Raw genomic sequence first — 144179 nt, 5'->3', positions numbered from 1 at the left:
GGCGCTAAGCGTTGTCATCGTAAGATAAGCATAATGAGCTATGTTTTGGTTGAGAATGGCAAAGAAAGGGTTAGTTCTCTCGACGTACTATATCGCAATGTTATATTATATTTTCTGACTGAATAGAGTAGCGATGATGCACGAAACTTAAGATAACACATCTATTGATAGTTTTTTGTTATACTTTGGCTTGAGTAATGTATTTTTTTGTATGACATTCAATATTTAAGATTTTAATGCAGATTCGAATCCTTTCTTATGTTTTCCTACAACCACTATAGTAGTGTTAATCGTTTGTTACAGCAAAAGAATCTGCTGGCGTGATGATAATGGTAACAGCATCACATCTTGGGAAGCATTAATTGTATCGTGATTGAGTAAAGAAGATTTATAATTGAATTTTAATGTCATCATATACCGACGATTTTTGTTTTGTTTGGTAAGCATTTATATTTTATATAAACTACAGATTAAGTTAAATAAACAGGTATTGCATGGAAATATATTAACACAGAAAATAGCATGAGTTTTTTGCCTCTCCCCATCCTCTGACAATGGATACCCGTTCAAATTATCAACCGATCACAGTGTCACTTACAAATTGATTAGCTCACGCGACAAATGTTTCAGTAATAGTGCCGCAGATGCCCGCATGAGCTTTTATAACTTTCTTTTTAGACCAAACCCAACCTAACCTAACCTCAGTATGTGATAATATTGCATCGAAATGTATGAAAATTTTAACTTCTAACGAATGGGAAAGGATCGTCAATTTCTGCATAGTATCAAAACCAGAAACTACTATACCTCAGCCATATTACATGGACGAAAGTACAGCATTCTCCAACTCGTTGTCCAAGGAAACTCCATAATTAGTATAAGTGCAGATCCATTGAATTGTTCGCGTAGTAGATGATAATGCAAAGATTGCACCGGTGGTTGCTGACCACCAATAAGGGATGTCACAATTGGACTGCCTAATATGTTTTTATTATATCTGTAATTACTAGGAAGTGGTTTATATGCAACAAAAAACATGATTATATGCATCCACGTATGCACTAAAACCGAAGAAATATGCAGTTAAAAATTAACATTTTTTGTGGGAAAAAATTGTAAATACTCACTTTACCCAATATTACTTACTGACAAAAAATCGAATAACTAGTTTCAACATAATACGATAGCAAAATAAAAAAGCACAAACAATGAATATAAAGTTAATCAATTACAATTTTCAAAATAGTTTTTTCACAAGTACAAATAATTGAATAATAAATGCAATGTAAACCAAACTTAAAAAACAGAAACGACACACTTAACTATTCCTAAATACTATTTTCTGTTTTTTGTCCGAAAAAAAATTACAATATTATTCTCTGGCATTCAATTTTTCCGCATAGGTATCTGTCAGTATTTTGTTTATATGCGATGTACCAATACATAATACAATACATGATACAAAAAAAATTTATTTTTGGATTCTGTGTCTTTCAAAACAGATTTCTGTGCAACTCTCATAGCTGTGAATACACCCTAACAAAACATCCACTAGCATATAAATCCGGGCCCTAGTAATTATACCTGCATACCTATATATGCATAATATACCTACATACATATCTATACAGGAGGACCTCGACTTTCGCACATTATTGGTTTCTGAAAAGGTGTGTGAATGTTCGAAAGTAGAGGGAAGTAAAAAAAAAATTTAATTGTGTGTATTTTGAAATATGTATTTATCAAGTAAATATAAGATGTTTAAGAGACATGTTTAAGTGGGGTTTGCGGATGTTTCCCTTAAAAAGTTATCAAGAGTTAACTGTTTGCCACTCTTCTTTTTCTTATTTTAAATGGTAAATTATTAACTTTACAATATTGCTTAACTGCTGGCATGAAATGTAAAGTGAACCAATCTTTTAATATTAACGCAGTAAACCCAGGTTTTTTTTGATCTTTATTTGATTACTGGAAGCAATTCTTTATCCTTCCCTTTCAATGCCCTGGGATTTTCTGGTTGATAAATTAACATTGGCATCAATTTTAAATCACCAGCCAAGTTTCCACCAAGAAGCAATGTCAATCGGTTTTTAGAAGGTTTATGCCCAGGGGCAACTGATTCTTCCTTAGATAAGAATGTACTAGGCATTTTTTTTCCAAAATAAACCTGTGTCAACTACATTAAATATTTGGCTAGAGGAATATTCTCCATCTTCAATAATTTTGGATAATGAGGAAATAAATTCTCCGTGAAAATCAGCCGATTCTCCAGTGAATTTAATATAAACCAACCGTTACTTGCTTGAAAAATCGTGTTAGAATCTTCTTTTAATCTAGCCTTCCAATCTTTGTGCAAACTAAGAGCCTTCACTTGAATAATTGAAATATTCAGAGGGACATCTTTTTGATGTTGGTCGTCGATCCATGACAAATATTTTTCCATTTCATCCATAACTATGCCGTGTCTTTTGGAAACAACCTTTAAAGATATATTTACCCAATTTTGAACATATTCCTTAATTTTATTTTTATTTTTCAAAATTGAACAATATCGTAGTAGACCTGTTTGTATCATACGAACGTCCGATTGAAGAAAAAGATTCACCGCAATCAGAACGTCGTGCGAAGTTTATAAGTCCTTGATTTCTCTTTGTTCGTATCAACACTGCAGTTTTTCTGTTTCTCACTCTTGTTTATAAATCTTTAGGGTGAAATATTTCAAATGAATAAAATTAACAAAACGCACAACATGACACGCCCACACGCGCTCCTGCGCAAGACTAAACCTATCCTAGCTAGCTCACAAACAAAGTGACGGGTGCGAGCAGGACGCAAGATATGCACTTGCTTGTGAGCGAGCGAGAAGGGGATATCTTAACCCCACGGCCAGCGTGACGTTTTAAAAAAAGGTTTTTTTTGAAATGTGCGAAATAGCGAATTGTGCAAAAGTCGAACGTTCGTAAGTCGAGGTCCGCCTGTATATGCATAATTTTATATTGAAGTAATTTATTCTTTTATTCCAGGTATTCAAGGTATAAACTGTCAAATCATTGAGATGGGATGAAAAGAGTCGATTAAGAATTACAACCCGTTAATCAGCAACCATCAGAGAAATGACTAAAATGTACTCGCCGCACCAGAAAATAGTCTGGTTCGCCTTCTCCACCAGGATTTTCATACTGACCACGCAGTTGGTATGCAACCTGCTCATTCCGGACCACAATGCCCACGTCTTCGTGAGCCCTCAAGACCCCGATCTGAAGATATCCTGGCTGGATCAGGGAGTAGATTTGGCGCTGGGTGGCTTGAAGAGATGGGATGCCCAGTACTTTCTGCACATATCACAATATGGTTATACTTACGAGAACTCCTTGGCATTTTTTCCGCTCTTTCCTTTGACCGTTCGATACTTGGCGTACGCTCTGTCTCACTTGTTCGGAAGTTTTATAAACTATCACAGTCTTCTACTATTATCGGCCGCAGTTTTAAACTTGTTTTTCTTTATTAAGTCGGCCGACGCCTTGCATAAACTCAGTTTAAAAGTATTGAAAAGCGAAAGTCTGGCTTATAAAGCGACAATTCTTTACTGCGTTAACCCTGGAAGTATATTTTTCACTGCGCCATATTCGGAAAGCCTTTTCGCCTGGCTAAGTTTCCGAGGAATGTTAAAGTGTACCGAGCAAGAGACATTACGATTTACCAACATCGATATCATTAGCAGCATTCCGATCGGTCTGTCCCTGATCACCAGATCGAACGGGATTCTTAACCTGGGTTTTGTTTTGTACGCGACATTCAAAAATGTAATGGAAAAGACAATACCTGATATATTTCACCGCTATAAAACACTTCAGTATAATATATTGATTCCACTTCTGGCACTGCCGCTGATGGCGTCCATCATGGCTTTAGTTCTCACGTTGACATTGAGCATTCTTCCATTCTGTCTTATTCAGATGTATAATTATTATAAGTTCTGCATTCACCATGAGCATAATCTTCCGCAGTATCTAGTCGAAGGAGAGTGGGTGCTGCCAGGGCAAGTCAAAGGCGAATGGTGTAACACCACTCTTCCGTTGGCTTACTCTTACGTCCAAAAACACTATTGGAACGTCGGATTCCTCAATTATTACCAATGGAAGCAGATTCCTAACTTCTTATTAGCCGCACCGATCACTTGTATAATTATTTATCACTGTTATAAATACATCAGACAAAACCTGAGACATTGCCTTAAGTTAGGCATTTCAGGGAGAAGATTTCAGAGAACTACAAGCTACGACAGCGCCGGGTCAAAAAGTAATAGAGTCGGTAAGATACCTAATCTATTGCACGTGTACGATCCCGATATGTTTGTGTACATCATTCACGGGTTGTGTTTAGCCGTCTTCAACGTATTCTTTGTCCACGTTCAGGTTACCACGCGAATGTTGGCCTCGGCGAGTCCTCTGCTGTATTGGTTTATGGCCGGCCGAATCAAACCGATTCCTTCCAAAATGGCCGAACAGAATCATATCAACGAACACTTTAGAAAGATAGGAACGTCGGGTAGACTCTCCGGTGAATTCTTCGCAATTACTAACCTGGAAGGCGTTAGCAACATGTACAGTAAGTGGAGAACGTTTATTTTATCGCGGAACGTCACCGATACTAATTTTAAACTCATCCGGTTGTTCTTCATCGGTTATTTCTTAATAGGCACGATTTGCTTCAGCAATTTTTACCCGTGGACGTAATCACGTCGAAGTCAATTATATCGGATAGGATAGAATTCGTCTTAGAGTTATTATTGTTACCCGTCATTCTGTTTACACATTTAAGTAAATAATTACGAGCCTCTCGGAAGCTTTTGCAATTATTAATGTAAATTTCGACAATTAAATAGTTACAGCACAATTATTAATTATCAAACATCGCATCCTAAGTATAATTACATTCAAGTCTTCTATAGGCATAAGTTTCAATTATAATTGAGTGCGTCACTCGAAAAATGGTCCATATTCGATTGAAAAAACAAATATATACATACATACATATCTAAAATATTCTCAGTGAAAAAGTCCAATAAAAATATATTTCGACAAAGTATCAATATTATTGCAAAATGAAACAAATCTGTGCGTGAAAGGAAAATAGATGATATAACTGACAAAATTAAGTTAATTATGCCGAATTGATAATATGTATCTAATGTATATTATACTGTTGAATTTCGCTACCTAATCCAACACTTCAGGGGTCCGATGCATCCTGATATCCGATACTATCTGTGCCACAGTTTGAATGCAAGAAAAACATTATGTTTTGCTCCTATGTATAAAACCCAACAGATTTTTTAAATTCATAATGTATGTAAAAAACATTTCCATAAATTTTGATTTAGTTTTTCGACACATTTCAGTAATTTCAATAATCTGGTTTCATGTCAGCGGCAAAGGGTGGAGGTAGGCTGTTAAGATCCGCCAATTCATAATTATCAAAAAATAATCGTCTATAAAATATCTAAAATTATGCCATTAAATTATACATCATTTTAGATATTTTATAGATAGAATAATATGTTTTATCTATTATAGTTGTTTGGTTAGGCAGGGCTTAATGAAATTAAAAAAAATATCCAACAAAATGTGTATGTAATATGTATTCTAATTCAACGAAAACAAATAAGTATGAATGAAAAAGTGTGCACAATTTTATCTTCTTCTTCGACCATCTCCGATCCTAATAGGATCATATGGGCCTCCACAGAGTAGAGGTTTGTATTAACAGATTTTGTTTTTACGAGAAATGGATGTCAACCACTTGCTCAACCTATTAGGTCCATACCCTGACTCACACACATATTGAAAAACAATATGTGTACTTGCCAGACCCAGGCAACACGCGCGTCATTATCATTTTACTACCTACTTCAATTATAGTTTGTCAATTTATGGCTACGGCCGTATGTTGTAGCTTAACCACTGGAGAATGACAAAAGAAATGGCGTATTTAAAAAAAACACTACCTTATTCTTAGGTCAATAATTATTATAAAGCAATCATTATTCATAAGATGTTTATCACACTTGAATGGTCAAAGACATAGCTTATAATAAGTATCTTTAGAATCATCTTCAAATGTGTTAATCTTGCCGATTTTTTGAATAATAAAATGCCTAATTCTTGTCAAATTTGGGATCACAGAGATTATCAATATAATTTTTTATCGTGAATATTTTACAAAAATTATCTCGTAATAAATTATACTAATGATTTTATAAATGCGTTTAAAAATTAATAAATGTAAAAAATCTTAACACCACTGCACAGTTATGTACCGAAATATGACTATATTCTAAAACATTAGAGCGAGAGGTTTAAAAGAATACTATTTTATGTAACAAAAATACTTTATGCAGTCATCAAATGTTTAAAATAATTATAAAGGATAATAAGGCTTCAAAATTATATAAATAGATTATCTACAACGTTTAAGGAGTGTCCAGGATCATGGTTTGAAAATACAATAAAAACTCAATTTTGACCTACGACGAGCACGTGGGCCGTTAAACACTGTAATATATTCAGTCCTCAATAAAAATTATATGTATATTAAAATAGAGGGCTATTTTGAAATACAAATCCTACACATCAATTTGATCTCACGGTGAACTGCATACGTACAATTTTCCGACACGGATAGATAAATTATGTCCGTTATATCGAGGTTTTACTGTATATTATAATGTGTATACTTATAACATTTTTTTGTTATGCCGGATATTCCAATTTAAAAATACGTACATTTTCTCCAGATTACTAATTAATACAAATAACATATAATCGCTGCCATTAGTTTGTAATTAAATTATACATGCGAATAGTTGATGGTGGCTTCCTCTTCAAATAACGGGGAACAGTTACTAGGTTACAAGCCCCGCACCACATCACAGTTGCTCTGATAGCGAGCAATACCGGACAGCTAGTAATTTAATTATGAATATACTTTTTTTGAGAGACGCATTCATTTAATGAATTAATAAGCATGCATGTGGATGCTTTTATTTACATAGTACAAAAACTTCCCTAGTCATAATTGAGTACTGTTAAGTTTCGATGGAAATAAAAATTGGACGAACGATGGTCCAGAGCTACAGGGACACAACTCACTCTTTAAGAGTTGAAAAAACTACACTTCGTAATCATAATCTTCTTCAACCATATCATTAACTTACTAAGTAAGAATTATCGTAGAGATCAAATCAAATATAGTGTTCAGATCCAACGATGATCAGGTAATTGTTTATTTTCAATCTGCCACTGTTTAGTTTATTATGGTAATAATAAATTATTGTAAATTTATTAAATTTTATTTATTCTAAATAAAAAAAACCATTCCAATGCAATTGTATTTTTGTTTTATTCATTTTTTATAATTATATTTGAAGACGACACACCTAGGTACTATCTTTTGGTGGTTCGACCTTACATAATAACCTGTACCATGTTGGGGTTATATAATTGAAATTGAAATCTGAATAAATAAAAATTGCCACCTACCAATAGTGCTAATGTAAATGTATATTGTGGGTTGCCGCCAAAAGTCGATAATTTAGGTAGGTATTTAGAGTAAACAACATTATGTGTCGTTATAAAATCCAAGGTCATCCGATATATAGAATACGCATATAAAACACAAAGAAATTAGCATTATGCCTGATTTTAGAAGGCATCATAACATGATTTCGAAACATGTGCTAACTTTTGGCAGTAACACCACAGTATATTCTTTGACTACAACAGGCCATGATCCTCAATGACAGTAGTGTACTTAGTAATAGAAGTGAAACAATCACAAACACCTGATATAGAGAACATCACAGAAATGTTTGATACCTGTGCTACATCCATAAATGATGGTCACACGATTACTTTTCTACGTGAAATCTTTTACGCTATCTAAATTACAGTGAACTTGTTTGAAGAATCGATAGGGGAGCCACAGTCGAAAACTACCCAATCAAGACTCGTAACTGGATAGAATCAAGACAGTGGTATGACATGTTCAATAATATGGTGTCATAGTAGTTCCATTTTTGTCCGTTCTTCAGATATGTTTGAGGGACTGTATGTCAGTGTTTACATCTTTGTATTATAGAATCATCATAAAAAGATGACAACACTGCTTCCTGTGAAATGTTGAAAACTGTTCGACATAGAAGTGTAGATAGTTTACGCGGTGCATAACACACTTTCAACCTAAAGCATGTGCAAAACTACTCTTCTGCAACATCTTCTTGGCTACGCTTCTGTGCGCTGTTCTCTACTAAATGGGAGGAGCTTGTTAGTTTATAATGGAAGTGCGGTTAAAAATGGGCGGAGCATGTTAGTTCACAGTTTTAACACGTGGCCAAGATGTTGCTGATGAGTAGTTGAAACCACAATTTAAAAAATTGAAGTGAAGTGATCAAATCTAGACATAGGTATTAGCTGCATACTGTTTATTACCAATACACCGACCAATAGACAGCCTTAAATGCTTCGTGAACCGTCAGACGATTTAAAGTCTTCGGAGTTTTTTTTCATGTGGAGCACCCCAGATCCATTGGATTTTAAACATGTTTGATATACTCTCCGAGTTGCCAGACTTCGTCCGTCGATCACTACGTAAATTCGATTTGACATCAATACGCAATCATTCGGACCGAAAAAAATCTGTAATTGTTTGATTAATTTGTTAATTTACACTTTTATTTGTATTCATGAAATTCATAAATGAAAAGGAACGTAAAACTTGTGTTGTTTTCACTGCTATATTATTTTATGCAAGTCTACATATAAATAACACAAAATTGTAGGATTATCGGAAGACATTACAATAATCGCAACTTTTGACTGACTTTAATTTGACAGCTCGACTTTTTTATTCATTCGTGGATCAGTAGCAGAGCATAGACAAATAGGACGATTTATTCTCCTCGGACTTTTGGCTCGCCAATGGAGCGCCGGCATAAGAAATGGTGTACACATTAAATCTGATTGATCTGTAAATTTACCTTAAATCCTGTCATAGTAAATCAATAAGTAGAACACATTTAGATATTTTTTAATCTTTTATTTGTATACTTGGCCATACTGTTTTGTGCATGTAGCGGAAGTATAATTATTATACAGTAGAACCTCGGTAATTCGAAATCCAAGGGACCCTGAAAATTTGATTTCGAATTAGCAAAATTCGCTATAAATCGAAATTTTCGAAAAAAGGCGCGAAAACTCGAAATGTCTCAAATGCAATTTTGGTAGGCAAAATTAGAGTGGTATTTAGTATTGAAATTCATTGTGTTTATTTATGCAAACGCCAAATTAATCACAATATCAACAATGCCTATTAAAATGTATTATAAAACATTTAATGAAATGATAACTTGTTTGTGTATTTTACATTGATAGGTTAAGTTACATATAAAACACGTCAAATATAATAAAAACACTAACCACTATAAGTTACTGTTTGCACAGAAGAAATTCTGATTAAAAAAATTATCACGAGAGAAAATGATACCTACAATTATCACAAGAAATTTTACTTTTAGTACTTTTGACATTGCAAATCAAAACAAAGTAGCAATCTATTTACCGTTTGTCAGTACCATAGACGTCAGTACTATAGACTAATATTACATTATTGTGTATTGCCAGTCGTGATAATATTTTTAATGGGACAAACAATAAAACACTAAATTCAATGAAAGTAGGTAATTAAACAAACCTGCAATAATTTTGTATGAGCACATTGTTCAACATGGCAATAGGTATAGTTACATAGGTGCACAATAAAACACTAATTAAAATCACTTAAAGTAGTCCACAATTTTTCCTTGTCTCTTTTTACAATTTAATTCATTTTCAAATGAATCAAATGTCTATAGATATTTGGTCGTAATAATCTAATATATTTTGCGGCATAGTTGATGTTCCTGACATCACGTGCCTCTGCATGATGTCAAGAGCGTTAAATAATTCAACTTTTGAGGGGAGAGGCAAAGGAGGCGTTTCGTCGGCATCGCCTTCATCTTCCGAAATTGCATCATCCACTACGTCATCACGTTCACGCTCCACCGCAGTCCCTGTGTCATGCACAGCAGATGTCACTAAGCCGTCGTCGCACGAAACGAAATCACTAAAATTAGCCGGGTTTAATAAGACATTTTCCAATATCGAGTCTTCCTCAACTTCCGGAATCGGATCGACCGGGTGGCACAATATTCCTGATTTTTTAAAACAATTTGAAATTGTCTATGGTGACTGAGTGCCAGGCGGTCAACATTGCCCGACATGCATCCAAAACTGTCCACTTCCGCAAGCTTTTCGGGGAGCAGCCCCTATTTAATTGGATGATGCAAGAGTTTAATAATAGTTTTCGAAAATGGCACTTAAAACTATTTATTCCTGGTCGAGTGGCTGTAAAATACTAGTGGTATTCGGAGGCAAAAATAAAAACTCTACATTTGGCGTATTTAGCTCGGGCACAAAGTGAGCTGTACAGTTGTCGAGCAGTAATAAAATTTTCCGATTCAATGCGGCCATCTTTCTCTGTAGTCGTATCACGAATAATTTAAAAATTTTCCTTGTCATCCACGCTTTTGCATTTTACTCATAGTGTATTGATAAACTAGCCATATTAACACCTTTAAAACATCTCGGTTGCTTGTATTTGCCAATTATTATAGTTAATTTTGTCTTTTCGGATCCATCCATGTTTGTACACAAAACAACTGTCAGTCTCTCCTTACTTCTTTTGCCTCCGTGGCATTTTTCGCCTTTTATAGCCAACGTTCGGTCTGGTAACAGATTATAAAAAACACCCGACTCATCCATATTATATATGTCTCTTGGCTGATATCCATCAATGATATGTTTGTTGGTCTGCAACCAATTTGAGACCTCTGTCATATGATTACATATTCATATGATTGGCTAACGATTTCGCCTTTTCAACTAATAACGGGCCCGATATCGGAATATTAGCCGATCGTATATTTGAAAAATATTCAAATAGCTTTGACTCTAATTCTTCGTGACTCGCGTGTCGCAATCAAAAATTATCACCATTCATCTTGAATTGGTGAAATGCCATTTCTACCCTTTCCCGATTTTTCAAAATGGTGGACAACGATGAATTCGGTATGATTATATATTCGGTAGTATGGTATTAATTGCCAGCTTTCCTTTGCTGTCAACTTTATTGTCGACATCACGAATCAAATTCATTTTTTCGGCGATCGTAAGAACCTTATATGTTTTTTTTAACTACATCAGCCATTGTTACAAATATAAAATAATAAAGTCTGCCTTGAGTGAATAACACTAAATTAATGTCGTAAATAAACGAAATACGAGAAAAACACAGTCACAAGAACGCCAGTCCGAAACACTATCGATAAACAAATGTAGTAAATGAGAACACACGAGAAAAACACAAGTCATAAAAATTCCAGTCCGAAACACTATCGATAAATAAATGTCGTAAATAAGTAAAATACGAGAAAAACGCCAGACACTATCAATAAACACAGGTATAAAATATAAAAAAATGTCTGTAGCCACATATAAAAACAACGAGACTAACTGCTAATATAAATACACGGGTATTACGAATACACACGTTTATTTGTTTTCTATTGTATCGATAATTTTGTATGATATGTACTGCACGCGGTGCGCGGCCGTGAGTTGATAACAAATGAAACGAACTCAGCTGATGCTCAGCTCTGTGTGCCTATTACTACGCGACGCCGATGCGTCATCGCTATAACGGTAGATGTACAATAATAATAACTAATCGCCGATTCGCCCATAGCTGGCGGGAATTTGTATGAATTTCAAAATATTTTGAGTAAACAAAAATAAACTTCTTAATAAAGTGCTGACTGTTTCGCTAATCTTATTCTTCAAGAGCAAGCGAGACGCAATGTTGTCATTGTATATAACTATTTGACAGGTCGTGAAAATCAGTTAACCTCAAAATGAGTCTGCGTGTGTTGTTTGTTTTTTTACCGTCAGGTTTCGCCACTATCGTTCTACTGCACAGGTGCAGATATCGCACGGTCCAATTGTCGCGTGAAAATTTAGCTTCTGAAGTTTTTTGATCCGAGCATCCAATCTTGCAATTTACACGATAATGTGTTTACAGATGCACTCTTTTGTTATGGCCCCAATAATACGTACTCTCAGCAGTAAATCCATGCACGTGTAAACGGGGTATTATGCCGGGTCCACACGGGCAACATGTCGTCGGCAACCTCGTTAAATTTTACGATAAGTATGATAATTATCGTAAAATTTCTTAAGCAATTATGATAATTATCGTAAAATTTAACGAGGTTGCCTGTCGACATGTTGCCAGTGTGGACCCGGCATTAGACTACGACTGAAATAGTTGTCAACTAAAAGTAATAATTTGAATTTACTATTTAGTGTCGCTAGATTTCAAAATCACCCAAGTCCACCTTTAGGTATTTTAGACTTTTTTGTGAATTGCTGAAGAACTATTGTTTTTTAACATTTCTGCATTATCGAAATGTGGAACTTATTATTATTAATTTCCGTTATGGATATGGCTGATTTTGAAATCTAGCGTCACTAAATAATAAAATACAGTCGAAAAATGGTATTCTTTCTAATCAATTAATAAAAATTATACTTTTGACAAAATTGTATTTCTGAAGTTTACAATTAGTTACATTAACAATTTGGATAAAAAAAATAATTTTCACAAACCCAACTTAACGAATATATCATCAAATAATAAATACAATACATTAAAATACGTAAAGAGGTACATACATACTTATTACAGTCTTATAGGGATGTCATATCGATATTCGTATCATATCGGAACAAAAATATCGTATTGCTACCGATGTATTGGTCAAATATTGAAATTTTTTTTGCATCCCTACTCATGTAGCCGAAGGTGTTTGGGTGTGTACACACCCCGAATTGACAATACGGGGGGCAATAAAGAATAGCGGGTGTCATAAAACGATATTAAAAAGGCCATCATATTATATCACATAACGAACGTAGACTTACATCAATTACATAATATGATACGTACACATTACATTTTTATAAACCTTGAACATATGAGAGACTATGATCTTCTTAAATTTTAATTGGTAAATAATATGTAATACTATTCTACCAGTGGCGAAGGGTAGGAGGTAGGCTGTTAAGATCCGGTTTAGGCAGGGTTTGATAGATTTTTAAAAACTAATCAACACCATCTGTAAATTGTAGTCTTAGTTCAATAAAAACAAATACGTATGACTGACAAAGTTTAGTGTGCACTATTTATGGCGGATCTTAACAGTCTACATCCACCCTTCGCCACTGCAAGCTACACACATGCATTCTTGGTCGAACATCGAACATGTTGACTTAGAAGTATGCTCGTCGTTGCGTCCACACGCTTGACACAGAACGCTCAGTCAAAGCGCTACACGTTGAGACATGCTCGAGCGAACATCGAGCAAGAATTACGGGCCCTTTAATGTTTTACGTATCGAGCCATTTGCTCGATATTCAATATAAAGGCATCGAGCGAGATAGTACACTCGTTGAGACATGTTCGAATGAGCGTAATACCATCGAGCAAGAATGTGCGTGGGTACTTAGCATTATACTTTACTGTGTGTTGTAATGAATAAAGATTTATCAGATTCTTAAAGTCGGTTAAAATAGCACACTCTCTTCCAAAAAAATTCTGGCCAAACCGCTGACTACATTCATTCATCTTAAATTCTACACTTTGATCCATATTCCTGGTTTAATTACATTGGAGAGAGTACAAGCTACGTAACCAAATTGATTGTCTCTGTGTTGAAACCTGAAAAATAAACAAAAACCTAATTTAGTATAAAAGATATGATATTATTAAAACAAATTATTTAACTAAGAATGAAAAAGCACAGTTTCTACTTTTGTATTTTGCTAATAAGGAAAAGCATTTATTCTATCTTCCTGCAACGTATTGTACTGATCTTCGGCACACTGTTCGACAAATAACCAAACAGCCTTAGTTCTCGGTGTTATGTAGGTACCAGGTAAAAAAGTTGGATTTATCAATCCGGTTGGCGAAAGAGAATAAAATGAAGAGATATTCCAAAGTCATCACAATTAGCAGACTGAGTTTATAGTGTAATTAATTTACCCAGGGCGTCTTGTAATTTCCTCCTGGCCCGGTTGACTCTCTCCTCTTGTCTTCTGATGTCCTCTTCGGCGACGGTCACCGCCTGGACGAGAGGCTGCTCTGGGTTGAGAAACACGCCAGGGTTTTGTGCGATGGCGGTTTTTGATCCCGTTTGACCTGCAATTCACACCAATCAAATTATAAAATGATTACAGTAAAACCTCGTTAATATGAATTCCACGAGACCGAAAATCGAAAAAAAATTCGAATTATGAAATGTATGAGGGAAAAATATTAAAATTTTGAAAAAATTAATATTGTGTCATTAATATTATTTACGATCATTGATGTGCCTACCAAATTTCCTGTTCCGTGTGTGTTAATAGGTCATAAAATGTCAGGACTATTTTTATTACCTTCTTAAAATAAGTAGTTTATGATGTTTTAAGAAAAGTCTGTCACAATTTTCAATGACTGGCTCATGAAATAGTGTACTTTTTTATGATTTATTGAATATTTTTATATGCCAGAACTCTGAAATAATTTTGAATTACGAAATTCGAATTAAAAAAGTATTGTTTTATATGAAAATAATGTTTCCATAATTTTTCATTTCACAGCGTCTTCTTTGGCGCCCTAAAGTTATCCCTTCAGAATCATATTCGAAACCTCTTTTTAATCTTTCTGTGTGGCTAATCAAAGATGTGTTTCAGAATCAAACATTAGAATTGATTTGTGTGTGAATCTATGCACTCTTTTTATGGGTGTTACATTTTTTTTTCTATGGTATTAACTGGAAATACATTGTACGAGGGTGGGTCAATAAGTCCTTAGAAAAGCCGACAGGTGGCGCGACTAGTACTGCAAGCGGTTTGTTTTCATGCAGCGGCACTACCGATTCAGTATGCTGCGAAGTTTCAATCAGATTGGTCGGGTTGTTGTGTGTTTCTCGTACATTTAAAAAAAAAATTTGCTTGTGGAAAATGGAAAAATGGAAAATGGAGAAAATTGAGTTTAGAGTTGTTATTAAACATTTTAATATAAAAGGGTTAACAGCAAAGGAAATAAAAAATGAGTTGGATTTAGTTCACGGCATATCTGCTCCTTCACTTGCAACTATTTATAACTGGTTAAATGAATTTAAACGTGGTCGTACATCAACAAAGGATGAACCATGCTCAGGACGTCCTGTAGAGGTGACTACACCAGAAATGATCAATAAAATCCACGATATGGTGTTAAGTGACCGAAGATTAAAGTTGAGTGAGATAATTGAGGTTACAGGGATCTCAAAAGGTAGCGTCATTTCTATTTTACATGACAAATTGGGCATGAAAAATATTTCTGCAAGATGGGTGCCCGTCAATTTGTTTTGTGATGGCGTCAGAGGAATATCGTGTAAAGATGACTAAAAAACGTTTACTCGAAAAAGAAAACATGTCAATGAAAATATTATTATTATTTCTAATATAACAATAAATGGACGCATGTTGAATTTTTGTGACAAATTATGTTTTGTTCGTCACGAGTCATTTGCACAATCTGCGCGTCGCATAGTCACGATCTTTTTAGACCATGCCTCAGCTGAAGTATAGCCTTAATATTAATAAGGACCGGTTTAATCCGCTTCAATGGGACATTGTCAACTTGTATGTACATACATATTAGGTACCTTTCGGTTCTAAATAAAAATTATTTATTAAGGCTATACCTCAGTTGAGGCACGGTCTAAAAAGATCGTGGCTAGGCGATGCGCGGATTGCGGGTCGCGGGTGCAAATGACGCATGCCAAACGAAATATAATTTGTCATATAAATCCAAAATGCTTCCATTTAACGTTCTGTTTATTGTTCTATTAGTAACAATAATAATATATTCATTCACATTTTTCTTTTTAAAGTAAATGGGTAACGTTTTTAGTCATCTTTACACAATTTAAGAATTAATACCCCCGTCGCCATCACGAAACAAATTGACGTGTTCCCAGCTCGACGTTTTCTTTCCGAATGGCAGTGAGTCCAAAATTTCGTCGTGCCTATAGTTGAAAATTATTTGCCGTTTCACTGATGTACCGCCTTAAACAGATTTATGTAGAGAAAAAGAACAAAAAATATGTAAGTTTTTGAAAATGAAAAATAAATCTATATGAAACAACAGAATAAGAGGATATGTCCTCTAAATAAAGGACAAACGATCACCGAAAGACAAGGAAACAGCAGTTTACATTTTTTGTTATCCTCTGAAGAAAACGGCTACCTGTACTTACGAATCTATCATTTATTGTGAGTGGAGGAAGGTTGCGGAGATCTGACACAAATAGACAAAGCTTTGTCATTGATATTTATTTGTTTTCATTGAACTAAGTATACAAACTGTAGATGGTATTGGTTAGTTTTTAAAATTAAATTAAACCCTCACTACCCAAACCATAATAGATGAAAAATATTCATTTATCAATAAAATATCTAAAATTATGCCATTAAATAATTAAGCGAAGAACAACCTGCCAGACGGAAACTCATCATGGCGCCACTGATCTAATATCATGTAGTTATGAAAGACTAAAATGGATATTAAGAGAATGTGAAGTTACCGGTGACTGGTTGCGGGGTGACATGCAACGCTGTGGCCAGGGCCTGTATCGTGGTGGCGTCATTGATGTGTGGCCCCATGCACTTGATACCTCTGGGAAGTGATGCGCCTCCCAGCACACCCCATGAGTCGCATGCACTCAAACCCTACACAAGATGAAAATAATTATATCGTCAAATTTTTCTCTCTCTTATATTATCCCTTGACTTAAAACTAAGGCTAATTATATACATAATCCCAATATTAAAGTGGATACATTAACTGCAGAATAAGTCAAATACATATATGAATACAAATTTTCAATATTAGCACCCGCAGATTATTAAACCTGAGTCCCTCAATCATGGCCCGTAGGCAAGGATCTATGGCGGACCCCCTACCCATCACTAGGGTTAAAGTTTATAGTTTTCTAAATGTTGTTTCAGGTAAAATTAACGGTGTTCGGGTATTTTTAGCGATTTTTTTGTATTGTTGAATAAATCCAATTGAATTATAGAGTTGTCGAATATATAAAAATAGCGCCCATTAGAGCAAATTTGTGATGTGTGTTTATCTCATATATAGTGTCGACCCTCCGGGCCCCCAGGCTAGAGCCCTGTTAAGGCCCCCATAGACGGACAGTTCTCGTAGCAGTTTGAACATGGCACAGACAATAACTGTTCAATAACTGTACGTTAGTGGACACACCACAGATCAGTTTAACTACCCCATTTAAATCTGTCGAACTGTCAACAGACGTGCCCATATACGTACAGTTATTGTCTGTGGCAGAGCAAGTGTCAAAAACTATGGAGGTTATGTTCGCGGAGATAATACACAAGGGGTATTGTTTAAATTAGTTTTAGGTAGGGTATACTTGAACGATGATACACGAATAATTTAACTTTGAATTTATTATGGTTATAATTGTTTTTATTAGAAACAAATTGACATAAAATACACACCTATGACGTTGGTAAAATAAATCATGATTTCGCTAGTGGATTGTGTATTTTATCGATCGTACACATTCGTGTAAATATAAAATATAATCTTTTCTTTTGAATAAATTATTCCCTTTAATGGACAGTATTAATTAAGTAAGAAAACGGTAATATTTATAAAGGTATTGATTTTATATACAATAAGCCACAAAATTATATTTACATCAATCATCAGTATAATAATTAATTACTATGATATTATTAAAATATATACTTAAATTTTATTTAGATTTAGCGACATTGTCATTCACAATTAGGTATATTAATTCATGTTGTGAACGTCTTAAATTAATAATTTGTAATATTCACTACATACAATAAATAAAATTAGTCTATATTTTCACAATAACTTAATATTTATAATGCTCTCTAAAATTTTAACATTTATATTATATTGTATAAAATATTATGTTTACATAAATAACTATTACTTTGTTTTACTCTCGTAAAAATAAATAAATTATAATATTTGCGATCTCCGCGTACATAATAATTATTATATTTTTAATAATAAATGAATTTGTATTTTATAACAAGCAACACCAGCCGTAGTTGTATCGCGCGGTATATTCTACTTTACGTTACTGACATCTAATGTCACTCGAGAACTTTCGGCTAGTTGAAATTCCAACAGTTTTACAAAAACACGGGAGTGGGGGGTCGCTGGCAGTTTGAACATGGCACACATCTGAAAGGTCGAAAAGTGTCCGTCTATGGGCGCAGCAGATTATCTACCAAAGATAACTGTATGGTTATGAACTGGCATGTTCAACCTGTTACGAGAACTGTCCGTCTGTGGCCGGCATTAGTCCCCCCCTTTGTGGGGGCCATGACCTCAATCATGGTTGCTGGTACAATTTAGAAGAGATCTTAATTTAGCTATGTACTTTTTCGACTTATACGAGGTATAAATGAGAACTCTGCCACCTGGGCAGTGTTGACCTGTGTGTGTCTGATAACTATCTTAGAAATAGAGAGCATCAGTTGTCTATTCTCCCAAGGTGCAAAACCAACCTGCCACTGGTAATGCTAATTGGGAGGGCGATAACTATGTTCAACCAAATTGCTTCGGGTGTTGATATATTCCACTTGCGTGAGGTGAGTGTAGGTGGATGCTATTTTATAAATTCTTAAAATATGTGTACTTTTTTGAACTTCTATGATGTTTCACTACTTTTGTATGTTTATATCGTCGGTCGCTATTAAAAAAGTCAGATTTGAAATTTTGTCATTTTCGGATTATTACGTAAAAGTTATTTAAACACTTTAAACATTTATACCACAATCACAGTTTTTTTTGTTTGTTTGAAAAATTTCGAGATACTCAAGTTAAAAATGACGGATCTACCGAGAGTGTCCGAATAACAATGTCGGTTATTACCAACCGACATTTTGGCTGGGCGTGGGTGAGCAAGATGCGTCGGATCTGACAGTTGCTGCTATGTTCACCGGACAGACAGATGTTTTTATAAACGTTTAGAAAAATTTCTATAACGCATATTTTTATTCATTATGGCAAGCAATAGGTCACAAAGAATATTCGATGAAACATCTTTGATTGCTCGTACTGAAAAATAGCATTTTGCAGATCCAACTTTTTTAATAGGGACCGACGATATTATGTTCTCTTTTTATATTTTCATTTTTATCGTTTTTATTACTTTTCTTCTTTATAATAATGTTTCATGTCATGTTGTGAACGTCTTAAACTTATAATCTGTAATGTCCATATGTTAAAAAAATAAATTGAAATCGAATAAAAAAATCCCTGAATAATGTCAAAAAAAGTGCCTACCTCAAGTCTTTTCTCCCAGAACAACTGCTTGGGTTTATCTTGTGGGCCGTGTTTGAAGTCTGTCTTCACCTTGCTCTCCTGACTCTTATGCACGGTGACGGGCTGCTTGAAGATGGACGCCGTCTGCCGGATGGGAGGTACAAGAGACGCATCCGACCGCACCCCTCGACTAATACCAAACAAACAAACGGTAAATTCACCACACCTCACTTGATTAATACACAGGTAGAGTAGCTAGCTACATTCAGTTGTGATGTTTGCGAGGTCGTTTCGGTGGGAGAGCGGGGACCTAGGGAATTCACTCAAATATAGAACATAATGATTTTAGTAATTTCCCCATGTCCCACTGTCAGAAAGAATGTATCTTATCAGACTTATTTTGATTGTTAGTCATTGGCTAAATAAATTGAGCACATGGGGATGGATTCAAATAGATTGATTGAAGAAATAGGATGGGAATTTGTCCCAGATGCAGGATTCGAACCTACGAACGACCCATGGTATATCCTACTAATATAATTTAGCAGTGGCGAAGGGTGGAGGTAGGCTGTTAAGATTCGCTATGAATAGTGCACACTAAACTTTTTTAGTCATATGTATTTGTTTTTATTGAACAAAGACTACAATTGACAGATGGTGTTAGTTAGTTTTTAAAAATCAATTAAACCCTGCCTCAACGAAACCATAATAGTTTTGGTCTAATTTGGGCAAAACGACAAAATTGTGCACACTTTTTCATTCATAGTTATTTGTTTTCGTTGGATTAAAAATACATATTACACATATTGTTGGTTATTTTTTTTAATTCATATAAGCCATGACTAAACCAAACTATAATAAATAAAAAATAGTATTCTATTCATAAAATATTCAAAGTTATGTATGATTTAATTGCATAATTTTATATATTTTATAGATAGACATGTATTTTTTGACTATTATCTATTATGGCTTGGTTTCTCAGGGTTTAATTGAATTTTAAAAACTAATCAACACTATCTGTAAATTGTAGTCTTATTTCAATGAAAACAAATATGTATGTCTGACAAAGTTTAATGTGCACTGTTTATGGCGGATCTTAAAAGCCTACCTCCACCCTTCGCCACTGTAATTTAGTTAGGAACAGAATATTATTTCATTCAAACGTATTCTAATATTAAAATCAGATTTCAAATTGTTTTTTGGACAACAGAGCGGTCAGTATTTCTAATGGACACATTATGAGTATCAATCAGTAATGAAACATGTGGAGTAAATTTAAAAAAAAAAATTCATTTCATAATATCGTCGCTGTACCTGTATTAAATACCTCGTGTAATGCGCATTTTTTTTCTCTACTTCTTAATTATATCACATGTGGAAAGATCAAATAAAAAATGAAATCACCAAATAAAATCAATATTAAATTAACACTATGTGAGAGCATCCAAAATCATGCAACATAATTAATCCTATGTGAGCGTCCGGCTGCAATAGATCAGTATTAAAATAATCTTATATGAACACGGCATGTTTACGCATGATTCAACGTATTCGACACGGTGCATGTAGAATTCATCCTATGTGATAAAAACATGGAAAAAGCTACAATTTTACCATTTAATAATAAATATATTATGAAAAAAATATGATTATCCAATTTTAATTTATTAATAGGTCTATAAAAAACGTTAAGACATAATATAATATATCATTTAAGATTATCTTTTAAAACAGTTTTTTTCGATTATCACAGAATATGACCACATAGTAGGTATTTAAAATAGTTCGACGATATATTGACTGTAAAAAGGCAAAACCGCACAAGTGATTTTTTGCAATTTATCATTTTCTATACAACACAGTGATGCCAACCGTACTATAATTATAGTACAACACTATAATTTTAATTCTGCGAAAAACGTAAAATACTATAATTTTACGCCAAATATACCAAAATACTATAATTTTAAAGGATTCAAGACGAAAAATGTTCCTGTACTATATATTTTTTAGAAATACTATAATTTTTACGCCTTTGTACTATAATCAGCATAGAAAAAGATGGCAACACTGATACAACACTTTAATTAATGATTTGGTTGCTCTTGTGGTCTGACAAATTAACAGATCAAAAAAATGTTTCCTATCGATTATTTTAACATCCAAACACATCACATGATTTAAAATTCAGCTTGCATTGTGAAATTATTGTTTTTACTTTACCGAAAGTTAGCATTATGCCTTATTCTCATATGACGATTTATGCTATTCAACCGCCTATTGAATGTTGAACAGGAAATCGAAAGGAATGTTCCCACATATAGATTTAAGTTGAACCAATAGTCGTAATCAAGATCGTGTCAAGTGAAACAAACATGTTTGACATGCCGATGTAAGTTGTTATCGTCTTGATTAATCTAGGCAACCAGTTGAATCGAGTCATGATTCACTGCTGAATTGACAAAAGTAAAAAGGTTCTCAAATTAGTTCAATTTAACTTGCAAGTTGATCGACTTTGTTGGTATATAGCAGTGGCGAAGGGTGGAGGTAGGCTGTTAAGATCCAACATAAATAGTGCACACTGAACGTTGTCAATCAAACGTATTTGTGTTCATTGAACTAAGACTACAATCAGTAGATAGTGTTATCCCACTTATCAATTGACTTTCTACTCCATTCAACACACAGTTGAATGACAAAAATCTGCACGTGAGTACGTGGCATTAATCGCTTTCAACAGTAGACATGGTAAATACAAATTGTATTAAATAGATCATCAAATCTTGAGTAACTATGTCGATCCAAATGTAAATTAATAAGAATTCAATGTTTTTGTTTTACTGAAAACATGGCCAATGGTCACTTGTGTGGTTCTGCATTTCAACGGTCGATATGGTAAATATAAATATTATTAAATTCATTATGAATTTACTACCAAGAAAAAGCCTAATCCTTTGCAAAGAGTAAAGGGTAAATAATTTCTGTAACCACGTCGACCTAAATGTAAAGCGACCCCTTATTTTAGTATTTAAAAAACAACATTCATATTAAAGTACAGTATAACCCTGTTAATTCAAAATCGAGTTACGAAATACAAAATGTATGACAAAAAACAGTAAAATTTGAAAAAAGTTTTTTTTTATTCTAATTTTATAATGTTCGAAATAGCTATAAAGGTGCTTTTAAACGTCAGTTCTGTTGGCTGTTCAGTCGAGGTTTCAGTTGCCAGTTCTGTTCGGAATCGGCGGTGTATGTTTACGTATTTTTTATCCACTAAAAATGAATATTATTATTACCTTCTAAACATATTGGTTGGTGTAATGCAGTACCTATATTTAAAGAAAATATAATATTTCAATCAAAATTAGAAAAGTAGTATTAAAAATATGGCAACATACTAATTTACACGTAAATTTAACTGGCATCTCTAAAAACGGATATGATAACTGATAGAAAATCCATACTGTCTCGACTCCGTTTTGGTTTCAGTCGGCCGCATCAGTTTTGCATTTACACGTTAGTTTAACCCATCGCGCCCTACAGATGCAGGACATGATGAAAATCTAAATTTTTTAATCACATTTTGATTTTTTTAAAAGTTGAAATTATTTAATAATAGATGTAGCTATCATTTTATGATGTTAGTTAGGTATATACAGTCCAATATATTTTTTAAGAAATATTTGATTTATAAAACCTATTTTTATTTTAATTTGTCAAAATAATGATCAGTTCGCTAGGTATGAGGTGTTTGAGACAGTTATAAACATAAAATGGCCCTCCATCTTCTAAATATCTTGAAGAGTATTATATTTAGCTCCAGTTTTAGTATATCTTCCTTTTATTATTTACTTATATCATGGACTTCATTTATCTATGTCATTTTGTATAAAAAAAATGCTAAAAAACCCAAAAAACTATATTTGACATGTTTTTTTCATTCCACTTTTACACAAAGTTTACTTAAAATGTAAATACTTAATAGAAAAATTCAAAACCTATAAATATTTAAAAGGATTATTTGAATTGAATGAATAATACATGAGTTATATCAATTTTAGTAATCAGTGTGCCTTTTTAAGTGTTCCTGAAAAATTAATTCTGTCTGCAATTGGTTGACGAACAGCTCGACGGAAACGGTGACTGATTATAGATAGCAAAACTGATCGTTTAAAAGCACTTTTAATGAATTTTATGAATTTTCGCGAAAATTTCGATTACGATGAACTTTGAATTGACTGTGTTCGTATAAACAGGGTTTTACTGTAAATGTATGACAAAATTTATTTTTACATTCATTTCTAGGATATATCAAAATATTAACTATATGAATGAAGGTCAATATATCGCAACCGGCAGATGAAATAAGGGGGCGCTTTACTGAGTCTAACGGGCTAATAAATAATTTTCCAAATTGAAATACCTCAAAGCAGTCACCGCAATCTACATACATAGATTAGTCAAAGGAAAAAAAAATACAAAAATTACAACACCATTCAAGTACACAAAGGAGATCTTTCAAATTGATAATAACTACGTCCTGCCAGCTAAGTCGCCGGTGAACACGGCACGGCAATTCAAAGTGACATATTTAGGAAACTGAACTAATCGTCTTTAAAGTTCTGTCTTTTTAAAAATATATATGCAAAAGGCATTGGCGCACTGGCACTTCATTCAAAACTCTCTCAGAGTAACATGTTTACTCATTAACTACATTGAATCAACAATTATTGATAGTAAAATTGCCAAACAACACCTCACTAATAAAACTTGTAAAAAGTGGTCAAAACTATATATTATTCCATGAAACATTATTAAGTTAATAATTTTGTGGTTCTTGGGTCAACATTCCTAAGACAGTCTTGTTGGAGCTGAGCAGAGCTGATTTTAATTTCTTTTCCTTTGGGTCTATTCTATACTTATCAACGGCTTAAGTGATAAATATTATCAAACTTAGTGTAGGTTTGTATCAAAGTATTAGCACTCAGGCTGTGATAAAATTTAGAGTGAGATTGACTGTTTAGACGGTTAACTTATTGTGACAATTATAATACCTCAATACAAATATTATGTAATAAATACTATCACTTTAGCGTTCGATAGTCGCCTTGTGTATAGAACTTATTGTGACAATTATAATACCTCAATACAAATATTATGTAATAAATACTATCACTTTAGCGTTCGATAGTCGCCTTGTGTATAGAATAGACCCGCTGATGTGACTACCCGCCGAATTATGTAATAACTGTAAACTTTATTAAATTTGATCGTATATTTAGTAAATACTTACAAAAAAGGATCTGCCATGACAGAAAAGAGTGTTATTTACCAAAAGCTGAAACAAACTGTTTTTTCAATGATAAAATGTGTATTTACGGTGAGATGCTATACGGCAATTTTACCCAGTTGATTCTTGACAATTCATAACATTATGATGAAAAATATTGGATGATGGTGACAATGATAGGTAACTGAATGAACTATTGACTGTATAGATAAACCTGTAATCGAATTGCGTGCCCCGTGGCTTCCTTTTGCGTAGCAACAGAGTGTTGAGGCGGCCCTGTTGGAAGTCAAAGCAGGCCAAGTCCAGGCTGTCCCCCAGGTAGCGCGCCAGCTGCGGCTTACTGCGGAACTTCTTCCCGGACGGACTGTTAATTAAACCACAACACCCTCTTACTTAACAATCACTGTATATATTTTTTAAACAGTGTCCGATCCGGACACAATGAGAAGTTGTAGAGAATACCTTTTTGCAAGGCGTCATTGGTGGTTAGCCAATCGCTCGACCCTCCGCAACGGTAGGACAAAGGATGAGATGGGGAGAACATCGGGAGCATCATCATTTAAAAGACTAATTTTAACAGGCGTGATATTGTCATTGAAATAATGGACAGGCATATCCAATTATGCATCATGCAGGTACTAAAGGCACTAAATAGAATAAGCCTGCAGAGTACTAAATATTATAATTTCCTGTGAATTGGCAGTTCACCGTTTGCCTTATATATTATATTCGTGAAGAAACAAGAAAGACTGGAAAAAACTCTCCAATGCTCAGGAATCAATTACACATGTTAATCGAAAAAAATCAACATGCTAAATGTACTGTATTTTAATCCATAATTTTCCACGAAAAAACATGTAGGAAGAGGCTAGAATAAGCCCACATAAAATCAATACAGGCGGTCCTCTACTTTCATACATAATTGGTTTGTGAAAATGTGTATGAATGTTGTATGTACGAAAGTAGAGCAATGTAAAAAAAACATCATGTGTATTTAAAAATATTTATTTATCGGGGCCATGGTTATAATAAAGTTAACAAAGCATATTAGCACTCAAGTATTTTTTTTATAAAATTGTCAAGAGAGGGAGCGGATGAAAGGGAAGCAACTGCATGGAAGCGTACAGTTTTTGCATTATTGACCAAAATCTAAATTTTATGTACAAATGTACAAAAGTCGAGTACTGCCTGTAGTTTTTTTTTAAATGTCAGTAATATTATTTTTAAATCAATCTATAAACGAGTGTTATTTTGTTCAATTCTAAACATTGCTGCAGTTAAAATTATTGTCCAGGGAATAGTTTCATGGTGACCCCCGATTGCGTATCGAATTACAGGTTTAATCTACACAACATTGAAATGGTGTTAACTTAGATAAAGCACATTTGACAATCCTACTAAATAAAACTTATCTGAACGTGAACTAACTTTGATACACCTGCGAAACCGGCCATATGGACAAATCTCATAAATGAAGATATTTGAAATAATTAAATACTTCTCTAATTTGGCTTTATGTACATCAAGTCAACCAACCAGGAGATTCATTCGGCTAGAGTGTCAAAATTTTGCACATACTCAATAATTAGATGCAGAACTATCATAAAACGCATTTTAAATATATGTCTGTACAAAAAATAGCAATTGAATTTGACTGTCACAAATGTAATATATTATGTGAATTGTGACTTAAGATAATTCTGCGTTGTTACATCATGTAACGTGAGCAGTAGATCTGCTGTGTAATTTCGACATATTTATAATTTGATAATACTATTTGTAACTGAGCATAGCAGTTCGCTACGTGTTTAATAACGTAAATACGTAAATAATTACCATTGTCATTCCACGGCAAAGCGTATCGTTGCACATTAACGCAAAAGTCACCAAAACAGATTCAGAAAAAAATACTCTAATAAAGGAAATTATCATGTTCCATGACAAGCGGAGCATATGGGCCTCCATAGAGTGGAAATTGTATTGACAGATTTTTATTTTTGAGCAATGGATGTTAGCCACTAGTTCAAGCTATTAGGGCCATACTCTGGGTCGAAAACAAACTGATTTTTTAAACATTCATAAAACTATATTTCTGCCGATTGTGATTTTTGTCTGAACGACGACAGCAGGTTATCTTAACAATTTTTTTTTATGAAAAACGGTTAGCCAAATTCTCATAATGTGTTTAGTGCTTGCTCTGAATCAAACTAAGACATTAAAAACAAGAAGTGAATTTGAGCCGGTCACAGGTGTCAGACTGCGATCCGGCATTTTGGAGGCGAGCGTTCTGCGACTGCTCCATTATGGGCGCTGTATTGATGAGTGAATCTCTAAAATTATTGTATATTAAGGGCGGACGTGCTCAGCGTGGGTCAAAATGGAGCTTTTATTCTATTTTCAAAGCATGATCCTGGACATTCCTTAAACGTTGTAGATAATCTATTTATATAATTTTGAAGCCTTATTATCCTTTATATTTATTTTAAGCATTTGATGATAAAGCAATCATTATTCGTAGGATGTTTATCACACTTGAATGGCCAAAGACATAGCTTATAATTAGTATCTTTAGAATTATCTTCAAATGTGATCCATTCCATCCAAATTTCAAAAAAATTCAAATCCATTTTTTGAATAATAAAATGCCTAATTCTTGTCAAATTTGGGATCACAGAGATTATCAATATAATTTTTTATCGTAAATATTTCACTATAATAATGTCGACATAAATTATACTGATGGTTTTATAAATGCATTTAAAAATTAATAAATGTAAAAAATCTTAACACCACTGCACATGCATGTACTGAAATATGACTATATTCTAAAACATTAGAGCGAGAGGTTTAAAAGGATACTATGTTATGTAATAAAAATACTTTATGCAGTCATCAAATGTTTAAAATAAATATAAAGGATAATAAGGCTTTAAAATTATATAAATAGATTATCTACAACGTTTAAGGAATGTCCAGGATCATGCTTTGAAAATAGAATAAAAGCTCCATTTTGACCTACGCTGAGCATGTCCCCCCTTAAGACAGAGTAATTTTTTTTCATATATTATTTTGTAAACTTGTTCAGGTAAACCCGGTATCACAGGTGTAATGACGATATATAGTTTTTATCTTAAAATAATATGCTAATCCACCTACTTTGGTAATAAGAACATAGAAACAATTATTACTGAAGACTATAACTAATTTAATACCAGGTACCTACATACCTATATAAATTACAGAATAAAAGATTTACTGACTTTAAATGAAATACTATTCGACATCCAATATTCTGCAAAAATTTAATCTTCCGGATACATAAACAAACATTTTTTTTACTTACCATTAATATAACTGCAATATAATAATATAAAATTATATTTTTTATTTATATGACATCTATTTTCTGGAAGTCAATAATTATTATTATCCACCACAATATATAAAGATAAAGTAATATACAATAACACTCGTTGACAGATTAAATTGAAAATATGTACAAAATTCAGTCATTGCAATTTTTAAAACAAGGTGTTAAGAATAGGGAAATTAAACATGCAAGATTGGGTGTCGGGGTTACTGTACACTAAAAATTTTATATTTTTTTTCTAATGTATATAATTGGAAAGTTTTGATGTATTTTATGTATGTAGCAACTGTACACCATCTTAAATCTGGCTTTTTGATGTTGTCTATTTATTATGACACAAAAAAGCTTTATATCCCATTTACATGTGCATGGATTTACTGTTCACAATGAGAAAATGTATGGGTAAACATGTATTATCCTGCAGTTGGCAAGATTGCGTGCATCAATCAAACAAGTTTGCAAGCTTCTGAATTTTAATGCGCAAGTAAGATCTGCGCCTGCGTAGCATTTTGAGGTAAACCGATTTTCAATACGTCCTGTCGAATAGTATTATATAATGACAACATCGCGTCTCGCTTACTCTTGAAGAATGAGATTGGAGAGAGTCTTTTACGTGTGAACAGTTATTGTCATGATAGTTTAAAATAAGCACTATTGCCGCCAGTAAATCCATGCACGTGTACATGTGCTATTATGCTCCCTTCAAGGCGAATTTACATGGACACCATATTCAGGTTGTGTGGCTTATGGCCGGCAAATGTTTGCTGTTGTTTCAACACGCAACAAAGAGACCCAATGCACTGTGAAGGTGATACAGTGCAAATCCAGAATTTTTTGTGCACACATGCAACATAAAATCAGAGGGAATATTGGTTATGGCAATTAAAAAAGATTATTTGTTTTTAAAATTTTGTTTGCAACGATAGTACTGATCTGATTTTTCTAAGAGAACAACAATGGGAAAATTAGTGACATGCTGAATAATACATGTTTGTAGCCATTTTGAGTTTAATTAGGTAACTATTTAATGCAGGGCAATTGTGCCACAGATGCTGTCATGAGCTTCTATCATTTTTTTTTTTACGAGAACAGTTTATTCCATGTAGACAATTATAATAAATACCTTTTCCTGTCGGCGTATAGGCTTTTCGATCCAATAATTATTAATTTAAAATTTGAAATTTTCATACATTTTGATGCATCATTATCACCAACTAAGATTATATTAGGTAATATTAGGTTGGGGTAGGTTAGGTTAGGTTTGGTCTTAAAAGAAAGTTATAAAATCTCATGACGGCATCTGCGGCACATTTACGTAATGCAGTAAAGGATTGTCAGGTAATCAACAGGTCTCTTGAAAGAGTTTATGAAGTATTTGATTTTTTTTTCTAAAATAAATTGTGTTACAGGGAGTAATCAAATAATGAGAGCTCAATTATTTCATTAAAAATATATTATTAGGACAGTGCGAAGTTATAGTGATATGTCATTGTAAAACAACCGATTTTACTTTAGAATTTATTAAACAACGGGTATTATTACCAACTTCGAAAGATAGAATTTAATAATCTTTTACTATACTAAGTACCTACCTACACAACAATGCTACAAGACTGAAATGAGGGCACACACCAACCATGCGTTTTACAGATGTTTTACTTAGTTAAAGACATTCAGATAAAACTAAAATGTGCATTGTTTGTCACCTGTAATAGTAAACATCAACTTTTCCTGCGGATAATCCCGATTTCCTTAACACCTCTTCTCGCTGCCATCCTTTGGGCAAAGCAGCGCAGTCCGTCTTTTTCTTTTCTATCGATAGACTCATTATGAGACAATAAAATCTAAAGAATCGACGTCGTCAATAAATTCTTTGATTTAAAAAAAACCTCCGCGACCTTATTACAAAAATAAAAACCAAGGAAAACACCGGTAATGCAAATCAATTGAGAAGATCAAGCCGCATTCAACGCCAATCAAGCTAGTTTGCCAACCATAGATAATATATGTAAACTGTCAACAGTGTCAAGTCTATGGTATAATTTACACCATAGACTGCCAAAAGCAATGCTGCCATCTTTTTTACAAAATTTTAGGTAATTGGTGCTAACAATGACTATTCGTGATACGTGGATCGTGACTTCACTAATTTGTGAGCCTCCAATATAATGAAACAAGAAAAAAATAATTAAAATTATTAGGTGTGACACGTCACCTGACCTCTAGTCAACAATGGGCGTACGTACGTCCAAAATTCCTTGATTGACTGTCAAAATATTCAACATGTGCTTAGCACGTAAGAATTGTATCTAATTATAATAATAGATCAGGGAAGAATGTGATTGTGCCGAATAAAAGAGACAAAATACAAAGAAATTTAATATTATGGAGTAAGTAAAAGTCCGAAGTGCTCGGCCGTAGTCATTTGGCAGGCGCGGCGCAGCGGCGTCTTGCGAAACTCAAACGTATAACCGTGTGTATTATGCCCCAAAAAAGACACTGTCTACGAACATTTTACACACGGTTATACGTTTGAGGATCGCAAGACGCCGCCGCGCCGCTTGCACTAAGTCTAGGGTCGCCATTTAAAGAGGGACATCGGCCCTCACAACTCAGAGAGTAAAACAAATACAAATCGAGCATGGAAGTGAAAAATGTTTGGAAATAAAACATTTGGAAGCAAAGAGATTGGACTCCCTCTTTGTTTGGAAGTGTAACTAACATGAGTAATCTAAGAATATAAATCAACCGAAATAAAACAAGTTTCATTTAATCCTACCATGAAACAGATTACAATTTAGATTAATTTTTGTGAATCTTGGGTTCTACCAACCCGGGATATCTCAGTACCTACATGTTTAGCCGAAATAGGTAGGTACTACCTACAATCTCTTGGTCAGCGTCAAAGAGATTAGACTCCGGTGAGTGAACATTTATCATCCTTTTCGTACGAACACGTACGAAGCAATACGAAATAGAAAAAAGGACTGTTGGTATTACTGTAAGCCGCTACTCTAGGGGCGGCAGGTTATATAAAAGTATGGTGAAGCAGGCTAGTATGGGGAAAAAGTATGGTAAGGCAGGCTGGTAATCAATTTGCGGCAAGATTTCCACATTAACATTACCTATATCATATGATTACGTTATAATGACCAAAGTAAACCTCCGTGATGCCCTGCATTTTTTTTATCGGGTCGCTAGTTTTCGTAAGTTGCCGGCTATTGTTGGCCTGCTTCATTCAGTTGTATGAGAAAGCCGATTCCTGACCCCTCTATATATTTAATACCTCTATGCCGCTACTTCACAACCGTTCGCTTGTGTTGTAAAAAAACATGGCGGATATTGTTGTATGTTAAGTATTGTATTTTACAAAGATTTCAGATGTTATTCGGCTAAAAAAGTGTTTATTAATGGAAGAATACAAAGGAGTAACATCATTTCGGAACAATATATTCATACATATTATTAATTATAAATTGATAGGTAGTTTTTCCTAAAACATCTGTTACAATAGGTAACAATTATGTCAAACGTGAAAATGTTTACTCTCCAATGTCATGTATCAGGGCCGTACTCGTTATATTATTTTGAACCCAAGATATAAGATTTGTTTTTCAAAGTAAAAAATATTGGTGCTAGTTAATGACATTCATTATTTAGATAAATTTATAATTCATTTCGGAGTTAAATATATTTTTAAGAATACGTAGGTGCCAAATAAAAAATTGTATTTATATGAATCATGTAACGGAGTATAATAGCGGCCTTTACACACACGTTCTTTGCCGCATGCTCAGGAGTGTACGCGCCGGAACCCGTTATTGAACGCGTAATATCACACGTGTCAGATGTATGGTGCTACAATTTACATGTCAACTATATCCTGCGCGATAGCGCAACGTTTTGGACATGTTTTGAGGAGCACGCGCCGGGATTGAGCGTCTAAAGGAATATCGCACGGTCATTACGGCGTGATCGTGAAAGTCGTTGGAGCGTACATCAATTCAACGGTTTTAGCATGTTTTTAGTAAGAGTGTGTTATTTTGACACACCGCATTTTGACATTTAACTCAAACACAGTTTGATATAAATGGATATACAAAGAAAAAGATTATACTAGCTGAGTTTGTGCAGGCGCAAGTATAAGTATACGTCAAAACAAAAAACAAAAAGTCTGGGTTAAAGATAATAGACGGTGTTTTGGTCACCTACCCTTAATTCGTGAATTACGTCTAAACTATCCCAATGATTTAAAAAAATATTTAATAATGAACAGTAGTTCATCATCCTCAATATCCCCGACTCCTAATCCATATTTGACATGTTTGCCGTTGGAAGCTCTTGGTTCTTCGTGAAGAGCAGCAGACCGTAACACCACAATGATGGCTCATATACCTACTTCATCTCTTCCGCTACCGCTACGTCGACTTTCCTCTACTTTTTTATAACTCTCCGAAAATAACCCCTAAGGCTTTGATATTTTTTTTACTACAAAGTCTCTATTAGCCTTGGGAAATCCTCTCTCTTTGAAGAAATTAATTATTTTTGTATACGCCACATTGTGTAAATTTCTATTTTCATAAGCCGCCGATTTGATTCTCAACAAACATGGGAATATTTTATATATGTCCATAAGGTCCGTAATAAATTGGCGAGAGAAATTGCAAACGTTCATTTGTGACGAACGTAGTTAAACGATTTGACGTACGGCACACGTGAAAGATTAAACGTGGTAAAATGTGTTAAAAAAACGACTTGACGTACGGCACGCGTAAAAGATTGGACGCGACCAACCCCACTCTTTCCGCTGTTCGCTACGCGACTTTAGACACACGATCATTCCCGTGCGACATCGCGCACACGATGCTTTCACGCAGACAAGATTGTGTGTGTGCAGGCCGCTAATGTGGCAATTTTGTGATGTTATATAATCGTTTTTTTTTTGTATAAATACCTATATTCATATAATATATTATTATTCGTTATTGACTCTGAAGTCCCTTGAGATGTTGATCGTATTTTTAGCCTTGTGTTCTTCTGTGCTGGCCCTTTTTACCCCCTTTTCTTCTCGATTATTTATCTCTCTGATTACTCATCTTGTTTAGCAGGCTGGCAGGACTGACGCTTCTGTTAGTGGCGTCCTTTGTCTCTGCTATTTATTAGTTGATTGTTTTTTTTCTTTGTTCGCAAGCGGAAAAAATTGAGTACGGAAAAAGAAAGTACTTACAGTAAAATTTTGAAATTGTGCATTAACATGAAGTGTAATAAAGACAGCAACGTCGCGGAAGAACTGGCAATGGAGACCGACTCAAATGAGTCGGGATTACTGATGGAGGATCCCGTGAGTGAGCTGAGGGCGTCAGTAATGTCACTGGATAATAAGGTATCGCAGATCTTTTCAATATTGACCCAACATGGTCTGCCTGCAGTGGTACCTACTCCGCAGAAGCCGATGGTGGACATCGACTCTCCGGTAAGTTTTTTACGGCCGCCCGCAAAGCCCGAACCAGCGGAAAAACCCAACAGAATTCCGTTGCCTGTATTTAGTGTCGTAGTACAGGAGCCTGCTTTTCCGATGCCAGACAAAGCTCGGGAAGCGGAACTTACCAGACTCCAGCTTTTCGACACAGATAATTGGGCGGGGGTTTGCTATACTGAAACCCAAAAACAGTATTTGGCGGCCCCGTCCTTCGTTGAGTTGGGACTCAACGATGAATTACGCCCCTACGATCGTTCATCGCAAACCATTCACCTGATGGAACGTACGATCGCTGGCCTCCAAAATGCGATGCTCGCTCAAAAGGAGTGCATTCGGGTCTCGTTACAGCGAGTGGTTGATTCTGTCAGCGACCACACCATTGGTATGGACCTTTTTGAGACGGTCGTAAAAGAGTTCGGGAACTCATCAGTACTCAACAAAGTGTCTGAGGACGTCATCCGAATCCTTTGTGGAAAACGGGCAGAGTTGATTCAGACGAGACGGCAGAAAATCCTCTCAGTAATAAAAAAAACACCTTTACGCGAGAGGCTCTTATCAAGATCCCACCTAGCGACGAACATATCTTCAACAAAGATAAACTGGCGGTTTTCCTAGAAAGAGGTGGGGGTCGCTAGAAGGTCTTCGATCAGACCTCCAAAGTGGTTGACCAGGGCAGGGTAGAGAGTCAACCTAGGACTTCGTCAGATGGACACAAAGACACCTTTCGGAGGCAGGAATACACGAAGAGGATATCAGACCAGATTAGGGGTGGCTTGCCGAGAAGCCCGCGCCCCATCCAACCGAGGTTTTCTCAGAGGTAACCGAGGTGGTGCGAGGGGCACTTACCCTAAACGCATGTGACCAGGTCTCACTCTCCACGCTCACAGGGGGACGCCTCCAGCATTTCCAGGAAATCTGGCAGGCCATGGATGCACCACCACCATTATTAAAAATAATAACGGGAACCAGTATTCCGTTTATAAAGAAACCCTCTCTAATAAAGCCTTCCGTACAATTCCAGAAGGATTTCCAAACGTGACAATCGCCGGAGATTGCATCACAAATCGCGGAACTGAAGAAATCGGGAGTATTGGAATCGGCAGAGCCATCTCCGAGCTTCCTCAGCAAGTCGGCAGTCAACAACCCGTCTTCAACCTAAAACGCCTAAATGGTTTCCTACAAGCAAGGTCGTTCAATCTGTTCCACCATTTCAAGGTCCCAACATTTCTGCAAAGGGAAGACTGGTTAGTAAAAATAGACCTAAGCCAAGCGTACCTACATGTACCTATAGCTATACAACATCGCCGATTCCTTCGGCTAGTTTACCAAGGAGAACTCCTGCAATTCATATGCCTGCCGTTCGGACTGTCGGCAGCACCAAGACTGTTTGCCTCATTAACAAACTGGGTGGCCAAACACCTCCGAAGAAAAGGTATGAGAATCGTCACTTACTTAGACGACTTTCTGATGGCAAATCAGTCCAGAGAGATTCTTCTGTCGAAACTAACTTATATGATAGATTTCATGCAGGCACTAGGCTGGATAATCAACAAGAAAAAATCTTGTCTAATCCCACGCCAACAACGGGGGTTCTTGGGTATCACGTGGGATACTCACAACAATCGGAAATATCTATCAACAGAGAAGTGCACATAACTTCGTCACCACATGCAATTGCAGATCCAAAAAGGTAGTTGGTCGAGGCCCAACGCCTCCTCGGGCGACTCAACTTTGCAAACTTCTTCACTCCACAGGGGAGGTTGCATTGCCGACGTCTACAATGTACAAGCGCTCAATTACTCGTATCAAGGAGCCACCCTCACCGAACAACATCGATTTCACCACAAGCTCGAGAGGACATCATGTGATGGATTCGAGCGGTGGGCTCTGAAAGATTCACAGGGCAACCTACAATCACTACCCCACCACAGACGCAGCCGATTTAGGCTGGGGAGCGCAGTTAGACGAGTACCACCTATCAGGTATATCGACACAAGGCCAATCCACGTGGGACTCCAACCGAAAAGAGCTGTCTCTCAGCCATACAACTCCGGGAGCAAACGCTCAGAGGATCAGAATTACTCCTACAAACCGATAACAAAACAGTGGTGGCCTACATCAACAACGAAGGGGGCACAAAGTCCGCAACCCTACTAAGTCTTTGCCGACAGATTCTGGAAATCGCCAACCAAGCCAGTATATCATTGACTGCACAATACCTTCCAGGCAAATACAACTGCGTGGCAGACCATCTCTCACGTAGCAAAATTATCCCAGAATGGCACCTAGTTATGGCGGCTATAAATAACTCCCCTATTTCAAAGATGAGGACTCTCAGACGTAGACCTTTCGCGTCCAACACAGCCCATGTTGTCGCGACGTATGTCTCACAAAATCCGAACGATGCCCTTACACTGTTCCATGATGCCTTCGACAGTGGGACTTCAAACTAGCCTGGATATTCCCGCCACCGAATCAAATTCCACAAGTATTGGCACACCTGAACACGGCAAGGGGAACATATTTACTAGTGGCCCCATGGTGGAAGAAGTGTTTTTGGAGCGCAGACCTACAGCAGAGATCACTGTAACCCCCCTACCCGATCCCGCACTTGGAATCATTTCTAGTGGACATGGTGACAAACCATCCATCTCCACAAGTCCGGGACCTATCACTCCAGTTATGGATAATTTCGGCTGGTCAGTAGAGGACAGATGACTTCTCACTTCCGGCTGGCGACCATCCACTTTGAAGACCTATAAACCTGCATGGGACAAATGGAAGACATGGTGCATGGCCAACTCGATAAGCTATAATACCCTCGACCCGATTGAAGTGGCTAGATACCTGGGTCACTTATACAATAAAGAAGGTCTTTCATATAACACTATTCTTGTACATAAGTCAGCCATAGCTACCTTTTGCAAACCTATGATCATTAAAGACATCAGTAGTAACATAGCAGTGCGTCATAAGTTAAAAGCTATATCCACCCGCAAGACTAAACCTACAAAACCACCGATTTGGGATCCAAGAATAGTCGTAGACTACCTCAAGAAAACAACACCACTAGTATACAACCCATATGAAGTTTCACGCAGAACAGTTATATTATTATTACTCGCATCGAGACGACGGGTTCATGACCTTACCCTACTCAGTGTAGCGGATAATGGCCTAGTCGATAATGGCGACCATATAATTCTATGGCCAGTGTTTGGTTCCAAGACAGACACATCAAGGCACCGCCAATCTGGATGGAAATTAAATACTTCCAGTTGTCAAAACATCGATCCAGTATTTTGGCTACGAAAACTTAGTTGCGTTTCCAATGAGAGAAGAGAAGAAGGTGGTAATATTCCGGCATTATTTATCTCGTTAAGAGGACCCCCAAAACCTGCGGCTCGAGCAGTCATCGGAAATTGGGTGAAGTCAGTACTCGCTGATGCAGGAGTACAGGAATCACCAGGCAGTACTCGATCAGCAGTCGCCTACCTAAATTGGTTAGAGAATTATCCCATAGATGAGTCGTATAGTTCCTATATACGATACCTAAGTCCACTTTTGGTCAAAATTGAGATAATGATAACATTTTTTACTACCGTCAGCGCTCTATAATTTGGTTCAGTTGATCGGTTCCTAAAGGCTATAAATTCATATGAAAAGAGAGTTTCAAAATCACGATGAATTCCTATCGGCGATAAATCCACGGTGCGGTTTGTTCCAAAGGCCGATAAGTCCATGCGACCTTGTAGACAGCCAATTAGCATCGAGCATTTGCTAAAATCAACATGGCCGTTGTAGCAGTTCGCGTCATCAAAAGTGTTTCAAGTTTTTAGTAGAAATACAACGAAATAATGTCTGATCTTACCCAGAATGTTGCTAAAGTGGAAGGAAATACATCAAGGAAACTATGTATCAATTAGGAATTATGGAAAAATAACGTGGATCATCGGGAAAGGTATTTAAAATACGACTATTTTGCATTAAATGTTGGCAAATACTGGGTGATTGAGAATTTCTCTCGAATTAAACAATTGTTTTTATTTTAGTTATGTCCGTACGTTTTTGTAAATGTTCTACCTGCACAAAATAAAATCTGTGTGAATGTAAACTTCCCTCGTTTCAAATAATGGTTTTTTAATAAGATTTTTTATAACATTTTTTTCTGTTAAAAATTACTCGGACTACGTTTATTTAAAAAAAAATATTGTGATTACATTATTGATAGTAAGTACTGTACGACAACATTATTTAGGCAACAACAGGAAGTCGCTCTTATCGCGTATAGAATATTTCACAGTGTTGTCATTTTTTGAGAAAACATATCCCGCGAAATTAGGTTTTAAGTTTATATCAATTCTATCCTCAGTAAGTTTATAAGTACATTAATTTATAAGTCTAATTATTGTTCAATAAATATCAATAGAATTTTTTTTTCAAATAATTTCACCTCTTAATTATTACTATTATATTAGGTTAATTATTACAGCGTAATTATTGAATTTGGAAGGAAATGTATCATTGAACCCACATTAACTGATAATATTGCTGCAGGTATTTATTAATTAAATAACTAGAACACAAATTATGAGTAAAAAAGTAGAAGTGAAAGATATAACATATTCAATATTATATTGATGACCCAATCACATGTTTTATAATTTACAAATGATGTCTTTATATCGTATTTTTAGTAAAATTGTTGTAGAAACACATACTGTGAAAATAATTTTCTATAAATTAAATTATATCCACCTTACATAAATTTTAAAACAATATGTACCTACTTATCGGTTTAAAAATTAGGAAAAAATAGGACAATTCATTAACTAACTAATGATCATTTATACTTAATTATTATACGTCTAAAAATATTAATAAAATAGATTACGATACACATAACTTTATAATGTACAAACATAATTTCCAGTATTTGGGGAAATATTTCTAGTATTACAACACTGAATTTTGACATACCTGACATGACAGGAACCCGTAAAATGGGCTTGTTGAAAGTATTGTATAGGCTCACCTTTTAAATACGACTCTTTTTCTTCTTCGCAATAAATCAAAAGTTTACTGATAATAATTCGAACATCATTTCGTATTGTGTTAGACATCTTTTGATTATAAAAAGCTTCAAATTACGTAAATTGATAGATGCGTCCAATACGAAGTGTCAAAAATGTAATGAAAAATTTGGGGGCGTTCCTAATTTGAAACCGGAAGTTCGATTAGCTGTACGTAGTTCACAGATTTGCCACGTAGCCAAGATGAAGTTGCCGGACAATAAGTGTGAATATTATACGTAATAGGTACATTTGTGTAAAAGTGCATGTTGTTTTTTCAATGTATGCTTGATCTAGTGCAAGGGCCCAATGGGTTGGGCGAATGGCTAACAACCATTCCACGAAAAAAAGGGTCTGTTAATATAACCTTCACTCTGTGGAGGTTCATATGCTCTGCTTAGGAGCGAAGACGGTAATTACATTTGTGTATCTTTTTCTACTATCATTTACCTAAAACATCTTTTAAAGTTACCTAATCATTGACATGACCCGGCTCACGGCTAGCTCAATAATGCTACCGGGCCGTCACTGAGGAGACTAGTGATGAATCAGGAGGGTGGATCTCCTTTGTAGTATCACAACTTTTGAATTCCCAAATAAAACTCTCAGCTGGTGTGGTGCCGAATTTATTCAGGTTCTAGAGTTCACGGTTTCACAATAAAGTTAACTGTCATTGTTCCCGTAATTAAATCTCATTAAAGTATCAGTAAACTATTTATTTGTTCACTAGAGGATCTCTGTGAAATCTTTCACAAGTTTCCAAAAAGTCACACCTAACTCGGAGAATGTATACGCAGATATTCTTAGAATATTTTTATTTCATGAAATATTTTCCCATAAGAAAAATATAAATTATTATTTAGTCACATAGTATTGGGTTTATAAAAAAGAATAGAATTTATTTTATTGTTGTTTACAAAGTTTATTTATGTTCACAGTACGTTTACAAATATTTATTTGTGTTCACAAACTTGTTTACAAAAGGTTTGCTTAATGTTTACAAATTTATTTACTAAAATCTGTTTTTATGTTTACAAATTTATTTACTAAAATTTGTTTTTATAATTATGTTTACTTAATAAAGTTTCAAAAATTTATTTTATAATTCCGAAAAAGATTTGTAAAATTTATTATTACAAACTAAGTTTATTAATTTGTTTTTATAAAACAAATCCGATCGCGTAATTTATCCCGATTACGTCACCTCGTATGATGAGTAATAAAAAATAAAATTACTCCGCGTGTGCGTCACTACCGGCAGATACGAGATATTCGCGCTACGTTTTAGCGGCATACGTCACTACCGACAGACACGTGGTGTTCGCGCTACGTTTAGCGGCACACGTCACTACCGGCAGATACGAGATATTCGCGTTACTTTTTGCCCGCCGATGGGGACTTATTATAGGTAAATTTCACGATTGTTACTGAGAACCGTGTCTCGTATCCGCGGAAGGACTGCTGCTTTGTAGGAGTTCGCTGGTGAGAAGTGTAGAAACTAATGATTTTACGGAAAAAGTGGCCGCCTTTTATACCCTTCAGATAGAGGTTTAACAGGAAATAGTCCGTAAGGGATAGCAGATCTATATCTTTCTCTCACGGGATAAATTTACGTATATCTCCCGTTCCTGGCAACTTTCTAATAGAGATATCTTCTACTTTAGTCGGGTTAAATTTACTCTACTTTATTTCCGCAAAATTAAGACTCAATAGGGGTGTTTTGAGCACCCTCTAGAACATGTCCCTTAAATACGCCGTTAGGATGACGTAAGCCAAATATTTGATTTTATATGATTTTTCGTGTTCGAACGAAGGGGAAAGTTTTTAGCTTTCCAACGAGGTATCGGAATAGGTATTCGTGTACCAGATAAGGGGATGGCAGTCTTTAAATTTAAAACGTCAAAACGAAAGGTTGACACCCACGTGCTGGTCCTTTCCACCACTCTTGGCCTTTTTAGGCCAATAGAATTTTACTGGGTTTTAATAAAACTGTTTGGTCCCGCAGAAACTTTCTCATTCGATATTTACCTTTCGGACGAACATTATTACGTGAAAATACTATAATATTATACTTAACATTTCCACTTAAGTATATAAATGCTTAATTCTAACAAGATGTTATACCCGAGCGGTTACTAACTTATTTAATCTTGCATGGTAGCTTTTACATAATAATTTGAATGTAACCTTGAATCTATTTTTACCTCGCGAGCTAGCACAGCTGGGCCATGTTTTGCCTGAAATAGATTTTCTTTAAAGTTCAAGGTCGTGTGATAATTCGTATTTTTAGTTGTAATTTTTGATTCTTTTATTACTTAGGAAGCTATTAAGATTTATTATTGTTTATGGGTAGAAACCCATCTATACCAGAATCTTAAGTTTTTCCAATTGTTACTTTTACAATATTCATTATAGCCAGCGAGTTATAGTATTAACAAAATCTATAATTATAATTACGCGTCTTTAGATATAGGTACGCGTTTACAGTATTTTTATAACGGTAGTTAGCTTCTATCTTGTATCGATAAAATTAGTATTAAAATTCTTTATTTACAATTATACAGTATATAAATTTATAAATATTCAATTTTCTTTTTCAATTTTCATACATTTCCATTATTGCTATAAAAGTTATTGAAGCATGTACTTGCTAAATTTTACGTAAACAATCTCTCCCATAACTTATTTTCTAAGTTTAATGGAGATTTCCCGGAAATTTATATTCAAAATAGATCGAATTGAAATTTCACGACGTGACATTTCGAGGTCTGTGGTCACAGCGTTCCAATTACACTTGAGCAGTCTCGATTCTCTGAGGCGAAATTTTTACGTAAAATTTTTATTACATTTACAAAGAAAAAGTTAACAACATACATTTTACTTCTTAATACTAAACGATTACGCTACTGGTTACCTGTTCATGGTCTTTTTCGACCATTTCATTCTTACTCCTTCCATAGTTTAGAACCATGGGACTTATATATTCTGTTTGTACCTTGTCGTGAGGTTGTCGCACGGCTATTGAGAAGTAGAATTGACTACAAGGCTAGATTTGTATAGTTATGTCGTTAAACCATACTCTGCCACAAACACTAACTGAAGGTCGGCGTTTCTGCTCGTGTCACCATGTTAATATTTTTTTGATTTTATTTTAATAATCATTTGTCTATTAGATGAAGAGAAGACAAAACTTATGTCCGATTCGTTCTAATGTATTAGGTTGTATGATAGAAAATAAATTTAAAAAAAATACGATTTTTATTTTACTGACGAAAATTCTCAATCACTAATGAATGAAATCATTCTAACAAATTATTTTTGTATTTATTGAAATAATAATTGTTTTTATTTACCCTATACTTGTCAACCACTTATCGTTAGTGTTGAGAAACAAAGACCGATAAGTCACACCTACTGGGTTCCTAAATACGATAAATTTGATAGTTAGTTTCAAATGCCGATAAGTCCATCACTCTTTTGTCAATTTCTCCTTTACTGCTACGAAAATGATTAATTTTATTGTGAATATTTGTATAAAAACAACACACCACCATAATATAAATTCAATCATAGGTTTTCATAAGAAGAAGTAGTATTAAATAAAAATATTTAGTTTGCCAACATTTCATCAAAGTGGACTTATCGTATATAGGAACTATACGACTCAGATGACATCCTGCAGAGAGGTAATTGGCGCCAGGAAGCTACTTTTAAAACATTTTACCAGAGACCGATAAACACACAGACTTCTAAAGCGGGGGAACAAAATATATTGGCCTCTTTGTTCAGCCCGGTCCACTGAGTCTAAAAGCAAGGAATCTAATATATATTGTTATCCTAAGAGATTTTGAAAAACGCACTAACAGCTCATTTAAGCGACATTTTATTGTTATTTTTACATCTTCACTTCGAAATGTGCGCTACCGATTGAATTGAACACATTTCTGAAATTTTCCATGATTTTACATGTACGTGACGTTTATATCCGATATTTTCTTACACACCGTATACAATCACCATATTTACTGTTTACGCCTCACAGTGATATTACATTTATCTACATAATTCATATCGTCATCATCATCGTCGACCTGAACCAATCCACTGCTTAATAAAGACCTCCTTAGCCTGATTCTACTCCTTTCTGTCATATGAATGTCTGTATTTATCAAAATCGGTGATATTACAATTATCTATATATTCATATCGTCATCATCATCAACCAGGATCAATCCACTGCTGGATGAAAGGTTCCGCAACCTGATTCTACCTCTATATTATACCTATTTCTATCGTCCTTATCATCATTTACCTGAACCCATCCACTGCTGGATAAAGGCCTCCCATGCCTGATTCTACTCCTTTCTGTCATTTGAATTGCTGTATTTATCAAAATCGGTGATTTTATATTATATGTATTTATATTTCCATTATCATCATGACCCTGAATCAATCCACCGGTGGATGAAGGCCTCTCTAAGTTGTTTGAATTTCTGTCGGTCATATGAATTGCTATAGTTATCAAAATTGCTGATATTATATTTACCCATTCATAATATCGTCATTGTCATCATCAACCAAGATCAATCCACTGCTGGATGAAGGTTATACCAACATAATTCTACTCTTCTTAGTCATATAAACTGCTATATTTTTAAAAAAAATGTGATTTTATATACCTACCCATTTATATCGTCATTATCATCATCAACCTGTATCAATCCACTGCTGTATGAAGGCTTCTTTAAGCTGATTCCACATCTTTAGGTCTTATAAATTCATATTCTTATCAAAATTGTTCTATTCCTCTCAGATATAATATGTATTGCTTCATTATTTGTCTCGATATGAATATCCCGCACCGGGAAACTATATTGTATTATAGTTTAAATATTATTCTATGGCTGCAAGCATTTATTTTTTATAGACAATGAAACAAATTAATGCTTAAATTTATTTTTTACACTGCTAACCTTCTATTATCTCAATGGAACCCGAAGGAGATTAATATCACGTTATATTGGATCGCTATTTATGATAATCACATAATATATTGCTTTATATTCGAATGATTGAGATGTATAATTATTTATCATATTTTACTGCACATACATACACATATATTGTATTAAAATTAAAATGTCAGTGGTAGCAATCGGCGATTGCCAGCTGTTCTGCTAGGCATAGCAGCCTAAGGTGGTGTTAGATTGTGAAGGCCAGACTCCTGAATAGACTACGCATATGAGTCCAAATTTATATTGGCAGTGACCAGTGACGATTTGCAAATCGTAAAAAATGACAAATCAGCGAAATGTCAAACTGTCTGACGTGAATAAAAAACCCATCCCGAAGGGAAAACTATGGCGCCATCTATGCATACTTCACAATTATATTAAAATACAACACCGCCAAGCCGTCTGCAAGACCTAGCGAGACAGATTGGCGGCCGCCAGCTGGCTCAGCTAGTATATTATAATTACCTAATTCTCATGCTAGGTTTCATCCATCCTATCTTGCAGGATCTATCTTGCTTTACCAGGTGATAACAAACAGATATCTCAAGGGGCTTCAGAGTCAATAGCGAATAATGAAAAGAATTTTACCTACCATTAAAACTCTTCAGTTCAAGTCCAGAGAACACCCACCTGGTTTCCTTGAGACATATCAAAATGAACAGCAGAGACAAAGGACGCCACCAACAGAAGCGTCAGTCCTGGCAGCCTGCTAAACAAGATGAGCAACCAGAGAGATAAATAATCGAGAAGAAAAGGGGGTAAAAAGGGCCAGCACAGAAGAACACAAGGCAAAAAATACGATCAACATCTCAAGGAACTTCAGAGTCAACAAGAATAATAAGAGTTTTAATTGTAGGTAAAACTCCTTTTATTATGCAGGGCTTCTCTGATAATATTATGCGAAAGAGATAAATATTGTAATTAACTATATGTATAATCAAATTTTCAACATTACCTGTATTTTCTGTCCAATAGTTTTATATAAACAGTGAGCAATTTTATGTATAAACAATATTATGTCGAAAACAAACCCATGTTATATTTTTGTTTCATAAAATATTTTCAAAATACACATACCTACCCACATGAGTGAAGAGTTAATATAATTATTTTTTTGTTTGTAATTAAATGTGTAATTATTTTTCAACATTTATCTGTTTTTTGTATATAACAGTTTTATTTAAACAACAATAATGAAAGGAGTTTTACCTACCAATAAAACCTTTATTATTCATGTTGACTTTGAAGTCCTTGAGATAGGGTTTGCTCTTTCTTCTTTGCGTGAGGCTATATTCTACTAATTTATTTTCCTTTTTCTTGTCGTTGGTCATTCCTCCGTTTTTATTTACTGGTCATACCCGCGCGTCAATTTTTTATGTATGGAGTTTGGGATTCTTTTGTCTTCATTATGATATGACTCAAGGAACCAGGTAGAAGTTACCTGGACTTCAAAGTCAGCATGAATAATAAGAGTTTTATTGGTAGGTAAAACTCCTTTCATTATTCAAATTTGACTTTGAAGTCCTTGAGATATCTGTTTGTTATCACCTGGTGATGGGTATGCCAAATTACTGTATGTGACAATGATTCATTGACGAGGTATAGACCATCGTGACTTTCCATGTATATGGTTGAATAGAGAAGTTAATGGGTTCTTTTCCCCTTCTGATGGTGGTGTATCCATCGTTCTCTGGTAGTTGTCGTGAAATGTCGACTCACTACGCCAGTTACCTCTCTTTAAGATATCATCTATTGGGTATATTTACGGTTTAAGGAAGTCACCACTGAGCGGACACTGCCTGGTAGTTCTTGTACCCCTGCTTCCAACAGTACTGACCTTGTCCAATTCCCTACAACTGTCCTGGTGGCTGGTTTTGGTGATCCTCTTGAAGATATAAATAATACCGCAAAATATCCCCACCTTCCCCTCTCCATGGGTTTGACATGCGGATGAGTTTCCGTAACCAGAATACTGGGTCGATGTTTTGACACGTGGAAGCGCTTAGCTTCCATTCCGATTGACGATGCTTGGCGGTATCTGTATTTGAGCCAAAAATTGGCCATACAATTATGTGGTCACGTTTTTCCACCAATCCATTGTCTACTATGACTGAGTAGTGTGAGGTCATGAACCCTTCGTCCCGATGCGAGAAGCAGCCGAGTAGGTAGCTGTCCTGCGAGAGGTTTCCAATAGGTTGTACTCCACCGGTGTTGTTTTCCTAAGAAGATCTACCACTCGTCCTGGATCCCAAACCGGTAGTTTGACGGGTTTCGTTTTATGTAACGAAATTGCCTGTAACATATTGTGTTGTACTACCACGTTGATGCTGATATCTATAATGATAATCGATTTGCAAAATGTGGCTATGGCTGACTTATGCACCAGGATGGTGTTGTACGACAAACCCTCCATGTTGTGCATGTAGTCTAGGTATCTGGCCAATTCCATTGGTTGAGGGCTATTATGATCCATTAGGTTCATGTTACCCATGTCATTGTCTTCCATTTGTTCCAAGCTGGTTTGTAAGTTTTTAGAGTCGAAGGCCGCCATCTGGAAGTAAGGAGTGCCCTTTCTTCCACCATTCAATTTGATGTTATTTTCACCCCACCCGAAATTATCCATAGTTAAAGGGACAGGTCCTGGGTCCTTGGAGGTGTACGGTTGGTCTCCATACCTACTAGTGTCGTATGTAGGTGAGGCATTGTATAAGGAGGTACTATCGCCCTTTTTCGTAAGTCCACTCCCCAAAAGCATTGTTTCCAGCTCGGTGCCACTCTAGTAAGTATTTCCCTTTTGCTGAGTTCAGGTGCGCTGGGACTCGTGAAAGTATGTTTCATGGGGGAAATATCCACGCCAGTCTGAAGTCCCACACTCGGCTGAAGGCGTCGTGAAACAGCGCGCCACTGTCTGTAACGTCTCGTGACACATACGTTGCAATGACATGTGCTGTTTCGCTTGCGAATAAGTCCACCTCAGGAACACCCCATCTTTAAAACAGGGGGGTGGTTGCGGTGTAGACAAGGTGCCATTCGGGAATGACTTGTCTGCGGGAGAGATGATCTGCCACGCAGTTGTAGGAGGGTGACAGATTTTGTGCCGCCCTCGTTGTTGATGTATGCCACCACTGTTTTGTTGTCTGTCTGCAGAAGCAGATCTGATCCTATGATTGATTGTACCTGAGATTGAATTGCAAACATTTCTTTCCTGTTGGATTGCTATGCCATGCTAACTGGTCTTGTTCCCACGTACCTGATAGGTGGTGTTCATTTAGTTGGGCTCCCTAGCCTGTGTCAGCTGCGTCTGTCGTCAGGAAGTGATTGATGTGTGTCAACTCTGAGGAGCCTATCACCTGGAGTAACCACATGATGTCCTGTTAGGCCTGTGGTGAGATTGTCGTCTATTGGCGAGAATGGGACCTCGACAATATTGATGACTGGAGCTTTGTAGCCGTCGGCAATGCAACCTTCCCCGTGGAGGTAGGATGCGAAGTTAAGTCGCCCCAGAAGGGATTGAACATGTGCCTGCCTGAGGGACCAACTCCCTCTTTGTACCTGCATTGTGTCAAATCTGAGGATCCTATCGCCTAGGGCCACCACATGATGTCCCGTTGGGTCTGTGGTGGGATTGTTATCAATTAGCGAGGATGGGACCTTAGCCATATTGATGACTGGAGCTTTGTAGCCGTCGGAAATGCAACCTTCCTCGTGGAGGTAGGATGTGAAGTTGAGTCGCCCCAGAAGGGATTGGATATGTGCCTGTCTGAGGGACCAACTGCCTTTTTGTACCTGCATTAGCAGATGGTGACGGAGTGCTACACATTTCTCCGGCAACAGAAACCTCCGCTTGTTGTGTGTGTTCTACGTGATGTCCAGGGACCCTCATTGTTGGCTTGGGTTCAAACAGGATCTTTTAATATTTATTAACCACCCTAAAGACTGTAGGAAGGTTATCCTGTATTCCACCTGAACCGAGACTGTTTCTCGGATTGGTTGGCTACTAAGAAGTCGTCTAGGTAAGTGAATATTCTCAGCCATTCTTTCGTAGGCGTTCAGCGACCCAATTGGTCAGGGATGCCAACATAATCGGAGCGGTTGGCAGTACGAACGGGAGACACGTGAATTGTAGGAGCTCCCCTTGGTAGGCTAGTTGAACGAATCGACGATGTTGAGAAGCCATTGATACCTGGAGGTACGCCTGGCTTAGATCTATTATTACTAGCCAGTCTTCTGTTTGTAAGACGGCTGGAACCTCGTAATGGTGAATTAGTTTGAATGGCTTTGGCTGTAGGAACGCATTCAAACGCTTTCGGTTGAAAACAGGGCATAGAGCCCCGTCTTCTTTATTGATCAGAAACAGGGCTGAGAGAAAAACTGGGGGTTTGACCCGCTTCTTCTAGAACCCCTGAGTTCTTTAAGTCCTCGATCTCGAGAGTGACCTCTGCTGAATTTGCGTTTGAAATTCTTTCCGTAAAAGTAACGAAGGACTTACCAATGGTGGTATCCGCACAAAAGGTATGCGGGCTACGGCTATAATTTTTACCAATGTTGGGGGGGGGTACACTACGCCATCCAGACTCCCCGAAAGTCTCTTAGGCGGCCCCCAATGTTGTTGGTCGTCCAGATGCGGTCACCTTTGCTTAGAGTACGGATCCCTGGTGGAGCCCGTACCTCCGATGGAGAACTCCCTTCCCACAGGACGTCGCCCCTTGGGAGTATCCCGGCCATAATGTGAGTTCGAGGGCCTTCCGGGACTCTCAGCTCGGAGGAATCCTTGATAGTGCCTCCCGAGTGAAGGTATCCTTCCGGTAAGGATCTGAGTCATGTTCTCGCAAATTTTATTATGCGTTGTCCCCAAAACCCTCTTCGATTTTTTTTGGTACAGGCTCATCGCTGTTATGATGTTTTGAGGATTGGTTGCCCAATCCACTAACCTTTACATACCCTTTCAGAAGCTGTCCCGTTGGGAAAACATCGCATTCTGGAGGGCCGCGATGGTCCTCTCCGTCAGATGGTTAGCTGATGACGAGTGGTCGCACCGACGCAACTTGTCATTTAGACCTAACTCTACGACCGCGGGGGCCGCCAAGAATTATTTTTTGGGCGTTGTGCCACTCCTTGCCGGGCCCCCCTGCTGAAATAAGGTACGTAACGAGGATACCTCAAACATCAGCATCTTAATCGACGCTCGTACGTTGAACTTTTCCTCCTGTAGCAGTTCTGCTTCGCCGTTTGGTGTCCATTGCTTTTAGAATATCCTCCTCATGGTTATTCAGATGTTGCGCCATAATCACTGATCACTTAATGTTCACTTAACTATCACTTAACGTTCGTCCAAAATATTTTTTTTGATAGTTAGAATAAACTGTCAGACGCAACATGTAAACAATAAGAAAGTCAAATCCTTAAGGGGACGCTCTACAGAATTGCCCTTGAGAATTGAAAATATGATTTTTTTACATGTGGTCCGGAATTGTTGCTCTACTGGTAATATTCAAAGGTCACCGACAATGCTTTGGTCTAAAGTAAATAATGATCTCTTATTTAATTTAAATCATAACACTGTCAAAGTGTATAAAATATGGGGTGACCAAAAAATGATATCTTCTAATATACGTAAAGGTTATTAAATTCAATTTGTTAATCAGCTGTTTGGTGGAAAATATTGCAACCAATATGATGGATAGCCACGATATAAACTTAATTATAATATATTAATAACGTTTTAACCTGAAATTGTCCGAGAGCTAAACATACGAAGAATGTTGAAATACATATCTACCTACATTTTTATTTCATGTGCTATCCAAAAAACATTATTATTAATAGTATTTATTTTGAATGTGTTAGACCTATTACATAATTATTTAAAAAAAAAATAGGTACATATTGTTTAATTCTAATGCATATTTAAAAAAAAATTAATATAAGTAGTGATGTCTGTTTATTATAAAAAGAAAGTGACTTTTTATTAAAAGAAATGAAAATATAATTAATTATATTTTCATTTCTTTTAAAATGGAATTCTTCAAAGTAAATGCTAACTCAATTAATGACTTTTTATTACTTACCCGATTAGTTTAATTAATTTAGTCTGACACTTTTACAAACAAGTAACGCAACTTTACTTTTAGTTGGTAGGTACAATAATTATTGTATTTTGTTGGTCAGTAAAGCCAATGCAAGAAATAATTTATACTTATAAAAAAATATTATTAACGTGGTCACCCACGGATTATTTTTTATTCAAAGCTAGCGGATCGCAGAGAACAAGACAAAAAAAAACTGCCGACTTTATTGAATCACCCAGGGCTGTCGAAGACGTCTTACTTGTTTTTGTGATAAATTGTTTTTAATTGTGTGCAATTTGGCGGAAAATCTAATATATACAGTTGCTTACCATTCGGTTATCCAATGAGCTGGGTTTTGTTTACTCTTCTGCCGACATCCTACAGTTTTATTTTTTATCTTGCCCATCTCGCGTAAGGCTATCTGATATTATAAAAGTCACACAGTACAACAGTGTTTAAATCTAATATGTAATTGCACCGGTTTAATTAAAAACTATAACGAAATTAACATTTTAATGATTTACAGATTTTCCTATGTTATATCAACTTAATAGCAATTTTAATGAGACAAGATACATATTACGATATATCCAAAATACAGATCATCAGATAATATGTGAAATATTTTGATAAGCAAAAAAATAAGAACAATACAAAAATAACATAACATAATCAGCTAGTATTTTCATAATTATTTTAGATGAATGTTGTATGCCGTTTGACGCTTGGAAGTATGTAATTATTCCATCTGTATAGGAAGCTATTTTTAACTTTAAATTTGTAACTTTTTAAAACGTACCATTTATTAGATTGATATTATTTTGACAGCCCTGTATTCTGTCGGCCGGCATCAGGTGTTATGTCGCATACATGTTATGTTTGAAGGTAATAATAATAATAATAATTATTCATTCGACCGAGAATTGTAATTAATAATTATTGCGTTTCTTAAAATAAATCCCCGATGGTTAGAGGTTTTTGAGGTTAGACTGAATTAAAATGACGTCCTTTCAACGCTGAGATTACTCTCTGAATGAACTACGAATGACCTTTGCTGTTCGACAGTGTTGCCATATTTTGAAAGTGGAATTATAGTACAAAGCCTCCAAAATTATAGTATTTGGGGATAAAATATAGTACGCGTTGTCATCTGTTGAAAATGAAAATTTTCCCAATTTTTTACAGTCGACTCGTTTTTATTAGGTGAAATATTTCGTCGCGGGCCGCAGGTTCCCAATTTTTCATAGTCGGCTTGTTTTTTTTAGGAAAAATATTTCGCCGCGGGCCGCAAATTTACAAATTTCCGAAGACCACTCGATTGCGAAATGGCAAGTGCAAAATTATAGTACTTATATGTAAAATTATAGTACGATTTTCAAAATTATAGTATTTTGGGCGTACTATACCTATTTTATATCGTACATAGTACGCGGACCAAAATTATAGTACAAATACTATAATTATAGTACGGTTGGCAACACTGTGTTCGGCCCACTCGTATTGAAAAATACATACACTACTGCAAACATACATAAAAAATGGACGCGCGGGTATGACCAGTAAATAAAAACGGAGGAATGACCAACGACAAGAAAAAAGAATATAAATTAGTAGAATATAACCTCACGCGACGAAGAAAGAGCATACCCTATCTCAAGGACTTCAAAGTCACATTCGAATAATATGTAATTTTATATACTTATTATGAACAATATATAAATACAAGATCATATTTTTTTTCCAAGATTTAGCCATTTATAAACATGAACGTATTGTTATTAACCGATTTGTGTTTAATTTTTCAAAATATTATGCGTTTTTTGTATTGCTATTAAAAATAAAATACTTCCATTTGCATTATTCTTTCTTACCCTCAATCTTTATAAAGTTTTTATTGCGGGAACTTTTCATAATGAAAATAAGCTCATCAGCTGAAGTATTGTTGAAAAAGTAATCAATAGCGGTCTGGATACACACAATCTTGTCTGCGTGAAAGCCTCGTGTGCGCGATGTCGCACGGGAATGATCGTGACTGTGTCTAAAGTCGCATAGCGAACAGCGGAAAGAGTGGGGTTCGTCGCGTCCAATCTTTCACGCGTGCCGTACGTCAAGTCGTTTTTTTAACAGATTTTACCACGTTTAATCCTTCACGTGTGCCGTACGTTAAATCGTTTAACTACGTTCGTCACAAATGAACGTTTGCAATATCTCTCGCCAATTTATTACGGATCTTATGAACATGTATAAAATATTCCCATGTTTGTTGAGAATCAAATCGGCGGCTTATGAAAATAGAAATTTACGCAATGTGGCGTATACAAAAATAATTAATTTCATCAAAGAGAGAGGATTTCCCGATGCTAATAGAGACTTTGTAGTAAAAAAAATATCAAAGCCTTGGGGTTTTTTTTCGGAGAGTTATAAAAAAGGAGAGGAAATTCGACGTAGCGGTAGCGGAAGAGATGAAGTAGGTATATGAGCCATCATTGCGGTGTTACGGTCTGCTGCTCTTCACGAAGAACCAAGAGCTTCCAACGGCAAACATGTCAAATATGGATTAGGAGTCGGGGATATTGAGGATGATGAACTACTGTTCATTATTAAATATTTTTTTAAATCATTGGGATAGTTTTGACGTAATTCACGAATTAAGGGTAGGTGACCAAAACACCGTCTTTTAATTGTCTTTAACCCAGACTTTTTGTTTTTTGTTTTGACTTATACTTATACTTGCGCCTGCACAACCTCAGCTAGTATAATATTTCTTCTTTGTATATCCATTTATAGTGTACAAATTAAGTGTGTAATGATGCCTTCTTGTATAAAACTAAACTACCTATGTTATTATATTAATAATCTTGTTCACGCATTATATTTTGGTTATGTTGTGTGCGGAAGGATTTGATTGAATTGTTTTATCTCAAGAATGGTTTGTTTGCGAAACTGTGTTTGAGTTAAATGTCAAAATGCAGTGTGTCAAAATAACACACTCACTCTTACTAAAACCGTTGAATTATTGTGTGCTCTAGCGACTTCCACGATCATGCCGTTATGAACGCGCGATATGCCTTTAGACGCTCAATCCCGGCCCGTGCTCCTCAAAACATGGACTAGTAAAAAAGGATATAGTTGACATGTAAATTGTAGCAGCAGACATCTGACACGTGTGATATTACGCGCTCAATAACGGGTCCCGGCGCGTACGCTTCTGAGCATGCAGTAAAGAATGTGTGTGTAAAGGCTGCTAATGCTAATAATAAATATAATAATATATGCTATAAATAATAATTTTTATGTCCGAGTACGGCCCACTTCATCTGTAGGCCTACAAAGCGAGCTTCAGTTTGACATTTACGTGCCCATCTGTAGGCACCGTGTAATGTCTTTGGCCAGCGTACTTTCCATGACAAAAATATGGCAACACTGGCTTTTTTAAAAAAAAAGTAATTCTCAAAAAATCAGAGACAAGGCAATTATATCGTGTAATTTCATCATTCACTCACGATATTGAAATAATTATAGTAGTGGTGTAGCAGTGAGTTTATCACGTTATATCGATATATGCCACGTTATTGCGAAGAAGGCGCATTATCCAGAAAAGTTCAAGTGAATAAGTAAACAGAATGGCAGATTTAGACGTATCCACGTTGTCATTAGGTTAGTTTTTATGTTTTACACCGGCACTATCGTAACGTCACTTTTCATTTTGTCATTTTGTGCAATTTTCTAAATGATGATTGTAATATGCTCCTGAAAAAATATAACAATTATCTCTAAGCAGTCGTCACCATTCATGTATGCTTATTTTATTCGCAGCGGATATAATATAAGTATTCGGTCTCTCAAAATCTGCCGTAACATAGTTCCAATATGGAAATGTCAAAAATGGTTTAAGTATAATAATTTCGTAAATACCTATTATGTACATACTTTTTTTTTAAATCGCTGCTGGAGCAGAAAAAATGCAAATGTTCATCATTGGTGTTACGAATGGTCATGTTTTATGACATCATCCTATAAAAACATTATTTTTCCACTATGAACAAAACTTTAACTGAAGAATTAAGTGCATTATTTTAATCATTCTGAATTGTTTTCTAAGCGGAGATCTATACTTCCGACTCCCGCGGAAATGACGAAACCGGAGACGGCACTAAGGAAAAGCCTCTCAAAACTGTTTTACAGGCTATGCGAAAAGCCGGAAAGGAGCCCTTCCCGACCATATACTCTGACAGTAAAGCAGACCCCTCTGTGTATGAGCCCACGGCCAAGACCCAGCTGAAGAAAGTGCACAAATTCTGGATTAAGGAAGCCGAGAAGAATGAAAACAAAGGCAAGAAAGAAGCTGAAGATGCAGAGAAACGCCAGCACAACATGGAGGAAGCCAAGAAGATTGTTATCACCCAAGATACCAGTCTGCCTGAAGCCAAATTGGTTAAAGTAAAAGAATGTAAGTAGAATGATTATAAGTTTTTCCAAAGCTGGTGGTTTATTTTTTTTACAGCTGGATTCAGGGCCGGATTTCTACTCACTGCCAGGCTCTGGTGCCTGGCCTAATAGTCGCCTAATTGGTGTCCCAAATAAGTAATAAAATAACTTTTTGAAGTGAAAATTTTTTATATGCGATATTTGAGTGAATCCTGCTTATTCGTGACAAAAAATCGTCATGTTTTGCTTCAAAGGCGGCGGATGGGATTTTGGGAAGGCGTGCATGCTATTGTTCGCCAATTAACCAAAATCTACACTATTTTAACATCTTTTACTTTACTGCAATTAAACTCTAATCAGTTTTGGTTAAGGCTGTACCTCAGTTGAGGCACAGTCTAAAAAGATCGTGGCTAGGCGATGCACGGATTGCGGGTCGCGGGTGCAAATGACGCATGCCAAACGAAATATAATTTGTCATATAAATCCAACATACGTCCATTTAATGTTCTGTTTATTGTTCTATTAGTAACAATAATAATATATTCATTGACATGTTTTCTTTTTAAAGTAAATGGGTAACGTTTTTAGTCATCTTTACACGATTTAAGAATTAATACGTCCGTCGCCATCACGAAACAAAGTGACATGTTTCCAGCTCGACGTTCTCTCTCAGAATGCGAGCGAGTCCAAAATTTCGTCGCGCCTATAGTTGAAAATTATTTGCCGTTTCACTGATGTATCCCTTAACATTGTGTTAATAATTTTTAATTTGTGACAATGTGGTCAACAATCTTTCTAATTTGATCTCTCTTTTTTGTGTCTTCAATTCAAAGCAAGGACCCAATGAGTTACGCGGATAACTAACAACCATTCCTTGTAAAACAAATCTGATATAACCTCCACCATGTGGGGTGTATATACTTCACTTAGAAGCGAAAATGGTGTTATTTTTATAATTATTCAACCATGCGTAGCTGTGCATAAAGTATTACAGTAGACCCCCGACTATCCAGACTTATTGGGGATGAAGATAGTCCTATTAATAAAAAAACACGGATAAACGAAAACTCAAACAACAATTTATTCTTACTACTATTTACTTTAACATAAATCTTACATTTTTTTTATAATAATCTTACGGAGCTGACTGATCATTAATTATTATTATAAAACCAGATAATCAAGGTTTTACATTATCAATAATTATTGTTCATTAGGTGCAAAGATGAGCGGTTCCCGAGTGCGTGTGAAAGGCTGGGTGCATCGACTGCGCAGGCAGGGCGCCAAACTGATGTTCATCTCCATCCGCGACGGCAGCGGATATCTTCAGTCCATTCTAGCCGACAAGCTTTGCCAGACGTACAACGGTCTTGTCCTCACCACAGAGTCAACTGTTCAGCTCTTCGGAAGACTGGAGAAAGTACCTGAAGGAAAAACAGTCAGTACCTTTTTGCTTATCTGTTAACGTTATTCATTTTATATATCGTCGGCGTTCAGGCAAAAATCAACACAAATATTAAGCAATAATAGTCTGTTTTGAATGTATGTATAAAAATGTATTTTTAAAACAACCCAAAATTATGGCATGTGTGCTTCGATTAGTCAGGTTTAGTATTTTGTCCTATGGCTTTTGCCAATTTCTCTTCCTTGTCATCATTCTCATAATGACTGAGGATTATGAACACTCTGTAAAAGGTACAGCAGAGTTCTAGATCAGCTTTCTCCATCTATTATGCATACCTTATGGTGAATGTCATAGGTTTTCCATTGAATTACCTTCATTTGGTCACTGCCTCATCAGTGTTCGCTCTTTACCCATACAGAAAGATTTAAATATATTAGTAATATTATGAATGTATTGTCTGACAACAAGCAATCGGTGAAAACTGGATGCCGCTGCAGTCGCATGTAGAAGAGTTCTAGTGACGTACTTTCCATGGCGACAATACGTGTTAGAGGTGTATTTCAATAATGTATCAGTCTTCTTTTAGATGCGATCACAATAAAACAAAAGTTTTTCAATATTAATTCTAACATCACTCCCGATCGTTTTAGACATATTTTTATTATAAAAAGCTTCAAATTACGTAAATTGACAGATCTCTACACCATGGGAGCGTAAAATTCGTTCCTCATTTGAAAACAAGCTGCACTGAAGGGGATTGTTATTTCACAGTATTAACACGTGGAGAAGACATTCTTGTTCGACAGTGATAAATGATATTTTATAACGTAGCGTGCAGCCCTGATCGATTCACTCAAAATGTCTAAACCAGTCGTAAATATTATACATGTAAACATAATACCTATGTTAATTGTCATATCTACTAATAGATCTAATTGAAAATTTGTATAAAGCAGTGTTTCCCAGACTTGCATATCTTTAGACATATCAATTTTACTTCATTTCAATATATTTATTATGTAAGATTCAAGATCTTTTTCTTAGCTACACATTGGAAATTTTCCCTTTGACTGAGGACTTAAACTTTTTTTTTTATTCAACGAATAAGACACAAGATTTCAGAATGTAACATTCTATATATTGAATATACATAATTTTAAAACATCTCATGCCACACTAGAAAAAATCATTTTGTAGAAAAAAAATACGACACCCGACAGGACTTAAACTTGTACCTACTAATAATTAAGGAATTACTTGATACGTGCCTTAATTTAATATACTAAATCCGATGCCAACATTATAATGTAATTCGACAAGCATTTCATTTAACAACTACTAGTTAAAGTCATCGTAATTAACTTAGATGTCCGTAGTTTAATTGGAAAAGCATACTGGCGCGAATCCAGCAGATACGGGTTCAAGTACCGTCGGATGTCGTATTTTTCTCTACAAAATGATGTTTTCTAGTGTGTACATATATGCTTGGGCGTGAATCCATCAGATACAGGTTCAAATCCTGTCAGGTGTCGTATTTTTTTCTGCAAAATGATATTCAATAAATAATATGTATGCATTATTTTTTATCTATATTATCACTTCTCCGATGTTGTAAATTATATTTCCAACAATGCAAATGCAATATTACAGATTGTATTCGCTGTCATAGACAAACTGGTGAAAAAATATTTCTTTGTTTAATCACATTTTGAGAAACACTAGTTTAAAGCACACTAATTGGTATTAAAAAATTATTTGAACGACACAAAATCAGTGTCAATAGAATATGACATGACGTATGTCTAACAAATTTAAAAGCAAAACTTGAAAATATCAATTACCTGTATCAAAAGTAACTCCTATCTGACCTTATAGAGATTATTTTTGCACCCAGATACAAGTCCACATCACCATAATATAATTTTCTTTCAAATACATTTAAAAAAAAAAAAATAATAATCATTAGAAACAATGCCAAATAACAGTTATCAGAAGTAGGTATCCAATCTTAAAAATTATGCACTGAATTTACGTTTTTGAGAATCAAAAATTAAACATCGCTAAAACCATTGATACATTATAACAGTAGCGAAGGGTGGAGGTAGGCTCTTAAAATCCGCTATAAATTGTGCACATTAAACTTTGTAAGTCATGCATATTTGTTTTTATTGAACTGAGACGACAATTTACAGATGGTGTTAGTTAGTTTTTAAAATCATTTAAACCCTGTCTAAAGCCTCAATTACATTGAGCTTCTTTACGAGCTGTTTATTGGCGAATTAACAATCTGCCTGTAAAGTCGCCCAGTGTAATCATCGAATAAGCTAATAAGCAGGTTGTAAACACTCTACCGAGAAAAGTTGAAAGCCGGTCAACTTAACACGCTACACGCCGGCGTGTGGGCCTGCTGCGTCTGCGCAGTAGAGCACAGTACCAAAAAAAAAAATATTATTTTATCTATAAAATATTATTCTAAAGTTATGTATAATTTAATTGCATAATTTAATCTCAGAGTTTAATTGAATTTTAAAAACTAACCAACACTGTCTGTAAATTGTAGTCTTATTTCAATGAAAACAAATACGAGGGTGGGTCAATAAGTCCTTAGAAAAGCCGACATGTGGCGCGACTAGTACTGTAAGCGGTTTGTTTTCATGCAGCGGCACTACCGATTCAGTATGATGCGAAGTTTCAATCAGATTGGTCGGGTTGTTTTTTATTTTCGTACATTTAAAAAAAAAATTTGCTTGTTTACAAAAATGGAGAAAATTGAGTTTAGAGCTGTTATTAAACATTTTAATATAAAAGGGTTAACAGCAAAGGAAATAAAAAATGAGTTGGATTTAGTTCACGGCATATCTGCTCCTTCACTTGCAACTATTTATAACTGGTTAAATGAATTTAAACGTGGTCGTACATCAACAAAGGATGAACCACGCTCAGGACGTCCTGTAGAGGTGACTACACCAGAAATGATCAATAAAATCCACGATATGGTGTTAAGTGACCGAAGATTAAAGTTGAGTGAGATAATTGAGGTTACAGGGATCTCAAAAGGTAGCGTCATTTCTATTTTACATGACAAATTGGGCATGAAAAAAGTTTCTGCAAGATGGGTGCCGCGTTTGCTCACAGTCGACAATAAACGCAATAGGGTGGTGGCCTCTAAAGCCCTGTTGTCGCTCATGCAACGCAATCCGGATGAATTTTTTCGTCGCTTTGTGACTGTAGATGAAACATGGATACACCACTATACTCCCGAGACGAAAGAACAGTCAAAGCAGTGGATTGCGAAAGGCGAACCATGTCCAAAGAAGGCGAAAACCGTAAAATCAGCTGGTAAGGTTATGGCTACTGTATTTTGGGATGCACGTGGAATTATTTTCGTTGACTATTTGGAAAAAGGAAAAACAATAACAGGGGATTATTATGCATCTTTATTGGACCAGCTAAAAAACGAAATTGAAGAAAAACGGCCTCATTTAAACAGGAAAAAAATCCTCTTTCATCAGGACAATGCCCGTGTTCACACATGTTTACGATCAATGGCTAAAATTGAAGAATTGAAGTTCGAATTGGTCGACTACCCACCGTATTCGCCAGATTTAGCCCCCCAGTGACTTTTTCCTTTTCCCAAACTTAAAAAAATGGCTAAGTGGACAACGTTTTTTTTCAAATGAAGAAGTCATCGATCGGACAAATGCTTATTTTGAGGACCTTCCGAAAACTTATTTTTCTGACGGTTTAAAAAAAATTGAGAAACGTCTAACCAAGTGTATTGAGCTCCAAGGAGATTATGTTGAGAAATAAAAAAAAAATACAAAAATAAAAACTGTTTTAATGCTTTTTTCTAAGGAATTATTGACCCACCCTCGTACGTATGACTGACAAAGTTTAGTGTGCACTATTTATGGCGGATCTTAACAGCCTCCCTCCACCCTTCGCCACTGCATTATATACATACAGGTTACTAAGATAGAAATGTGAAAGTCAGTCGCCATAGATCAAGACTTTGAAGCTAGTTTTGATTTATGATTTAACGGCGGTCAGACCATTAAAACACAATAAACAATGCCCCCTGAGTGTCCTGTATGCAGTAGGCATTAAGTTTTTGAATCTCTTGAATTTCAGGTTCATATTTCGCACCCATATTATGTGTTGGTACTAGAAGAATACATTGGTTAAACACAATTTTTTCAGACATCTGAATGCACTTCATCCAAGCTCTGATCTCTAGATAATTTCTTCACAAATTCTGCCATCTACAGTCGAACTTGGTTATTACGAGGAAGATAGGACCGACTGAATTTGCTCATTATAAGCATTACTCGTTATATCGTTATATAACATTTTTCGCGCCACGTTCTATTTAAGCATAGAACATAACTGAAAACCTTCGTAAAAATCCCTGAAACAAGCATGGCATTCATAAACTATAAAAGAAGTTGTTTATTGTAATGAAGTGGGAGTGAGAGTGGCCGCCACCTAACCTTATCATTTGGAATAGATTTTTTTGAATTAAAACGTGAGTAAACCAATCAAGTGCTTGGAATTTACTAATACAATTATACGGCGTACGTGAGTAAACCAATCAAGTGCCTGGCTTTTACTTATTACTTATTATTATATGGTTGCGTATACCCACAAATCCTTGTCACTGTGTACAATGGCAAGGTTATCTGGAGGATAATCTAGGTACCTACTGACTTCACAAAGCTTGGATTTTTTACATGCAATTTCAACCATATGCGTGGATACTTTTTCAATTTTGTCAGTGAAAACACCAATTAGGTACTTAGACACTAATTAACTAGTGCCATAAACGTAATCCGATCCCGGCGGCATCATGCCCGGTCGGATTTTATTGCTTAGGGTCGAAAATGTTGTTTTTAAACGATCGACATATTAACAGTTTTGCTCGGTATACCCGAGAAATAGCTCATTATAAAAGTTAATAAATGTATGGAGAAAATCATAAACTAAAATGTCAACGAATGTTTCCTCATTACATCCGAGATCTCGCTATTTCCGTGATCGTAATAACCAAGTTCTACTGTATTACTTAAGTCATAACTTTTCATTGTTTTGATAGGCCCCTGGTGGAATTGAACTGGTTGTGGACTACTGGGAGCTGATCGGTCTCGCCCCGCCCGGTGGAGCTGATACTATCCTCAACGAAGAAGCTAATGTCGATGTGCAGTTGGATAACAGGTAATTTATTAACTCATCCCACATACAATCTTGTCTTAGAAAGATACCTTTAAAATGTGTGACTGTTGAATTAAATAATTTGGTTAAAGTTGTAAATTTGAGTGGACTGTATGGATGGGGTAGGTTGGAACGGCGAAAGTTTGTAGATGATGGGAATCCCACAATGTGCACTACCTTATTGACAGCTTTTAAAAACACTTGTAACTATATTGTGTGTTATAGAAAGCATTAATACTGAATAAATTCGGGTTTAAGCAATATTTTCTAATGAATTTCACATAAATCTTATGTAAATCACAATACTCATTGATTTGACATTCAAGATTTAACAATAATTTTAACCGTACCTCAAAAAGTTTTTATACGAATTATGCGTCAAATACATTATCATCACGTTATGTGCTGTCACAGTAAGCTGCTGCTACGGAAAAAAAGTGTATTTAGAATGTTATCAGACCGATGCTCCCATCCCGTAGCACATTTTGAACCTTTAAATGAACATTGTCACATTGACAAAATCTGCCAAAATCGCCAGAACAACAATGAGGTCACCTCACACGTACCGCGCTACATCGGCAGCCGCATGACTCAATGAAAGTCTTTTATTATGGTCTACATGCCTACACATTTTTGACTCACGTCGTTGTTTTCCTTTTTTTTTCTCTATGGATTTTCTATTAAATCATTATCCATGTCTGGTGTTTACGTCTATTATCTGTGATCTGCTGGTTGGGTTCTGTTCAAAATATTATCGATGGATGCAATATCGCAAGTGATTTTAACGTACGCACATGTAGAAATTGTTAAAATTAATTGAAATTACCATGAATAATAATTCAAAATACTAATAAATTAGAGTTGGCACTTTTCATAATTGAATTTATAGAGATAGAGATCATTCAAACTATACTGCGGAATGACAAAACCATAGACTAAATTTGTTGCCGTAGCAGCATGTGACAGCACGTGACGTGATCATAATAACATCGCATTATTTTCCTTCTCGTGCCAACATAGAGTTTGTAGATAAGCAGTTTGCGAGTTAAGCCGACGTTATGCTTTTTACTTCTCTCACAATATGAACATACATATCATATTTTCTTCTGTATGCACTTATTTTATGCTCTATTTGAAGTCGTCAAAATATGTTATTCATTCAGAATGTCTTATCAAATGAATCAATAATATGATTTTGCAAGCAATTGTATTGAAGTCGTAAGACTGTTATGGCCCATAATTCCTTATCAAGATTTATGACCTGGTCTATAAATATATTTATAAGTAAATATTTTTAACATCCGATTGAATTAAATTAAAATTTACATGTAAGAATTGTGAAAACTGAACAAAATAACAATACTAATTCGCTTCGTACTAAATTTACGATGTGGCAAACAGTAGGCACATTTACCTGGGGCGTTCATTGATAATCTGTTTTTGTATTCAAAATGGTCCTCTGGCTTTTACCACTTCTACTACAACTTAGGATTTCTATGATGAACTTTACATACTTATACGAGGGTGGGTCAATAAGTCCTTAGAAAAGCCGACAGGTGGCGCGACTAGTACTGTAAGCGGTTTGTTTTCATGCAGCGGCACTACCGATTCAGTATGCTGCGAAGTTTCAATCAGATTGGTCGGGTTGTTGTGTGTTTCTCGTACATTTAAAAAAAAAATTTGCTTGTGGAAAATGGAAAAATGGAAAATGGAGAAAATTGAGTTTAGAGCTGTTATTAAACATTTTAATATAAAAGGGTTAACAGCAAAGGAAATAAAAAATGAGTTGGATTTAGTTCACGGCATATCTGCTCCTTCACTTGCAACTATTTATAACTGGTTAAATGAATTTAAACGTGGTCGTACATCAACAAAGGATGAACCACGCTCAGGACGTCCTGTAGAGGTGACTACACCAGAAATGATCAATAAAATCCACGATATGGTGTTAAGTGACCGAAGATTAAAGTTGAGTGAGATAATTGAGGTTACAGGGATCTCAAAAGGTAGCGTCATTTCTATTTTACATGACAAATTGGGCATGAAAAATATTTCTGCAAGATGGGTGCCGCGTTTGCTCACAGTCGACAATAAACGCAATAGGGTGGTGGCCTCTAAAGCCCTGTTGTCGCTCATGCAACGCAATCCGGATGAATTTTTTCGTCGCTTTGTGACTGTAGATGAAACATGGATACACCACTATACTCCCGAGACGAAAGAACAGTCAAAGCAGTGGATTGCGAAGGCAAACCATGTCCAAAGAAGGCGAAAACCGTAAAATCAGCTGGTAAGGTTATGGCTACTGTATTTTGGGATGCACGTGAAATTATTTTCGTTGACTATTTGGAAAAAGGAAAAACAATAACAGGGGATTATTATGCATCTTTATTGGACCAGCTAAAAAACAAAATTGAAGAAAAACGGCCTCATTTAAACAGGAAAAAAATCCTCTTTCATCAGGACAATGCCCGTGTTCACACATGTTTACGATCAATGGCTAAAATTGAAGAATTGAAGTTCGAATTGGTCGACCACCCACCGTATTCGCCGTGACTTTTTCCTTTTCCCAAACTTAAAAAAATGGCTAAGTGGACAACGTTTTTTTTCAAATGAAGAAGTCATCGATCGGACAAATGCTTATTTTGAGGACCTTCCGAAAACTTATTTTTCTGACGGTTTAAAAAAAATTGAGAAACGTCTAACCAAGTGTATTGAGCTCCAAGGAGATTATGTTGAGAAATAAAAAAAAAATACAAAAATAAAAACTGTTTTAATGCTTTTTTCTAAGGAATTATTGACCCACCCTCGTATCTCATCTCCTGTCACCATAGATGAAAACAAAATACTGGGTCCTCTTTGTTTATTGTTCTATTAGTAACAATAATAATATATTCATTGACATGTTTTCATTTTCAAGTAAATGGGTAACGTTTTTTAGTCATCTTTACACGATTTAAGAATTAATACCTCCGTCGCCATCACGAAATAAATTGACGTGTTCACAGCTCGACGTTCGCTCTCCGATTGCCAGCGAGTCCAAAATTTCGTCGCACCTATAGTTGAAAATTATTTGCTGTTTCACTGAAGTACCGTCTTAATAAATAATATGTAATAAGTATCACTAAAATCATTGTAATAGTATGTTATGAATGCTTGTTGACAGGCACATCATGATTCGAGGTGAAAACACTTCGAGAGTGTTGCGGATGCGATCCACAGTAGTGGAGGCCTTCCGAGCCTTTTACAGTCAGAAAGACTTCACGGAGATGTTCCCCCCCACTTTGGTGCAGACGCAGGTTGAAGGGGGCTCCACTCTCTTCAAACTAGACTATTTTGGGTGAGTATTTTCATAGCTACATTTGATTTCTTAACATAATATAATCAATTTATGATGAATCAATCAACATTGATCATTTCGAGATAGGCATACACTTAGTTTTATGAGGTCTAGGAGCAGCTAGTAGTAACATAATAATTGTTTTACTGCGATTACATTTGTGTTGTAATCACAATGACATGACTAGTAAAATTGTAGGTTATGTTGATATGTTTGACGTTTCAATACAAAATTCTCGGGCGTATCCGCCAGCACGAATATACACAAATTTGACCTATATGTCTACCAGCCTACATTTTCGCCAATTATTGCAGATAACTGTCGATAACCGCTTTGTGTATGGAATGCCTTCCGTGTTAATTTGGACTAATGAAAATAACGGAAACGTGTTAAAGTGCCAACTGTTAAAAATAGCTGCGCTGAAGCTATTACTGAAAATACATCATACATTGTCCACGTCTTTTTTTTACAGATAAATCAATGCTCCACTGCACAATATATTATTTTATTGCGGTTATAATCAAACTATCCAGTTCATCTTTCATTTTCAATACGTAATTCTTACAGGGAGGAAGCATATCTCACCCAAAGTTCTCAACTTTATCTGGAGACGTGTTTACCAGCCTTCGGAGATGTGTTCTGCATAGCGCAGAGCTATCGTGCTGAGCAGAGTAGAACGAGACGTCATCTATCGGAGTGAGTAATCTGTTGTCTTCAATTGATTTGATGAAGATTAACCACCACTTACCAATTTAAATCTCTAAAAAGGGCTTTAACTGTGTAACTGCTTTGTATGGATAAGTTATAAGCATTTTATTTACAACATTGGATTACATTCTGTGAACGCCTCTGTACAAAACGTTGTAATTATAGTGTGTCAAATTTCAATGTTTTCATCTGACTTATACCCCTTCAAATACTTATGTTAAACTGTTAAAAGGGCTTAACCCACACAAGTCAAATTTTACAGGAGGCACAAAAACATTTTTGTTATGCTTTTCGGTCAAAGTTAAACCATACAATAGACATAAACCTTAAGGGGGAAGGTGTTCCATGTCAGCTATTTTCTGGTATTTTCGGAGGTTAAGCCTGAATCTTACGTAAGATTTATAGAAAAACTATTTATATAATTATGAAGCTTATTCATCGGCAAATATTTATGTTAAACATTTGATAACTGCATAAAGTATTTTTATGACGTAAAATAATATTCTTTGGAACCTTGAAATGTAATAATTGATAACGAAGCCATATTTTTGTGACATTAATAGACTGTGTTGATAACCGTTTTTTCCACTAAATATTATGTCAAAACGTTTATTATAGATAGCTTTAATGTTATCAAACATAATGTAGTAAAATATATTCAGTATAATTATAATATTTGCAGTTTCTGTTCCCTCTAAATCTAACGGAATCGACTAGACATTTTGTTATTAAAATATGCTATAATTATAGACATTCCAAATAATCTAAAGCTACGTATCAGAAGGGTTATCATTAATCATTGAATAAATGATGAAACATCTTGTTAATTATAAATTTATAATACTAAATAGTGAAATATTTTAAACGACAATTTCCGTGAAATTTTCGACAAGCTAATCTTCCATTAGAATCGCCTACGAACTGGCGCATGATGTCTAGTATTTATAGCTCGTATTATTTTCACTTTATATGTCCAAAAAAATACGCCAACACACTAGTATTGTACACAAATTTGTTTGTAACACTAAATGCTACAAATTGAGCACAAAAATAGGTTAAATAAACGGATATTCAAGCGTATTATAGCAAACGTAAAATCATTTTGACAGAAGGATCGGAAAGCAAAAAAAATCTGAAGAAATTTGTGTTTGCGTAAATTCTACGTAATGTCATACTAAATCATACATTCTAATTTTTAACACTGTTGCAATCTATTTTGCCTAATATTGCAACATAGCAGTTAGTTTTCTGTCCCTTTCTACAACTATCTCCCTCTACATTCAAAATAATTATGATTGTAGTAGGTATGTATTTTATAAATTGTGATAGATTTTATTTTATTTCAGTGAAATATATCGGGTCGTCCAGTATTGCCATATCTACTAAAATATTATTGGATTGATATTTTAGTAAATAAGTGAATGAAGTTTTTCACCATTTGTATCTACTATTAGTTTTACTATTTTTATTTAATAAATAATACACATGAGGTTTTACGAATTTCACATTTGTTATTAAACATACTTACATAATTTAGAACACCCCAAACACATCGCGAAGTAAAAATATCTATATTTTTTACTTAGCCAAATTATGAATCTACCTAGGTTAGGTACCTACTGATATTTATATTACAGAAAATTTAACTTTTACTAAATTATGAATTTGCGAGATTATAATAATACAGATGATTTTAAAGAATACTTTCATCAAATAATAACATAATAATGGATGCCTGTACTTACATAATATTTTCCAATGAAATATTTTTTTCTTTTAAATTAACTTTAATTTCGAAAGTTTAGCCTGGCAATACTATGAACGTCATTTATTTCAGCGGGAATGCGAAATTTTCATCCTCGGTTTTTGACATAGGTACCTAACAATATTATCACAATTATTTATATCGATTGTACTTACAAAAAATGCCACGAACTCACTATCCGATGGCTGGAAGTTCCAAAAAAAGACGTAGGAGAAAAGATGGAAATATTAATACATTAAAAACACAAAGGTTTGAAATTATTATTTTATAATTTTACATAATTATACATAGTTGAAAAAACCACATTTCACAGAAAATTTTGGTTCACAATATTTATTTATCTTGCAAAAGGAAGTTTTGCGTATTACTTATTAATACACACAATTAAGTATAATGATCATTTGTACTTATATTATGTTTGTGCCATGTCTTATTCGAAATTAGTGTGTCTGTGACAAAAATTATAATCTGGTACAATAATTAATAGCAGCTATACATTTTGTTTTCTGTTAACTATCTACTAAACTAATATTTTTGAATGTATTATAGTATTGATATATTGCCGAAGACTATGCCTGAGCATGGAAATCCTCAAAGCATACTACCTGAACCAGAATTTCATCCCACATTTGAACACGAACACGAAGAATTTATTATAGAAAATGAAATTGAAGATTCAAGCCCTAAATTCCGTGTAGAAGGCCGTAGAATTATAGACTTTTCATATTTTTTCCAACAACTTCAATTAATTAGCCACCATGATTCTCCATTTAATTGTAATTTATCACATTTAGAAATTTTTGGGGAAAATCGGGATAACTTTAGTAGTACATTTTTTATCCAATGTAAACTTTGTGGTAAAAAATTAAAATTATATACCACTGAAATGAACAAAAACAAAATGAATCTGTGTGACGCATTTGTATCCAGTATAATCAGTATCGGCAGTGGATTTTCAAATCTGGAAGAAATGTGTTCAGCAATTGACGTACCATCGATTACAGCAAGAACATACAGAAAGAGTCAACAGAAGGTGTACGAGTGGTTTGAAGAAACCAAAAATAAGAGTATGGAAAACGCTGCGAAAGAAGAGCGACAACTTGCAATCGAAAATGGTGACGTCGATTCTTCTGGTATTCCCATGATATCAGTTGTTGCAGACGGCTGTTGGTCGAAACGTTCATACAGATGCAATTATTCCGCAGCATCTGGCGCTGCCACGATCATTGGTCAAAGAACCGGAAAGATTTTGTACATGTCAGTGAAAAATAAATATTGCGATTTGTGCGCCAAAGCTAAAAATAAAAATATCCCTGCTCAACAACATAAATGCTTTTTAAATTACACCGGTCCGTCAGCTGGAATGGAATCTACAGCAATATTAGAAGGCTTTAAAGAATCTAATAATACACATGGATTGATTTATTCAAAATTGATTGCTGATGGAGATTCCAGCACATACAAAAAAATTCTTGATTGTCACCCATATCCGAATGTAACTGTCGAGAAAGTTGAATGTAAAAACCATTTAATTAGAAATTATTGTGGCAAAATAGAGGCATTAACCAAAGACACAAGATATCCCTTGAATGTAAGAAAAATCATTGCGTCAAGAAAAAGACGTCTGCGGAAAGCCGTCATAGGTGCAATCAAGTATAGAAAACTACAAGATAGTACTTTCGAAGAAAAGGTTATCGCTTTGAAAAAAGATTTAATTAATGGACCGCACCATGTTTTTGGAGACCATACTTCTTGTCTACCAAATTTTTGTACAAATGAACCAAATACAGAGGACATGCTTGATGTAAATTATGTACCAGCATTAAAAGAATGCAGTCTATTTTCTCAATTAATGATATATAATTCTCGTTTGGTGCTAAATTCAAAAAGTTTAATTTATAATTTTTCTACTAATATTTCAGAATCTTTTAATAACATGATTGCAAAATTTGTAGGCGGCAAGAGAATTAACTACTCTCAAAGACAATCGTACATGGGACGATGTGCAGCGGCGGTAATCGCATTTAATACAAATAAGTTACATTGCACAATTCAAAAACAAGTTTATAAAAATAGCCCAAAAGCCTTCATAAATCGCTTAGAATCAAGAAGGTTGAAAATAAATAAAAAGAAAATAGGAAAACCTTGGCGAAAACCAATACATTCTGTTCCTTTATCTAATCCAGATTATGGATAGAGTTGCCAAAAACCTGATATGGACAAAAATCAATATCAATAATTGTTAAAAGAAACTTTTTTGAAAAAACTCAAACTAACAAACTATGAGAGGAGGGATATAGAAAGACGCACTGTATTACAATCTGAATGTGCAGAATGGCTAGAAAGGCGACGAAACCTTCTTACTGCCTCTGTTTTTGGAAAGGTGTGTAAGCGGCGAGAAAATACAAAATTTGGGCCTTTGGTAAAACGTTTATTATATAGCCAATCATTAGCCAACGTGAAAGCGGTAAAATATGGTAAAGAAAATGAATCAATAGCTTTACAACAGCTTAGTGTACAAGAACGAATTAAGATTGAGAGATGTGGATTGTTTATCGATGATGTGTATGATTTTATCGGTGCAACGCCAGATGGCATCAGCGATGATGATACAATTATTGAAATAAAATGTCCTTTCTCAGCTGCTGGAATAAGTGCAGATGAAGCTATTGTACAGAAAAAAATTAAATTTTGGAAAGTAGATAAAGACAGGAATATGGTAATAGATAAAAATCACGATTGGTACTTCCAGATTCAGGGGCAGCTTCATATTACTAAGAAAGATGTCTGTTTATTTGGAGTTTGGACGGGACATAATTTTCCTGTTAAAATAGAATTAATCAAAAAAGACGAGACATTTTGGATTGAAACGATTGAAAAAAAGATATATCACTTTTATATGAATTGTCTACTGCCAGAAATAGTAGATCCCAGAACCAGTAGATCTATGAATATTAGAGAACCAGAAAGGCTGAATTTCTAAATTTTTATTTTAAATTTTATTATGCTTAATATATTTTCAACAAGTCTATATTACATCACTATTTTATAGTTCATCAAGATATATCTAATTTACTAATATAGTTTACTGTTACGAGACACCTAGAACGAGTGTAATTTTATGAAATTCAAAATAATATGTATACTTACATCTAAATAATGATACCTACAGATTTTGCTGGCGATTCCACTGTGCCATATTTTGTATAAGCATTCGTCTCTGCAGCCGTGGGGTTTGGTTCCGTGTAAAAAGTACATTTTGTTCTCAAGGTCAAAAACCAAATTGGTTGTGCCAATGGCTTATAACCATTCCTCATAAATGATTATAACTGATATCACCTCATAACTGATCAGTGCCACGCACGAGTTAACTCGCGGGATCTTTTAAACGTCATAACTTCTGAATGAACTGTTTGTGTATATTTTCTTAACAATATTTATCATTTTAGTGTGAAAATATTCACGTTAAACATGTTGATTTGGTAAATTTTCACAAATATTTATCATTCTATTCTTATTTCATATTTTTTAAGGGATTCATTTTATTCCAAAAATAACTGACCTACAAGTACCCACCTGGTAAAAATTGGATTTGGATTGGATGGAATTTCCTAGTAGATTTTCCAACTAAACAACATGACGCTTTCTATATATTATTTACTGTTAGTTTTGAAATTATTGTATTTGAAATAAATAATGTATCAATAATACACATAGAAATCAATAGATATATAAAATAGATATCACAGTTTAAAAATCAGAAAGATCAATGCATATTACCATTGTTTATGTTACAATATAAAACAACATTTATCATTGAACGTAGGTACCAAGAAAAATAGACTTCATTAAAATGTGTCAATATAGTATATACCCGATATAATTATATAAATTATTATATTGTTAATTACTCTGTGGGGTCCATATATACTGCTTCAATTGTAATTTAATTTTACAGTATAATTATTTATGTTAAGTACTTGATTTACTTATTATATGTACAAATGTAATATACTTACCTACTTATTAGGATATATCTTGGTGAATTTTAAAATAAGAGGAAATTAAATGGAGTTCATCGTGTCTAACTAGATGTCAGCCGTTGTTAAGTCTTATATAAATATTTATACATTATTAAATTGTTTTTCTGTTTTTTATTGATGTAAAGACATGGCATGTATTCAAAGTAATAACAAATTAGCTGTGTACTATTTATTTAACTTATATTAAAACCCCAAGATTGATTTCGTCTTACGACATATTTTATTCTTCTAAGTTTTACTATGACATTGTAATATGAACCATGGATATAGTATAGTACTTAAAAAAATCAAAACTGGTAATATATTATTTCAATATTTAATTGTCAATTTTCATTTGAAGTCAGCATTTAATTACTGGTATAACACATAATTATTAACTGATATCTACAACTTCAGATGGACAAATTAATTGATATATCATAATATCAGTTTTCATTTCCTTTCAACAATGTATTCATTCTAGCAGCTATTTTAAATATCTTACTAGTTTTTATGTCATGGCACCTTACAAAGGCTCCGAGCAACCGTATACTGAGCTTCGAGAACAAATGTTTACGACGGATACTGGGTGTGCGGTAATTTTAGAAGTAACGGGAGATAAAAGAACGCACCAAATAGCCTCCCATCACGCTGAGAGTGAATACGCAACTTTGTACCTGGCCCGGCCACGTGCTGCGAGTGCCTGAAGAGAATCCCAATCTGGTTTGCCTGTTCTTCAAGCCAACCGGATTCCGGCGTCCTGGATGGCCACTAAATACTATCTATATAGCATATCTGGCGGAGTTACGGGCTGCTAGTATGACCTGGAACGATGCAAAAAAACTAGAGTGACAGAGATTCTTGGAGGCGCCGCATTGTATCCATATGCTGCAACTAAGATGCGGATATAGCCGAAGAGAAGAAGTAATTAATATACAGCATCTAGAAAACTTAAAGCCTTTGAAATGTGTGTGTATAGATACATGCACCTTTCATTGGTGTTGGAAAGACAATTTTTCTAATATCAAAGTGATATTGAGGCTGAAAAAGACAAGACTTGGAGAGTAAGCTCTACCAAATGACATACCTAATATGATACAAGTAACTGATATGCACAATTATATTATATTTTATATTACGAATCAAAATAGCAACTTTTATATCATTATCGATAATAATAAATTTAGTGCAAAAATGTTTTTATAAAATTGTTTTATTTTTTAAACATTAGTCACTTTATATTTACCTTGTGTAATTGTACTATTAAATCTATAAAATGGGTGTATATGCTTGATGGTCGACGTCATAAATCACGCCATGTTCGAAACGTACGCCGAAAGTTGGATTTATTTCATTATTAATTAAAAGATTTATTTCATTCCATCTTATTCATATGAAACCGTCGACAAGCAAAGATCTCGGTAGACATTTTCTCCATCTGCAAAAAACATAACATAGGAACTGTTAATAGTGTGATTTTTAATCTTTTATAGTTGGCGACTGTTTGAAGAGTGGTAATTAAAACGGATTAGTGATAATACAAAGCATCAAAAAAGATTGATTAACTAAAATAAAGTAATCAGGTAGGTAACATGTTTAATAACAACTAGAACGCCTTAGATTATATCAAACAAATATATATGAAATCACAGGTTTTATATAATTCTGGAATGAATGTAACTAACCTCAAAAAAAGGATTGTATTACGTCGGAATTATGAAACATTGAAAGTATGTATAGACTAAGAAAACAATAAATAAACACTTGAATAATATATGCAAAACACACAGAATACTACGATAGTAATAAATAACATAATATTGTACTTACAGATAGTGTTTCTTATTCCTGATATAAAACACAATTGTTTTAGGTACCTTGCAATTTGCAAACATAATATTTGACAGGAGAGAGATTTTTATATTAGTCTATGGCCAAAAATACGGATTTATTTGGCCGGCTAAAAAAAAGATTTTAATATAGCAAGAACATTTTAAATATGCGACAAATAAATAAAAGTATATATAATATAGTTGTTAAAAAAATCTGTGTACATTATAAAATATATTTAATATTATAAATACATATATTTTTTAAATTTATGTTATAATTTGTAAACGACGAAGCACGTCAGCTAATACGCATAGTAAATGTTTAAACTTCGGTAATCAAATTCGAATGTGACAGAAAGAGAAAGAATAACTTTTTAATCATATTAGCATGCGTAAAAGAGATGTAACATAATATCACTTTCACTTTAAAAATCATACCTAGTATTCAATGTCATAGTTCAACTTTAAATGAAAAAACAGAAACTCTAGGTAAGCATGTGTGCCCTTAAGTGCGTGAATATAATTATTTTGATGTTTTATGTTGCCAGTCTTATATTAATTATTATTCAGGTAATTAAAGAAAAATTAATACAAACGATGGTTAAGTCTTTTTTTCCACTTCACTTCCTTTTAAAAAAAATTAAACAAAATTTAGATAATAATTTGGAATTTGGGCACAGCGTTTTTTTAGTCATGTTCAATGTTATTATCCGTTAAAACCTATTTGGATAAAACTGAGAGGTTAACTCCTTTTTCCTTCCTACAGTCAAATAGATGTATCGATATTTTTTCCTGGAACAGTAATAATGGATCATTTGAGAACAGGTCCTCATTAACAGAATGTTAGACACATTTTAAATTTCATTGTGATCCATTTCCTTCCTTTAGGTGTAAGTTTATTTTTGAGAGGTTATTCTTTAACTGGTTCTATACCTTCTGCGAGTTATCTCGCTCTATGAGGCCGTGAATCACCCACGATGGCTGCGCGGCTAAAGCGTCGGCCTATAGCGTCGTGGGTCCCAAGTTCGAATCCTGGGTCCGGCAAGTACACATATTGTTTTTCAAGTTGAGCTTCTTGAAAGAAGGTTGAGCAAGTGGCTGACATTCATTTCTCGTAAAAAACAAAATTCCGTTAATACAAACCTTCCACTCTGTGGTGGCCCATATGATCTTATTAGGATCTGACATGGTCGGATGAACCCGTAATCAACAGGCGGCACATACAAGTTTCGCGAGTTATCTCGTCCGACTTTAAACTCAAATTACTTGCCGCTGTCGATTGATATACATAATCTAAACAATTAAACACAAAGTGACATATTTGAATAATTATGAAATACTAAGCCACAAATTATCGGTATTACAGTGATTGCAGTAAGAACTTCGCTCTACATTCAACGTATGTCGTTAAAAATCTGCGGCCTGTCAGATACTGCCATAGTAATATCGTGAGGCAAAGATAGTAAAAATGTTAGGTTAAGTTGAAACTATTACAAATTGCTAGAGTATCAGGTACATTTACATTTTACCAGTTTTAGATATTTAGTGTAGGTACTTAGTGTTCTTGTGTTTAGTATTTTGTCAGGTATTTTAGAGGTCAATTTCATGATTATGTTGTCCTCACAAAGCTCCGAGAACCCATCATTGCTTTTCTAGTATTTGGCAGTCATTAATGACATGCCACACTGATTGAGAGGTGTTGCCATCACATGGACAGCAGCCGTGTAGAATTTACAATCCCATATTCAACTTTGAAGTCGATTTACAGTTTTATGATGATTTACTTAGTCACCGGTGTACTTGTATTCGTTTAATCCTCAACTCCTCATTAGTTCTTATCGCTGAAAGAGTTACCCAAAGTTTTATAAAATACAGTCAACTTCAGGTACTTTCGCAATATTTAAACCAAATTTTCTCTTCCGATTGTTTACATAGGTACAGCCACATTGAAGGTGAATCTCCATTCATTACTTACGAGGACTTACTGAATCATTTGGAAGACATGGTCGTGGACGTGGTGGACAGGGTTTTGGCATCACCCCTCGGTCATATGGTCCATGAGCTCAACCCTACCTTCCAGGTAATTTAACCTTCGTTTTCTCTTTAACCATATCCGCTCCATAGCTGGAATATATTATGTACAATACACAGTGCTTGCCAACCTAGTTGCATCTTCCCGGATCACGAAAGTATCCAGTAGCTCTGCCGGAATACACCAGGACGTTAGAATCCAGTAACCTTGAAGAAAAGGTAACACATATTGAGTCTCTTAAAACATCGTTGCCATGACATGTCTTACCACTATGTGGGAGGAACGAGCTATCTCAATTGTCACAAAAAGTATGCTTGTGCTTTAGTGTTCGTGTTTCCTGAACAGAGCATAGAACAAACCAGTCAATTAACCAGAGAGTCGAAATTAAGGAATGGCTGTGGATCGTATTCGAGCATATTGCAGTTTTTTTTGACATATTGCAGACCAGATAATTTGGAGGGATTGGTGGTTTTGCGTAGGCTACCAGGAAGGCGAAGCAGGGAAAGAGCGTCGGCATGCTGGAGTTTCCAAGTGAAGGAGCTTACTGGGGACAGCATTCACTCTGACGCGAGAGAAGCAGAGTCTTAGTCGCTCTGAAGATAAATGCATTTCAGAGTGGTCACGATCCTCAGCCACAATGGAACGACCGAGAAGAGAAAGAAGCATCTGTAGCGTGTGCAGGTGCTACGTCACATCTTCACCTTAGATGTGACGAGAGGCTGTACGATCTGTTATTTTATCTTCTCATTTCTGACTCGTCTTTGTAAAGTTACTATAAAACATCATTATTAGGTAGATAATTGTAAATTTGCCTTATTTTTTAATGAATAATGTTACACTACATTCCAATAACACACCTACATGTATTTTGTTTACAGAGACCTCAAAAGCCATTCAAAAGGATGGACTACACGGCGGCGATTGAATATTTAAGAGAAAACAACATTACCAAAGACGATGGTTCATTTTATGAATTCGGGGAGGTCAGTATTTTTATTTTGATGCTTTATATACTGTGTGATTTGTTGTTAATAAATAAGGCAATAAGGTGTTGACAATAATTAGACTGCATTATTTAATTAATTGCATATACATGAACATTACAAATTAAAACTTCAGACTTTCACAATATGACATGTAAAACAATGAAAATAGTGAGGTTAATTAACATAATATATATTTTAAATAAATATACTACAGACAAAATGATATATTAGTACAAGGAAGTACACCAACGCATCTATTCTATTCATAAGACTGGTATCGTCCGCTATCGTCGGCTATCGAGGGTAGTTGATCATATATATTGAGGTATTATAATTGTTAGACGGCTAACTTATTGTTAGCCGTCTAAACTGTCTATATCGCTAATACAGCCAAGAGAGGTGTTGTTAAAACATAGCACTTATTGTAACAATTATAATACATTAATATGATAAACTACCCTTGATAGCCACCGATAGAAGTCTTGTGTATAGAATAGATGTGCAAGTGAGCTAAATAAGTCCTTATTTAAAGAATGCACAAAGCAACGTAACCAAACCTAACTCAACCTTAAAGTCAAATTACATTAGCAGATTCTCGTGCTGTATCACCAATGGAAGGTTGTTTTTACACATTGCGAAAACAAACAATTGAGGCGTCTAATTCCAAAAAGCGATAAGTCCACATTTGGTTAAAATCGAGAAAAAAATACGCACGTATTCTTTGTATAATTTTACACAATATGTATTGATCTATAAATTCCAAAATGCGACATAACCCTACGAAAAAAAATATTTTAAGTCTCGATTTATTACAAAAAGCGCCAAGTCCGTGTTTCATATTATTTAAAGCTTGGTTGATTTCGCGCGTGTTTAAGTCAACCAATAAGGGAACGTTCAATATTGAAAAGGGCATCTCCCATGCTGTAGCATCTGGTAAACTCATGACAGTGCCACGGAAATATGTGCCTTATGCGGAATAAATTAAAAAGTGAGGTACAAGTAGCGCTACGTCCAATTTTATTTTGCCTATATTTATTACATTTGAGAGTTTATCGGCTGAAACAAATTGCCATTTGGTTCTACTTTCGTCATAGGATACAACGGAAAAAATAATCTCATGTTAAAACCAAATAATTGAAGCTTGAAACATAAAAACGTTGTTTCCCGAAAATATTGAATTGTGGACTTGTCGCTTTTTGTAATTAGACGCCTTAATTGATGTTTGTAATTGCATGATCAACATTCAAGGATGGCAGAGTTCTGTGCCACTAGCACTATGCAGTTCCATCACTGATGCAACTAATATTTTCTCTCGCGTCAGTTTACAGTTAAATGAAAAATTTATTCGTGTATTGCAGGACATTCCTGAAATGCCAGAGCGTAAGATGACAGACAAGCTGAATGTGCCGATAATGCTGTGTCGCTTCCCGGCCAATATAAAGTCCTTCTACATGTCGCGCTGTCCCGAAGATAACCGTCTCACGGAGTCGGTGGACGTGCTGTTGCCGGGAGTGGGAGAGATCATCGGGGGATCCATGAGGATCAGTGATCTCGATGAGCTTCTTGAAGGTAATTAATTTTGTTACCCACCTATAATAGATTTTACCAAGATAAACTGTGAAACTAGAATTTTTTATGAATGGGTGGTATTGGTTTATTTATTTTCATATATATTGATACTTTCATACACGTTAACACAGCGATTTCCAAGCTGGGAGGCGCGGAGGGTTGCAAAGTGAGGCGCGAAAAGTTTAACACAATTAATGTAGCCACAGGCCTGCAGTTTGCAAATGCATAGTTTATAAAACGGCCGCTAGTTATAAACTACATACAAAAATATCCTATAAAAGGTTGTTTGCAAACCTGTCTGAAAATATGGAGACTAATTTTATAATACCTCACTTCAATACTATTGTGAAGCGTGATAAAATGAAATAAAAGGGTCAAATCATAATGTTGAAATTTGAGGCAAATTTGTTTAGGAATGATAATTTTGTTGTTAAACTTGTCTATTTGGTTGAAATTAAAAGAAAAATGAGTGAATAAATCAATGCAAGGACCACTAATGCTTTCACTGATTTAAAAAGACAAAGTGAAGGCATTCATAAAAAATGGAGCTTTGGAAAAAATAAGTTCGACATGTTTCCACTTTTAAATGATTTCTGCGCCAGATTACATATATTGAAGCAAACAAAAATCTATTTACCGAGTTCTTGGTTAGTTTGCTAGTGCACTTTTCACATTATTTCATTTATAGTAAGTAATAGTACCTAACCGTTTTTTTTTTTTTTTAAACGGTACATGTTCAAACATGCGCGTTAACATCATTTCACTCCCTACTTCAATTATAGTTTGTCAATTTATGGCTACGGCCGTATGTTGTCTTAACTTAACCACTGGGGAATGCCAAAAGGAATGGCGTATTTCAAAAAAACCCTACCTTATTCTTAGGTCAATAATTATTATAAAGCAATCATTATTCGTAGGATATTTATCACACTTGAATGGTCAAAGACATAGCTTTTATTGAGTATCTTTAGAATTATCTTGAAATGTGTTAATCTTGCCCATTTTTTGAATAATAAAATACCTAATTCTTGTTAAATTTGGGATCACAGAGATTATCAATATAATTTTTAAATATTTCACTATAATAATGTCGATATAAATTATACTGATGGTTTTATAAATGCGTTTAAAAATTTGATAAATGTAAAAAATCTTAACACCACTGCACATTTATGTACTGAAATATGACTATATTCTAAAACATTAGAGCGAGAGGTTTAAAAGAATACTATTTTATGTAATAAAAATACTTTATGCAGTCATCAAATGTTTAAAATAAATATAAAGGATAATAAGGCTTTAAAATTATATAAATAGATTATCTACAACGTTTAAGGTATGTCCAGGATCATGCTTTGAAAATAGAACAAAAGCTCCATTTTTACCTACGCTGAGCATGTCCCCCCTTAACTATTTTAAATATGTGGTTGTGTATTGCAATTTGACGTGATACCTATGTGATGATAACTCCTGTGTATAATTTAGGAAACACTACATTAGAGCACCATACCGCCCTTAACCTCAGCGATAGGTAGGTGGGCCCGCTTCAGGATGTGGGGCCCATGATAGAATCCATTTGTCAATGAATGTTGATGAATTTGGAATGACTACTATTGAAATTGATTGTGCTAATAAACAAGCACATTCATCGCATGAAAAACAAATTAATTTAAAAATGAATATAATCTAAGTAGTAAAACCTTGTTTATTTTTATATTTTTTTTCATTTTTGTATTAGTACATTGTTGACTATTTAAAAATAGTGTCTGTATTATTTAACCTTTTAACAGCCCATCTGAAAGTACTAGGTATACTCCCCAGGGCCCAGGAATTAATTATATTATAAAAAAATTAAAAGAATAGTGAAAAGTCCAATATAATGCACTTACATATATGAGACCTCAATTGAAGTTCGGCGAAAAAGTTTTTCATACACAATTTCGTGAAAATGTCTGAAAATTTTCAGGTATGGTAGGGTTGTCACAACACTGCACTTACAAGAATTAGTTGATTTTTTTTTTTTTTTTTAATATAAGTATTTTGAAAAATAAATTTTATAGTATTTTTGTAAAATGTCACCATAAATACTTATAGCACTAAGAAGTATACTAAACACATTAAAATCACTAAAAACTTTCTTGTGTATGGAAAATTTCGAAGCACGGTTCAAAACACAGAGCAATGTCGCATTGCTTGCACAAATACCTAGTTTCTTTCCGTCTTTTCTGATTTTTTGTATTGGCACATACATAACATCTTCTTGCCGCATTAATTTTATTGTTAGTAGGTGGTATTTTACCCAAAAAATGTCTTTCTGTTAGCCTAGAGGGTAAGGGTGCTTTTCGCTTCAAAAGAGTTTTTGGTTCTAACTTATGTTTTTCGATCAGTTGTCCGATGACTTTCAATTGAAATTCACCCAGCGGTTGTTTTTTTCCAGTTTTTTGTTGGAACAATACATGGGCATTCAGCAGAGATAAATCTATCAAATGGAAAAAAAGTTTTTTGTACCATTTGACAGTTTTTCTTGTCGAATTTACAGAAGAAATTATCATATCACTACGATCCACAGCACCCATGTTTTTATTGTAATCAACAATGCATTCCGGCTTGGAAATCGGAATTTTAGTCTTATAGTCTACTTTTCCAGTAGGTTTGAAAGTATTGTTGTGAATTGTGGACAACATTGTAACATCCTTTTTATCCTTCCACGCCAAAGCCATAATTTCGTCAGTATGGAATGTATCGGTTTCCCCTTTTTTCAATTTCTTAGTAAATTTGGGCATCCCAATTCTGTTTCTCCTTACGGTTCCACAGGCATTCGTCCGGTGATCATAAAGATACTTGAATAACGTTGGGCTGCTGTACCAGTTGTCAATGTACAATGTATGCCCTAGTTCCAAGTATGGTCCAAGCATCGTTACCACCACGTTGCCCGATATACCGATGTAATTATTTTTCTCAATTTCAGTTTGTTTTCCGGTATAAATGATTACATTTAAGACAAAACCAGTTTTGCAATCAGCCATTACAAAAATTTTTATTCCGAAACGACTAGCCTTCGTCCTGATGAATTGGCGGAATAAAAGTCTGCCTTTGAAAAGGAGAAGACTCTCATCAATACATATGTTCTGATATGGACACATGTACTGCTTGAAAGAAATTTTCAGTTCCTTCAGGACCTGTCTAATTTTATATAGTCGATCTCCGGGAACCTGCGTTTCATTGTCACAAAAATGCAACATTCGATGCATCAGTTCGAAACGATTCCTGGACATGGTTTCGGAATAACATGGTGAAAATAACAATCTGTGGATAGACCAGTGTTCAGATATTTTATTCCGTGAATTCCTTGACATTAGCATACACAGCCCCAAAAATGTGTACATATCATCAATTGTGCAGTCTACCCATCGCCGTAGACGATCACTCAAAACTGTGATATTTTTTGTGGCAAATACAAATTGTCTGTTGGTCTCTCGGACTAACATTTCAACAAAAGAAATATCGATGAAACATTTGAAATAGTCCATTTCGAGTGCATCCGAAGTCAAATTATCAGCTTTGCATCCCGAAACGTTAGCATCGAAGGAAAATGCGCGTGGCTCAAACATATCCGATTTCCACTCAAATGTCGGTCTTTCAGTGGATTCCGGTGTGATAATTTCACTTTCATCGACTTCCAAAGTTTCCTCAAGTTCGACATCCGAATCATCACTTCCATCGTCTTCAGATTCAACTGTTTCGATAAGGTTATCGATTTCACCAACTTCGTCGATCTCATCCATTTTGAATAATAAAATTTGTAAAACTAAACTCGTAAATAAAACACTTTGTATACGCAAATCGAATCCGAAATACAAATAAAAAATAGTCACAACACTTAGTTCTTTGTCAATTTCTATCTAAAAACATCGAAAATCTTTCTTTTCATTCAAGTTTAGTAGGTAAAATCTAAAACAAAACTCGTAAATATAACACTTTTTTATACGCAAATTGTATATGAAATATAAATAAAAACACTTGGTCACTCAATAGAAATTAAATTTCAATGTAAAAACATTGAAAACATTCCAATTATAACGCAAATCTGAATAAGAAAGCATTCCGAATTAGCATCCCGACTAAATGATATTCCGGCGACAACTGACTCATCACTATCGAATCATACCAACTGCCTATTGTACAAGATATCCCAGTGTGCAGGGGAATTTTGAGCTAACCCTGATTTGGCCTCTCGGGAAATTCCCTTATTCTCGCGATGTATGCGCCGTACAAATGTTTTTTGCTTGCAAGGTCTGATCAGAAATGTAGTTACACGTTTTAAAATTAAATAAATAAATATTTGACTCATACAAGCGCGTAGAACGGCTCGGCGTATATCGTACGGTACGGGCGCCTGAATCACCGCCGTGCATGACGTAAACGTTACGTTACGGGCAGCTATCAGGTTTATGAAATAAAGGGGGGTGGGAGCCGCCAAGATTAGATTTTTTTTAAAGGGAGGCGTAGTAACATAAAGTTTGGAAACCACTGCGTTAACATATCATACCAAAACCAAAGCATTCACATTATAATACAAATGTGGCTAAAACTAGGGTTACCTAAGAAAGCGGTGCCGTTATGTAGCGGATGTAACATGATGTCATGCGGCGTACGTAAGAAAACAGCTGTAAGAACTATAAACAGAGATGTAAACTTTAAAAAAGATGGACAATGACCAGTGAGCCTATTGCGGTGGAGAATGGACAATCTAGACATAGCATTATTACTATATTTGGAAGATGAAAACTGTCATTTGGAGGAGAGTGAGATATTTAGAAATGGTACTATAGAATGTGAATTCCAAATTTTAGTGTGTCGTCGTCTGCACTGCAACGAGGAAAATTCAGAGAATACTTTTGCTTAAAACCAGTATTGTTCGGTTATGTACTAAATCACATAAGAGATGGCTTTTCTAGTTTTTGTTATTCGAATTATATAAAGCTTCATTATTTCTTACAAAATCAATCAATAACTCATCACTTTCGCTGGTCCAAATTACGTCTGCAGTGTTTACACTAATTTTTTATTTTAAAATGGTCACCGCTACACGGGCAAAAATGTTCCACGACTGTTTGTTCTGCTATGACAGTCATCATGCAAATGGCGGCACCGTTATTTGACATTAAGCTTGCATCCAACGCTCTCTAGGAAACCAACACCATATGGTTTGCATAGACAAGGTTTTAGTGACGTCAACCACCGCTACATAACGGCACCGCTTTCTTAGTAAACCCTAGCTTAAAGCCGCGTTGACACGGTCCAAGTACGATCCAAGTACACTTGGATCGAGTGCCATCCAAGTGTCAGCTTCATACTAATTATTCCTATCCAAGTTAAATTGGATGAGTAGGACGCGGTCCAAGTAGCTTGGATAGGAATAATTAGTACGAAGATGTCTCATACGAGTGCACTTGAATGGCACTCAGTCCAAGTGTACTTGGATCGTACTTGGACCGTATCAACACGGCTTTAAGACTGCTTGTAAAAGAACAGATTCCATCAATTTATTGTTGATTGTAGCCAAATGTATTGAACTGTCGTTATTTAGAATATAATAAAACAACTAAAAAAATTCCGGTCACACCCAAGGAACACAAAAATAAGGGAAATGGGTTGCCTTCTGGGTGTGGCTGTAACGAGGTATGATTCTCATGTATGGCGAAATAGGAGATAAACCTAAACGCACGTTAAACAATCTTATTTTCAATATTTACATCTGTATAATAATATGCATTAAAGTTTGTCGCGTAAACGAAACATGCATTAAATATTGGTAATATTTGAGCATTTGTATTTGTTTGGTCTGACCGTCATTAAGTTATAAACCGAAACTGCTTTTAAAGTCTTCGTCTGTCTTGTGGTCACACTGCAGAATATTTACCATTTCAATCACACTGAAAACGTTGTAGTATTGCCCATTGATTATTGTAATACAAAAAGGCTTATAAGACCCACTCTAGTTATAATCTAAGCTCTTTGCCAGTGACTTTGAAAACAACCCTGAGTGCCATTTTGATATTTTCTCCCGCTAATGTGGTCCCTTAGTCAATAAATGATGCACAACACTGTTCTATGCAATTGCATACATACTACTGTTTTATACTGTTTTAGTCGAAAAGCATGCAAATTTCAACTAAGACTTTTCCTAAGTTATAGTGACAAAATTAATGAATCATTGTATTTTTCAGGATTCAAGAGGGAAGGAATCAATCCTGCCCCGTACTACTGGTACAGCGACCAGAGAAAGTTGGGGACTTGCCCTCACGGAGGCTACGGCCTGGGACTGGAAAGGTTCCTCTGTTGGCTGCTCAACAGACAACACATCCGAGAAGTCTGTCTCTATCCAAGATTCTTGGAACGCTGCAAGCCTTAAACAACGTTAATTATGATGCCCATATGACTTGGATTTTTTAAAAATATATTTATAATTTATTGGCTTTATTTTTTATGAACTGCTTATTAAATATTTGCTTGAAATTCAAAGAGTCACAATTATTTAATTTAGTCTTTTGTCTTTTATCGCCTTATAAATGTCAAATTTGAATAGATTTAAGTTTTGTACTATTACATTTGAGTCGTTTTTTGCGACCCGGGTTTCGCCTTTCGGCATCTTCAGGCACATGCGCACTCGCCAATGGTAAATACACACTGACTTTTAAATTCAAATTTCATCAATTACCCTCAGTCGATAGTATTAATATTATAAATATCAGTATCTAAAGCGATAGAGCCGGCTATCGATGTTGGGTTGTCATGGATTGTGTCACCAGTGGCGAAGAATCAGTGCTTACAACGCGAAAAACTTCTTCCTGATGCTACAACCCTACGTGTGTCTTCGTCCATCCTGTCTGGCCCAAACATCTACGGCGGCGAATATTTCTCCGATAGTCATTTTCATTTTGGTCTATATAATGCCAATGTCGTCCGCATATGCTAATATTTGACGCGATTATATATGGGTGAGATCTATAATTAATTGAAATTATTCACTCAAGAATCCATGAAAACAATTATCACCACATTACGGCGAAATAAGAAAGATTCAGAAGTCTGAAAAAATACGCTTCAAAGAAGCTGTTCAACGAGCGTTTAGTTACAGGGGTGGCCAACCTTTTGCATACCGTGCACCAATTTTTTTCACAGATGAGCCATACAATTCAAGCACGTTTTCTACCTTCTTACGTTCACGGTTGGGGTTGAAAAATAGGGATAGGGGTAGGATCTGCTTCGCTTATGGGAGGAAAAGGAATAACTCAATCACGCAATTAAATTAATTAATTAATGCCAGTTCAAAAAACACATGTTTATTGGAGCACTAATCTAGAATACTCAGAAATCATTTCTTGGACGAGGGGGGGTGATTGCTGTCGTGGACCCCGCTGGTGGTGCTACAGCTGCCGGAAAGTCGTTTGGTGAAGATAACTCTGGACCGCAGTTGTCGGATGTGATGAGAGAGAGAGAGAGAGAGAGATAGACAGCTCTTAGCGGGATGTAGCACTGAGAGGTTTTGAGCGTTTAGATTTCGCTATGTTTGGTGTTAAATTTGTTACTGAGAGCAGCAGAGAATTCTTCAAATTTGAATCAGTTATTCGCGACCTTGTTTTCTTTTAATCAGCACTCAGGTGTTGAAAATATGAAGATGGATTCAGTTATGGCGCCTACTTCAAAAGAATAAGTAGGCGCAAGGATGCAATGCGCCACGATTTGGCCACCACTGGTTTAGTAGAATGAGACTCGTATCTGCATCCATTGGATTACAGCCAATGTGCTTTACCAATTTATCTACCTGCACTCTTCTCTAATCACAATAAAAATTATTCATTAATTATTAATAGTCATGTAACTGAAGCACTTCTCGAATTTTGTTAATGTACCAGCTTTTATGGTATGAATCAAGATATTGACAGATTAGTGAGGAGTGGTTTTCGGGCCAATGATATTATATTTAGGGTTTGGACAAACTGAAAGTGGGCAATAAACGATTTTTGTAAATATGGACGCCTCATGAGCGTAGCGAAAAAATCAAACCCCATTAGGTAAATGGGATTATATTTATTATTTCGTATTTTATCACGTGACACCAGTTGAGCGGTGGAGCCAACATAAATAGTGTACAATAAACTTTGTCAAGTCATACTTATTCATTTTCATTGAACTAAGAATACAGATTACAGATGGTGTCTATGATGATGTATCTACGATGTTTTTAAAATTCAATTAAACCTTGCCTAAACCAACCACAACAGATAAAAAATATGAAATAAAATGTCTAAAAAAACAAGTATGTGTGACTGACAAAGTTTAGTGTGTACTATTTATATCCGATCTCCACAGCCTACCTCCACCACTGTAATCATGTATATATTTCCCACATATGCATTTTAAACATTGGTACTGAACTTGCATTGGCTCCTCATCCGAGGGCTCTGGGTTCGATCCCGGTGAGGTCACAATACATCTGTGATTTTATCAAAGCCTCAGTGTTTTTGTGATTGTTTCACCAGTACACTACTGTCATTAGGCCTCATAGCTTGTATTGACTGGCGATTGATGTGCAAATGGCATAAAAATGTGCAAAACTTAATTTTAATATCGTCACATTCAGTCCCTTACCTGGCGCCCGCTTCTGTCACGAATGTAGTACGAGAAATTTTGCAAAACTACGGGGCTACAGCGTTTCTGTCGCCAATGTTGTACGTAAAAATTCGCCGGTCGATAATGTCGAAAATTCAGGACGCATGATTTTGAAATCTCTACCATAATTTGCCGTGTTTTATTACCAACAGTGACATATATATAATATTGTCAAATAAATTTTGTTACAATACTAAAACTTTGATCTTTGACATGCCTTCGATAGGCCATCAATCTTCGCTCATTTAATTTTGGTTTGAAACATGGCGCCACTTTACTGCGTTTGTGCAGTATGCGTAATATCACTGTTGTGAGAGGACTGTGCAAGGAATCACTCAAAGTGTCTTAACCATATTTTTTTGGACTATTTTACCTTTGTTATCGTGTGAGTGTTTGGTTTCGAACTGTTTTCAAACTTCAATATGGCTGGTTTAAGTGAGGAATTGGACTCCGATTATGAAATGTCCGAAGAAGAATTGAAACCATCTGACCTCAGTGATGTAGGTATATCAGAAGAGCCAATTGAACACTTGAGAACATGGACATCCGGACCCCATGTTCCGATCGTGTATGATTTTGATGATTTTCAATCCGGCATAGCTAACAGCGATTTGACCGAGACATCGCCTGAGTGTCTTTTTTTGAACATTTTTTAAACCGTGATATAATGCTGAAGGTAGTCCAAACAAACATTTTTTTCCACTACCAGTATAACACTCAAGAACTTGGACCAAAATTACGTTCTCATAATTGGATCGATACAACTGTATCAGAACTATATGCATTTTTTGCGTTTGCATTTGTCACGAGAAGAACACTGGAGTACGGATTGTTTTTTAAGTGCACCCATTTTCGGTCAGACGATGCCTAGGGATCGATATGAGTTATTGCTCCAAATGCTCCATTTTTCTGATCCAACAAGTGTTACCTCAGATAGACTTAATAAAATAAGATTACTTTTAGAGCATACATGCAAAATTTTCAAAGACATGATGATTCCGCATCAATATCTCTGTATCGATGAGAGCATCATTGTTTTTAAAGGGAGACTTATTTTTAAACAATTTATTCCATCGAAGCGTCATCATTTCGGTATTAAAATGTTCATGCTGTGTGACGTTATGACGGGTTATATTTTAGATTTTATTATTTATTGTGGTGAAGGGACAGACATGGTGGATAGCCAAAACTTTGGAATTTACGGAGCTGTTGTGACAACGCTGCTGACCGAGTATCTGGGCAAAGGGCATTTGTTGTGGTGCGATAACTGGTACACCGGTCCACAGTTATTCAAGCACCTCCATGAAAATAAAACCAATGCTTGTGGGACTGTACGTAAGAATCGTAAAGAAATGCCATGCTTCAAAAAGCTAAAAAAGGGGGAGACAGGCAAAATCAAACAGCCCATTGTTGGCTCTCAAATGGTGTGACAGAAGAGATGATGTTTCACATGCTTACAATCATGCACGATGACTCCTTTGGTCCAACCGGTAAAACTAATTTTATAACCGGAGAACCCATAATGAAGCCAAAGTGCGTCTTAGAATATAATAAAAATATGGGGACTGTCGACAAGGCCGACATGATGCTCAGCAGCTTGTCATGTATGAGGAAATCTGTAAAATGGTACAAAAAGGTAGCATTTCACATGATTGACCTCTATTTATTAAATGCTTTCTATATGTATAAATCTGTTACTGGTAGTAAAAAAACTCTAAGAGAATTTCAGTTAGTCGTGATAAAACAATTAGTTGCTAAGTACGCTGTGAAAATCACGAAAACTCCACAACCCAGACCATCAACTAATGAAAATCCATTGGTTGTTGCCTAGAACTTGAACAGATCATTTGCCGGAACACATTCCGCCCACGGCAAATAATAAAAAGCCCAGAAGACGCTGTCATGTGTGCGGAAATTCAAAAATTAATAAAAAAAAATGGCTCTATCTAGATATATGTGTTGTCTTTGTAGTTGCTTTATGTCTCACTCCTTGTTATAAAATCTACCACTCTTCAAAACAATTTTAAATATGTAAAGTAAATATAAATACGTAACTCATTAATAATATTTAATAGCTGTTTAAGTATCTGACTAAAAGTTTGTTTAGTTTAAAATTGTGCTATATTTACGACCCTACTCAGGGAAAAAACATTATGTGTGATTAATTTATTACCACTTGTGAAGTGTTCTATACTTAAATCAAACACGACGACCATGACGAAAATCTAAATGCACGCCTTGCAGTGCTCCATATACATAAAACAAAATTGCGGATCTGTTCTAAATGGTAAGTGATTGTATAGAATTTATTTGTTCAGATATTTTTGACATTATGACTGATTTATTACGGTTTTTTAGTGTTTTAAAATAATCTGAACATGTCTAGGTGCCTAAAGAGTCATAAAACTCATTTTTTATTGCCATTTATATTATGAAACACAGAAGTTAAACAAACTAAAAAAGAGTGCCAGGTTAAGTTGAAATTTTGGCATTATTTCTTTGAACTCATTATATCTAGAAATGTAATCATTCTGTCTTTATCATTAACAAAATAACTGCCTTGTTTATGGCCGTCATTCTGTAACATTAATATTACAAATTTAAATATTAATATTATGATGATTGCACAGTGGAACCATGACAGAGGTCAGATGCATGCAATCATCCCCCTTAAGTCACCTTTTTTATAAATAAAAAGATAAAAAACATTGTTATTTCAAATATAATACTTACTAATGACATTGCGGAAAAACTGACTGCTTCTAATTCATGAGTTTGACTAATTTTATTGTACATCCACAAATTCACAGGTGATTCATCTTTCGGGGCCAGACCCCACAAATATTCGTTTTAACAAACCGAAAATAATTCAATATGAAATTTCACATCACCAACTCACTGATACTGCCCTGGTCATATTGTTATTGTGTTGTGAATTCTATATGTACGTTGGCGGCCCCTAGATTGGTTACACAGTGCATTTTTGAACCTCTCAAAATGTACAGAGCTAAATATATGCTCCCAGGCTATGAAAAATATATTTTAATATAAATTAACATAGTTTGCTGAAATTTATGGAGATATTGTCTAAATTGGATACAGATTTTTTAATTTTTTTTATGTATTCTTTTCTATGCCTCACGTATTACTATGGCAGTATCTGACAGGCCGCAGATTAACGATACGTTGAGTGTAGAGCGAAGCTCTTACTAAAATTGCTTTAGTCTCGATAATTTGTAACTTAGTATTTCATAATTATTCAAACAGATGTCACTGTGTGTTTAATTTTTTAGATTAAGCAAATCAATCGACAGTGGATAATAATTTTAGTTTAAAGTTTTTTCGGTCCCTATGATTGGTTAACGGGCGAATTCTGGCAACTCGCCGAGTAAAATATCAAATATGTTTGAAATCCAATGAACTTGGTCTGCGACACGTGCCAATGGAGCAGAAGCATAATATGTGATTTTAATTGAATTTTGAATATTTATGTAAATTGCGGGAAATAAAAATGTAAAACTGGGATTTAACTGCACCAAAATGAAATCGACTGCAGAAACTACACGCAAGTAGCGGGAAAACATAAAATCAGCATTCCACTATATTTTACAATTCGAGGGCTTAGTGTCAAACAACACTATCTACAAAAGTGCAACTTTACAGGAGAGCCAAAAATCGTTATTTTAGATTCTTGTAACTCAACAAGGGAAATGTTTATTTAAACCTAATGTTAATATTTTATAATTTATTGTGTATTGTACATTTATCTTGCTTATGATGATGTTAAAATTTATAGGGATAGTTTAAAAAAAATATGAAAACAAGGGTAACTTATGTAGTTAGCGTTAAGCTTAGCTGACGATTTAATAAGAAATTAGAAAAGATTTTCATAACGTTGTTTGACTATCATGTAGCCGTAAATGTAAAATAACGTTATCTCAAAAAAAAAAAAAAACACTTTTTTGTAGATAACGTTGTCTGACTTTAAGCACTCGAATTCAAATATAATATTCATATATTTAAACTATTTCTTTTATTCAACGAATAAGACACAAGATTTTAGAATGTAACATTCTATATATTGAACATACATAATTTGAAAACATCTCATGCATAATACAACACACCAGAAAAAATCTTATTGTAGAAAAAATACGACACCCGATGGGACTTGAACCTTTATCCGCTGGATTCGTGCCAGTGTGCTTTTCCAATTAAGCTATGGGCATCCTACTTAACCTATTTTAACTAGTAGTTGTTGCCTGAAATGCTTATCGAATTGCGTTATAATGTTGGCTATCGGTTTTAGTATATTAAATATTTATTTAGTATGTCATATTTTTTTCTACAAAAAGTTTTTTTGTAGGTAGTGTGTGTATGCATAAGATGTTTTCAAATTATGTATATACATATTATTAAATTTGGCTGTATCTGTTTATCTTTATACGATCATAAACCATCCACTGCTCAAATAATTATATATAAGTATATTAAATAACAAACGAAGGTTATATTTATTGTAGATCTCGCGATTTTTATCTAAAATGTAGATCAAGAGTAAATTTTCTTATTTAGTACTTATAATACTGAGTGGGTTTTATCTTTGAACGGACAATATTATAGGTACTCTAAATATTATATAAAAGCTTGTTGCTAGGAAGGGACTATTTACTCTACTAATATCTATAGCGTCATAAATTTATTTTGAGTTTACTATTTATAATTGCCTGTGTCGATTTGACTAAACATAATATTATAGTATTTCAACACTTAAACACAAATATTAAAAAACACTATGCTTCTCAAAATGTTATATAGTCAACAGCTCGTTGAGTTGTTAAAACCTATAATGTGACAAAAATTGAAATTTACAGGAAACAAAAAACTGCTTTATATATTCACAGAAATGAAGTAAATTTTTTTGTATGTCTCTAAATTAGTAAAGTATTATCATTTATCTAAACATTCTAAACAAAAGGTAGATGCAAGCTTGTCATCATAGAGTAGTTGTAATACCTACGATTCGATGACTACATTATCACTACATACATTGAAGGTATTATTAAAATGTGACAATGTTACGTTGGATGTTTCTAGAATTAATTATTTTTTAATCCGTACACTACGCCAATTTAAACTTGTACGAAGGAATAGAGTATGTTGTGATGGGCATTTAAACATGCACATAATTAATTTTAAACAAATTTTGCCACTTTTGAATTTTGTACTATGTACCTAGTCTAATATAAACAAACAGAATATATATTAAAATAAAAACCATTTTGGCAAAATTGTCACATCATAGGTTTTAACAGGTCACTGATGATACAGTAAAACCTCAGTATAACAGACTAATACTGGTGAGACGGTGTCAGTTAAAGCCAAAAATCTGTTTTATAAAAACACAAATAAAAACATGTTTATTCATCTTCGGATGATATATCAAGATACACCCGTTGTGGAGTGACGTTAATGTTCGATGCACTTTCTTTCGATAATCCTGCTTTGAAAAAAGGGTTCCATGACAAAACAGAACAACGATAAATATAAATATGACCTTTCAGGAAAAATATTAATTTAATATTGAAATTGTCCTATCTCAATTATGTTGATAGATTTTTAATAGCACAGATTTTCAATACGCCATAATAAATCAAATTATTTACCCAATTTCTGCATTCTTAATTGCTAGAAAGTCTCAAATAACGGGACTTTGCCGGCAAGCTTAGGATATCTCATCTTAATCAATAACAGGGATGTGTCACTAACCTAATCTAAATAGATTCCACAAAAATTAATGTTTCATTTTTCCCCTGACTTCTGTTTTGTCATGTTCTGCTTTGTCTGGTTACCAAAAAAAGAATCTTTGTTTGTACCTTTGAAGTCTGCGATTTTTGTATAATCAACTCCAAAATTACGAAAATCCGTTATCTGACAAAAATAGTCAATAAATGTAATTAGATCGTCGAGATGCGATCTTATCACTGATAACTTTGTTTTTGGGCATGTTGTTTCGTCTTCCTCGATATCTTTACTTCTATCCTCATTTTCCAAGATCATAACTTCATCTGCCATTTGACTTTCACACAATATGATGTGATACCTTCATCTACTTCTAACTTCTAAATCTATACTTATTGAATGGAGTAATAAATGCATCCATTCCCTTTGAGTAAACAAATTAAACTGCTGTGCGGCTTCGTGAATTAGCGGCCAGCGTTGCAAAAATCAGTGAGGAAAAATACGAGCAGGGCGGCGTGATTGTCATGTGCAGAACATTGTTAATAAGCGGTGACACTTGGATTTAAACATGTAACAGGATGTTTTCAACAAATTTCACACTTTACCGGATATTTTGTCTATTATATCGATGTTCTACTGTTATATTATCTTTGGTAAATATACATTATTATTTTAATTACGATAATATGAATGTTATTGCTTAATTGCATTCAAATAATGGTGTCCTATGGCCAGTTTATCTTATTCCATGTGAATGATTATATAATATTTTGTCATAATCAACTGTTACTATGTACTAAACGGCAGTTAAAATAATTATACCATTCTAAATGCGGCGAGAAGATAGTTATTTACCACATCTATGCTTACATTTGTAACTTATCTTGTTACAAAAATAACTTACATGGTTTTGTTATTATGTATTTATAATTAAAGAGTTATTAATAAAAAACTTTAAATATTAACTTGTGTGATTTAATTACATACTTACTCTATTATCTCTTATTGCAATATATGCCTAATGGCACCATAACATTATAGCGCCTGTACACGTGCATGGAGTTACTGGCAGCAATAGTATGTATTTTAAATTGTCGTGACAATAACTGTAACAGTCCAGGCTCTCTCTCCATCTCATTCTTCAAGAGTGAGCGAGACGCAATGTTGTCATTTTATGATACTATTTGACAGGTAGTGAAAATCGGTTAATCTAAAAATGAGGCTGCGCGGTGTAGTTCGTTTTTTTGGAAGTATTTTCCTACGGTGTTCTGATATTTTATGTTTCTATAAGATCCAAGTTGTAAGAGTTTATCAGCGAAATCCCCATGACCATATATACCAAGATTGAGAAACACTGAGTCCATTTAGGTAGTAAGTAGTAAAATTATATAATATACATATTGATTTCACATTGTGAAGGTATAGATGGGTTTGCGATTTCCGAATCTTAATACTTAAGTTTTTAGTTGTTTCTGAAAGTGTTAATGTTGTTTTTTTTTTTTTAATATAAAACAAGATAGTTTTGTGCAAAAAATAAATCATAATATGATAACATAAAAAATGTCACTGTATTTGGAAAGAGATTAAAATATTTTTTTGTGAAATCGCTATCGTTTCAACCAGTTGATTACTGTAGTGAAGTAACAAGATGTTTCGGGTAGGTATCAGTACTAACACAAAAGCAATCATAGAAAAAATAATCGAACACGAAGAAATAACCGAAGCAAAAATTACAGTGACCGATGCGTCAGAAAAAGGAAACAATTTCATGGGTGCTTTGCAGCGTGTCACAATCGAAGGAATAAAAGATGGCAAAGTAGTTACGGAAAAAATAATCTGTAAGTCAATACCGCCGAGTCAGGCGATACGTGATGCTTTAGCAATTGTTAAATACTTCCGACGTGAAATACACGCGTACAATGAGTGCATTCCAGCATTTAAGAGTCTTCAAAACAAGTTCAATATCGCAGAAGAAGATAAATTTCATTTCGTTGAATGTTACAAAGCCAACCCAGAGAATTTACACGAGGTTATCTTATTGGAAGACCTGTGCAATCGAGGGTTTGAGATTTTCGACCGGAAGAAGATGCTGGATATGGAACATATTGGATTAGTTATCAACGATATCGCACGACTACACGCTATATCATTTGTCCTCAAAGAAGATAATCCAACTGTATTTGGGGATTTGGTGAAAGACCTTAAAAAGGATTATGATGTCAGCGAACCGGTTAAGCAGTTTATAATCGCTTCTAAAGATCAAGTTTTGGACGTCTTAACTGATACTCAATGCTATGAGAAATTTCATAAGTACAGTGAAAACTTCTTTGATAAATTCTTTTTGAGCATAAATCCGGAACGTACCGAACCCTACAATGTTATCTGCCACGGAGATTGCTGGGTCAACAATTTCCTGTTTAAATATAAAGTAAGTATTTTTTTTTTATGATTTTACCGAGGCATTGACTGCGACTCGCTGTCATATCGCCTCTTCTCATCTAGAAGAGGATCCGCCTATCAGGCCCTCACTCCAATTCTGTTAAAGAACTTTACGATTCTACCAAGGTCTTCCGTCCTATTCACCGCCAGGGCACCTTTCAATCATTTGACATTATGGTTAGCAATCAATCCTGCTTATAATCTGCTAGTATAAATCGATATCTTTTTTTTGATACCATACATTTCCGATCCTAATATGATCAAATATGGGCCTCCACAGAGTGAAGGTTTGTATTAACAGATTTTTTGTTTTTTTAGGAGAAATGGATGTCAGCCACTTGCTCAACCTATCAGGTCCATACTCTGACTCATATATAAATTGAAAAACAATACAGTAAAACCTCGTTAATAAGAACACGGATATTTCGAAATTCACCGTAATTCAAAATTTTCGCAAAAAAATAGTCCCTTGAACATTATTTTCATATAAAACCGTAGCTTTAATTCGAATTTCATAATTCGAAATGATTTCAGAGTCCTGGCATACAAAAATATTCAATAAATCGTAATAAAGTACACTATTTCATGAGCCAGTCATTGAAAATTATATCTTACTATAACTTATTTTAAGAAGGTAATATACATAATTCTGACATTTTATGACCCATTAACACACACGGAATAGGAAATTTCGTAGGCACATCTATGATCGTAAACAAAATTAATAAAAATCAAAAAAATATTTTTTTTTCAAAATTTTAATATTTTTCCCCCCATATATTTCGTAATTCGAATTTTTTTTTCGATTTTCGGTCCCGTGGAATTCGTATTAACGAGGTTTTACTATATGTGTACTCGCCAGACTTAGGATTCGAACCTGGGGTCCATGACGTTATAGGCCGACGTTTAAGCCACGTGGCCATTGTGGGTGTTCGTGGACGTGGGCTCCATAAATCGATATATGTACACTAAACAGTTTGGACTAGAGCCAGCTACAAACGTAATTGCATACTTGAGCGATATACTTATGCAATTTTCCTGAACATTTTTATAAGAGTAAGATATTATTGCACAAGTATTTTGGCTGTACAAGCGACATGGAAATCATTGAATTTCTTCGTTGTATGTATGTAGCAGAGACTTGCAAGAGCAGCTAAAGCGAGCGTCTTGTCATTGTTCTTCAACTAGATGGTTCAAGTGTAAACTTGCACTGTTCAATTATAACTGTGCTGTGTGAAAGTTGCACATGTATATCTACTACTCAAGTATGTTACATTTGTCTCTCTTTTTGATCGTTCCCTCATGACTGAGGATCATGAAACCTTAAAATTCAGTCATCTTCTGAGAGACCAAGACTCTCAACCCCTCTCGATCCTCTGCTTCTCTCAGGCCAGAGTCAGTGTCCTGTGCTGTTTAAGAAATACGAAGCATTCACCGCCAATACCACATTTCGAAGCCATCAATTGCCATTCAATCCCTTGCCCTTAATGACTCAACATTGTACAAAAAAATGGAAAACACTAATCTTTGTCAAGGCAATTGAAATTTCTCGATCCTTCCATATAGTGGTACGACATGTCATCACATTTTTCGCAATCTGTGTGCTTCTTCTTATTCCTGCTTCACATCTGTCTTTTCCACTAATGGTTGATCTCAGATATTCAAATTCATCCACTGTTTATAGATTTTTGACAGGGAACTCAGAAATAATGGGAACTGAAATACCTACCCTACCTAAGGAGTAGCAGGTCTTGAGTAAGGAAGAATCCGGGATAAACTTAAACACGTGTCAAGAATACGTCATACGTTGATTACTGACAACTGTTCTCGGTTTATGCATTGACGCTCATTTAATATTGGTGTATTACACAAATTATTGTACTTGCATAATGCGTGTTTCATTTTCGTAGGACACTCACACATTCAAAACCCTACATCAAAATGTATAGTATTGAATATAGCCTATCGGAACTCTATTTATTGGCTGTTCTGTGATTTTGGAGTATACTTGTTGTTGGTGGCAGGTTAGCCAGATCGATAGCTACGTTTGTAGCCGGCTTAATAAAATGGGAACATATCGATTAATTTTAAGTTGGCAACGTTGTATGGCGGGTTGTGTACTTACTGGTCTAAAAAAGAATGTTTTCGTCAACATCTTTGAGTTATTATGAGGTTTTATTATTGTTCAATATGTGTGTTTTGTTTTCCAGAATAAACAACCAATAGAAGTTCGATTCGTAGACTGGCAATTGATGAAATACAACTCGCCAGTTGTTGATCTTCTACACATGATTTTCACGTGTCTGGACGAGGAGTCTAGACGGCAGCATTACGAAGAAATATTTCATACTTACTACGAAGTGTTACGACATCAATTAAAAAAATTCAACTGTAACGTAGAGAAATGTTACCCTGAACAGATATTTAGAAAGCACCAAAAAATGATGTTGCCGTATGGACTGACAGTTGCAGTGATGTCGCTCCCACTACTCCTGTGCCAGGCTGACGAAGTGATAGATATGGAGAATTTAGCGCAACGTGGGACATATGATGAAAGAGACTATCTGAAGAATACCGCCTCCATCAATGCTTTGAGGGAACGGATGGAAGGTGTCATTCGGGATTTGATTAAATTAAATTTCTTTTAAAAAGTATATTGCCAATATTTAAACACAAATGACTGTAGCACTCACAGATAAGACCTGAAACATCACATTATCTTAATTTGGAAGACTAGAACTGCCTTTAGACAAGAAGCCTTCCAAAGCCACGGCAGTTATTTCATATTCCTTTTCCGACTTGAGTCCTCGGAGTACTATAATTATAGTCATTGTCCACTTCAACATCGGTGGATTTGACAATGGATTCACCTTCAATCCAGTGTTTCAGGAAGAAATTGCTTCCGGAATTATCATTCGGGAACCAAGTGGCATGGACATCAACAGTATCATTTTCTGAAAAGTTTTATTGAAAAAACAATATGTGATTTTTGACACAGGCCAGTTACTACTTCACTTTGGGTGTTTAAAATCATGATAATGAAATAAGTTATTATTTCTACTGTGTTTTATTGTTAACCAGTTAACTATTTTGGTGCACGCATACTGGTGATTAGGGAATCCAATCCCGAGATAGCAGACAATACCTATGAATCCGAGGATTAGTAAACATAATTCCGAAACTTTCGGGATTGATTTTTTTATCAATCACAATCAATTAGTATGTGTACAAAATTATGTAAGTGAAGTGTATGTACCTGCACATGTCACAGGGGGAATCGCCAGATGCTCACGGATAATAAATAACCATTTTTTGTTATCATACGCAATCGTAACAACATCAGAGAAATATTAAATTCGTTCATTTAACCAGCTAGACGCCACTAACGTGCTGGCACGTGAACGGCGTCTAACCGTCAGTGCCACGGACGTGTAGGCAGGCACTTGTTTCTACGTCGAATTTTATGAATGTTATCTTTTCTTAAATAAATAAAACAAACATTTCGACCCTAAGCAATAAAATCCGACCGGACAGAATGCCACCGGGTTGGATTACGTTTATGACACTAGTTAAGTGTCTAAGTACCTACCTGATTGGTGTTTTCGCGGACAATATTGAAAAAGTTTCCACGCATATGGTTGAAATTGCATGTAAAAAATTCAAGGTTTTTGAAGTCAGTAGGTACCTACCAGTGTTCATTACAATAAACAACTTCTTTTGTAGTTTATGAATGCCATGCTTGTTTCGGGGAAAAATTCTAACTGTGTATTTTTGTTTGAATTGCAACTTTTTGTGTTATGTGACCGCTCATTTAAAAATACCTATTCTCTGATATAATACGATTATAATGAACAAATTCAGTCGGTCCCATCTTCCTTGGAATGACCAAGTTTGACCGTATAATATAAATATTCTTTGTCAAATGCTTGTGACAAAGACCTTCCTTTTGAATTTGACTGTTTGTTTCATGTGGTCAGTGTTTGGATAATGATTTTTATTAAGTTTGCCATCTCTAATAAATAATAATTTTCCGCAAAACGGAGTCATTAACCATTTTTGTGGATAATGAATGATAAATCTTTCCGCCTGCCATTAATGTGATATATGAATAAATTGCATGTTATTATTATATTGTACAGCATGACCCCCACATCCTGAAGTGGGGCCCCAGGCTAGGATCTATGACGGGCCCCCCTACCTATCGCTAAGGGTAAAGGCAGTGTGATGCTCTACAGTAGCGTTTTCTAAATTACTGTGTATTTTTAATGCATCCATTAGAATTCTAGAGTAGTCGAGTAACGACACACAATTAAAAATTGTATTGCACAATCACATATTTTAAAATATTATTATTGTAGTAACACTTTCTCGCTGTTATACATTCATTCATATAAAACCAATTTAGGTTAAAATTGTCTGGTGGCTCGACTCTGCAGAACCTTGAATCTTCATTGATTGAGTAGATCTGCTTTGTTCTCTTGCCTCTTTCAAATTAAGTTGCTCCAAAATCCATGACTAATTATTGTATCTGGACGACTGCTTATTTTTATTGTATTTTTTTTTTTAATTGTACCATTCTTTTCGTGCATTGCCTGTCTTATCTACGTATATACAATACACTCTCAGTAATCCGCCGCTCGATTATCCGACAACTGCTATAAACCGCCGTTATTTTTACTAGTTGAATACACAAAATCAAGCCCTATAATTCGCCGGTATTCGATTTTCAAATTCAGTAGTCCGCCGCGTACAAGTATACAATGCATATGAGACGGGTTTATTTTGGAAACTTTTCCTTCGTAAAACGTACGTTCGTCACAAAGAAAGTAATGTACCAGGGAGGAAAGTGCCCAAGGACCGCATCACAATTATGCAGTGCTCCAATGCAACCGGGACACACAAACTGAAGCTTTCATAGGGAAAGCCAGGAATCCTAGGCCATTCAAGAATATCTGCCTCACTGAACAACTGGTTGTGTCAAGTGATTTACTGTTTAATATTTAATTTGTAAATATGTATAATTTAGTAAATACTTGATTTTGATTATAAATAAAACCGTAATTTGCTAGTACAAGTTTCTCAAAAAAACTATTTTTTACGAAATACATGTTTTAATTTTTACCATATTTTGTATGTATGCACTATAATCCGTCGCTTTCACTGATTGGACACTTGTCTGGTTTTTGGGGTGATGGATTACTGAGAGAGTACTGTACTTCTTTTTATGTTTTTTCTCTCTCTCTATTTTTCTTTAACGATTTTTAATAACTCTTCGATCATATTCATTACAGCTGTACATAATATTTGATATAATTTAATTTGATTTATTATGCTTTTTGTGTCCGCCTGTTATTGGGACCATACCATATTTTTTTTTTCTATATTGTATTGTGATATCCTATGTGATTGATCCTGTTGGTTGAGCTAAATAAACAATAAAAAAAACATAGCAGACTTTTTTTACTATTAGAGCAAATTTGTGATGTGTGTGTGTCTCACTTATCAGTCTCTGTCAGCCCCCCCTTTGTGGGGGCCATGTCGTACAGGTACTGTAATAATAAGGATGTGAAACGCTTATGTACTTTTAGTCAAGCAATCACCAGAAAGTATAGAATACGAAAATAAAATGAATGATAACCTCTTAAGATGTGGGTTAAGGTGAAAGTATTTTACATAACAAATGCATAAATAAAATTTAATTTGTGTAGATCACAGAACAGATAATAAATAGAATACCGATTGGCTATATTCAATACCCCGCACGTTGAAGCAGAGTTTTTGAATGTGTGAGTGTAGTACGAAAATTAAGCACGCATTATGCACGTGCAATAGTGTGTGTAATACACCAACATTAAATGAGCGTAAATGCATAAACCGAGAGCAGTTTTCAGTATTAGACGTACAACGTATTCTTGACAAGTTTAACCCGGATTCTTCCTTACTCAAGACGGTTACCTGCTATCGCCTTAACCGTTGGGTATTTCAGTTCCCATTACTGTGTAGATAATACATTTCAGTCTATCAATTAATAATCTAGCAAAAAGCATAAAAGTATCCCACCACTGCTATGAAAGTAAAAAAAATACCATTTTCACACCTAAGCAAGGTATATACAGTAAACTCTCAATTTTCTGTGTGTAGGTTATTTGGTTTGCGGATTATCCGTGCATGAATTTAATTTTTTTTTAAATCGCTCGCTTTCATGTTTACGCGTCCTATCATCATCATCATCAGCCTGAATCTATCCACTGCTGGATGAAGGCCTCTTCAAGCAGCTTCCACTTCTCTCGGTCCTGTGCGTTGCGTTGCCACGTACTTCCGCAGATCTTTATCATTTCATCGATCCAGCGGCCTCTAGGTCTACCTTGCGGACGTTTTGTACTTCTTGGATGACTAGATTTGTCCAATGATTGTCTCTTCTTCGAGCTGTGTCCAGCCCATCTCCATTTAAGGCTTTTAATAAACTCTATTACATCGCATACCTTTGTCTGCTTGCTTATCCACTCATTCCTCTTTTTGTCCTTTTGCGTTATGCCCAGCATGCACCTCTCCATACCACGTTGTGCTACTCTAAGTTTCTGGATCTCTCTTTTACTTAGGGTCCATGTTTCACACGCATATAAGTGCACTTAAACGCGCAATAAGAAATGTTCCTGTTGATTATTACGGTTACATGTAAATTGTACATAAAACATTTCACCGTAAGCTTTCTGTTGGAAAGAGATGAATGTATACTATACGGTCTCCAATTTTATGAGGTTCAATATGAACATTAATTCAATTTTCATAGCTGATTTTGACAAAATTCATGAATTATTCAAGAATGAAAACCTAACAAATAATCCAATATATCGGCTATTTTAATTTGTTCGCTGCTGACTTCCTGTAAAGTATAAACCGACAAGAACCGAGTTTTATTTAGACATGAATTTTATGCCGGTATTATACGACCCAAAGAAGTTAGGCTGTCTTTAATATACGGCCATATATTTCCAATATAACATTTCACGGTGAAGTGTAATATGGTGAACTGCATACGTACAAGTTTCCGGATACGGATTATTACAACCAGAAAGGAGCATGGTTGAGTAGAAGGATCTTTGAAGATTGGTTGAAAACTAAATGAGTTCCAGAAGTGAGATTTTTTGAAAAATAAGGGGTTGCCGCAGAAAGCAGTGCTGTTATTAGATAATGCTCCTTCTCATCCAAACGAAAGCACGTAGATCTACTGAAATTCCAGAGACATAGTAACACTAACACGGCCCATAGATCTTAATCCGTCTGTCAACTTTTTCAACCCTTTAAAATCTTATACCATAACAGTGGCGAGAGGTGGAGGTAAGCTGTTAAGATTCTACATAAATAGTGCACACTAAACTTTGTCAGTCATACTTATTTGTTTTCATTGAACTAAAAAATTTATTTGCAGACTGCTTGTTAGTTTTTAAAATTCAATTAAGCCCTGCCGAAACCAAACCATAATACTTTAGATGTGCTGTGTGTAGGCAATCCGACAAAGATAGTGCATACTTTTTCAGTCATACTTATTTGATTTCGTTGAATTAAGAATACATATTAAAAATGTGTTGGTTAGTTTTTTAATATTCATAAGCCCGGCCTAACCAAACCATAATCGATTAAAAATATTCTTCTATCTATAAAATATCTAAAAGTAAGTATGGTTTAATTGAATTTTAAAAACTAATAAACACTATCTACACATTGTAGTCTTTCGTTAACGAAAACAAATACGTTTGACTGACAAAATTTAGTGTGCACTATTTATGTTGGATCTTAACAGCCTACCTTCACCCTTCGCCACTATACTATAGTATCAGCTCTCTCGGAATAAACACATTCTTCGCAAAGATACTGACTAATTTTTCAATCACCCACTCATCATCACTTCAACACCAGAGGTCCACAGAGAATAGTTTATTTCAATAATTAAAAATAAAACACCCTTTTCTTTGGCATAAATATATTTTATTAAAATTCGAATATAAAAACAGGCAATGCATCATAATAATAATTTTTGATTTCTGATTTATTTGTTTTGAATTTCAAAAAAATTCAATATAAAGCTGGGTTTAAATTGTAAAATACATATTATATTAATTAAGCTGCCTAAGGGGAAATCTAGCATGACGTGTACACTAGTGGAAGTACATAAAACGTTTAAAGATGTGTCACCGACTTTCAGTAGTAAGGTCTTCTCGGGTTATTCTGTAACAAAGTAAAAAAAAATATCACCTGGCCATTTTCAAAAATATATCCTAACTATTGAGAAACATAACCGTGAGGTGTCTTATCGGAAAGAGATCGCCGTATAGCATTGAGATAAAAAATAATGCGTTGTAATGTTCCAATTTCATTAGATTCAATAAGAACATAAATTTGATATTGATAGGTATGAACGACTTAATACTTACGAGCACATACCATAACATAAATTATACAATATGATTATAACTCTAATTTAATTACTTACCAATTCCGCCCTGCTAAGTAAAAAGATGATGGTTTGGTTTTAGCGAAGTCGGAGAACCTAAGTTTTAACCCTTTCACTGTGGAGTATTTAATTACTATTTAATTACCACATTTAAATAACATGCTAATTATATCGAATGGCCGACTAATGAGGGCACAACAGCTATGCCATGTACAATAATTATTGAATTGTTTTGACATTATCTCTAAATAGACACATCTGTTTAGATATTATGTCAAAACAACCCACGATAGCCTCGCGGCTTAAACATCGGGCTATAGTGTTGTGGGTCCCAGGTTCGAATCCTGGGTCTGGCAAGTACACAAATTGTTTTTCAATTTGTGTATGAGTCAGAGTATGGATCTAATAGGTTGAGCAAGTGGCTGACGTCCATTTCTTGTAAAAACAAAACCTGTTAATACAAACCTCCACTCTGTGGAGGCCCATATCGGCCCCTTAGAGTCAAAGAAACGTATTTCATTTTTCTCTACTTTACAAGATACCCCAAAAACTAGTAAATTTACATTACACAGACATTGACGATAACGTGTTTGCAGGAGATATGTATTGACTTGTCTTTTATCCATTGAATTTTTTGATAAGTTTCTTTGTCACTTAACATAACATGTCATTTAACGTCCAGTAACATACGTAACTCAAAACTGTTAAAAATTAAGATAGGCTGCTTTGACTCTAAGGGGCCGATATGATTTTATTAGGATCGGACATGGTCGGAAAAAAATAAGAGAAAAAATAGTTTAAAACTTGGGTGACTTCACTAAAACCACATTACTGTCTTTTTACTAAGCAGGTCAATATAATTTTCTGTCTATGTTTTATTTAGACATGAATTTGATCTCAATACAACATGGCTGTCTGTTTTCGATACAACAGTTCACGATGAACTGTGATACGGCCAACTGCAAACATACAAATTTCTGGACACGTCTATTTATCTATCTATATACTTTTTAATAAAATTAAATACCAGGTCTGTCAGAATTAAAAATTATATAATTACTGAGCAATCATAGTTCAATAACAATTTAAATGTCTGTCACTAATCGACCAATCACAGTAGTCATTACTGTAATATAAAAATAAAACAATAATAACAACTTTGGAATGTTATTTATGACTGTACTATAAAAATCATACATTTGGCAGGGGTTACATAAACACAATGCAGTGACGCATCACGATAGTGCAAAGTTTGACAGATATGAATATATTGTTTAGATGAGTGAAGTAAAACCAATTGATTTATTGAACTTATTTTGTATGGAAAATGTGCATATGTCTAAACACGCCAATGTGGCGTGTGGTTCGTAACGATTGGCTACTACAGCATGCCGCATATTTAGGAGCGGTTATTAAGAGACTTCCGAGAATCGACTGTTAAGTCATTCGTCTGTTCAATTGGGATTAAACACATAATGAAAAAGGTCATGTATTTTTGCCAGTGAGATCAACAATACTCAGATCGGCTCAGAATATTAATCAACATGAGGCGGTCCTTGTAGTCCAGTGTGTAAGCCACTGAGCTTTCATCCGGGGGCTCCGGGTTCGATCCCAGTGAGGTCACAATATATTTATGTGATTTTCTCAACGCCCTGGGAATTTGTGATTGTTTCACTTCTATTAGTTGTAGTGCTAAAAAAGGATAATGAACTGACCAACGGATTAGGACGAAATCGGTAAGCGAGCATCATCCGCTTTCGGTAAGCGTCGAATACATCATCATCTTCTTCTAAATTGTCTGTGCGGTCGATACCCAACCCGTGGTTGGAATCTCGCTGCGAGGCCCTGCAAAAAGATCACCATTGTAGGATATTATGTGCACCAGCGTTTCCTATATCGCCAAGCTATACTGTAAACCACATAATTCAATAACAAAATGACAACGATATTTATGAAGTTAGCAAATTTTTCCATTGCATGAACACGAATAGCAGTTTTCTAGTAAATCACAACACTTTATCATCAAGAATCAGCAAAATTAACTCTATCACAGTTTTCGTGTATCAAAAAGTTTAACTTCAATAATGAAGAAATCATAAGTGAACATACTTATTAACTGGATTAACGATCCCTGATCCATCCGCGCCGAGACCTTCCCCTTCCGACCATCCCAGCTTCTGCAGCATTTTGAAACCTATTTAAACAGAAATCTCACGTTACGAGTCCATACGGTAGTTAATTGATCTATGGATTCTATACTGTGTTCATGAGTATCACAGAAATTGAAGTTACCGAGTAGCTAGAATTATAGAAAAATACGAAATATTTTTAATTTTTCCAATTTGTCAACACGATTGTTTGGCATTGGTTCTCTAATAAAACTATGTGAAAATCCAACAAACAATCAACAATTATATACCTGCAGCCCTGAAACATGTGAAGTATTGTTTTTTGTTTGAGTGGAGTGCAGTTGTGCCTCAGATGACATACCGCTGTGTGTGTCAATGGCTCATAAAATGTCAGGATCATTTTTATTACCTTCATAAAATAAGTAATTTTTGATGTTTTAAGAAAAGTCTGTCACAATTTTCAATGACTGGCTCATGGAATAGTGCACTTTATTACGATTTATTGAATATTTTTATATGCCAGGACTCTGAAATCATTTTGAATTACGAAATTTCGAATTAAAGGTACGGTTTTATATGAAAATAATGTCCAAGGGACTTTTTTTTTGCGAAAATTTCAAATTACAGTGAATGTCGAATTATTCTTAATCTTAATAGCGAGGTTCTACTGTATTTGTAAATCGGCTATATGAGGCGTCTAATTCCAAAAAGCGATAAGCCCACATTTGGTCAAAATAGAGAAAAAAATATGCACGTATTCTTTGTATAATTTTAAACAATATGTATTGATCTATAAATTCCAAAACGCGACATAACCCTACGAAAAAAAATATTTTAAGTCTCGTTTTATTACAAAAAGCGCCAAGTCCGTGTTTCATATTATTTAAAGCTTAGATGATTTTGCGCGTGTTTAAGTCAACCAATAAGGGAACGTTCAATATTGAAAAGGGCGTCTCCCATGCTGTAGCATCTCATAAACTCATGACAGTGCCACGGAAATATATGCCTTATGCGGAATAAATTAAAAAGTGAGGTACAAGTAGCGCCACGTCCAATTCTATTTGGCCTATATTTATTATATTTAAGAGTTTATCGGCTGAAACAAATTGCCATTTGGTTCTAATTTCGACATAGAATACAACGGAAAAAATAATCTCACGTTAAAACAAATAATTGAAGCTTGAAACATAAAAATGTTGTTTCCCGAAAATATTGAATTGTGGACTTGTCGCTTTTTGTAATTAGAAGCCTCATATGTCTAATATGATTAGTATATGAAGATTCTATAAAAACTGACCTATATTGTCTTCCTTCAGTTTGAACTCCTTGTAGTCGCTCAGATCCGGTTCTTTCCCACCTTTCACTGCAGAATATTTCTCCATAAATCTATGAAACAAAAAACAAATATGGTCGTAATGACTATAAATAAATAAACATATGTTATTTCAGTAAGAAGGTTGAAGGCTTTGCTTGTACGCTGATGTTTTCGGATAAATGGCTTGTGACTATTACACAACCAGGATACCAACTCTGACTGCCCTGTTTCAAAGCTCACCCAAGACGCATTTGAAGTAATGAAAGTGACTACAGTCGAACTTGGTTATTACGAGGAAGATGGGACCTATTGAATTTGCTTGTTATAAGCATTACTCGTTATATCTGAGAATAGGTGTTTTTAAATGAGCGGTCACATAACGCAAAAAGTCGCAATTCAAATAAAAATACACAATTAGAATTTTACCCCGAAACAAGCATGCATCCATTAACTACAGAAGAAGTTGTTTATTGTAATGCACACTGGTAGGTACGTACTGAGTTTCAACCATGAGTGGATACTTTTTCAATATTGTCGACGAAAACACCAATTAGGTAAACACTTAACTGTTGTCATAAATGTAATCCGACCCCGGCGGCATCCTGTCCGGTCGGATTTTATTGCTTAGGGTCGAAATGTTTTCAAACGATCGACACATTAAGGTGACGCATCAGTGAAACGCCAAATAATTGTCAACTGTACGCGCGACGAAATTTTGTACTTGCTTCGCATTCATTGAGAGAACGTGGAGTCAGACACACGTCACTTTGCTGCGTGATGGCGACGAGCCAATTAATTCTAAAATCGTGTAAAGATGACTAAAAACTTTACCCATTTACTTTAAAAAGAAAACATGTCAATGAATATATTATTATTGTTACTAATGGAATAATAAACAGAACATAAAATGGACGTATGTTGGATTTATATGAGAAATAATATTTCGTTTGACAGGCGTCATTTTCACCCGCGACCCGCAATCCGCACATCGCCTAGCAACGATCTTTTTAGACCGTGCCTCAACTAATGCATGGCCTTAACAGTTTTAAGACAATTTTTGACAATATTTTAGCTTGGTATATCCGATAAGGAGCCCTTTATAAAAGTGAATTAATATATGGAGAAAATCATAAACTAAAAATAAATGTCAACGAATGTTTCCTCATTATATCTGAGATCTCGCTATATACGTGATTGTAATAACCGAGTTCGACTGTATTTATGAAAATTGTGTTAATTTTCAATATTGATTGTAGATGTCATTAATGTAAGTTTCTGCTTACAGTAGGGTTTGCAATTCCGAATCCCGCTTGATAAGTTGATTCCATAATACCGGAATTGAAAATGTTGGAATCCCGGCATTAGAAGATTATTGTAATAATTAACATAGTTATTCATTGTTTAAAAGATCGCAAATATTACATCTTTGTCATTATAATAAGAACGAAAGATCATTCATGTAAATTTTGATAAACCAGTGAATTTAATGAGATTGTGAGAATATTCATAGTTTTTAAGACTTGAACAGCTAAATCATAATAAAAATATATCACTTAGGCTTAGGCCACATAGGCAGGTGCCTTGCTTGGTGGCTACGTGCTAGGGGACATATCCTAGCGATCGGACGCACACTATACTATCGCAATGGCCACACTGCACGTTTCGCGCCTCGCTATGTGATTATTAGTCACCTAGCAAGTCTCCCGGCGAACAAACGTATTGGTTATTTTTATTGTGTCACCTAGTGATTTTGCAAGATGGCGGATATTTCTTCAGTATGACAAATACCGTATATTTTAGAGATCATGAATAATGACGCATGGGATGAATAGACATTATGCACACAAGTTCGAATTTGAGACTTTCGAAATTTTAAACTTAAATTCTCTGTGAGAAGTAGCTTTCTGATTAGTTTTGAGAGTGACATATCGTTGTTGACTTGAGCGCTCCCAAATGTCCAATGAATTTGTACCGAAGCACGTAGCGTGCAATGTGGCAGTAGTGTTTTTAGTAGACAAGCATAGCACCTAGCTCAGCACCTACCTATGTGGCCGAAGCCTAAATGTGAAATATTAGTGTATAGATAAACCCTTGATTCGTATTCTCATCCTGAAATTTCGCCATTAAAAATTCTATCTGGGATTACAATCCCTAGTTAGCATCTTGCAAGAAGAATAATGGAGCTATATGCAGGGTGTAAAGTGATTGTACCTCTTGAGTTCATCGGGTGGAAGGAAGTCCCCGATGTGGTGCTTGCCACTGGCCTGTCGAGTGAGCTCTCCAGCCCAGCGCTGCGTGGCCTCCATTTCCTGTTGACGCAGTCGGTGCTCCCAGGTGCCCCCCTCCTCGTCTACTTCCTCATCCGAGTCATACTCATACTTGAACTTGCCCTTGGCTGCCAACTTCTCAATCTCCTGACGCTTCACCAGCATCTCCTGCAGACACCCGAACAAGACAGCGATATAAACGTTACATATATGTTTTGAATGTTTTTAGTATGGTTGGATTGATAACTATAGAAAAGTTAATATTTTCTGAGTTGGCAAAACTGAATACATACATTGTAAATAAAATGAAAAAGGCAGCCTGTTATTGTCAATATTTTTCTGGTTACTGACTTATGTAATGTTATTTGAGATTTTACATGATTATCTGAATAAAGAAATTCTCAGTGCAACACTGGCAAATAAATCGTACAATACTAGTGTGAAGCTTGCTAAAAATGAACCCACAATGCAAAATGACCCATAATTAGTCCAAGCCTTAACCCTTTCTAAGCGTTACGAATCCCGACTTAGTACAACAGTGCGCGTTGTGATTTCAAGCATCAATAAATCGTAATAAATGTCAGTCAAACATACACAAATAGAGTAGTAAAAAATCGGAGTCAAGTTCAAAAATGATTATGACAGAACCTAATATTTTATGTGACTCTAAAAATAAACATTCGTCGCCTAAATCTGATAAGAAATCACGAACAAGACTTCTTCATTGAAAAAATGCCAGCTTACTCGAGCGGCGCCATGACACTTACGAAATGGTGCTGGACTAATGCGTCGATGACAGATTAACAAGTGTGAACAGTTCAGTATTCTTATAGTCTACCGGCTACCATTTCGACAAATATGTCATACACATAATGAATAATAATATGGTTTATGACTTTTATGAGCATTTTTGTTCAGTGTGTTGAAAAAATATCAGTCATAAATAACTCATTTTTATAGCATCCAGGACATCTCAAACTGTGTAACTTTTGTTTGAACTCGCATACACATTGCAGCACTGCAGGCCGAATATAAATAAATCATCCTTGAGAACTACTGGCTATTTGAGAGTGATGTACTTACCACCAGTGCCTGGTTTGTACCTACCATTGACCCCGAACTGAATGGAATCGAATGACACATAGTTTATATAACAAAATGGTTTATTTTTCGAATACCTATTACAATTCGTAAAATATTAAATTTCAAACACTTTTTGCACTTCTAAATGCTTTATAGTCACCACAATTTTATTTTCAAGTTCATTTGTTTTTTTTTTATTATATTACTTCAATAACCTGGTACTAGAATAGGTAATCTCTTATTTTATTATAATGACGTGATAGTAAGTAACTCGAGTTATTTTCGACTATAAATATAAGAAGAATTCTACATAAAAAAAATAGTAGTCATGAATCAAACCCTTTTGAATAGTATTACGAAAAAAATAATTCTCAAGTGTCTGTCTCACACCAGCAGACGATGATTTGCCGCGCAGTGTATAAAAATTCAGTAGCGCGGGACCTGGTGTTTGCGTAATACGACAATTTCCGCATTTATGCGGGAACGGGCGTCTGAGTGTTCGTGTCTTTTCTTTATAAATGGCTGATAACTAGGGTAAATAAATAATTTTTGTCTGTTTCACCTAATACTATAACCAGAAAATAGTATTTAAAAATGTTAATCAATGATAAACAAAGAGACATATTAAATCGCGGACTTCTAGGTATATTTAAATGACACCTGGTTCAAATTATTTTCCGAAACTATAAACTCGCGGATAATATACTGGCAGATAGGCGAATGAATGCAATCTCCAAAAGCTTTCCTTTTGTAAAAATATTTTGTAAATTCACTTTGATCAATGTAACTTTCGAATATTCTATTTAACAGTTTACGCACCAAATAGTTTTTAAATCACTAAAAAACAATAAAACTTATTATATCGCAAACTCGTATCGTTACAAACACGTCAGTCAAATGTCTTCGGCGCACATGCACTAAGAAGCGATAAGACACTATATACGCGGCAAATTTGAATTGGCCCGATGACTGATATATTTTTATTCAAGACACGCTCCCGAAAAATATTTATTTAAATTAGATAGAACAAAAGTTTAGGCTATCCATTGACAGATGTCAAGAGAAGGATGATTTTTGAATAAATTAAATCAATATTCGAATTATTCGCGCCTGGCGGAAAGCAGTACTAGGCAAACGAAAATCGAAATGACTTTAGTCAGCTGACGCGCGGATGACTCGCGCGTATAGGCTGACTAAAGTCAGTTGCCGCGTTAGAAAGGTTAATAACCCTATTATTAATGCCACTTGCATATTACATGAAGTCGCCATCTTAACAGAAGAAGGTATTTCTCCAACATCTTTACTTCTACCTATGTCCGGAGACACCATAGAAAAGGTAAGAGAAGAGACAGTTCCGATGACACTTCAGATCCCAAATGTGGTCTACACCAAGTTAATAGCTCAATGACTACAATATTTATTAACAGTCTTATCCATACTTTGTAAAACCATACATATTATCATTACCCTAGTTCGAACTTAACAAAAGGTGCACTTAATTAATTATGAGGTAATGGAGACTAAGGACTGAATTGCATTAATGAATTTCCAAAATTTTATCTGATATGCAAAAAAAACAATAGAATAATATTGATATAGCGACCTGATAGAGAAGACTGATCTTATAGTGATCTTCGCATTTCTTCCATTCTTGGTCGCTGAGGTTGAAGTTTCCGTAAGTGGAGATGGCGTACTGCAGCAGGCCGGGGTCTTGCCGAGTTATCCTGGTGAGCTGAGGCTTTGCAGTACCCACCGTTTGGCCAACGGGAATTGGTGAATTCACCAGTCCTACAAGGCCAATATAATGATTAGCTAACTATTTCTATTCAACGAATAATTCACATGTTTTTAAGAATGTACCATTCTAATTATTGAACATACATAATTCTCAATTAGTAACTCAATTTGCGGAGCACTTATGAGCAGGTATTAAAAAGGCCAATAGTTAAAATTTGTCGCAATTAAGCATGGCAGTCGTAGCATAGTGGTAATTCAAAAGACGCAGGTTAGATTCCTGCCGGGTGTCTTACTTTTTTCAACAAAGATTTTTTTTATTGGCTATATTTTCTCATGAGTGTTTTCAGAATTATGTATGTTCAATAATGATTAACGTTTAAGTGTTGAGAATATCTTATTTCTATTATTCATTGTAAGCATAATAAGAGTGTTATAGATGCGTTGACAAGAGTTAAGGCCAAGCAATACTCGGACAGACGCATTGTTTACAAAAAGGAATACAGAAATATCTCAAAAAAAGTTCAATTACCTCCCAAGGATATGACTTCAGCGACGTCCGCCATGGTGACTTCGCTCGGATCACTCATGGCCGTATCTCCCCACCGGGACTTGCGTTTCTTCAAATTCTTCTCGTCTTTCACGAGAGACTCTTCATCAGAACCGTCACCCAACTTCTCCTGTACGTCTATTTTGACAGCCAGCATCGGTTCACTGCTTTCGGGTTTTACGCAATCCAGCCGAAAATTGATAGACGGCATAAATTTTTTATACAAATCAATACTGTTTTCATTTTCATTTTCTTTTTTTATATCGGTTTTGGAATCGTCGTCAGATTCTGAATCGTCGTCTTGCAGACTGAAATCCGGTTCGTACCGTTCCTCTTTGAGTGGACTCTTGGGATAATCGTTCTCTTGGGCCAGAGGATCATATATGTCATCGCTGGCGGGGGAATTGTTCGCATTCAGTTCATTGCGGAATTTTACCACCAGGCTTTGATACATTTTGTAGTCAGGGCTGAATACGTCTCGAAGAAACCTAAAAACAACAGACACTATAAAGACAATTTGCTTCGTAAACTCAATCGTTTTGCTTTGCTTACGACTACACAAACTGCATGAATATATTTCCACATCTTAATCCTGAAAAACATATTGATGACTTCAATAATAATCAATATTTAAGACAGAGTTGAAGTTTTTGGCCGTCTCTCATAAATTTTTATTGAAATAGAATAACCATTTTAGGATAACAAATAGAACTTGTTTAAAATGTTATTGGCCGTTAATAAACAAAGAACATTTTAAACAGGTCATCTCATTGGTTACAAATCGTGCCAATGAATTAATATCGTTATAACACTACCTTTATCGAAAAAATCGACTATACTAGACAGAGCCTTATGAATTTTTAGTATTACTGGAACATCCGAAATGGGGTTAAATTGGTAGTCAAGAAAACTTAATATTTTAAGAGATGCTCTTTGAAATAAAGTATAGCATTGTTTTTTAGCTGACAGGCTGTTTGAAAAATTTAATAAGTCCAAACAATTGACGCTGACGCACGATATAAAATTGATTTTGAAAAGCACCTATCTTACCACAACTGGTTTCAAAAATACTTTCAAAATAATATGGGAAGTACACATGGCTTCAAGATCTGAGATGAGTGTGGTCGCAGTGACGTCCCATATGACAAACAGGACATGTGTTGCTTAGGGCGGCAAATTATGGAAGAAATGTGAATAATACAACTTTTTAGAGTAGATTCGACGAAGACAACGGTCTGTGTATATCATAAATTAAAATAATCTTTGTGTGGATTCCTCTAGTGCAGTGTTTCTCAACCTTATTTGTGCCATGCCCCACTTCAACGCTTCAAAAATCTCCACCCCCCCCCATTTAAAATTTCATATTTAACAAACAAAATCTGAAAAAAAAGAATAATTGCTTCAAATAAAAATTGCACATAGGCAATATTATTTTTAATTTAACTTTCGTAATTAAATATCTATGTGTAATAAGTATATTAGATGTACACCTCAGAAGAAAATTAGCGCGATCATTGTGCTTGATGTGAGCTGCAAAGAGTTTTTATGTGAGGTACTATTTGGTCAATTTTAATCTTAAATCTTCAGAGTTTGTGATATCAAAACGATTTCTTTTTTTCAGTAAGAAATCATTTACAGCGCTAATGCGCCGTATTCAACTAAAAATTATGATGGCAATCGCAACCGTAATTTTCTCGGAAAACCATGGTTGCAATACCAAAAAATTTTTTTTTGGAAATGCGTTTTTTAACAAAAAATGTACCAAATATTAATGATTTGCACATTTGTACGCCCTACATTGGGAATCACTGCTCTAGTGAGTCTAGCGTTTAGGATAGTGTAATATTGTTGTAGAAGTGGGTACCTACTTAATGATTAAAGATAAAATTTAAACTGAAAAATAATAATAGGGCATTAATTTTTAAGGGTGGCACTTTGCCTAGGTATGTAACTGGGTAGCTGTTTGAGCCCACACAGGGTGAAAAAGTTTGAAAACCAATGACATATGTGATTAAATAATTTTTTATTATATATATATTTTAAGTAACCATGATGATGGTGGTTCTACTTGGTAAATTGGTCTCGGGTTTGAATCCCGGATCTGACAAAATTGACATGTCATTTTTCAATGTGTGTTTGGATCCAGAGTATGGACCAAATAGGTCGAGCAATCAGTGGCGAAGGGTGGAGGTAGGCTGTTAAGATTCGCTATAAATAGTGCACACTAAACTTTTTTAGTCATATGTATTCGTTTTTATTGAACTAAGACTACAATTTACAGATGGTGTTAGTTAGTTTTTAAAAATCAACTAAACCCTGCCTAAACGAAACCATAATAGTTTTAGTCTAATTTGGGCAATACGACAAAATTGTGCACACTTTTTCATTCATAGTTATTTGTTTTTGTTGGATTAAAAATACATATTGCACATATTCTTGGTTATTTTTTTTTAATTCATTAAGCCCTGCCTCCACCAAACTATAATATATATAAAATATTATTCTATTTATAAAATATTCAAAGTTATGTATGATTTAATTGCATAATTTTAGATATTTTATAGATATACATGTATTTTTTGACTATTATCTATTATGGCTTGGTTTCTCAGGGTTTAATTGAATTTTAAAAACTAACCAACATTATCTGTAAATTGTAGTCTTATTTCAACGAAAACAAATATCTATGTCTGAAAAAGTTTAATGTGCACTGTTTATGGCGGATCTTAACAGCCTACCTCCACCCTTCGCCACTGCGAGCAATAGCTAATATCCATTTCTCATATAAATAGATATATTACAAAACCTTTTCGTGAGCTGACCAAGATCCAGACTGGATTGCAGAGCCAATTGAAATAATTATGGTAGTGTATTTAGCTATAAACTGCATTTGCACTATAATGTGAATGCTTTAGATGAAGAATTTTGAATTGACTGATTGAGTGGATCTGAAATTGTGTTGAAATACATGTTTGTGAGTGAAGGTTGTTTCAGCAGCAAATTTCAACATTGATCAACGAGCCTTTTTTCCAGCATCACTTTCGTACATATATTCAAGCTCCGTCTAGTAAAGAAGGTTTCCTTCAACGTATTTAATGATTAAGTTTATTAATTGTCAAAACTGAACACCGCCATTCCGCATGCAACGAACCAAAAAATCCATCGCCACCTAATGTATATGTAAGCAAAGTAAAAAGTAATAAAAATAGATTTCTCCGGTGACGTTTCCATATGGACATATTCAGACGGGCGACATCGGTTAGCAGGTCTCTGTATTACCATAAGGAATTATCTTGGGCGCTTTGTGCCTTCAGCATTTCCTCCCAGTGGTGACCGCCCTCGGCCACTTGTTTAGCCGCCGCCTCCATCCCCCAACTGGCCACATCTGTGGAGAGAACTAAACGACACACATCAACAATTTGCCTCCAGAAATACTCAGCTACGTAACACACCGTAATTGAAACAGTCCCCGATACCTCATTTAAGAGTATAGAAACTACAATTAAAAGTGTCGTAAAATTTGTTAAAATTCAATTCCAAAAAATTTGTACACAAACTATAACCGCAGATTATAAGGCTAATAGTTTGAAAACTTTTTAATAATTGAGGTCTGAGGATTGAACAAATATAAGTGACAAACGTACAATAGAACTCCTATTTTATATGTCCTGAATTAAAGTTTTCCCACTATTTTCGTGTAGTTTCAGCAGCCACGTTTTATTTTACTACATTTAATTCCCGGTTGTGGGTTTTAGGTTCGAATCCTAGATTTGGCAAATACACATTTTGTTTTTCAATTTGTGTTTGCAGTCAGAGTATGGACCTAATACGTTGAGCACGTGGCCAGCATACATTTCTCATAAAAAAACAATGTTAATACAACCTCCACTCTGTGGAAGCGCATACGATCCTCTCAGGATCGAACATGGTGAAGTAGTAAGTGATTCCCGGTTTTACTTTTTTATTTAACGGATCTTGTATTCAAATATTCAAAATTTAATTAAAAATAAAAATCCAATTTATTTCAATGCATTCAATTGTCAAAGTGAAATTAATTCTGACACATTATTAATAAACTGGAGTTTACGCCCATTCAAATACTGTCAGCAAAGAAAAACGTTGTCAGTTAAGAGAAAAAGAATATTGAAAGAACATGTTGACACAATATGCTCTAAACCAATTTAACACATTGTGACTGACTTTATTTTTGTATATAGAATACAAAATTGACTAGGTACACACAACAATCAAACATTAATAACTCGTGTTTAAATCATTTGATTTTTTAAATAAAAAAAAAGATGCTTTAATGCGATTTAAAAGACAAAGAAAAAAATTATATTTAAAGCGAGATAGGGAGGTTCAAAGTTTAATAAAAAATAACTTTGATTTTTTGTTTTCAGAATTTTAAGTTTAGTGCTAAATAAAAAACCAATTACGTCCTAAAGATTTAAAAAACTGCTTATATTATAAAGCGTAATCTATTTTCATATGATAACTTTACTCAAAAAATATGTGAAAATTATTGACAAATGCCGTACTTTTCGCATTTCTAGCAATAAGTGTAATTTCGCAAACTTATTCCGATTTTCTCGAAATTCCGATTTTTTGTTCCAAAACTTCAAAATACAAATAATAATTTGTAATAAAACTTTTCCCAGTATTATCCTGTATCTAGAGTGGCTTCCGAGGTTTGGAAACATATTATATACATAATTTTAATCTGTGCAGTGACCTTTTTTACTAAATATTGGACTAAAGATTCAATCAACAGATGTCACAAATGGAAAAAATTAAAAAAAAAAATTTTAAAAGCTGTACTATTTTTTTTTGTATGAAATATTTAAAATCCAATATTTTATACTAGTTGCGAAGAATCCTAAATATGATAAGAATTTCTAAGCACATTGAATACCAGAAATTTTTAATAGATGCCCTAATATAGTGTAAAAAAACACATTACCAAGTACCTGTTCTAACATGAGAATTTCTTTGGGCTTATTTATTTTCAATACACCCAATTATTTACGTTTTCCATTTATCTAGGTTCTTTTTGTTAGTCCCTTCACAAATGTGAAATCAGGGTTTTACTGTAATCAAAACAATGGGCGAATTTACAATTGAAACAGGATTAAAACTGCTTTGTATGAAAAGTTATAACCATTTTATTCATAATATTGGATTATATTACATCGTCATGGCGCATATAACATTATGTAATGGAATAACTATTGCTATGCTCAGATTCAATTTATTCCGTGTGCAGTAAATAAGCATGGATAACATTGTTAATGAATGCTATTGTGGGCCTTGCTAAGATTGTACCCTGGCACCCATACTCTCTTGTATTATGGCCAAATTTTAACCTTGCAGTCGATTTACTCAACATAGTTTCTGGAGTTCTTGTATTTGTTCAAGCTTCAAAACCACAAATGTATTTGCCCTGGTTGTTTAGCAATACTAAAGCTGCTGATTAATTGAAATATCTTTCCTATACAATGTACGTATTGCAGTAAAGATTTCCTGCTTCTTTCTTCGGAAATTATTATCATTTGAGGATAAAAATAGAATACCTTGATGAGAGAATTAGATATATCTTACCTGTAGAGATAGGCGGCTGAGGTATCGAGCACAGATCCAGTTCTTTAGGCTTCGGGATCTGAGTGAGGCAGATGGGGGAGGGCGAGGGGATGGCTTTGAGATTCATGGGTTTCGGCGGAGGGATTTTAACCGCCTCGAGGGGCTTAGGAGGCGGTATGGTGACGGGGGCAAGCGGCTCCGGGGGAGGGATCGACTCCGTGTCGATTGGGCGCGGCTGCGGAATAGTGTGCAGCGGAATATTCATCGGCGGAGGAATGGCAGACAAAGGCACGCCGGGAAACGGAGCTCTGCTTGGAAAACTCATGATTCCCACCGGAGGCGGTCGATTCTGAGGCGCATTGAAATTCGCAAAGGGAAAGTTGGCGCCCAGGACGGGAGGAATGGAAAATGGCGGCGGATTATTCGGAAGAATGCCTCCGCACATTGGATTATTGAAATTATTTGGGTTTGCAGGCGGCGGATTGCTGACGAAATTGGGATTATTCATGGGTATCATATTCTGCATCGGAGGATGCCGATACGGTGGCATCGGCATAGCATTAACACAGTTGGGGATCTGAACATTGAAATTATTCATTGATGGTCTTTGAGGCAAGACATTCGACATGTTAATATCCTGAACGTTGCCCATAATTTGATTCGAATAGGGCGGATTCAGTAGCATATGCTGCGGTTTGGTCATGGGCGGTACAATATTGTGGGGGATGGCCGGGTTTTGGACAGGGCTTTGAATGCATTCGCCGAATGGCGGATTACGAGGAGATTGATTTGAGTAATTCGTCTGGGCCGGCGGGACGATGTTGGAGAATCGGGAAATTTTCCTCGTCGGCATGTCTTCGAGGACGGGCGTGGACGGCGAAGTCGAGCGGCGCCGGTTTCTCCCGCCCGAATCCCATCTTCGTGGTCTGTTATCCCTGTAATATTAAGTATATTGCGGTATTGTGAACATCAAACATACCAATATTTACATATCCGAAGACAAATTATTCAATGAATTGTGCTTGCACGACATTTATTTGAAACTCAATTTATGTGCACACCTACAATTAGTATTGGTATTGAATTAAAGGTAATTTGGTCCTTCGCATTAAGTATTATTATGAATTGGTGTATTTTGATTGGAAATTAATATGACGAAATGTGATTGTTTAATTTTTTAAAACAACTCACACGATTTCGTATTAGATAAACGTTTTATAAAATCGCCATAGGTGGTATGCACAATCGAAAAAGTAAAATGGTCAGTATAACTTGAAAAACAAACTATATAGTGTTTGTTTACCCAAATCGGGCAGACAATAATAATAATTAGGATTTATTAACTTGTGTTAGAAATATTATTAAGTATGTAAAGTCTTTGTTTTCGGTATGAGGACAAACATGCTTACGCATTACTTTTTTGTGTTAAAATAAATGTATTTAACAGTAAATGTGTTTGTTTTGATGGTGAAATTGCTGTACAAATAAATACTCTTGACAAATCGCCAACCAAGTGAAATTTTTATTTAGGTTATTAAATGAGTTACTCACATTTTTCAATTTTCACAAATTTTTAATTAAGAACTCAGATTCTAAATGCATCATTCTATATAAAATAAATAGTTGGATATAAAAAAATACTTTTAATGTATCGTCGCTATAGGATTGGTTCGTCGAATATCTGTTTTTGTCGAAATTGACCTTTCAATGCAAAACGATTTTTGTATCTAAATCATGGGTGGCCAACACGAGGCCCGCAGGCCGCAAGTGGCCCGCTGGGTTTCAAGTTGTGGCCCGTGAAGAAGTGAGAAAATAAAAATAATATCAAATGCTGTCACTAGATGTACTAATTTCGCAAATTGAGATTCGATATTGGCTCAAGATTTTAAAAAGCACCTGTGCTTTTTGCTGCATTTGCAACGCCATTCTCCGTAGACGTGAATTTATTACCGGGAAATTTACAAATGGAACATTGTGAAATATGTTGCGATGAACAGTTAAAGGAGAAATTCCATCAGGTTGGTTTGGAAGAGTTTTACAAAACATATTTGGACAAGGAGAAATATCCTGCATTTTACAAACATGCTTTAATGATGACTTCGCTATTTGGAAACACTTACACGTGTGAACAGCTTTTTAGTCGGATGATGCATATCAAATCCCGAGTGAGAACACGAATCACTGATGTGCATTTGGAAAACTGTCTGCGTGTAGGAACAACCTCACTCGATATCGATATTGATGCACTTAGTTCTGCCACACAAAATCAAAATTCTCACTAAAATTTATTATTTTGTTTATTTTTTATTATTTAAAAAAGTCTAATCTAATAAATATGTTTGATTCTCATTTTTGTTATTATATTTCTTTTTTGTTTTGTATAATAAAAAAATCGGTTGTGCGGCCCGGTAGGAAATCTCATTTTTAGAATCCGGCCCGGCTGCTGAAAAGGTTGGCCACCCATGATCTAAATGGACCAGAACCATCCTTTTCTTTAAATTGGTTTGTAATGAAAACAGCATTCATATGCTGTAAAACCAACAATTTAAATACCTCTATATATTTAAATATAGGTTAATGATATTTGTTTTTCGTCTCTTGAACATTTGAAATTTTGTCTGTTCGACAAACCAATCCTACAGCGACGGTATGTAAAAACAAAACTATTTCCAAAAATCACTCTTGGGTAAATAATATTCTGGCCCTATGGTCTTTCTAACAAACCAGGAATCTATATACATAATGCCATATACAGGCGTACCTCGACTTTCGAACGTTTGACTTTCGCACAAATCGCTATTTCGCACATTTAAAAAATATTGTTTTTTTAAAACATTGCGATGTGGGGTAAAGATTCCTCCTCTCGCTCGCTCACAAGCAAGTGCATTTCTTGCATCACTTGCATTCTGCTCACACCCGTCACTTTGCTTGTGAGCTAGCTAGGATAGGTTTAGTGAGTGAGAAACGGAAAAACTGCAGTGTTGATTCGAACAAAAAGAAATCAAGGGCTCATAAACTTCACACGATCGAGACAAAGATGGAAATTATGAGACGTTCTGATACCGGTGAATCTTTTGCATCAATCGGACGTTCGTATGATACAAACAGATATTTGTGGACATATATCTTTAAAGATTGTTTCCAAAAGACACGGCATAGTTATGGATGAAATGGAAAAATCTTTGTCATCGTGGATCGATGACCAACATCAAAAAGATGTCCCTCTGAGTATTTCAATTATTCAAGCGAAGGCTCTTAGTTTGCACAAAGATTGGAAGGCTAGATTAAAAGAAGATTCTAACACGATTTTCAAGCAAGTAACGGTTGGTTTATATTAAATTCACTGGAGAATCGGCTGATGCGGATAAAGATGCTGCAAAAGAATTTATTTCCTCATTATCCAAAATTATTGAAGATGGAGAATATTCCTCTAGCCAAATATTTAATGTAGATGAGATAGGTTTATTTTGGAAAAAATGCCTAGTCGTACATTCTATCTAAGGAAGAATCAGTTGCCCCTGGGCATAAACCTTCTAAAAACCGATTGACATTGCTTCTTGGTGGAAACTTAGCTGGTGATTTAAAATTGATGCCAATATTAATTTATCAACCAGAAAATCCCAGAGCATTGAAATGGAAAGATAAAGAATTGCTTCCAGTCATTTGGTAAACAGCCTGGGTTACTGAGTTAATATTTAGATTGGTTCAATTTAAATTTCGTGCCAGCAGTTAAGCAATATTGTAAAGTTAATAATTTACCATTTAAAATAAGAAAGAAAGAGAGGCAAACAGTTAGCTCTTGATAACTTTTTATTTGAAACACCCGCAAACACCACTTAAACATGTCTCGTAAACGCCTCTTAAACATCTTATATTTACTTGATAGATAAATATTTTAAAATACACACAATTTAAATATTTTTTTACTTCCCTCTACTTTCGAACATTTAACATTCGCACACACTTTCAGGAACCAATTATGTGCGAAAGTCGAGGTCTTCCTGTATGTACTTAAAAATTTCACTCATTATTCATGATATTTTATTACTATTTTGTGATAATGAAAGGCAGCATTTTATGATTTGTTCAAAACTTAATTTTTGGAGAATGTGAGTTATGACTCTAGGCGACTCAAATACACCCCTAATATTAAAATCACTGCTCAATGGTTCTTTACCTAGTGGAAGGTAACCGAAGGAGAGAAGGTTACTATATATGGCTGCATTTTTGCTATCCAGGATAGACATTGTTACACTTTGAGATATGTTCTGAACTAACTAACTTCGAAAAAAGGATGTATTTATTAATTCGTGTCCGGAAACTTGTACGTATGCAGTTCGCCGTATCACACTCCACCGTGAAATGTTGTATCGGAAATATATGGTCGTATATTAAAGACTGTCCAACCTCTTTGGGTCGTATTATAGTACTGGGATAAAATTCATGTCTAAATAAAACACGGTTCTTGTCGGTTTACAGGAATTCTGCGGCAACCCAATTTTGAAAATAGCCGATATACTGGATTATTAATTATTAGGTTAGGTTAAGTTTACATTCTTGAATTTTGCCAAAATCGGCTATGAAAATTGGCACGGTTCCCGCCTGGCTTCTTGCAAACCGACTCGTAATTAAAACTCTGACATAAATATAATATAACAAAATACGTAATAAAAACTACCGAAGTACACGGGAAAGACAGTAGAAAATAGATATGTAATTAAATTAGAAATACAGAACGCATGATTTTTTCATCTCGGTGCTATAGTCAGAGATGACCGTATATGTATACTATAGTCATCTCTTTCCGATAAGAAAGCTCACGGCGAACTGTGCACCGATGGAATACTGTACACTCTCAGTAATCCGCTGCTCGATTATCCGATAACTACTAAAATCAGCTGTTATTTTTACTAGTTGAAAGCACAAAGTCAAGCTCTATAATTCAATTGTCAAATTCAGTAGTCCGCCGCGTACAAGTATACAGCGCAGGTGAGACAGGTTTATTTTGGAAACGTCTCCTTCGTAAAACATACGTTCATCGCAAAGAAAGTAATGTACCAGGGAGGAAAGTGCCCAAGGACCGCATCACAATTATGCTGTGCTCCAATGCAACCGGGACAAGCAAACTGAAGCTTTTGGTCATAGGGAAAGCCAGGAATCCTAAGCCATTCAAGAATATCTGCCTCACTGAACAACTGGTTGTGTCAAGTCATTTAATGTTTAATATTTAGTTAATAATAAATACGTATAATTTAGTAAATACTTGTTTTTCATTATAAATAAAACCGTAATTTGCTAGTACAAATTTCTCAAAAAAACTATTTTTACGAAATACCTGTTTTAATTTTGGTAAATGTGCCGCAGAGGTGGCCATGAGATTTTACAACTTTCTTTTTAGACCAAACCAAACCTAACCTAACCTACCCCAACCTAATATTACCTCATATAATCTTAGTTTGTGATAATGGTGCATCAAAATGTATGAAAACTTCAAATTTTTAATTAACGATTATTGGATCGAAAAGCCGATGCGCCGACAGAAAAAGGTTTTCATTATAATTGTCTACATGGAATAAACTGTTTTCGTAAAAAATATATATAAAAGCTCATGGCCACCTCTGCAGCACAATTACCTTAATTTTTACCATATTTTGTATGTATGCACTATAATCGGCCGGTTTCACTAATTTGACACTTGTCTGGTTTTTGGGGTGGCGTATTACTGAGAGAGTACTGTATGTACAATTTTCATGTAACTTTACTATTTACCTGTAGTTTTTCCTATCATTTCTTTCATTTCTATCACTCCTGTCTCTTCTTCTGTCTCGTTCCCGACTTGGACTTCTACTCCGATCTCTATATTTATGGCTGGAGCTGGAACTTCTGTACTTCTCGTGAGTGTCTCTCTTTTTCTCGTGGTTATTTTTCTGCCTGTCATAGTGCTCCGAAGATTTCGACGGCTCCTCGGTCCACTTCGGTTGGTCAACAGAAGCGGCGGCTTTGGCAGGGGGCGGAGGCGGCGGATTGTTAGTCGCTATCTTTTGGAAACGGTTCAGGAAAAAACCGTCGTTTGAGAACACGTTCGGAGCAGACTTCGGCGTAGTAGCCAACGGTGCAACAACTGCCGGGGACTTTTCACTGCAAAGAAGTTGATTTTCTCGAGAAAAACATATTTTTGACATATCGATCGGTAAGTGCAAACGCATGTATGTATGTTTTTGAAAATCGAATTTGAAACATACTACCTAGGTATATCAATAGTAATTCAATTCCATTAGTCTTTGTAGCAAATGTATGGGGTAATGGTGTAATTAAAAACCATAGTATTCCAGGAAAAATATTATGATAATAGTTACTATAAACTCTTACTTTAAAAGAAAGACTGTAGCGTTAATCAATTCGATGCAAAGATTGATATAATGGATATGAAATATTACATAAAAACATTGCAAAAGCTCACCTCTTTGACTTTAATTTTGCCGCAAGTGAGGAGCGCCTTTGCGCATCCATTTTCGCTTGTATCTCCATTTTTTTCTTCTCTATTATTTGCTCCTGTTTACTCATTTCTGCCCATCTCGCGCTGAGAGGAGTTCTTGGGTTTAAAGTATCAAAACCTACGTAATTCATCATGATAATAATGTCAACAAATCCTGATAAGGTAGCAAAGATGGCGGGTTGACATTTTAATGTTGTCAACAAAAATATTATATTTTCCCAAAACCCAGTGCTGCCATCTTTTTGTCATCAAATTACCCAGGAAAATTGCATTGCGGCAAATAGTAGGTACCTACCTACTCGTTGTCTTCATTAGAAAATGTATTTATAGAAATAATTCAAATAATTTATGAAATTCATATCAAAGTCGAGAGCTTTTTGGTGCTTGTGACTAGTTGTACGCCATCGTCAGCTGTCAGTCGTCATTGTTAAAATCTGCTAGGTATCTTTTTGTCATCGAATTATAGTACGCGGTCCAAGTAATTAAATTATAGTACGATTTTCAAAATTATAGTATTTTGGGCGTACTATACCTATTTTATATCGTACATAGTACGCGGACCAAAATTATAGTACAAATACTATAATTATAGTACGGTTGGCAACACTGCTGGGCATGACGTGTTGCGGTCCGGCAGTCGAAACAATGAGGTGGGGTAAGAACGGAAATTTGGACATATACAACAGTTGGCCGTCGGAAATAGAAGGCCATATATTATTGAAATCAATTCCTTGTCTTAAAAAAACCACTTACGAATAAAAAGTAATAAAAACCACCGGAATACAATGGAAAGACAGAAGAAAATAGGTAGGTAAGTAAATTCGAAATAAAATTATATCGTATAATTTGTTTCATTTGGGATGCGGAATCTGCTGCCTGCAAGAATAATGCAAGTGCTCTCTTCCGCATCACCAGAGCAATTTGCGGTAAGAAACGTCCAGTGGTCACTGCATTACGCAACTCTGACGGAGTGACAGTCACCGAACCTGCAAAGGTCCAGGAGCTATGGCGCCAACATTTCAGTGATGTCCTGAATCGCCCACCTCCATTGCATCCCTTCGATATTCCGTCGGAGATCACCGCCCTCGGAATCACTACTGCATCGGGATTCTGCGAAGATCCTCCGACAACTGCTGAAGTTAAAGAGGCTGTCAAAAGACTGAAGCGCAGGAAAGCTCCTGGAGATGATGGCATCCATGCAGAATTTCTGCTCTGCGGACTGAGCGCTGTATTGCCGTCCTTGTGTGACCTTCTGCACGAGGTGTGGGAAAGGGAGCAGTGCCCCAAAGCCTGGAGGGATGGTACCGTTGTTACTCTGCACAAAAAGGGTAACCCACAAGACTGTAATAATTACAGAGGAATCACTCTCCTCAGCGTTCCCGGGAAGGTGTTGGCGCAGATTCTCCTGTACAGGATTAGAAGTCCCATGCTGGACGTTTTGCGTGCGCAGCAGAGTGGATTTGTCCCGGGGAAGTCCTGCTCAGAGCATATTTCAACTCTCCGAAGCCTTCTGCAACAGTACCAAGAGATGAATATACCTGTCGCCTGCTGCTTCGTGGACTATGAAAAGGCATTTGACAGTCCTCATCGTGAATCTCTGTGGCAAATTCTGCTAGGATATGGTGTCCCACGGAAACTGGTCGCCGTGATAAGTGCTCTCTACACCAATACAGAGTGTCGCGTGAGAGCAGCCGGAACATCCTCTGACCTCTTTGAAATCACGTCAGGAGTCAAGCAAGGATGTGTACTTGCGCCCTTTCTTTTTATCATCATGATGGATTTCATAATGCGTAAGACGGTTTGCCCCGACAGTGGGATACGCCTACATCATGATGACACAAGCGATCTATGCGAAGAAAGACTGTGCGACTTGGAGTATGCAGACGACGCAGTCGTGTTTGACTCGACGATCGAGAGGTTGGAGGTGACCGTGAACAGGCTAGCCGCGAACTCGATGCGTGTGGGTCTTCATCTGAATGCCGCTAAGACCAAATCCATGTGCAGTGCTGCTTGCATCGACGCCGACACTCCTCTGCGGGTTTCTGGTCTGCCCGTCGAGCTGGTGTCCAGATTCAGGTACTTGGGTGCCACGGTTGCCGATGATGGTGGTATTTCTAGTGAGCTTGGAATCCGCATGGGTGTGGCGGGCTCTGCGTTCAACCAACTTGGAGTCGCATGGAGGTCAAGGCTGTATTCTGTGAGGACCAAATGTCGTTTGTTTAACGCGTGCGTGCTACCTGTGCTCCTGTATGGCTGTGAGACATGGCATCTTACTAAGCTTCAAGAGTCACGGCTTTTGAGCTTTGAGAATCGATGTCTCCGCAGAATCTTAGGGGTACATTGGTACGACCGCGTTACAAATATCCGAGTTCGTGAGCAGACACAACAGCCTTCGGTGATTGAAGTTATCACGAAGAGACGATTCACGTGGCTGGGACATGTATTCCGGATGCCGCCAAAGAGTGCGGCACTTCGTACCCTTGTGGCACAGCCTCAAGGGTTCCGTCGCCGTGGCCGGCCCTCCCTCACCCTGCAGCGATGCTACAAAAGCGACCTACGTGCTGGAGGTCTGACATGGCGGGAGGCACAGGAGTTGGCGATGGACCGAGGGAAGTGGCGCCAACTTGTGCTTGCCCTATGCCCCAATGTTGGGACGTGACAGGGTGAAAGAAAGAAAGAAGAAGATTCTCGTATGAAGTCGTACCTACCTTTCAAATATCTAATTATAATGACAACGTTATTATCAAACATGTGATACTAATAAATACAAAGTTAATGTTATTATTGAATCTAATAAAATTGGACCACTACTATCTGCAATGCTCCACGAACAATGCATATTTTTTTTCTATACGGAAATCTCTTTCTGGTAGACAGCTCACGATAAACTGTGCTATGGAAAAATTTTATACATACAATTTTTATGTAACCGAAATCAATAGCACTGTCTAAATGTGAACTTTCCAAACTCCATAGAGAGTCGTACTCTTTGTGGTGTGTACATATGAAGACTTAACACTGGTATATTATTATAAAAGTACTATAATTTTGCATTTGCCATTTCGCAATCTAGTGGTTTTCGAATATTTCTCCTAATAAAAACGAGCCGACTATGAAAAATTGGGAAAATTTTCATTGACAACGCGTACTATATTTTCGCCCCAAATACTATAATTTTGGAGGCTCTGTACTATAATTCCACTTTCAAAATATGGCAACACTGATGCCCAGACACTTTGTGTATTGTTCTTCTCTGCTCCTCTACCCATCCTTTTCCACAAATGCAAAATTAAAACATTCACTATTGCTATATCATTATCTCGATGTCTCGTCTCGTCTGTCTCGAAGACACTCAAATTTTTTTTACAGCGAGTTGAAGAAATGTATTACAGGCGTATGCATATAACAGCAAACTGCATTCAAGTTATTTACTGCAAATTTGCATGCATAAACCTAAATGTATCTGACGGATAGTGACGTCACAATCGTCAAATTTTGAAATTGTGAATCGGTGTAAAAATGTGCAAACGGTACCATATAAATTTAATAATTATAAATAAATAATTATCATGAACTTTAAATAATTTATTTGTTACAAAATCATATTTATTTTTTACTTCATAATGCACGAAATGATCAAAGTATACCCAGTAAATATTTCCATAATATGGCAATACAGCTTCACGGATCATTGTCAATCAGTGTTGCCATGTCTACTGAAATTTCAGTAGATCAACTGATATTTTTTGCCAATATACTGAATTTTTGATTTTTTTTCGAAATTCAAGAAATCTACTGATATTTGTGTTTCTCCATAATTGTAAATTAACTGATGATTATTTTAATAATAAACTTGAAATGATTTACGCATGACCTTTTTTGATGTTATACACTTCTAAATTGACATAAAAAGCATTGTAACTCTACCCAAGAGCGCCATTTTACCCATTAATATCATCATTGTTTACAATAAATTAATATTATTAGTTATTGTTATTCTTATAGTTTTAAATCATATCTAATAAACCACATTTTTCAAAATCTACTGATATTTTATGAAATCTACTGAATTTTTTGTCAAAATCTACTGAAATTTTAGATTTTGACTTGGCAACACTGTTGTCAATTGTCAATATTATATTTACAAACACTAACACGTATCAGTGTTGCCAACCGTACTATAATTATAGTATTTGTACTATAATTTTCATCTGCGTACTATGTACGATATAAAACAGGTATAGTACGCCCAAAATACTATAATTTTGAGAAATCGGAAAAAAAGTTTCCAATAGAAGAAAAACAACGCCAAAATAATTCGTGAGAAGCAAAAAAAAAATCCCCATGTCTAAAAAAGGTGACGTTAATTACTTAACACAGCGATTTCCAAACTGGAGGCGCGAAAAGTTCAACACAATTAATGTAGCCACAGGCTTGCAGTTTTCAAATGCATAGTTTATAAAACGGCCGCTAGTTATAAACTACACAAAAAAACAGTCCTATGAAAGGTTGTTTGCAAACCTTTATGCAAATATGGAGATTAATTTTATAATCCCTCACTTCTATACTATTGTGAAGCCCAATGGCTATCTCGTAAAAAATTAAATAAAAGGGTCAAATTAATAATAATGTTGAAATTTGAGGCAAATTTGTTCAGGAATGATAATTTTGTTGTTAAACTTGTCTATTTGGTTAAAATTTAAAAAAAAAAATGAGTGAATAAATCAATCCAAAGACCACTAATGCATTCACTGATTTAAAACGACAAAGTGAACGCATTCATAAAAAATTGGAGCTTAGGAAATCAAAATGACAAAAAAAGTTCGCCATGTCTCCACTTTTAAATGATTTCTACGCCAGATATATTGAAGCAAACAAAAATCTATTTACTGAGTTCTTGGTTAGTTTGCTAATGCACTTTTCACATTATTTTATTGATAGCAAAAAAAAAATTTCGGCGCTGCTTTGTTTCGGATATATTAAATATGTGGTCGAAAAATCCTGACCCGAAAGGTCCGCTTCAGGATGGAGGGTCCATGATAGAATCCATTTGTCAATGAACGAAGAAAAATCTGCATTGACTACTATTGAAATTGATTGAGCTAATAAACAAGCACATTCGTCAAAAAATAATGTGATATAAGTAGTAAAACCTTGTTTATTTTTTTTTCAATTTTGTATTCGTTAGTAGGTAAATTGAGGGGTGTAGTTTCAAAAACAACTTATTCCACTTTTACAAATTGTTGGCAAACAACAAAAAACTGTTTACGGTGTTGATTTTACATATTTTTTTGTTATTTCTGTTGAAAATTGTAGTTAACACTTTGAAATGGATATCTCAATGCTAAAATCTATAAAAATGATCTTAAAAGTAGGTTTTTTCTAATATTATATTTGGAGTAAGTTACTTTTGTTTCTGAAACTTGGAATAAGTTATATTTGAAACTAACACATTTGGAATAAATTGCGTTTGTAAAAACCACTAAAAAAACTGTCATGTTAAATGTTGCAGGAAAAGTCGTGAATATTCGTACCCATTCAAAATAATTATTCTGGGTTACTAATTTTAAAATATTTGAAATTAGGTAAATAAAATTGGTCATTCAAATTATTTCACTGTTTTGTGATACAAAATAATATTTTTGAAGTTATACTTCTTTTGGCGCGTTTAGTAGAGGGTACAATAATTGAGAGCTGCGCGCGCACACCGTTACGAAAGTGCGACATAATCACGTGATCGGGGTATTAGCGGAAGATTTAATTTATAAAATGTACCATGTGTTTATTATTAAAGAATACAAACTACTCCAAACTTTCGAAATGTTCCATTTCAATTTCCTACCAATAAGACAAACAAACAATTTAAATAGTTCGATGAACCAAAGAAAAACTTTTATTTACTATATGAACCTGATTCTAAGTCACCACGTTTTGTTTTGTTACGCCAAAGAAGTATAACTTCTAACGCGCACGCGCGTATATAAGTACACGCACCGATTTTCTATTATTATAACAAAAACAACAAACGTTAGTTAGAAAATAGTAATCAAACAATAAAATACCTTATATTTTTATTAAGTATACTAATATAAAGAAAGTGTAATTTTACAATGAAAATTAGGTAAGTAAATAATAATTCATAATAATATTATAAAAAAAAATATGAGTAGTGATATAAACCTAACCCGTGATACTCAAATTACGAAATAACATAAAATTGCTAAGATACTTGTCACCGAAGCAAGCTTCTGTCGACTTTTTGTTTAAATATATATTAAACAAGATTACTTATCCTCATTTGAGAATAAATTTTACGGCCCTCGGACGAAAAATAATTAAAATATCAATAAATTAACACGACGTGCAATTAATGTTGATGCATGCAGGAATTCGTGAAGACGCCCGAAATATTTTCAAACATACGATTGTTAAAAATCGCATTACGAAATTCTTAGTAGTTAGTACCATTAATAATATTATTTATTTCTGATGAACGGATTCTTTAAAAAAAAATATTGTGACTTCCTTCGCTAAGGAATTATCACAACAAAACAAAGTATAAGTGGTTAATCAAATTTAAATAGTTATAGATAGACTAAAAATACTTATCCTATATACTTAGTAAACTGAAAGCATTAATAATTTAGTGCCACGGTACCAATGATAGTTATTTCGCTTGAAAATAATACTTAAATAATTATAATAATATCTATGTACTTCCAAAAATAACACGAAAACTTGGCCAAATCAGCATTAAAATTCTCCAAAGTGGATAATTTTGTTCTGTACCTACCCGTGTTTTATAAAAACTTTTCATCAAACCCCAAAATATTCCATACAATTCAACAATAATTCGTTCACTTTCTGGAAATTATGTGTTTTCTCTCACTTATTCATTTAGAGTACATTGACAGTAACATAGGGAACTTACTGTCGAATTTTCACGATATTTCTTTTTCATTTTTCCGTGTGACGTATTCGTTTTCTGGCATTTTTTGGGTATTACAGGTGAAGCTTGCACATCCATGATGATATTAAACAACTAATAATTATATTAATTGGCTTGTAACACTGTTTTTTCATCTAAAATTTGGTAAGAAATTTCGTACCGTGTTTACTGTTTAACTTAAAGACGCCATTGCAAATGCAGTCTTTTTATTGGTCAATTTGGAATAAGTGAAAAATGGTTTGCGACACTCCTGGAATAAGTTTCTTTTGTAACCAATAGCGATTTTAAAATTGATTTTTCTACTAGATTGAATGCTATTAGGTCGTTAAATACAAAAAATACTTGTTCAAAAACTTCTCCTTTAGATTTTGGCATGCATAACTCATTTTCGTTAAGAAGTGGAGTAAGTTGTTTTTGAAACTACACGCCTCGTATATTGTTGACTATTTAAAAAGGTGTCTGTATTATTTAATGAAATAAGGGGGGGGAGGCGCCAAGATTAGATTTTTTTAAAAGGGAGGCGTACTAACATAAAGTTTGGAAACCATTGACTTAACATTTGAATTTTGTCTAAAAAACAAGACGTTAATTACCCTTCGTGGATATTTTGTATAAAAAAAACAAGACGTTAATTACCCCACGTTTAATTTTTTGAAAATGCAGAAAATTATTAGTCACTCAATGCGTACTATATTTTTTGCCGAAATACTATAATTTTGAAGGCACTGTACTATAATTCCACTTTCCAAATATGGCAACACTGACACGTATATTAGTCAGCATCATTTTTATTTTCATTTTTTAGCATCATGAATCCTATTGTGGCACAACGACGACGGGCAGTTAACTTCACGCAAGATGAAAAGGAATTATTAGTTAGCTGTGCCGATAGGGAAACATTGATAATAAATTCGCGTATAACAAATGCGTTCAGCAATGCGCGAAAACGTGCCGCCTGGGCTAGGATAACAGTCGAATTCAATAGGCGAAGCCATAGACTAATATACTTTTAGGCGAAGCCAAGGAATAACAGTAAGTAATGATATTATGTACTATATTATATAGATTGAACTACAGTTTAGAGATATTATATCAATAGAAGGTTATTTTATTGGAACATTTAAGTCCATTTACGCACTAGGTACCAACCGGCGGCACGCCGACAGTGTGCGTAAGCGGGCATAGGTAAGTCTTTTACGTGTCTTAATATCATTTTCATGAATAATACGCATATGTCACATCAATATAATTAATAATTTATGGTAAAACTGCTTTATTCTAGCGAACTGCCGCTATGTTAAACACATTGTGGAATACCATGAGGTCAAACATAAGGAAAGCTGACACGGCAGAGAGGGCCAGCATCATGAGAACTGGCGGTGGTCCACCCTTGGCTTCCAGACCAACCAACAACCCGGCTGCGTTCGCAGCTGTAGCAGACAATCTGCGAATAGAGTGGCAGCATAATGGAGATATTGATGTCAGATTGATAAACTATGATCATTAATAAAAAGTTATACTATGAAAATTAATGGTTTATTATTACATTGCTTGGAGACTGCCCACAAATTTTTATGGAAAGTATTGTAACCTCTCTTTTCCCAAATATCTGGGTAGGTACTGAAAAAGGTTGCAGGTTTTAGTATATTATAGCGCCAGTACACATGCATGGAATTACTATCGGCAATCGTGCTTATTTAAAACTGTCATGACAATAACTGTTTACACGTAAAAGTGCTGACTGACTCTCCAATCTCATTCTTCAAGAGTAAGCGAGACGCGAGGTTGTCATTTTATACTACTGATCTATATCTGACAGGTCGTATTGAAAATCGGAGCTCAAAATGAGTAGTTTGTTTTTTTGCCGGCAGGTTCGCTACGATCGCTCTACTGCGCAGGCACATATCGAAAATAATCTTACTGTCGCATTGGAAATTCGGAATCTTCCAATCTTGTTTGATTTATGCACGCAATCTTGCCAACTGCAGGATAATACATGTTTCCCCATACATTTTCTTACTGTGCACAGTACATCCATGCACGTGTAAACGGGGTATTATTCTTTTATATTATGGAATAGATTCATCAGATATTTTTTATTGCTTCACTCATTTATCATTTTCAGACTATTTGAATCAATTGGACCTCATAGATTCATGTTGATAAGTATTTTTGCCAGTGATCAAAACGATTCATTCTGATAATTTTTATCAATTATTAGTAAGAGCGCGATGCAGAACCACATTTAGGCGTGTAAGTCCCTGAGATATGCGCCTAACTTTAAGAGGACAATTTTGGTAACTAAGTTCAGTGAGAAAATCATATATTATCTTATTAGAACGCCTAAGTGGAAGAGAGAAAGAATGACGTCACGTGTTTCTTAATATTATTCTTGTTAGAATGGATGTTTAGCGTCGACAATTCTGCATTGCGCTCCAAGTTTGTAGTTGTTGTAGAAATAACTTCAGACTGATCATATAATCATAAGAAATACATTCAGGTACAGTTAATTAATGAATAAAAATGAATAAACAAAACTAGTAATACATGTTTTTATAATAAAAGTTTATTTAAAAATATAGAACAAGGTAAGTAATATTAATTATTGGGATGAGTGAATTTATTATTTCAGCATATTTCTTAGAAATCTGGTTATGTCCAAAACAATATTGAAAATGCCATTAAGAAACATGAAAATGCGACATATGGAGATTTTCTTTCACCGATTCGAGCGCATTTCCAAAATGTCCCGAGAAGTCTGCAAACAAAAAAAAATACAGTCTATTACATGAAGGTGAAAAGATTGAAATAGTTGGTTTAACTTAATTCCTGGTTTGCTCTTTTAAATACAGTCGAACTTGGTTATTACGACCACGGAAATAGCGAGATCTCGGATGTAATGAGGAAACATTTTAGTTTATGATTTTCTCCATACATTTTTTTCACTTTTATAACGAGCTACTTCGCGTGTATACCGAGCAAAACTGTTAATGTGTCGATCGTTTAAAAACAACATTTTCGACACTAAGCAATAAAATCCGACCGGGCAGTTAACTAGACCGATGCCACCAGGATCGGATTACATTTATGACACTAGTTAAGTGTCTAAGTACCTAATTGGTGTTTTCGCCGACAACATTGAAAAAGTATCCACGCATATGGTTGAAATTGCATGTAAAAAATCTAAGCTTTGTGAAGTCAGTAGGTACCTACCAGCGCCAGCGGCTCAGCACTTCATTACAATAAACAACTTCTTTTGTAGTTTAAGAATGCCATGCTTGTTTCGGGGATTTTTACGATGGTTTTCAGATTTTTTTATGTTCTATGCTACGAGGGTGGGTCAATAAGTCCTTAGAAAAGCCGACAGGTGGCGCGACTAGTACTGTAAGCGGTTTGTTTTCATGCAGCGGCACTACCGATTCAGTATGCTGCGAAGTTTCAATCAGATTGGTCGGGTTGTTGTGTGTTTCTCGTACATTTCAAAAAAAAAATTTGCTTGTTTACAAAAATGGAGAAAATTGAGTTTAGAGCTGTTATTAAACATTTTAATACAAAAGGGTTAACAGCAAAGGAAATAAAAAATGAGTTGGATTTAGTTCACGGCACATCTGCTCCTTCACTTGCAACTATTTATAACTGGTTAAATGAATTTAAACGTGGTCGTACATCAACAAAGGATGAACCACGCTCAGGACGTCCTGTAGAGGTGACTACACCAGAAATGATCAATAAAATCCACGATATGGTGTTAAGTGACCGAAGATTAAAATTGAGTGAGATAATTGAGGTTACAGGGATCTCAAAAGGTAGCGTCATTTCTATTTTACATGACAAATTGGGCATGAAAAAAATTTCTGCAAGATGGGTGCCGCGTTTGCTCACAGTCGACAATAAACGCAATAGGGTGGTGGCCTCTAAAGCCCTGTTGTCGCTCATGCAACGCAATCCGGATGAATTTTTTCGTCGCTTTGTGACTGTAGATGAAACATGGATACACCACTATACTCCCGAGACGAAAGAACAGTCAAAGCAGTGGATTGCGAAAGGCGAACCATGTCCAAAGAAGGCGAAAACCGTAAAATCAGCTGGTAAAGTTATGGCTACTGTATTTTGGGATGCACGTGGAATTATTTTCGTTGACTATTTGGAAAAAGGAAAAACAATAACAGGGGATTATTATGCATCTTTATTGGACCAGCTAAAAAACAAAATTGAAGAAAAACGGCCTCATTTAAACAGGAAAAAAATCCTCTTTCATCAGGACAATGCCCGTGTTCACACATGTTTACGATCAATGGCTAAAATTGAAGAATTGAAGTTCGAATTGGTCGACCACCCACCGTATTCGCCAGATTTAGCCCCCAGTGACTTTTTCCTTTTCCCAAACTTAAAAAAATGGCTAAGTGGACAACTTTTTTTTTCAAATGAAGAAGTCATCGATCGGACAAATGCTTATTTTGAGGACCTTCCGAAAACTTATTTTTCTGACGGTTTAAAAAAAATTGAGAAACGTCTAACCAAGTGTATTGAGCTCCAAGAAGATTATGTTGAGAAATAAAAAAAAATACAAAAATAAAAACTGTTTTAATGCTTTTTTCTAATGAATTATTGACCCACCCTCGTAAAATGGCGTGAAATGTGACCGCTCATTTAAAAGCACCTATTCTCTGATATAACGAGTAATGATTATAACGAGCAAATTCAGTTGGTCCCATCTTCCTCGTAATAACCAAGTTCGACTGTCGTAACCATTGCACTATTATTCAAAGACTTTAGTAATGTTAATAACAAAGATAACTATGGTGCGATTTTTATATTCTGCCCGCAATGTAGGATGCTGCTTTTAGTGTAAAAGAAACAAAGCGTACTGGTAGAATAGATATGTAAGTGAAATGGGTGGGAGAAATTATAGTCCCCCCTTCGCAATTTGTTTCAATATAATGTTCTCACAGATTCTTACAGAAGAAAATCAGTTAATTTTATCCAGTTAATGATTTAGAAATCTATTGCGGGTTATAGACCGAAAGGCAGCCCCAAGGTACACTGGATTGATGAAATATTAAGGTTTAACAGAATTACATGACAGAGAAGAACGAGAAACCAAAAAGGATATAAGGAGCTTGAGGAGGCCTTCATCCAGGAATGGAACAGGTTGATGACGATGATAAGTGCCTATGCGGCGGTTATTAGATTATTTTCGGTTATAGTGCCGCAGATGACCATGTTATATCATTTTTTTTGGCGGAAACAGTTAATCCCATGTAGACAATACCCTTTTCTATCGGAGCAGATTAGATGTGAGTTGGAAATACTGTCACCAGTTTGTGTACTCAAGTATCGGATGAAACTACCCATACTCAGTACGTGTGGCCCAATAAACTTGTTCCAAAAAGCTAGTGATGATATCATCGCGAGTCGCTGACTAGTTCGTAGACTTTCAATACTATTGACATTAAATGCGCACAAGCGAGATAGCACTTGAATATAATTATATTTTAATTTATTAGTCTATGCATGCGAATGACATCATCTTATTTATGAACAATAGGTCATAAATTTTCTGTAGCAGCATATTATTCCCTCGGAAATGTGGTGAGGTGACTGAGGTGATGCAGTTTACAATAGAAAAATCAATGTTGTTCATTTTATGCTAACAAGAATATTATAACATAACATAAAAACAACTCATAAATTTGAAATGTGTTTAAAATTTTATAATAAATGGCACATTTCGAAAAGAGCAGCTCAGTGTATTTTTAGCGATTCTATTGAAGCCGATATTTCAAATACTAATATGGAGTTAAGTTTTAGTTCCAGTTTAGTATGAGACTTATGTCGCATACGCACGCCAAACCCTCTATATAGTATTCCAAATACTAGTAAGTATTTTGATACAAAGTATTTTTTTATACTGGTAGTAAGTATACTTACTCTTCAACATCAACCAGTTTCCCCCCCTCTAGCGCAATGCTTTTCGATCGAATAATTTTAATTTTAAAGTTTGATATTTTCATACATTTCAATGCATCATTATCACACACTAAGGTTGGGTTTGGGTTAGATTAGGTTGGGGTATATTAGGTTAGGTTAGGTTTGGTCTAAAAATAATGTTATAAAGGGTCATCTGCGGCACTATTACCGCGGATCGTTCATAAATTTAAAATACTATTAATTGATAATAATATCAGCATTAGAGGAAAAGTATACATACCCAGTTTTGTTTCTATCCATTATACTGGGAAATAATGACCTGAGGTATGTGCAGGTACAAATCAACAGAAGCACCACTGATAACAGACTTTGGAAATTAAAGATTGCACTCTGAAACAATACAAAAAAAACCATTTTTATAAATGTACATGATAACTATGGACTATGGTAATATAAATACCTATTCAAAAACTTCTATGACATGTAGGTTTAATTTATTTTAAAATCTAGCATGTTAGAAGATTAATTATTGAGTAACTAATATACTATCGAATTTAAAATATATTGTTGTAAGTACTTGAATCAATAGGATAATTTTTGTACCATGATTTTCTATCGTGTTTCATCCGAATTGTTCAAAACTGTCAGATTCTATTCTGTCACACGTCAGTTGTCAATTTGACAACTAACCGGAACAGAGAATAATAATTCAAATCGTATTATATTATTGTCTATTAGAATAGTTACAAAATTATTGAGGATTTCTTTTATTTGATGAAAAAATACCTAATTAATATGTAATAAAAAGAGACTAAAATATGAATAGACAAAATATTGTATTGAACACAAATACAATTGTATTTAATTTTTAATATATTTATATTAGGCATATCGATTGTAACCGAATCAATAAAAAATTAAAGAATAATAATTTAATCACTTATCGGGTTATATTCTAGCATAAAATAACTCATTTAATTGCTTTAATAATCCATACAAAAATTAAGATTTATTTGTTAGTTAGTAGCAGTGTTGCCAACCGTACTATAATTATAGTATTTGTACTATAATTTTGGTCCGCGTACTATGTACGATATAAAATAGGTATAGTACGGCCAAAATACTATAATTTTGAAAATCGTACTATAATTTTATATAAAAGTACTATAATTCTGCATTTGCCATTTCGCAATCGAGTGGTCTTCGAAAATTTGGAAATCTGCGGCCCGCGGCGAAATATTTTTCCTAAAAAAAACAAGCCGACCATGAAAATTTGGGAACCTGCGGCCCGCGACGAAATATCTTTCTTAAAAAAAACGAGCCGACCATGAAAAATTGGGAACCTGCGGCCCGCGAAGAAATATTTTTTCTAATGAAAAATTGGGAAAATTTTCATTTTCAAGAGATGACAACGCGTACTATATTTTATCCCCAAATACTATAATTTTGGAGGCTCTGTACTATAATTCCACTTTCAAAATATGGCAACACTGGTTAGTAGCCATATAATAATAGACAACGGTAAACAGATGACAACAAAAGAAATAAAAATTTGTTCTCAAATTAAATTTACGATTTGATTTAGTTTAATTAAATTTGACGTGTGATATGTTATTTGCGTTTTGATATCGTACATTATAATAATACCGGCCATGGACCAGGACAAAAATTTTATGGCTGAGAAAATAATCAAAGACTTAGCCACAATTTTCTGGAAAGATAACCTTCTGTGAGTATTGTCAAATTATCAGTTTGGTTTATTAAAAAGTCATCTCTACGTATGAGGATATCTAGATTTACGATTTTATGCCTAAAATCTATATTTTATTTATTATGTTAACATCAAATCAGTCTTATAATTCTAGTCCCAACAACAATTAATAGTATTCCTGTAACAGTTATTTGATAGAATTTTATATTTAGGTTTAGGCTTCATTAACGAAATATGTTTGAAGAACAACGTTTTTTAATGGAAAAGGAAACTTGGTATGACAGTGAAGTTGATAAGAAGGCTTCTACTGATTTAAATATGATCTGCATGTAATTTGTTTCAGGTAGTTATACACTTTTTTAGTAGTCTTGGTTTATGCAGGTTTTAATTTTATTGAATTTTAAAAACTAATCAATACTATATACAATTTATAGTCTTATAGCGGCTGTACACGTGCATGTATTTACTTGCACCAATAGCGTGTATTTTAAAGTATCGCGATAATAACTGTTCGCCAGTCTCATTCTTCAAGAGTAAGCAAGACATGATGTTATGACACGTATTATCGTGCAAGATTGCATGCATGAATCAAGTTCAGAAGCTTCTGAATTTTTACACGACAGTTGGAACTTGTGAGATATTTGCGCCTGCACAGTAGAACGATAGTGGCGGACCTGCTGGAAAAAAACCAACTACACCGCAGAGTATTTTTGGCGTTCATCAATTTTCACAACCAGTCAAATAGCACCATAAAATGACAACGCATCTCGTTTACACTTGAAGAATGAGATTGGCGAGACAGTCGGTACTTTTTCGTGTAAACAGTTATTATCGTGATAGTTGAACTATTGGAGCCAGTAAAATCATGCAGGCGTACAGGCCATATTAGTTTAATGAAAACAAATACCTACATATGATAGACAAAGTTTAGTGTGCCCTATTTATGTCGGATCTTAACAGCGTGCCATCACCCATCGCCACTGATGTATTTTATATACATACATAAACACCTTTTTGGTAGCTGTATCGCGACTATCTTTTATGATTTTACCACGTTTTTATTAGCTCGTATTCTTGTTTGTCCAGTACAAATTTTTTCTTGTTTGTCCAAGATTTGTATTAGACAATTAACTTCCCGACTAGCTAGACATTTGAAACTTTTAGAATATATCAGAACATGACGTCAATGCATTCTTTTAATACTTTTAGCCATCTTTAAGCAGAATTGAATTCATTTTCAGTTAATTCTGTTTTGTATGGAAAGTTATTTCGGAAAAAAATCGTAAAAAGTAAAACACTATTATTGGTTGCTAAGGGGGTGCTGAAGCTGTGGGTCCCAGGTTCGAATCCTGGGTCTGGCAAGTACACATATTGTTTTTCAATTTGTGTCTGTCAGGGTATGGACCTAATAGGTTGAGCAAGTGGCTGACACCCATTTCTCGTAAAAAACAGAATCTGTTAATACAAACCTCTACTCTGTGGAGGCCCATATGATCCTATTAGGATCGGACATGGTCGAAAGAAATATTTATTCAGTACTTATTTCTATCAAGTACAAAAAAAAGTTTTCGTAATTGTGCCGCAGAGGTGGACACGAGCTTTTTTAATTTTCTTTTTACGAAAACAGTCTATTCCATGTAGAAAATTATAATAAATACCGTTTTCTGTCGGCGCATCGTCTTTTCGATCCAATAATCGTTAATTAAGAATTTGAAATTTTCATACATTTTGATACACCATTATCATAAACTAAGATTATATGAGGTAATATTAGGTTGGGGTAGGTTAGATTAGGTTAGGTTATGTTAGGTTAGGTTTGGTTTGGTCTAAAACGAAAGTTGTAAAATCTCATGTCCACCTCTGCGGCACATTTACCAAACTTTTATTAATACATAAAATTGTCAAGTTTATATGATTCGACAGAAAATTTTAAAACGTGGTAAGTATATAAAAAGTTCTTTTTATCTTGTAATTATTTTATTTTAATAATGTTTTGTTATTTCGTGTTTTCAGAAAGGAATTTGACATTATACCTGTGGCAACTAATGACAGTAATAGATCTCCAGTGGTTCACGTGTCTCATATGCTGGGGCTGGAATCGTGGTGTGTGAAATATGTGTACAGCTATGCTTACAACACTCTTATGGAAAGATATTTCGACAAATGCAATAGCCACAAGCTCACCAAAGTGACACTGAACAACTTCGAAGAGGTGAATAAGCTTCTCCTCGGCGCCCTCCTCATAAACCCGGATGTTAATTTTTTCTGGAACAAACGTCGGGAGATGTATCTGAAGGGGTTTACGACATTCTTCGAAGAAATGAAATTCTCCAGAATAGTGCTGACGCGGAAACCGAAAAGCAATGAAGCCTTTTCATACAGGAGATGGCTATTTGAAGAACTTTTTAGCACAAGTAAATATTTATTTATTTGTTTATTTGTAAGCACCTTAGGGGTCGTCTATATATTGTCGCTGTAGGATTGGTTTGTCGAATAGACCAAATGTCAACTGTTCAGGAGACGAAAAACAAATTTGATTATCCTATATTTAAATACATGAAGGTATTTAAATTGTTGTTTTTACAGCATATGAATGATGTTTTCATTACAAAGCAATTTAAAGAAAAGGATGGTTCTGGTCCATTTAGATACAAAAAATCATTCTGCATTCAAAGGTTGATTTCGACAAAAACGGATATTCGACAAACCAATCCTATAGCAACGATATGACATCACGCAATAAGGAGGGAAGGGAGTCTGACATAATGTGATGATTTTTGACGATTGCGACACCACAAGACCAACAAAATATCTTTTCTGAGAATATAATATTCTGTGAGAACATTTAACTGAAAACGATTATTTTCAATGGATTTATTTTTCAACGACGGCGTTAATAAATTAATAAGAATAGAGTTATAAGAATAATTAAACAAGTAGTTATAAAAAGAATATCAAAAGACAAGATGAGCACACAGTACAAAAAATCATTTGCTATAATGCTCGAGTGCTTCAATGGAGGTATTAAACATGTCAATTTACAAACTATTAGAAAGAGAATGAATCCTAAGTATTGACTATTGAAGAATGTTGAGGTTGTGTTGGTCAGTGCTGCGAACATATTTATTCTAATGAGTAGTTTATCGAAATGTAAGAGAAAGAAAAGGTGGTGAGTGCGGAACTACTTACTACAAAGAGAAAGAAGAGAGGAATTCGAGTGACTCATGTTGAGCGACATGTTGCACACCTGTCTACACTCGCCAACATTTGACGCGGGACAGACGCGCGGCCTTGCGATTGATTGTGAAGTGACAACATCCAACATGTCCCGCGTCACGTAGAAAAGCCGCACTATGTAGCTGCAATGTTGGGGGACAGCGCGCAACGTTGCAGCGACACACGACATTTTGTCCCCTAGTGCTTTATTAGTACTACATTTCATTTTTATTTTTTATATAAATGAATCATTGGGTAGGATATTTTAAATCGAATGTTTATCCATTTAAAACGGTTCCTTCTTTTATTTTGTCCTTAATTAGATACCGTTTTATTATTGTAATTGAACTTGCAACGCTAGGACAGTATCGATACTGGAAAGATAATTTGTGTCGCTACATTTCAAAATCAGCCAAGTCCACCTTTAGGTATTTTTGACTTTTTTGTGAATTGCTGAAGAACTACTGCTTTTTCACATTTATGCATTATCAAAATGTGGAATTTATTAATTTTAAATATTCTATACTCGAAATAATATAAAATTTCAGCCGTGTGACTGTGTATTTGAGAAAACAAGAAGCTGGTTTTCTCCTATTCATCTATTATGGACTTGGCTGATTTTGAAATTTAGTGACACATTTGATGTAGAAATAGGTCATAATACTGTTCAATTTTTCAGAATATATCATGTGGCCATCGCAAAACCAGATGAGCGACTTGGTGCAAGAAGAACAATCTTTAACGGCTTTGTGCGCAGATAAGAATCCCAACAATTACCACGCGTGGAGTCATCGGATATGGTTTATGAATTGGCTCATGAAAATCTCTTCAGATTCGTCTTTCAAAACTACATACTGCCAAGAGCTTTCATTTTCCGAAGACTGGATCGCCAATCACATATCGGACCACAGCGGTTTGCATTATCGACAGATGATCTTATTAGCCGTGTTGGAACACTGCTTGGACATGCTGGAGACGCAGGAAATATACGCAAATAATGCAGCTGGTTTTGTCACGGAGAACAGCTCTGACGTTTACGGTTTTGATGCAGAAATGAACTCTAATGTGGACCTGGAAAAAAATATTGTCAATAGTTTTATTTTGGAAGGCGGTGATCATCGTGTATGTTTAGTTAATTTGAATATTGTGTTATACGAACTGAATTTGAACGAAAACCTTATGAATATATATCCGTGTCACGAGGCTCTCTGGAGTCACCGGAGGTTTATCTTAAAGCTTCTAATAAAGTTAATTACCGATAATAGTTTTAGTAAAAGTCAGCAGATGAAAATTGTTAACACGACGGTTGCGTCGATAAATTTGAATTTCATTAGTAAAGGATCGTCGCAAAATATTACAAGTATACCTAATGTTGTCAAATTAAAAGATACAACTGGCGAATTTGACAGTTTAGGAAAGGAAGCGAAGATATTGAAATTCGACGATCACTCCGTTGAAAATGGCATTTTATACAGAGCGGTTGTCTGCAATGAAAAGAAGTGGATTAAACAATGGGCCGAAAGAAATGATCCTTTTGTGTTCAAGTATCAAAATTGGCTGCGGATGTCTTTGACTTTACCAGTTTAATTGTGTTGCCTCAACGACGATGCGTCGGAATATCGATGATCCAGTCCTGTAAAAAGATATGTAATAAATGAAATTTTGATTTCTAAATTAATATATGATGTTTTTAAGTTTATCTAGATCAATAGGTGATGCATTTCGAGAACGAATATATGTCACTCTCTTGGTGAAATGATGTTTGTTGCAGTCAATATGTAATGCAATACATATTATATTGTATCAAAGATAAAACTCGTTAGGTGCGATAGTTTATTATTGCACTAAATGAGCTTTATCTTTAATATAACTGCATAAATCCACAGTAATGAATCAGGCATTTAAATATATGAAATCACAGTTAAAGGGCTTGTCGCCGCGATGTATAATGCTTTTTGCCTCTACAAAGTGATATGTAGGCATATGTAATAATTATTAACTAAAAGATAACTATTTGATTCATTGCGTCGTAAAAATGAAAAGTGTGTTCATATTCCCTTATGTGTATTTGACATATTGGGTCTAATGTACTGCGTCTCTTTAAAATACGTACTCAATGTAAGGAGAGCAATAAATTGATGAAATAATGCAGAATAATAGAAGTGCGGTGACATCATATTAAATCAAATCAACCGTGCTTGTTAGTTTTGCCTGGGTTTTCAAAATTTATATGATTTTATTGAACTTTTGCCATTTTGCTTTTTAAAACTGCATATTATATAATAGGAATTTCCATCTACTTTTTATATAAATATATTATATATATACATAAATCTCATGTTCGAATAATGAGAAATTGTCTATAAGAGTAGTATAAATCTATTGAGCAATGCTTTCTAAAATGTAAATTATATTTTGTATACTGGAATAATATAAATTCCGTTAGATTCATTGTTACAATAGCTTACTACAATGTGCAGAAAGTGGATAATTTAATAAAATAATATCTTCACTGTCCTGGCAGAAGACACTATTTCGAAAAAATGACATATTGAGTTAGTTATACCAAAATGTTCCTTATTTCAAACTTTACCGTCTGGAAACCATTTTAATAAATAGTCTTTATTTTAAAGTCATCCTTTTTACGATTACTTAATAAACTCACATGATAGACCATTTCAAACATTTTAACAACTTCAAAGTCAAATTACTCAAAACTAGTATTCTCCAGTTAGTGTGTTCTGCCAGAACAGAGATGATATTATAATATGTTGAGTTTTATATAAATTGTAATCG

The 144179-nt window shown here is 35.0% G+C and overlaps 7 protein-coding genes across 12 annotated transcripts in view; 4 read left to right on the top strand and 3 right to left on the bottom strand.

The window, feature by feature from the left end:
• Nucleotides 1-6264, top strand: part of PIG-V (phosphatidylinositol glycan anchor biosynthesis class V) — a 6441-nt gene extending 177 nt beyond the window's left edge. Inside the window, exons 1-3 of one of the 2 annotated variants that reach the window (XR_015070508.1) lie at nt 1-69; nt 304-439; nt 3024-5732. The exon at nt 1-69 is cut by the window's left edge and continues 177 nt beyond it. Coding sequence is in view for 1 of the 2 variants with exons in the window: in XM_085945785.1 (XP_085801911.1) it covers nt 3114-4736 (1623 nt within the window). In the remaining variant the exon portion in view is untranslated. Of the gene's footprint in view, nt 70-302; nt 440-3023 lie in introns of those variants that run through there. The other variant, XM_085945785.1, reaches the window with a different exon arrangement.
• A 6417-nt stretch (nt 6265-12681) lies between these two features.
• On the bottom strand, nt 12682-30141 carry MBD-like (methyl-CpG-binding domain protein 2). Of its 4 annotated transcripts, XR_015070560.1 has the most exons (7): nt 29894-30141; nt 25032-25181; nt 19546-19714; nt 16769-16913; nt 14197-14352; nt 13658-13872; nt 12683-13212 (listed from the first exon to the last, which is right to left on the bottom strand). XR_015070560.1 is itself a non-coding variant. In XM_085946160.1 (6 exons), the coding sequence occupies exons 1-6, from the start codon at nt 30013-30015 to the stop codon at nt 13838-13840; spliced, it is 777 nt and encodes a 258-aa protein (XP_085802286.1). In that variant the 5' UTR covers nt 30016-30141; the 3' UTR covers nt 12682-13837. The 4 variants fall into 4 exon arrangements, 2 of the variants coding, with proteins under 2 accessions (XP_085802286.1, XP_085802287.1); XM_085946160.1 differs by having other exon boundaries at nt 12682-13872; XR_015070561.1 differs by lacking the exon at nt 25032-25181.
• A 23140-nt stretch (nt 30142-53281) lies between these two features.
• AsnRS (asparagine--tRNA ligase) lies at nt 53282-83655 on the top strand. Its single transcript, XM_085946152.1, has 10 exons — nt 53282-53478; nt 53924-54271; nt 55467-55687; nt 60747-60865; nt 64026-64199; nt 64767-64895; nt 74462-74606; nt 75437-75541; nt 76903-77113; nt 83344-83655. The coding sequence occupies exons 1-10, from the start codon at nt 53445-53447 to the stop codon at nt 83526-83528; spliced, it is 1671 nt and encodes a 556-aa protein (XP_085802278.1). The 5' UTR covers nt 53282-53444; the 3' UTR covers nt 83529-83655.
• Nucleotides 83656-93051: 9396 nt separating this feature from the next.
• LOC147072730 (uncharacterized) lies at nt 93052-108550 on the top strand. 2 transcript variants are annotated; one of them, XR_015070559.1, is made up of 3 exons: nt 93052-93959; nt 96181-97423; nt 106495-108550. XR_015070559.1 is itself a non-coding variant. In XM_085946157.1 (2 exons), the coding sequence occupies exons 1-2, from the start codon at nt 93180-93182 to the stop codon at nt 96616-96618; spliced, it is 1218 nt and encodes a 405-aa protein (XP_085802283.1). In that variant the 5' UTR covers nt 93052-93179; the 3' UTR covers nt 96619-99396. The 2 variants fall into 2 exon arrangements, 1 of the variants encoding a protein (XP_085802283.1); XM_085946157.1 differs by lacking the exon at nt 106495-108550 and having other exon boundaries at nt 96181-99396.
• LOC147072729 (uncharacterized) lies at nt 101935-123777 on the bottom strand. The gene is made up of 11 exons (XM_085946146.1): nt 123541-123777; nt 122850-123218; nt 117102-118015; nt 114780-114897; nt 111483-111988; nt 110820-111004; nt 108078-108301; nt 105849-105937; nt 104532-104616; nt 104138-104267; nt 101935-102196 (listed from the first exon to the last, which is right to left on the bottom strand). Exons 1-11 carry the CDS (start codon nt 123708-123710, stop codon nt 102170-102172), a joined length of 2817 nt encoding a protein of 938 aa, XP_085802272.1. The 5' UTR covers nt 123711-123777; the 3' UTR covers nt 101935-102169.
• A 9294-nt stretch (nt 123778-133071) lies between these two features.
• ksh (transmembrane protein 167A-like protein ksh) lies at nt 133072-137159 on the bottom strand. The gene is made up of 3 exons (XM_085946167.1): nt 137060-137159; nt 136737-136846; nt 133072-133283 (listed from the first exon to the last, which is right to left on the bottom strand). Exons 1-3 carry the CDS (start codon nt 137060-137062, stop codon nt 133178-133180), a joined length of 219 nt encoding a protein of 72 aa, XP_085802293.1. The 5' UTR covers nt 137063-137159; the 3' UTR covers nt 133072-133177.
• An 810-nt stretch (nt 137160-137969) lies between these two features.
• Nucleotides 137970-143414, top strand: temp (protein prenyltransferase alpha subunit repeat-containing protein tempura). The gene is made up of 3 exons (XM_085946155.1): nt 137970-138185; nt 140181-140581; nt 142063-143414. Exons 1-3 carry the CDS (start codon nt 138109-138111, stop codon nt 142968-142970), a joined length of 1386 nt encoding a protein of 461 aa, XP_085802281.1. The 5' UTR covers nt 137970-138108; the 3' UTR covers nt 142971-143414.
• Nucleotides 143415-144179: the final 765 nt, after the last annotated feature.

This window comes from Rhyacophila brunnea, unplaced genomic scaffold (genome assembly GCF_057557595.1).
Source record: "Rhyacophila brunnea isolate RB1 unplaced genomic scaffold, BYU_Rbru_1.0 scaffold_19, whole genome shotgun sequence".
Classification (NCBI taxonomy): domain Eukaryota; kingdom Metazoa; phylum Arthropoda; class Insecta; order Trichoptera; family Rhyacophilidae; genus Rhyacophila; species Rhyacophila brunnea.
Note: the sequence above shows the minus strand (reverse complement) of the source record. Positions and strands in the feature narration are given on the sequence as shown.

What these genes read in the sequence shown, in the direction of transcription:
- MBD-like (XM_085946160.1), bottom strand. Translation starts at nt 30,015, where the DNA reads ATGAGTCTATCGATAGAAAAGAAAAAGACGGACTGCGCTGCTTTGCCC. An exon ending in TCTGGGAGAAAAGACTTGAG is followed by an intron (nt 16,914 to 19,545) that starts GTAGGCACTTTT and finishes CATCTTGTGTAG; the next exon opens with GGTTTGAGTGCATGCGACTC. An exon ending in GAAATTACAAGACGCCCTGG is followed by an intron (nt 13,873 to 14,196) that starts GTAAATTAATTA and finishes TTTATTTTTCAG; the next exon opens with GTTTCAACACAGAGACAATC.
- AsnRS (XM_085946152.1), top strand. Translation starts at nt 53,445, where the DNA reads ATGGCAGATTTAGACGTATCCACGTTGTCATTAG. An exon ending in CGTATCCACGTTGTCATTAG is followed by an intron (nt 53,479 to 53,923) that starts GTTAGTTTTTAT and finishes TTGTTTTCTAAG; the next exon opens with CGGAGATCTATACTTCCGAC. An exon ending in TTCAAACTAGACTATTTTGG is followed by an intron (nt 64,200 to 64,766) that starts GTGAGTATTTTC and finishes TAATTCTTACAG; the next exon opens with GGAGGAAGCATATCTCACCC.
- LOC147072730 (XM_085946157.1), top strand. Translation starts at nt 93,180, where the DNA reads ATGTTTCGGGTAGGTATCAGTACTAACACAAAAGCAATCATAGAAAAA. An exon ending in ATTTCCTGTTTAAATATAAA is followed by an intron (nt 93,960 to 96,180) that starts GTAAGTATTTTT and finishes TTTGTTTTCCAG; the next exon opens with AATAAACAACCAATAGAAGT.
- LOC147072729 (XM_085946146.1), bottom strand. Translation starts at nt 123,710, where the DNA reads ATGATGAATTACGTAGGTTTTGATACTTTAAACCCAAGAACTCCTCTC. An exon ending in TCAGCCGCCTATCTCTACAG is followed by an intron (nt 114,898 to 117,101) that starts GTAAGATATATC and finishes TGTGTCGTTTAG; the next exon opens with TTCTCTCCACAGATGTGGCC. An exon ending in TGAAGTCATATCCTTGGGAG is followed by an intron (nt 111,005 to 111,482) that starts GTAATTGAACTT and finishes TTGGCCTTGTAG; the next exon opens with GACTGGTGAATTCACCAATT.
- ksh (XM_085946167.1), bottom strand. An exon ending in ATGGATAGAAACAAAACTGG is followed by an intron (nt 133,284 to 136,736) that starts GTATGTATACTT and finishes TTTTGTTTGCAG; the next exon opens with ACTTCTCGGGACATTTTGGA.
- temp (XM_085946155.1), top strand. Translation starts at nt 138,109, where the DNA reads ATGGACCAGGACAAAAATTTTATGGCTGAGAAAATAATCAAAGACTTA. An exon ending in TTCTGGAAAGATAACCTTCT is followed by an intron (nt 138,186 to 140,180) that starts GTGAGTATTGTC and finishes TCGTGTTTTCAG; the next exon opens with AAAGGAATTTGACATTATAC. An exon ending in TGAAGAACTTTTTAGCACAA is followed by an intron (nt 140,582 to 142,062) that starts GTAAATATTTAT and finishes TCAATTTTTCAG; the next exon opens with AATATATCATGTGGCCATCG.